The 106,494-nt window shown below is 38.9% G+C and overlaps 2 protein-coding genes and 2 pseudogenes across 2 annotated transcripts; all 4 read left to right on the top strand.

Annotated features, from left to right (window-relative positions):
• The first annotated feature begins 27,423 nt into the window (after positions 1-27,423).
• On the top strand, positions 27,424-65,896 carry LOC144368119 (guanylate-binding protein 6-like). Its single transcript, XM_078026670.1, is given in 11 exon segments — positions 27,424-27,562; positions 43,112-43,307; positions 44,675-44,802; positions 46,576-46,685; positions 46,872-47,068; positions 48,713-48,958; positions 50,539-50,819; positions 52,165-52,257; positions 52,259-52,378; positions 54,718-54,820; positions 55,147-65,896. Coding segments are annotated over 10 exon segments (1,659 nt in total). The 5' UTR covers positions 27,424-27,562; positions 43,112-43,117; the 3' UTR covers positions 55,338-65,896.
• Positions 63,733-79,385, top strand: LOC144368116 (rho GTPase-activating protein 29-like). Its single transcript, XM_078026669.1, has 8 exons — positions 63,733-63,869; positions 68,464-68,603; positions 69,322-69,510; positions 69,772-69,909; positions 72,993-73,285; positions 75,992-76,307; positions 76,434-76,542; positions 78,847-79,385. The coding sequence occupies exons 2-8, from the start codon at positions 68,499-68,501 to the stop codon at positions 79,158-79,160; spliced, it is 1,464 nt and encodes a 487-aa protein (XP_077882795.1). The 5' UTR covers positions 63,733-63,869; positions 68,464-68,498; the 3' UTR covers positions 79,161-79,385.
• LOC144368574 (rho GTPase-activating protein 29 pseudogene) lies at positions 79,375-80,142 on the top strand (annotated as a pseudogene).
• An 800-nt stretch (positions 80,143-80,942) lies between these two features.
• LOC144368117 (endoplasmic reticulum chaperone BiP pseudogene) lies at positions 80,943-83,086 on the top strand (annotated as a pseudogene).
• The last annotated feature ends 23,408 nt before the right edge of the window (positions 83,087-106,494 follow it).

Raw genomic sequence — 106,494 nt, 5'->3', positions numbered from 1 at the left:
TTGTGCGAGAACATTCTGTGATGTTCAGACAATGAGATCTCTTAACTGTGCATCTCAGAATGTAACCCCATTGTTAAGCAATGTAGATTGTATTTGAAGGGGTGTGTGAGTTTTTGTGTGTGAGAGACAGAGACAGACAGAACTTGAATATCCACACAATACCTCTAATGGGTGTACAAAAACACTGGCAAAACTTTACAGTTTCTCTGATTTTGTATTCTCTTGAATTTTGTATAATGTGCCTGTACTCCTATTCATAAATCAATTATTGCTTTAAAAATGTTAGTGAGGTTGGGGTGAATTCTTGATTTAGGCACTCTTACATAAGAGTTCCCTAATGCTTTGAAGGTTAATACAGGCTCCAAAACTTTCTAGTACATGGACAAGAAACTGTGATTTTTTTTTTCTTGTAGTATTGGAGATTGAATCCAGGAATCCTCTACCATCCCAGCACTTTCATTTTTTTCCTTTTAAACAGGCCCTCATTAAATTGTCCAGGCTGGTCTTGAACTTGCCATCCTCCTCAGTCTCTCAAGAACTGGTTTGTTCCACTGTACCCAGCAGAATGGATTCTTTAAAGCAAAAGCCACTATGTGAACCAGAAGCAGAGGTCCTAACCCTGTGACCTCCTTACCATAGTGTTTGTAACCTGTTATCTCAAGGTTTACAAAGTAGCTACTTGTCACCAATAAGAGTAGCAATGTATATTGAGAGTTTATTGTATGCCACAGTGCCACCATGACCTCAAGTTAATTTTCACAGTAATCTTATTAGATGAGTCATGTTTTATCTACATTTTACATATTAAAATAACCAATTCAGAGAATTTCCTAAATGGCAAGTGACAGAGCTAAGATTCAAACTTCTTATTATAAAAGGCATAGGACTGTTATAAGGATTAAATAATGTATATAAAGTGCTTAGAACAGTGTTGGTTGTGGTCAGGGAGGAATTTCATAGGCTAGAAGACATGACTGATTTCACAAAAGTACACAAAGTCATTTTAATAAACTGAAATGAAATTAAAATTTCATTTATTTTATACTAAAAGCTCTATATTTTTCTAGTTTTCCTTTTGATTTTGTTTTCTTTGTGTGCTATTTCCTAGAAGACCTTCTGTTACCAGTTACAAGTTATTTATGTCTCATTCACCTTTCTTATGCCTTTTCATCATGGGGAGATTTTAAATATAAAAATCAGAGAAGGGTAACATTTTTAAAATGAATCTATTAGCATAACTGTCCATGCAAGAAAAGTTTGTGGGTACAACACCATGGTACCCCTTATCTGCAGTGTCATTTTCCAGAGTTTTACTTTACTGGTCAACTGTAGTCCAAAAATATTACATGGAAAATTCTAGAAACAAATAACAAATTTTAAATAACTTTTATTATAGTATATTGCTATAATTATTCTATTTTATTTTTATATTTTGTTAATCTCTCACTGTGTCTGATTTATAAATTAAACTTTATCATATATGACATATATGTACAGAAAAAAATTGTATATACAGGGTAAGGTAGTATCTGGTTTTAGGCACCACTGGGGGTCTTGGAACATATTCCCCATAGATAAGGGACTACACTTATACTGTTGGTGTTAGGGGTCTTTCCCTTGTGTTCTTTACTGGGTGGGTGTTTCTACCTGAGGAGAGGAGAGCAGGTGGAGCGCATAGTGAAAGTTTAAGATCCTCTCTCTGTTTCCTCCATGTACTAGAAGAGCCACTGTGTGACTTCTTGCTGCTTAAAGCAAAAGGACAATTAACATCTGAGCTTGACTGGCTAAAAATACACCATTTCTCAAAAGTAAACAAATAAATAAATTTTCAAATGAAATGAAAATACCCTCTATTATCCCTAGAATTGTTCTGTCCAATATGACCACCACTAGTCAAATGTGGCTAGTAAGACTTTGAAAAGTGGTTTATTGAGTAGAGATGTTCTATTGCCATAAAAACCTGATTTTTAAAAAATAATCAAAGGAAAAATATAATAATATTTTTATGTTAATTGCATGAAAGGGTAATATTCTGACATTAGGTTGAATAATACTACTAAAATTAATTTCATTTCTTTTTACTCTTCAAAATGTAGATACTAGAAAACTTAGAATATATACCACTATATATTAAAGTTCTGGTGGCAGTGCTGCTTTAGAATAATGTTTACAGTTTCCTTGACCTGATCCTTAGGTCCCTTATGCCCTAGAAACATTAATGCATAAAGTGACTAAATTCAAGTATAGAAATAAGTACAGTTACTATATATCTACTAAGAACATAAAGATTAATAATGCAGAGTTCTTCATAAGAAAAAGAAAGCAAACTGCAATTCATTAAGCCTGCTATCAGCCAGACCTGGCATCCCTACAAGAGTGTAGAATGATTTCTGCCAGCGACTCAACACCAGCATTCAAAGACTCTCCATTTGGGATTCAAAAATTTCTCCAAACTTGTAGAGTATTCACCTAGCACGTGTGAGGCCCTGGGTTCAATCCTTAGCACCATATAAAAATAAACAAATAAAACAAAGGTTGTAAAAAAAATTTTTTCCAAACTGATATGAGCACAAGCCTTCTCATCCCATGGCCTTCTCTATACCCTTGGGCATAAGTACTCTGTTTCTAATTCTAGTGTGTAACTATCCTTAAAAAAAAAGAATAGGTAAATAGGAAGTGGATATATGCTTTCTATATTGAATGTCTCAGTGCTAGGACTTTTCCTTAGCTTTAAATTTGTGAATCATTGAAATCCCACTAGCTTATAGACCCAAATGCAAAGAGATAATAGCGCCCATGCCAGGAAAGCACAGAAACAAGCTATTTACTTAATCAGCTTACCTTCTTATCAGATAGCTACTCTTGTTTTTCTTGAAGACAAAAGCAGTTGTTCTTTTAGATTTATTAAATTTGATAAGTTCAGCTGTCTGATAGGTCATGCTAGCTCTCAGAAAACAGTATACCAAAGCAAAGGAACAGAAGCAGCCTGAGAAGCAAAGTTCCTCTCTGACCTTCTCCTGCCCACCTGCCTCTCATGGCTCAGTTTCCCCCAAAAAAGCCATAAAGGCTAGCATTCTTTTTTCCCAGGTTGAGTCTTAGAAACTATTACTTCTTTTCCCCAAATCTAGCCATAAAAACCTAAAATTATTACCCTAAAATTCTCCTGCTTTTCTCTGTAAGAGTTGGCCATAAAGAAATTCTCTGACCTACTTTATTATACATCAGAACTCCCCCCTCCACCCCGTTCCATTCTAGAAAGTGTCGTGCCCCATAATGAGACCAAGAAGAACCTGAAGTACAGGCCTTGCTGGACTTTCCTTTCCCTAGTTGATTCTTATTAGGTCACACCCTTTTTTGTCCAATCACATGTCTATACTGCCATTCATGCTTCATCAAACCTAACCATAAAAATGGATGGTTTACCCTAGGTCTTTGGTCTTCCTTCTAAAGACTCCCATGCCATGTAAAACTATGGTCAGATAAATTTATTATGCTTTTCTCTTATTAACCTGTCTTTACATTTTTTTAGTTGTTGATAGAACTTTATTTTAATTTATTTATATGTGGTACTGAGAATCCAATCCAGTGCCTCACACATGCTAGGCAAGTGCTCCACCACTGAGCTACAACTCCAGCCTCTTTTTCTTTTTTTTTTCCTTACAGGATTGTTGGTCATGACCCTTTACAATGGGCAGGAAAAGAATTCCCTTTTTTTCTGATCCTAAAATAATATGTTTCATATTCCCCACTTGGATTTCTAATTGTTACCTCAGATTTAATATGTCCACAACTGAATTCCAGGTTTTCTATCCCTCCCCATCTAGAAAACTATTCCTTTCATACTATGGACCATCATAGAAAATGGACATTCTGTTTTTCCAAGTAATGCACTAAAAAATTAAAGTAATCCTGAGGGTTTTTTTTTTCACCTTCCACATCTAATATGTCAGCAGACTATTTCAATTCTACCTTCAAAATAATATGCTAACTACAATCCGACCACTCCTCACCACCCAACACCAATTTTACCCTGCCACAAACCATGGAGTCTCCCTTTGGTAACTGTGATGTTCTAACTTGTCCACTTCAGCCAACTCAGCACAGCAGCCAGAGTAACCTTGGCACAACTTAGATCATATCACCCTTCTGTTCAAAACTATCCAATACAAGAGTTACCATAGCACCATCTTTAGAGGTGCCCAAAGCTCTGCACACAGGAACTACAGGCACACCAGACTCTTGGCTGTTCCCCCCACCAAAAAAACAAAACAACAACAACAACAACAAAAACAACCCAGGTAGTCTCCACCCAAAATGTTCTTCATTCGACAGTTGCATAGATGATGACTTCCCTGAACAGCCTTTAAATTTTATCATTGCCCAAATATTCCCTCTACTTTACTGTTCTCCATAACACTTATCACCAGTTGGCATATTATTTCTTCTATTAATTTGTTATTTATCTCCCCCTAAGTAGAATACAAACTCATAGAAACAAGGATTCCATTTCGTTCATTGCTGTTTAACCAGTTCCTAAAGCAGTGCCCGGCACAAAATAGACGTTTGATGAATAAATAAAATATTCAGATGAGGAAAAGAAGGCATGAATCAGCTCAGGTTAGCCCCATGTCTCAGGATTAACAAGGTTGTGAGTCAGTATTAGAACTCAGGTGTGCTGCCACCTGAGCCTCTCATCATTCCCCTCGAGCTGGTTTAGGAAATAAGAGCAAGGTTCTGAGATCTAACCACAAGAGCTAGCAGGCTGGGATGGGCCATGGAGAAGCACCCACCAGAAGTCCAAACACCAATCCTGATGGAAGTACTGAGCTGAAACAGAAAGAACCCTTCTGTTGTTGACAGTCCCTGAGATGAAGAAAAGTAATTTGAAGGCATCTGCCGAAGATTTCCAGTTTTTAAGACTGCCTTCAACTATTTTCCCTTCAGCTGTAGCTTTCTGGGATAAGGAATGTACCATATGTCTGTATCTCTAGGTTCCCATACAAATTAGGAAACTAAAAATGCCAAATGATTAAAGCAGATTTCTGCTTGTTTCCATGGGAAATCAACTGCCATGAACTCTTAGGAAATGAGAGGGACTGTGTTGGGCTGGAGGTGTTCCCTGACCAATGGCTGCTCTCTGTCTCCAACCCAGGTCCCAGTCCACAGGGTATTCAAAATCTTGGCCCAGGTATCACACTATCCTAGGCCGCCAGCTCTGCTGGTGGCCAAGTGAGACTGTGGAGGTCTCATTGTACTTCTTTAATCCTCCCCCACCAACCCACCCTAGAATACTGGGCTCAATACTCCAGGCTCCCAATATTAGGTCTTCAGCTAACCAGGCTGGGTGGAGCCTCTTACTAATGACAAGTAGACATTTAATCATGCAGGATGCCCAGCCTTATCCTCCCTGAGTGATTTCAGCACATTTTGAGCTCTTGCTCGGGTCCTGTGGGGGAGAGAGAGGATGTGATGTCACAGGTCCTTGCCAGAAAAGTCAGCTCTGACTCCTACAACTATCGAGTTGAGTCAGGGAGTTGAGGAGGATTCTTTCAGTGCAGTGAGCAGGCGACTGTGCAGAGGAGGCCTCTAGGAGGCTGTGATGAAGGCCTGTTCCTGCCTGTCCCACAATTAGCACCAATTTGCCTAAAAAAGATAACATTGAGGTAGGAGACTGAAAAAGATCTCAGTGCTATCTTGCCAGCAGAAATCTGTGACTTATCAGGAAAAACTGGTTTAGAAGCTGACTCTAGCCTTACCCAAGGATGGGTAACCAGCAGCTGCTGGCAAGGAGGTGAGGAAGGTAATCTTTTTTTTTTTTTCATGAGACTGTGACTTAGGCACACCCTAGAGAGGCCCAAAGCTGGAGACTAAACAATAAAGGAGAGTGTGGAGTTCAAATTCAGGCTCAGATAACCCTGAGTGCTAATGCTTGTTTTTTTTTTAACTTACTATGAGACCTCAGGGAATTCTGATCCCTTTTAAGTGTCCACAAAGTGGTGATAATAATATCCATTCTTCTAGAAGATTATGGGGATTAAATAAGCTAACATAAGTGGAAGCATTTATCCCATGCCTAGTATGCAGTAGGTGCTCCGTACCTCATGACTTCTCTTTTCTTTCCCCTCTGTTGCTGTTATATTGCCAAAATGGGAAACAGCTTAAAAAGCAAGAAATAGTGGGAGGGCACTCCATGCAATGTAATTCCCAGTACCAGCCACACGACTCTTCTTAGAATTCCTATCTAGGATTCAGACAGAGCAGAGGATTTCAAATCTTTATGTATAGCATGAACACTTACTCATAACTCAACAGTCAGTCTTGGATGTTGGGCTAAGTTGAATGTTTTTCAGAGAAACTAAGCCACTTCTATTCTCTTCTGCCAAAATAAACCATTAGCAGGACCCCACGGAATTCAGAACATAGATCACAATACATCAGAAATACCTTGCCCTGGGCTAGTCAAAATATTTTGACTCCTCTTGTCTTCCAATGACTCATAGGAATGATTCCTAAGCCTGAGGTCATCCTAGCAGGTCCTTTGTGAGCTAGATTACAGGAAGAAGTATTATCGTGTTGAGGTCCCGGGGAGGCCTTTAGTGAATCATTTTCCATCACAGCTCTGTTACACAAAACCATGCTCTGATGACTTCCATAGATTACTCTAATAGCTACTTAATACTGTCTCTGTTACTTCCATTCCATTCAATTCTATCATTAGCTACCCAGAGTTGGCAAAAGCTCCACAAGTTTAGGATCATAGACCTCCATGAGATTGCCTTCACTTCAGATGACAGTCACAAGTCTTAGGAAGTCCCCAGGTGTGGTGAGCCATTCCTGTGGACTGTGGTTGCCATTACATGATGGCGCTGGCTCCGCTGTGGTCTGTGAAGGTCAACTCCTTATCAGAGAGAGTTGGCGTGTTGTTTTCTAGAACCCTGTGAGAAGGGTCCACGTGGCAGCTTCGCATTGGGGTTCGCGGTGCTTTATTAAGGCTGGGAGGGGCATCCGATTATTATTCCGGGGATTAGAAGAATTATTAGAAGAATGTCAAGGGCCTGAATAAACTGCTGAAAGAAGATTCCTGAGTCGCGTCTTCCTTGCGGGCAAGGGGGTCGCGACAAGTGGTGCCGAGACCCGGGAGAAAAAAGAAAAACCCAGGAACCAGAACTTTCAGCAGCCAGGGAGGCGCGCCGGTAAGTCCCAGGTAAGGTGGGACCCGCTGTTAAAAAGCGGAGGCTCCTCTATACATAAAGAGGGAGCATTAAAAGGTACCTGCTCCTCTGTAAATAAAGAGAGGGCATTACATCTCATAGCAATTGCACACTGTATTTTCGTTTTGTTTTCTGTGTATTTTTGTTTTGTTTTTGTGTACTTTCACTTTCGATTTCTGTGTTTTCTTGTGTTGCGTCATGGGTGCCGTGACTTCAAGTCCACTTCTTCTGGCCCTAGATGGCCTTTTATGTTCCAAGGGACTGGAGGTGAAACGCAGTACCTTAGAGAGATTTTTACAGAGGGTAGATACAGCTGCACCGTGGTTTGCATTTTCAGGCAGCCTCACTACACCCAGCTGGGATAAATTAGGCAAAGACCTTGACTTTGCTCGTGAGCAGGGCATGTTAGAGGGCGGGGTGATACCCCTCTGGAAGATGGTCCGTAGTTGCCTTACGGATGGCAGATACCAAGAAGCGCTTGTTAAAGGGCAGGAAGTTTTAGAACAATTACATGAGGAAAAATCAGAAACAGAGAGCGAAGTGTCTCAGGAAGAGGGGAGTGTGCGGGGCGTGGAGAACGGGAGGAGACTGTATCCAGATCTCAGTGTGCTGCGCACGCCCCCATGCGAAAGTGGGTCAGAGGTGGAAGATAATGAAGAGGAGGAGCTGGAGACGCTGTCTCGGCAGCTAGGGAGTTTTGGTACAGGGAACAGAGATAAGCAAGGGCTCAAGAAAGGACAGCCTCCCGATCCGCCTCCGTATGGCGGGGGTGTTTCGGGACGAAGTTTCCACACCCAAACATGGAGGGCTGTTAACGCTGAGATGGGTCTTGCTTAACCAGTTTTTCAGGATGATAATAGGGGAAGATTTCATGAGCTTTTGGATTTCAAAATTGTAAAGACCCTGGCGGAGTCTGTGCGCACTTATGGGGTTGATGCCGCTTTTACACTAACTCAGGTAGAAAAATCTGTCTAGATACTGCATGACTCCCTCTGATTGGGCTAGCCTCGTTCGGGCTTGCGTCTCCCCAGGCAAATATTTGGACTGGAGAGCATTTGTGCTAGAGGGCGAAGCAGAGCAGGCCGCCCAAAATCATGCAGCAGGACACCCCCATTGGGACAAAGACATGCTTTTGGGGCAAGGGAGATTTGCTAATCAACAGACAGGATTTCATCTTGAAGCATATGACCAGATTAATAATATTTGCATTCGGGCATGGAAATCACTTCCAAATAGAGGAGAGGTGTCTGGTAACCTGACTAAAATTATACAAGGCCCTACAGAACCCTTTTCAGATTTTGTAGCAAGGATGGTGGATGCCGCTGGAAAGATTTTTGGAGATCCTGATAGAGCCATGCCCCTTATCAAACAATTGGTTGCCTCAGTGGCCCCTTCCCTTGGCCAAACTGGCAGCAGCCCATGACCTAGTTAAAGAACAACTTGACTTGGGCCACATACAACATCCTACTTCTCCATGGAATACTCCCATATTTGTCATTAAGAAAAAATCAGGGAAGTGGCATCTACTGCATGATTTACGAGCAGTTAATGCTCAAATGCAACTTATGGGGCCCATTCAAAGAGGGCTGCCGCTGCTTCCCTCTGTTCCTCAGGGCTGGCATATCATTGCTATTGACATTAAAGACTGTTTCTTTTCTATTCCTTTGCATCCTAAAGACTCACAGCGTTTTGCCTTCACCCTTTCCTCGTGTAATCACGAGGAACCAGATCAAAGGTTTGAGTGGGTTGTTTTACCACAGGGAATGTCTAACAGTCCTACGATTTGTCAGATGTATGTAGGGAAGGCACTCGCACCTATCAGACAAAAATATCCTTCCATCAAGATTATTCATTATATGGATGATGTATTATTGGCAGCCAAATTAGAGCAGTCAGTTAATGAGGCCTATAAAGACCTGGTGAAGTTGTTAGCTCAATATGGATTACATATTGCACCTGAAAAGGTTCAAACAGGGGATTCTATTCAGTATTTGGGAGCGACGATTGGATATGAGATGTTAAAACCACAAAAAGTTACTATAAGAACTCAAGATCTCCAAACTCTAAATGATTTTCAAAAACTGTTGGGAGATATTAATTGGATAAGAGGTTATTTACATATTCCTAATATCGTGCTCCAGCCTTTGTATGCTATTCTTAAGGGTGATCCAGATCTTACTTCCTCTCGTACCCTCACTAAAGAGGCCAGAGCGGCCCTTATAAAAGTAGAAGAAGCTATACAACATGCTACTCTACGCAGGCTCCAGAGTGATAAACCTTTCCAGTTATGTGTGCTTGCCACTATGCGGCAGCCTACTGGAGTACTGTGGCAAGATGGGCCTTTACTATGGATCCACCCACATGTATCCCCAGGAAAATCTTTAGAATACTATCCTGATGCTGTTGCAGCGTTAGCACTTAGAGGGATTCAACAGAGCATTCAATTTTTCGGACAAGCACCTTCTTCTCTTATCATACCCTATTCTAAAGCTCAAATTAATGTTTTGTGTGCTACTCTAGACAACTGGGCCATTCTATGTTGCTCATTTCAAGGGGATATTGATAATCATTACCCTTCTCATCCATTACTCCATTTTGTTAAAGAGCATCCCATCATTTTTCTTAAAGTAACTTCACCCACTCCAATTCCGGGGGCTGTTAACATTTTTACTGATGGCTCTAAGTCTGGAATGGGAGCTTATGTGATTAATGACTCTCCCCCTGTCCAGCATCAATTTGCTCCTAGAAATCCACAATGGGTAGAACTACAAATTGTCATTGAAGTTTTTAAACAGTGTTCTTTTCCTTTCAATCTCATTTCGGACTCCATCTATGTGGTGCAGGCGCTCAAAATTCTGGAGGCTGTAGGAGCTATTAGTGACACCCATAATGTATCTCCTTACTTTAATCAGCTTCAGCAGCTTATCCGTAGCCGTACTGCCCCTTTCTATCCAATGCACATTCGGGCTCACACCTCTCTTCCCGGCCCATTATCACAGGGTAATGCCTTTGCTGACTCGGCAACTACAAGCCAGTTGGTATGCTTGGCCTCCTCCTTAGAAGAAGCTAAATTGTTTCATCACAACTTTCATGTCAATGCTCTGACACTGCGCAGACGTTTTTCCATCTCAAGAGCGGATGCTCGTCAGATAGTGTTACAATGTCCCCATTGTGTCACATTTCTTCATCCTCCTACTTATGGTGTAAACCCACGAGGATTAAAGCCATTGGTTGTCTGGCAAATGGACGTAACTCACGTGCCTGACTTTGGGAACCTCAAATATGTACATGTTTCTATTGACACATACTCTGGAATTATTCATGCTTCTGCTTTATCGGGAGAAAAGGCGCGTAATGTCATTACTCATTGCTTAGAGGCATGGGCAACATGGGGTGCACCTGCATCCCTTAAGACTGATAATGGACCTGCTTATACTGGCAGACAGTTTACATCTTTTTGTTCTACTATGGGAGTACAACTTGCTCATGGGTTGCCTTACAATCCTCAAGGGCAAGGCATTGTTGAACGTGCCCACCGCACCTTAAAAGAAACCTTAGAAAAACAAAAAGGGGGAATAGGAGTTGACCACACTCCTAAAGAACGCCTGTCCTTAGCTCTTTTTACCATTAATTTTTTGAATTTGGATATTCATGGCCGCTCTGCGGCCGATAGACATGTGTCCCCTCAGCCCTCTGTGACTGGCTATGTTAAGTGGAAGGATGTTCTTACGGGCCAATGGAACGGCCCTGACCCTGTGCTGACATGGGCACGAGGATCTGTATGTGTTTTTCCCCAGGATCCCACGGAGCCGCTGTGGATCCCTGAACGCCTGACAAGAAGAGTCTCGAGATCTACTAACCAGCAGCAGGAGGTGCCACAACAGTCCCATGATGAGGAGCTTCATTCTGATGAGTGCTCTGGCTCTGATGCTGGTGCCAACGGTACAGATGACACCAATGCAGTGGTGGGCAGTGGCACGGGCATGGCCAATGCAATGCCAGTTCATAGTAATTCTAGTGTCCTCCCCACTCTTTTTTCTACCTCATGTGAGATGTCTGCTCCTTGTACCTCTCCTAGAGGGGACATGGAAAATATTTTTAATCAGTCTCAAGTTAATCTCACAGGAGTTTTTTGTTTCAGCCTTGGGAACACTAATTGTATTAGCCTTCCTCCCCGTTCCTGTTCCTTTTAGCTAATCACACCTCATCGGGGATGCTGGATTGTTCTATTATTACCTGTTTCTTATCTGAGTGTTGGAATGGTTCTTGGACTGTAGCAGTAATTATGAAAATTCCAACTTTTGTCCCAATCCCAGTCACTGTGGATCCAGATAAATTTCCTATTGTAGAGCTACTTAGAGTCCGCAGAGATTTTGGAATCACAGCAGCTATAGTGACAGCCATGGCGGCATCTGCTGCTGCAGCAGTTACGGCTGGAGTAGCCATGGCCAGTCAAGTACAAACTGCTGCCACCATTAATCAAGTTGTTCAACAAACGTCCACTATACTTGAATTGCAAAATGCGATTAATCAACATATTTTGTCAGGGATTTTAGCTACCAACCAAAGAATAGATTTTCTTCAAGCTCAGGTAGAGGAATTGGCTGACCTAGTACTTTTAGGCTGCATTGACCAACGTGCACATTTATGTATAACCTCTGTCAGATTTAATGATTCCAGGAATGCTTCCCACATCATTGGTGGATATCTGGCCGGGAATTGGTCCATGGAAGCGGAAGACATGATCCAGTCTCAACTAACCCAGATAGCTGTCTTGAATAGTACCTGTGTCGATCCCGTGACTCTGGGTCAATTCACCAATTGGATATCTTCTGCCTTTTCCTTTTTTAAGGAGTGGGTGGGAGTAGGCATTTTTGGTGCACTGTGTTGTTTTGGTATGTTCCTCTGTTTGTGGTTTCTCTGTCGCCTTAAAGCTCCTAGTGCTCAAGATAAGGCTATGATCATACAAGCTCTTGCTGCTTTAGAAACTGGCAACTCACCTCAAGTCTGGCTTGCGCATCTTAAACAGTAAATCTTTGACATGGTCATTGCACCTCAAGTTATTATAACATTGCACTGGGATTGACATGTCTTTCCTCGTTATTCTCTTAGTGTCAGAAAGCCCTTGCACTCTGCCGGTCTTGCTACCATTGCACGTAGATGGGTTTCCACACTAGTGCCTTTGACATGGTCGTTGCACCCCAAGTTATTCTAACATTGCACTGGGTACGACATGTCCTTCTTTTGTCTTTCTTTTAGTGCTGGAAAGCCCTTGCACTCTGCAGGTCTTGTTGCCATTGCACGCAGAAGGGTTTCCACACTGGTCTTTATCTGTCACTTTAAAGTCCATGCCTTTCTTTCAGGGTGCTGCCAACTTGTTTGTAGTTGTACTTCTAGACAGCCACAGTTCAACCTCAGCTATTCCCTCTTACTCACCATCGTCACGATACAGGATGCGAGGCAAGGCACTGCACTTGAGTGATCCATTGAGAAGAGGGACCTCAAGGGGAGCATGTCCTATTGCATGCGGGTTTGACGTGTCTCCGCCCCGCCCCACGAAAAAAGGCGTCGGCTGATATGGTGTCAGATCTGGGGAAGGCGCCCCCTAGGGCTGGCCCATACTATGCAGCCACTTTTGCACAGTGGGATAGGACCTCTACTCTCGCCTGTATTGTCTTAGTGAAACAAAAAGGGGGAGCTGTGGTGAGCCGTTCCTGTGGACTGTGGTTGCCATTACATGATGGCTCTGGCTCCGCTGTGGTCTGTGAAGGTCAACTCCTTATCAGAGAGAGTTGGCATGTTGTTTTCTAGCATCCTGTGAGAAGGGTCCACGTGGCAGCTTTGCATTGGGGTTCGCGGTGCTTTATTAAGGCTGGGAGGGGCATCCGATTATTATTCCGGGGATTAGAAGAATTATTAGAAGAATGTCAAGGGCCTGAATAAACTGCTGAAAGAAGATTCCTGAGTCGCGTCTTCCTTGCGGGCAAGGGGGTCGCGACACCCAGGCCACTCATACTTTTGACCTACTGGCCACCATGGGGTTAGCATGATAATTCACTTGAATATTCTGAACCCAAGAAAGTACTATATTTATGATTATAACTTTATCATTAAAGGACATATTTCAAGAAAGAGGTATTCGAAACATTGGAGTACCAAAAGAAATCAAGCTCAAAAGTTACTTGGCAAGGTGCACTTTACTTTTGCAGAAGGATGTGCAAGCAAGCACACCTGGGTGAGTAGCCCGCCTTTTTATCCCAACAGGCACTGCCCCTTGTTCTGATAGGAGGAGCTCAGGGTTTCAATCTACATGATGGGTAATTATAAAATTGGGAAGAGCTGTAGTTAAAAAAAAGCTATGATTGGATACAGATTGGAAGCTCAAAATGACTACACATAGATACTACATCCCAATTTTACATTTAAGGCTAAATACCACATTGTGAAGATGGACCACTGGACTTTCCATTTCCCACAAAGCCAAAGAAAGAGACACACAGGGCAAGGTCAAGGAGAGGACACAGAGGTCCCATACCCTCATGCTGTGGACTCAGGGAACCCACCCTCCTGGTGCTGAGGAGACATGCACTCTCAAGGCACACCTAACTTGGGGAGTCTCTGCCAACTCTAGGTAGACAGTGTCAGAACTGATTGGGGTGGAAGCAGACAGAGATAGTAATAAGTAGTTTTTACTCAAATCTGTAGAAGTAAATCAAGTCACCAGAGCATGGTTTAGTACAGAGTAGCTATAATGAAAAACTGATTTTCTAAAAATCTTCCTAGGACCATAGAATCTGAGTTAACTAATCAGAGATATCCACTGAACCTCAGAGTTTTATTGAAATTTCATTATACACACACACACACACACACACACACACTACATATACATCATTGACCACATGATGAAAATCAGTCTCTAGGCCCCTTTCTCTCCTTTATTTGATTTTTAACTCAGGTCAGACTGGCCCACAATTCTAACACTCTAATCTGGTGTTTAGTTGGTTTTCCTGCTAATTGGCACCCTTCCTGAAACAATGTAGAGACCCACCCTGAGTCTCTTCCTAGGCATAATAGGCTCTCCTACTGGGAAATTCCAAGGAGTGTAGGAGCTCTGTATTGGGAATGTGGGAAAAGACCAAATATATTCTTTATTATGCTACAGTCTTCTAAGAGATTTACAAATCTTCAGGGTTTGGAGTCACTCTGCCTCTTGGGCAATAGGGAGTTACTTTAAGCAAATGAAAATTATTTATTGAGCAATGACTATGGGTCAGCCACTCATAATGCATGTGCTAAAGGTAGTAGTATGTTGGGAAGATAGACAATGGCATAGAGGGTGGTCTGGATGAAAGTAGCCACTGTGCAGACATAGAGTGAGGGGAAATGAACCAGGGGAGCAGATGTGGAAATAGAAAGGGAGGGCTTGAGAAATTCTGCAGGAAGATTTCAACTTATTTAAAACTTTCGTCTCCATTACAAAACACTACACAACAAGAAGAGGAGTTAAACTTATTTGGAGAGTTGAAGTTACTGCCTAAAAATATCCATGTTACATTGATAAAGAAGATTTCCAGAGGTTTTTGCTTCAAACATTAAAATTCAACTAATGGGAAGGATCTGTGTTTTATCTTTTCAACAAACTTCGAATTCCTGACTTAATCTTTAATGACATAACTCCAATTGGTTCTGTAAAACAAGAATATTGACTTCCCTTGTCTTCAAATGGTTGACCTGTTTCTGTTTTAAAATACTGTCCATTTTTACCTTCATACTTTTGAAATCTGTTCCCTTTTAAGGCCTTTCCTCTCCTGTAGATCAGATTTATGGAGAGGCTGCCTGAATCTTGGGATGTACCCTTATATAAGTTGTGTATAAAAGAGAACATTGGCTACTGATATGTTGAAACTTCCTGCATATGGATTTCAGGGGATAATAAAAGTTGTTATTTCAAGATTCTTGGTGTGTAGTCTTTTTTTCACAATAGTAACTAAGGTACTGAATCTCTCCTATCCACAGAAGTTCTTCAATATGATGGACATTTTAGATAAGGATTACTTGGGATGGGATGAAGCTCGGTGGTGGAAGGTTTGCCTAGTATGCAACAAGGTCCTAGGCTCATTTCCAACACCAAAAACAGATAAAAATAAAAATAATTACTCAAAATTTTTTTTACGTGTCTAAATTTTTTCTTGGAGGTGAAATAATTATTTTAATGTTTCAGAAGTAATATGTTAAATTGAAATAGAAATATTTAGAATCATACATAGTTAAGCAAAAAGTACTAATCACATAAACTTTTTTTATTATACATCAAGCTACAAGAAGGTGACTTTTTAAAAAAAAATGGTAACTGGCAACTCTTTGTGTTTATCAATACTCTTTAAAAACTTGAAAAAAAGACTCCTTTGACATTATATTTAAAATAACTAAATAAAATATCAGCAAATGGTTTTTGAACCTTTGCTATTTGGTAAGAAAAAAATCTAAAGTATTTAAAAAGAAAATGCAATCAGCTGTTTAATATTAATAAAAATTAACATTTATCACATACTTACAATGTATCAGGTTTGTTCTAGGACTTCGTATGTTTAAATCATCTTTTTCTCACAATTACAATATGAAGTACAGGCACTATAATTATTCCCACTTACACAGAGAGAAACTGAAGCTCACAGGGGCTAATCAACCTGCCCAAGTTTTCACAGCAATAGAAGACAAAAGAGATGATTAAGTACTGTGAGTGTCATAGTCTCTTAAGGTTGCTATAACAAAATACCATAGGCTGAGTAATTTATAAGCAACAAAAATTTATTGCTCTCAGGTCTGGAGGCCAGAAAGTCCAAGATCAAAGTGCCAGCAAATTTGGTATCTGATAAGAATTTATTCTCTGCTTTGCCTGCAGTACACTCACATGACAAAGAAACAGACAACTCCCTCAGTCTTTGTACATGAAGGCACTATTCCCATTCATGACAGTGCATCCTTAACCATGTTTCACAAAGTCTCTTGATATCACCACACTGATTAGGCTTCAATATATAAATTTGGCAAGATTGGGAAGATGGACAAACATTCAGACCATAGGCAAGAGACAGTGTTCAAAAACTTTATGAACCTAGGATTTGAAGTAGATTGGAGAAAGTGCAGAGATGAGGAGAAAAATGTAGAGAAATTAGAAGGTGCCATAGAGACCTGTACAAAATAAAGGAGGTGGTAAAGAATTATAAACCTACTAATGCCATTTGTAGATTTGCTTAGAGAGGTGCTCTCAGAGTAAACAACTGCCAAAAAGGGTGATTTTGCCAAAAAATAGTGGGTCGGTAGTAATTCAATTAGCATACATGTTATAAAAACATGACAATTCAAGTTCAAATTCAGATAAATCCAAATAATTCCAGTTAAGGAATTTTAATACTTCAACACAAAGATCAAGAATTTGTATCTTTCAACTTGTCTTCAATAGCCAGATCAGCTTTAGCATTGAAGAATGTTGCAAGAATCTTCTTATTAATTTTTAGAAATCATTTTGGAGTCTTAAAGGTTAGACAACAATCCATAAATGCTGTATACTAAAGGATCTCCTCATCATCCAAATAAATATTCATTCAAGATTTTTAAAATTTCCTAAAATTCCTTTCCCTTTGAAGCTCTCTGTATCCCATGCCCTCACACACCCCTGCCCATTCCACCCTCACCTCTGTCCAAGAGACTGGACAAACTGAGCTGCCAGTCTGATTTTAGGAGAAGCATTGTGATGCGACTGTCACGCACTGTCACAATGTGCCCATCTGGGGACTGTGGACATTTGGGCAATGTGGGAGCTGACTCTTGGTCATGAAAAATGGAAGCTTGCCCAGGTAGAGAGTTAACAATGTTAAAATTTTCTTACTTTTCCCCCCCTCTCTGGATAAAGACTTAAAGGAAAACACTCAACAGCTACTGTGTGTTTTAGGTTATTGAAAGATTTCTCAAAAGTGTCATGTGTTGGAGTTTGGTAAACATCAAAACCTTAAGTGGAATATTTCAAGGTGACTATACCATATCTTTCTTCTCTGTCAACATTGGCTGATGATGGACACTGATCAACCCTAAATGACACTGAGATACACTTAGAGAAATGAATAACAAAGCATTATATCAGAGAAGATAATAACCTAAGCATAAGATTCTGAAGAATCAAGATGATTTATGCTTATTTTTTTTTAGAATCCTAGAAAAAGGTGATATTTTCTAGGAGTTTTTAAATTTCTGATGTTGGAAGGCAGAAAGGGAGAGAAAATGAGTGTGAGCTTTAGGGTCAGGCCCTCTGGGTTCCGTTCCTGGTTTATTGCCACTTACTAGCAGCATGGCCTTGGGCAAGTAACCTATCTATGCCTCAGACTTCCTGTCTATTTACTGGAGATAATAATAATATCTCCATCATAATGTTTTTACAGTGGATGAAATGAAATAATACAATGTTAAATGTCAGCCATAGAGTAAGTCCTCAACAACTGTTAGGTTTTGGCTTCTCCATTTGTGCCATTCAATGCACTGCAGCCAGCTGTCAGCCTACTTCTGATAAATTTCCAGACTGGGTTATTCCCAAAACCATTATTGTTATATTCTAAAGTCCTTGAAATTTTTCCAATCAGAAAATATTTCTTTCAGAGCAATTGGTCAGAAGCATTAGTATAGAAAACACAATTCTGACTTTCAGTTTAGTCAATGAAACCAACACTTAAAATGAAATGTTATCACATCAGAAGTAAATTGACTACCATCCAGAGTGTTCCACAAGCTGAAGAATACTGGGGACAATCAAGAGATCTGGATGTTTTCAGTCTCCTACATAAGACTACAAGCTATGTTCAGACTGTGGTAAAAGGCTCCTCCCTTTGGTCACATGAAGCAGTTCATCTGATCTGAACTCTAATCTTTTCCTCTTTCTATATTTCTTTTGGTAGCAATCATAACTCAGAAGTACACACACACACACACATAAGCATATATCTCTATTCCTTAATGTAACACTATTATGGTTTGGATGTGAGGTGTCCTTCAAACGTTCCTGTAAATGCAGGATTATGCATAGGTAAATGGTTAGATTGTGAGAGCTGTAACCTAATCAGTCCATTGAGTTTGAACAGATTGAAAGGGTGGAAATGTAGGAAGGTGAGACTTGCTGAAGAGATGGAGCACTGGGGATGTGCTGTAGAAGGGTTCATCTTTCCTGTGTCCCCTCCCCCATCTTCCAGGCCCACCATGAGCTGAGCAGTTTTCCTTTGCTAGGTCCTTCCCCATGATAATGCTGCTCACTGCAGGCCCTAAACAATGCAGTCCTCTATCTTTGGACTGAGACTCCTGGAACTGTGAACCCCAAATAAACTTCTCCTCCTTTAAGTTGTTCTTTTCAGGTATTTTGGTCAAGTAACTAAAACAAACATGATACCTTCTTTTCATTAAATATTTATTTTTAAAATCATTTTAAGCTGGGTGCAATGGCACACGCCTGTAAGCCCAGCAGTTTGGGGAGCTGAGACTGGAGAATGGCGAGGAGTTCAAAGCCAGCCTCAGCAAAAGCGAGGCACTAAACAACTCAGTGGGATCCTGTCCCTAAATAAAATCCAAAATAGGGCTGGGGGTGAGGCTCAGTAGTTGTGTGACCCTGAGTTCAATCCTCAGAACCAAAAAATAAAAATATAAACTATTTTAGAATAGCATTTTAATGAAATGTTATTATGCTTTTCTTTGAAATCCCATAATCAGAATGCACCACTTCTAATGGCCCTAAACTGTATCTTCCTCAGAAACAAGGATAGAGGGCTATAAAAGCTATGAGAGGCCTAGGAAAACATTCGCAAGACAGAATATAAGACAGGAATGACTAAAAGAGGGAGTAGAGGATACTATATTATTTTACTATTAGGTGAGGAAAAAGAAAGAAATTGTCAAGAAATACAAAGGGTCTAAGATTTTTATTCTCCTTGCAAACTAAAACATTAGCCTGTCATACTCTTAGATTCTAGTAAAAGATATAAGAATCCTGGCATCAGAGAAACAAGAAAGTCCACTACTCACAGCAATAGTAGTATACAAAGTATAGCCTTTAAAAAAATCAGTTCCTGGTGCCCCCATTTCCACAGTGAGATGCAAAAAGAACCAGAAAGACCAGAAAGCACCTGTATACATGTAATGAGTTGTGTTACAGGAGAGGAATCCTAAACTTAGAGAATATGAATCTGTCCTATGCTCTGGAGAAAAACATTATTATTATTATATTGGACAGGAAATATGCCTGCCTTTTGCATCTTTAATTTTCAAGACTGTTCAAGAGACAAATACTCTTGAACATTTAGTCTGGAAAACAAGGCAGCCAGAACCTGGCTCACAAGAAATGCAGAAATACTAAAGACCCTTAATAGAATTGTTTTTCAACAATTATCAATAAATGAACTTTTCAGGGGGAGTTCTGGGGATTGAACTTAGGGCTACTCAACCACTGAGCCACTTCCCCAACCCAATTTTTGTATTTTATTCAGAGATAGGTTCTCACTGATGTTTAGTGCCTTGCTTTTGCTGAGGCTGGCTTTGAATTCACAATCCTCCTATCCCAGCCTCCAAAGCCATTGGGATTATAGGCCTGCGCCACCATGCCTGACTATAAATAAACTATTTCATGTTATCCCTTTGAGTGCTCAGAATATGTGTGTTTGTCTTATATTAGTTTCAACTACATATTTCTAAAAGGACATCATAGATTTGAGAAGCTAATAAGAATATGTAAAAGCAAGAGAACTATTCCTCAGTATAGAGAAACAAGGCTACATTATTATCAATGAGAATGGGTACTCTTTGTTCTATTAGAGATGACAGGCACTCTATTATGACTGATGTTTGTAATGAAAATAGCTGAAGAAAACATTAATCAAGAGGGCTTATCTCACTTCATTTAGTGAGTTAATAAGGCCTCTATCTCCTCTCTTTACAAAAAGAAAAATCTTTTGAAATTTCTGTAGTCTTTAAGTCTACAACAACAATTCAAACATTCTATTCTGAGGGATTCTATTCTTTTTTGGAATATTGTAGGTATGACAAATGAAGTTCTATGATCAAATGAAGTTAGAGAAATTCTAGGTTCAACAAACCTAAATAAGCATTTTAAACACAGGAGTTCTCAGAGTTCTAAGCATTTTGATATGCACTATGAATCTCTAAGACAGGTATGGTATTTCCCAAATCAATTTGTATGTATACACATGCAAAATTTGGGCATACACCCAAATTTCTCAGAGTACCTCATGGAATAGAGTTCTACAGAAACTGCTTAGAGATTCCTCAGGTGAGAAATGGCTATCACCGGCAGTAGGTGGAGGACAGAGATACTTTGGGGAGATATTGGACGACTGGTCTGCTCTACTCCAGAAAGATTTCTCCCAGGTAGCAGCAAGCTGCAATAGATGGCATTCTGCTTTCTTGATTAAAAGTGGTTGTTATATCCATTACTGACTGAAATCTAGGAAAAATAAATACATATCAAGATCTGTGTGTAAAATTTTAGTACTATATAAACTAAGAAATCATCCATCCCAAGTCCTTCATTTTCAGATGAGAGCTAAAGATACAAAGATATTAAGACGCAACCTAAATCCAAAGATAGTCAAGGAAAGAGTCATGACTAGAATCGAGGTCTCATCAATGCCAGTCTATGCTTTTCTCCCTAACCTCAGTAAAAGTGGCCATTGATAGCCACTATCATTGACACTGAGAAGGCAAACTAGTCTTCTTGTTCCTAGGGAGACAAAACCTGAGTGAACTCAGGAAATTAAGAAATAAACCTCAAAAAAGGCTGAGCAAAAGGCTTTGCCATTGATATTCCTCCTTCAGAGAGAGAGGGCAGCTTGGAAGGAAGGAAGGAAGGAAGGAAGGAAGGAAGGAAGGAAGGAAGAATGAATTTCTTGAGCTTCAATTTAGGTACATTTTAAGGGGTGATGACACTGAAATTTGAAACAATTCAATGTTTTCTCTCAACTCTGCCACTCGCAACAATACTTCTAATCAGCAAATGTGTAGGGTTTACCTACACATTTAACTCAATTCAGACTTCACCCAGGGATAGCATCAGGCCCCATAGGGTAAGGGTTAAGCCCCACAAGACTTCCCCCCCCAACTCCCAACTTGAGATGCCAGATCCCCAGATTACCCTCTAATTTCTGCCCAATGTAGTTAAAAATTGGAGATTCCCTGAGGCTCCCTCAGGTTCAATCATTTGTTAGAACACACCATAGAACTCAGAAAAATAGTTTATTTTCTGGATGACTGGCCTGTATTAAAGGACAAACAACCTGATAAAGAGATACACAGGATAAGATCCAGAACTGTCTGAGTACAGGAGCTTCTGTCCCTTGGAGCTCTGTGGTGAACTGTCCTCCTGGCACATGGATGTGCTCTGGTTCCCTGAGCTGGAAGCTCTCCAAACCCCATCTTTTTGGGATTCTATGGAGGCATCATTCATAGACATGAGTGATCAAATCCCTGCACTGGAGATTAAGTCAATCTGCAGTCCCTTTGCCCTACCTGGAGTTTGGGAAGGGGTGCTGAAAATCCCAATCCTTCAATCATAGTATCAGTTTCCCTGATAACCAGCCCCCAACAGTGGTTAACTAGGGAACGTCCGGAAGTCACCTCTTTAACACACACCCGTGTGCAGTTGAAAGGGATTTGTTATGAATAACGCAAGACCCTTTTTTCATTGTTATGCTATTACAGGAACCAAGGACAAAATCCAAATTCTCTTTAGCTCTACTTGCTACAACTTTTAGAAGCTGTGATCCAGGAAAGTGAATGAAGATCAAAAAATAAACTTCTTAATGTCACAGTATAACTGAAGGTCATGAGCTGATTAACTCACTCCTAACACTAGCAAGTGAAATGTTTCACTTGTTTCTGTTTTGCCTCACTCCCTATTCTCACTTCCCAAATAATTAACCAATAAAGAAAAACATCGAAGAACAATACCAATCATATGGCCTCCTACTCAGTAATCTATCTTTAGGTTTACAGGAACCAGGAACGTCTGGAATGCTTGGACCGAATTGATAACCCTTCCTTGACCACCTGACTACAGCTAAAATTAGACTCTTCAGAAACCCCATTTAAGCTTTTTTTTTTTTTTTTTTTTTTTTGCCTGAGACCCTGGAAAGAAGGAAGTTGGGTGACAGCTCTCTGTTTTCCACCTGCCAGCTTGGCCCACAGAGCTCTTTCTTTGCCAGTTACTCTGCCTCTTGACTTAGTTAGGTGTGGAAGAATTGGACCTTTCACAATTATATAATAATATTTGTCATGAGAAAGTTGCTTATCTATCATTGGCCCATCTGAACAATAATTCTTTAGGAGATTCTGCCCAGTATATTTCATGTTGCCTAAACTCAGAGCCACAAGACACTTCATGATCTTTCATTAAGAAGTTTGCTTTCAGTCATAAAGTGCTTTTCAATTGAAGAGCTGCTGTAAAACCACTTCATGAAGGCACATTTGGATATGAGTACACTATTGGGAAAAGCCCAAATGAATGCAATTGCAAAAACTACGGGAAAAGTACATCATTAAACTTCCTGACTATGCTTGATGGATTCAATTTAAAAACAAATATTTCTTTCTCATCGGATTGAGTAGTGGTTAAGCATAAGAACTCTGAAATTAGACTTTCCCAGGAACAAATCATAACTCTTTTACTCATAATCATGTGATCTTTGGCTAACTACTTAATTATATGGCTTCCTGTCATAAGGAGAAAAAGAGGACTGCCTATTTAATGGTTAGCTATGGTGTTTAAATGAGACAATGCATACAAAGCCAGTGCCCAGCACCCAGTATGTACCCCATAGTGCTTATTCATTATGATTACCAAAGAAAATTTCACAATGTAGTGGGACCAAACAATTCTGTCTTGCGGGGAGGAGGCTGATTTTAGAAGAATCTGATTCAAAGTTTTAAAGTATCCTATTTTTAGGTCTTTGTCACCACCATCTCCTCTGGTACAAATTTTTTAAGTGCCATTTTAGGGTCAAGACCACATTACCTTTCAGGGCACATCTTGCTCAAAGGACAATTACTGGGGAAGGTTTATATTCTCTCTGTGTTAGCATTTTTAATGGTGCAGAGTCAAGGATTTCAAAACTGTTGTTAAAGGTGAATTTTATATTGGAGCTATTAATTCAGAAAGTGCTAATGGTTGCAACAATGTTAACAGCTGAAACTTAAAACAAAGGATGTTTTCTGTTAGCTTAGTTCCTTCCCACAAAGCTCAGAAATGATCTTGGGAGCACATGTGCACATGGTGGGTGGAGAATGCAGGGTAAAATCCTGCTGGTGGTTTTGGTTTAGAATTTAAATTTTACTTTCACTATTACTAGGCAGTATCAACGGACATCAAAAATAAGAAAATCAAGAGTAGCAGGTTCACCTTAAAGAATAATCCTAGCAGGGGGGCTGGGGATATAGCTCTGTTGGTAGAGTGCTTGCCTTACATGCCCAAGGCCGTGGGTTCAATCCCCAGAACCACCAAACTAATCATCATCATCATCATCCTAGCATTAAAAAAAATTTAAGTAGATTATACATATACATAATACATACTTTTAGCATAAATTCTTGATGAGAAAGAATTACAGCCTGTAACATGAGTTATAGTGAAAGAATCTGTACAAGAAATTTAAAACATCATTCTTTCAATATTTAATATCAGGTACTGGGCTGGGTGTTGATGATGGATACAGACATGAATAATGGTACTGTCTCTGCCCTGAAGAAGCTCACAGACTTGGGAGTGAAGCAGACATGTAGAGATAAATGACAACTTACCCTGGTAAGTGCTAAAACAGAGGTTTGATTTGCTGTAGGTGCGGGGAGGAGGCTGATTTTGGAAGAATCTGATTCAAAGTTTTAAAGTATCCTATTTTTAGGTCTTTGTCACCACCGTCTCCTCTGGTACAAATTTAAGGCAGAATTCGCTACACTTGCCTGGAACCCCAGGAGGCTTCACAAAGTGATATTTGAATTGTGTTTCAAGGAATGAAACTCAGGCCTGACTAAACAACGTAATATTCTTACCGTTTTCATACAGTTTACAAGATATATCCTGTTTCACCACAGCCCTAAAAAGTTTCTATGTTCCAATAAATGAAGAAGCTGGAGCTCAAAGATTAAGAAGCTAAAGGTCACAAAGTTGGAGACAGAGAATTTGAGCCCAGATTTATATGGTTCCATACCCTTTACCATAGCATTATCCTGTCTTGCCCAGAAATATCCACTTTCATTCCTTGTTACCAAGCAATGCACAGTTAACTTTCATCTGTGTGGACTTTCACTGTGGAAACTTAATCTGGAAGCACAAATAGAACATCAAATTCTGGATTAAAGGATTGGGACCAGGACTAGGGATGTCACTCAGTGGTACAGTGCTTACCTAGCATTTGAGACCCTCAAAAAAAGAGGGGTAGAAAAATTGACTATAAAATGAAAGGCCAAGATGGAAACTGTATACGCAATGTTCATTTAGCCCACAGTGCCCTCTCCTTTCTTTGAATTTCATGCACAGTTTGAAGATGCAAACTTTAAATTTCTGGTGTATGCCAGATTCCGTCATCCATGAACTGAAAATACCTTAAAGCCAGGGAATAAGTCTTATATTTCTCTGACATTTTTAAGACCCAGATTTCACACAAGCTGGCTCATTAATTGCTGATTCATTCAGTGCTTTAAAGAGTGCTTGGTAAATTTGTGATTCAAGTTAGGTTGACTGAAGTAAGACAACAGACTTAAGGTTTATATGCTATAAAAGAAAAAGGTAGATTAAGCAGATTAGCAGATTAGTTTTTGGATTAGTAACTTTCAAGCATTAATGCACATTGGAATCACCTGCCTGCACTTGTAGACCTGTCCTGTTTCCTCTGTTAGAAGGCAGAGTAGTCATGAATATTAGTAGAAAGCAACTCCAGGGGAGCTGACTTGTAGGGAATTCATAGCCCATGCCTCCAAGGGATATGAATGTGCTGTTTTTATTGTTTTGCTTTCAGAGCAATGAAGAATAATAAGTACAATAACTGCTCTCATTTATTGTTTCTAAGATGCTTGACAGTGTTCTTGGTGCTTTAAGAATATTGTCTAGTTCTCACAGCACCCTGTGGTGCTACTATACCTATATTAATAATAGTATGGGGAAAAAAATAAAAAGGAGCAATAACTTCCCTAAGGTTAAAGAGGAAAAGCAAAATTGGGTATGGTGGCTCATGCCTGTAGTCCCAGCACTGGAGACAGGCTGAGACAGGAAGCTCCCTTGAGTCCAGTTCAAGACCAGCCTGGCAACACAGTGAGACCCCATTAAAAAAAAAAAAAAAAAAAAAGACGGGGATTTAAGTCTGTTTCACCAAAGTCAAAAGTCTAGGGTTCGGTGGTTCCTTGGTACTGGGTAGCAAGGGAGCATCCCAGGGAGGCCTAAACTTGTCGTCAGGGTGCCAATGGTACAAAGATGCAAGGGCACTCAGCACTTGAAGAATAAGGCCCTCCACGGGAGATTTCTGGCATTAGTACTTGCTTCAGTGGGGATTTAAATTGAAATAAGATATCTGAGTTGGAGCTACCTAAGAGAATATTCCTGCATTAAGCTGGTGGCTTGCAAGGTCCTTAAATTTTTACTTTTAGCAAATTGCTAATGCCAGCTTCTGCCTTTTCTCCAGAGATCCTCTAGGAATTTTTCCATCTGCTCTCTAGTAGGAAAGTCCCACCCTAGACTTTTGTCTTCCTCTAGGTTAATTAAGACTGATGCTAGAGTCATCTCCTAAGGCCAGAGGGTGTTTAAGGTTGTTCTCCTTGAAGGACATCCAGTCACCCCACGGGATTGGAAAAAAGCATAGTATTTTGATGGCAGAGCAGGAAAACAGCAGTTAAAAGCCCAAGAGAACAACTTTTTTTGGGGAAAAATCATTTTGACTTAGAAATAGAAGTGGGGTGAAAAAATAGACAACTAATTATCTATTAATTTCTCCACTCACATACATCTGTCTCTCTCAAACTGCCAGGATAGGGCAACAATTTAATTTTTGGTGCTCTTAAAATAGCTGGTATTGATGAAGTATTCCCAGAAGACTTTTACTATTGTCTTACATTTTTAAAAACTGAGCATTAGATTTTCCATGCAGAGAACTGCTAGCTTTCAAGAAGTCAGAGTTTGCTTTTTCATCCTAAAATACTGGACGGGATGGTTGGGGGCGGGGAATGTGGAGGAGAAAAAGGTTTCAGATCAATGAATGAAGAACTCCCTCCCCATTCGCTCTAAACAACAGGTGGTTTGGTGTGCCTGGGTCAACTCCTTTATGCACAACACAAATCGTAGGCGGAGTTTTCAAACGGAGTCTCCCTAGAACCTGCTGCTTAGAGATCTGGGAGCCCATCTGGTCGTGTGGGGCAGATATGGATTCCTGCAGGAAAAGAGTATTGGTAGTCAAGGGGCTCAACGATTTCGTGGTCCAGCAATACTTAGTTTTGCCTTTCTCCTTCTGTAATTCCATCCTCTCCACCTTTGGTTCTTCAGGGACCCCCTTCCGTTCTTTGCCGAAGAGTTCTCTCCATCCTGACCTCGGTCTTTCGAAGATTTCCCAGAAGAGCTATTTTTAGTGGTGGCTGCTCCGCACCAACTTACCCAAGGGAGGAGCTGCGGTAACGGAGCAAACGCTGCGCGCACAGGAGCCACGGGTTTTCCGCGCATTGTTAGGGATGGGGAGTGGAGGTGATATCAGACACAGCCAATTCCCTCCGCAGAGCCCGCCAGGTGGGCAGTTCAGAGACCGGAGTGGCTGGATCTCGAAGCGGCTGGAGAAATTTCTTTTCCTGTCCTGAATCAAGTCCTCGGCGGCCGGCGGCAATCTTCACTGGCCGGCTGCGGGCCCGGGGTGGTCTCTGCAGGGAAAGAAGTTCCCGGGCACTGCTGCCCGCGTCACAGCGGGGCTGGCACCGCGGAATCGGCTCGGCGGGCGGCGGCGGCGACCCCGGGGCCGGGCGCTGGGCGGCGCTGGCTGCCGCTGGCCCCGCTGCACGCGGGGCGGCGCTGGAGGCGGCTCCGTCCGCGGCAGGGGAGGCGCAGAGGAGGAGGGCTGCAGGGCTGGGGCGTTAGCTGCGTCCCGGCTCGGAGCCCGCGAAGAGGACGAGGAGGAAGGCGCCGCGGTGGCCACGGCTGCAGTGCTCCGGGTGCGACAAGCCATGAGCAGCGGTCCCGCGGGCGACCCCGCCGTCGCTGGCTGCCGCTAAGCCCGGCCCGGAGACAGCTCGCCGCTCCCCAGCACCCTCTCGTGCCGACACCGTAGCACCCAGAGGTAAGGGCGGGGGAACCGTGGAGGGATGGAGGGGGGCGGCCCGTAGAGGGCCACCGGGCTCGTTCCGCTAGCAGAGCCGGAGCTAGGACTCGCCCTCCCTGCCTTGCTTGCTTTTCTGCCTTCTCCTGGCCCTGGGACAAGCAGAATGTGGTCGCCTGCCCAGCGTGTGGTGCTTGGAACCATCGGTTCTGCTGCTTAGGAACCCAGCAACCCCTACCCCACCCATCTCACGCTAGCACCGGCGTCCGCACGAGGAACCCCAGCCTGGCGCCAAGCACAGCGCGGCCACAGCAGGTTCTGCGGGTGGTGGTGGGGGGGAGGGGGACACACGAGGGAAAAAAACGCGATCCATCCTCTTTCTTTCCTACCTGGAAGATCCCTGAGACCCCAGGGCCTGCCCTTTCTGGTCTTTTCTCTCCTTGCCACCCTAGAGCCTCTAAAGTTAGTACTTTGGGGTGTGGAGGAGAATTTGAAGGGCTTTGTAGGGAACTAGAGAGCTCTGTCCGCTCACCTGCAGTACCAGAGACGGGAGAGGGGCTTTGCGGATCCGGCGGGCCCCAAAAGCCAGGTGTTTAGGCCAGCGATTGAGACCAGGACCCTTGCTTCTCCCTCACCCGCGAACTGAGCCTTCTTTATCTGCCTCTTTTCAGCTAGCTCCCAGCAAGGAGGTGGTTAGGGATGGAGTTAGCAACTCCAGGTTGTGCTCTCTAGATGCTAATGCCTTTCTTTTCTTGCTCAACCAATTCTTCCCACCCCCCACCCACGCCTGCCCGTGTACATCAGATTTCAAACAGTTTCTTTAAAACCTAGCACAGTACCTGAGTTTGCAGTATCTAGCCAGGCACTTAATCCACATCCTTATGCGGATATTTTGGAGGGCCAAACTTCACTAGGTTTCAAATTCCTTAAGTATTTCAAACTCCCAGCAAACCAATTAGGAACATTTTCAGGTTACCATCCTCCTTAAAGTAAAAAATAAGAACCAATCAATCTTCATAGGAGTGCCGGCATTTGGCAGAGGGAGGTTTGAATTACCCTATTTAACACAACCTCAGAGGAGAGAGGTATGGGTAGAGGAAATCGCAGTTCCATTTTAGTCACATACTTCAGTAGTACAAGAAATGTAGCCTTAACAAACGGTCACATTTCTGGACAGGGATGTGGTGGTTTCCTAAAGCAGATAAAGCTTCAGCCTGGACAGGTAATTTTCTCGGTTGTCCCAACACTGCCAAACTGACAGCGTGGTCAGTCTTATACATGTATATATTCTCTTTATTTTCTAATGATTTGTAGAAAACTCAAAATGTAGCCTGAACTTGACAGAATTTGCTCAGATTCATAAACCATATTGGATGTGTGGATTAAGGTAACAGATTAGATTTTTACAGTTCTAATCTTTGATATTTGCATTTCTTGTGACTGCTTAAACAGGAAAGGCCAAAGGTGTAAAACAGATTTGCTTTCCTGTGGAATGACTAACTTAAATTCTGTCTTGTCCTGGGGTCTATTTGTTTTCTTTAGGAAAGAGGGGGGAACAGATGTCAAGGTGGATATTTTCTATGGTTCACAATAGATTTGCTGTAGAAAGGATCCAACAACCCAGTGATTGTATAGAAGACAGTAAGCACAGTTAACAATTTTCTTACTAGTGAAGTTTTGATAATTTTGTTAGTGATGCTAGTCTGTTTTCAAATTTAATTAATATCTTTATTAATATTTAATGAAGTGATTATTAGTTTTATTTAATGAATTTGTTGAATTAATGAGGTGCTTATGTAATGTTTTTAAGGGAATGCTTCCAGTGAAAGACTACATTAAGTGCTGTAAGAGAAATGAATATTTTTTCACTTATATGAAGTTTATCTTTAAAAATGAGACAGTTATAAACAACAAAAAAGACAAAATGAGAACTGTTTTAATTCCTAAGTTTCAATTTTTGCCAAATTATTGTTATCACTTTTTTTAAAAAAATTTAGTTGTAGATGGACAGAATATTTTTTAATTTATTTTTATGTGATGCTGAGGATCAAACCTAGTGCTTCACACATACCAGGCAAGTGCTCTCCTGCTGAGCTACAGCCCCAGCCCTTTTCAATAGTGTATAGTATTATTAAGTTATAGTAACCAGTACATTTAGAATAAAGCCTAAGTTTAAAAAGAAATGAAATGGAAACTATACCTTATTTTGGCAAGCAAGTGGTAATGATTTTTTATATGATGTATTGCTATACAATATAGTCTGGCTGCTCCAAGTCCCTAACACATTATCTCCGATTCTTATAACAGACCCCTAGAATGGATGGCCATCCACATTTTACAGAAGAAAGGAGCTCAGTTTGTGACTTTCCAAATACCTTAGAGCTAAGTTAATGCCTAATGAGAACAAACATCCTTAGTTTTTTGTTTTGTTTTGTTTTTGTTGTTATTGTTGTTTTCCTCCCACCCCTGGTCCTGCACCACTGAGCTACAACCCAAACCCTTTTTATTTTTTATTGTGAGACAAGATCTTACTAAGTTGCCCAGGCTGGCCTGGAACTTGAGATCATGCTGTTTCAACCTCTGGAGTCACCGGGATTACAGTTGTGCACCACCAGGCCCTGCCTCTTTAGTCTTAATGATACACTTTCTCTCATTATCCAAAGGCTCTTATTATTCCTACCTTAATTTATTGTTGACTTGACATAATGTCTATATGAGGAAACAGAGGTTGAGAAAGTAATCTGTCCAAGGTTTTGCATGTATCTAGTATCCAGCAGGACTCTAATTTTCAGTCAGAGTCATTTATTTCAAAAATCTATGTTCTTACCACAGATTTTTATTAAATGAATGAATTAAAACTTGGCCTAATGGACTATTCACTCCTGCCCATCAGCTATTGTCTTCTACATGGAGAAGAGGGTCTTACTCCCAAGAGTTCACACATCATACCTGGAGTGTTGGCTATATCTCCATTCCTGCACCACTCATGAAAGCTTATTACAACCAATGAGGGTGACATTACTATGGAGATGTTCTTGAATTCATTTACTTTTTTAAAAAGGTTTAAATCATTGGCATGGAGTAAAAAGGGTATCCTCAAGATAGGATTATTAAAGGAATAGCTATCATATTTTGCCTCAGTTGCCTAGCAGGAATACAAAGGAGCTTACATTATTGAACTTCTGTAAGCCCTGGTTTTCCTTTCCTCGTGTGTAATGGAATTAATAAAACGTACGTAGCTGGTTGTTGTGTGGATTAAATGTAATTACACATGGAAAGCACAGATTCCTTCTTTATACAGCTGTACTGAAGTCTATGTCAGATTTTAGTATCTTTAACTTTTGAATCACATCCTTTTTTGTAGTCTTGAATTAGAAATATATACTGCCCTTTTGTAGTTTTTCCTTTGCCCTACATTGCATATTTTTTAAAACTTTACTAGCAATATTTCAGTGACAGGAATCTGTATGTTTTTGGCAAACACACTTCCTGTTTTCTGCCTTTCCTGGTTCTCAGCCTTGTTTATCACTCAAGGCACCAGACAATGGCAGTATCTGCCCCCCTCACACCTCACCCTTGACCACATCCCTGCTAGCTGAAATTCTGCATCTTCAAAGCACAGCCTAAACTCCACTTCCTTCCTGAGTCCATATGCCTCCCTCTGAATCCTTAGTGTATTTCTAATTCAAATAACACATACCCTCATGCTTTTAAAAAATATTTTTTTCAAGTTATTTTTTCAAGAAGTACAGTATATAAAACTAAGGTTAGGGGCACTTCAAAGATTTTTGTTTCCTGAATGAAAAACAAATCATATGTTTTGAAAGAGATCCTTAAAATAATTAGGAAACATACTCAAATTATTTGTTTCTATTACATGATTGTTAGTGACATCCTCCTCATCACTTTGAAGTTTGTTCCTTTCAGCCTTTTCCGCTAGTTTAACTGACATTACATTTCCCCGGAGGTCATGGTTCTTAAGGCCACTAGACCACTAGGCGCCACATGAGATAACTAAATTTCATTAATAAATTGCTCCAAGTGTGATATAAAAACCATATTAAGAGCTGGGGTTGTGGCTCAGTGGTAGAGCACTTGCCTAGCATGTGTGAGACATTGGGTTTGATCCTCAGCACCACATTAAAAAATAAATAAAGTTATTTTTTTAAAAACACCTTAGGTTGCAAATATATTAAGTACTTCAATATTTGAGTACTTTGGCAGTGTAGAAGGGTAATGGTCCAGGTGGATTTCTTTAATTAGGAACTGAATTTACCTGAGAGGAAGATTTCAAACCAGTTTAGTTGGAAGTAGGACTAATTGTGGCCCAGTGTGGAGGCTACAGCCAGAAATGACCTTGAGGAGAGAATTAGCATAAGTGGAAGGAAGATCCAGACAATCTCTCCACAGTTAGGGCCAGAATAAATAAAAAGGAAGAGGCAAAAGAAATGAAGTATGACCAAAATACTGTATGATTGAGACCTGCTAGATATTGTCCATTCCTTTACTATTAAAATAGGAAAGAGAGATGCATCAGGCAGGGCAAGAAAGGAGACAAACTAATGTAGCCTTACACATCTAGCACATGAGTATACTCCCCGTTGCTCCCAGGATTAGCATAGAAGGATAAGAGGGTACCTCTCAGAGCTTCATCTAAAATAGGTAATTTTCAGGAATATATTGAAAATATCTTAATTATTAAAAAGTAGAAAATGAGTATGGTCTTTTTAAATATCAGACACGAAAACAACAACAAAAACAACTATCTACTTAGAAGTGTTTTAGGAGCAAATTTAGGAACATTTTCTGGTGTTGGATGGGTTTGTTGTTATTATTTGGTTTGGCTTGGTTTTGGGTGCTGGGGATGGAACCCAGGCTGAGCATATGCAGTACCACTGAGCTATACCCCACACCCTGGATGGATATCCTTTTGAAAGTGTGATTCTGTAGACTGTTGTGTAGAACTGAATGACAGTTGATAGAGGAACTGAAACATGGGTTCAGAAAGTTCAGCAAAACTCAAAAATCAGTCATAAGAGAGCTGTTTTAAAGCTTAGGGAGGTTACTGAAAATGTTTCAGAAAACCAAAATATTTTGCATCAAGGAAGTTCAGGAGAGTTAGACATTGTTTAAAGAAACTTTCTAAAGACTCAGAAGAACCAAAGCTATTCCCATTGCCAGAGAAGGCTATAGAGGTAGAACAAGAGGAAAGTTAGTTTGGTTAAACCAAACGTTTTTGTTCCAAAGTCTGCAGTACAAGAGAGAACATGCTGGAGTGCATAGGGAAATGTTTCTCAACCTACTTTTCACGGTCATCCTCAGTGCACAAGCCTTTTTATAGAGAAATTGTAATACTGCAGATATATTTTACTATGTATCTGTTCATGGACCCTGATGGACCACAATCATTAGTTAAGATTTTTTTTTTACCCCATGTCTTCCCACCCCAACAAACGGATGTCACATGGTTCAGTGTTATGTCAGAAATAACCAAAGAGCCATAGACAGCTAAAAACATGAAGAATGGTCAGTGTATCAATATGTTTTGAATGAGTGCACCTCATACATTAATTTACAAATCCTCTGCAATTATATTGCTACTTGGTTTTCCTTCTATAAAATAAACACACTTTATCTTAAACTGAAATTTAAATGTGAAAAATGCAAATTCCTACTTGCTCCAATTTCACATTGGCAAAATAATTAAATTCCTAAAGTTATCTCCCAGAGCCACCTCTACTGCATCCTTTTGTTTTCTGCCCTCCCCAAACTTCACATACTTAATTTCCTTTATTTTTCTTTCTGACGATCCTGACAACACTCTGTTAGCTATTCATTCCTGTGACTGTTTAATTACATATGAGATAAACTAGTTTGTCTGTATCAGAGAACTTACACCTTAAACCACATGTTTATAATTATGAAACACTGTGTCACCTGTCAAAAACACTTCAGGGCTAGAGGTGTGCTTCCGTGGTAGAGTGCCTGCCTAGCATATGCAAGGTGCTGTTTTCGATCTCTAGCAATGAAAAAAAAAAAAAAGATTTCAGTTCACAGCAAGTAGATATCTGGGGAGGGTGTGGCCCCTGAAGTTGTTCTTGGCTTCTTATATCTGGTTCGTTGCACAGGTTCCCCAGGGAGTATAAGCCTGGCCTCCTGATGTCTAATCTTGGAAGTTACTAGAAGAACTAGCTTATCTTTTTAAATGTTGGCTATTTTCAGCATCTGGATCCTATTGTGCCCTGGCATGTTTCTTACCCCCACAACTTCTCATCTCTCAACTTTTCAGTTTTTATTTTAACCATATTGTCTTTTTCTTTTTCTTTATTCTCAAACAATTTAAAAATATATATATATTTACAACTTTTCTCTGTGTTTGATATTTGGAGCTCAGTGAGACTTCCATGAAGCCAGAAACCTTATCTGTATTGGGCACCCCCCTGTCAGCAGCACTGCAAAATGCCTGGGATGGAACTGCTCAAGAAATAGTTGTGTCATAAGTATTTAGTGGTTTGTTGGCTTGTTTTGATATTGGGGATTGAACCCCCAGGACATTTAATACCTACTATATTGGAGTACATTCATTTCCTTCTCTGCTATTTTAAGTTCTGGTAATGAAATTTAGTATGAAATCACCTTTCTTTCTTTCTTTCTTTTTTAATATTTATTTATTTTTTAGTTGTATACACTACCTTTATTTTGTTTGTTTATTTTTATGTGGTGCTGAGGATTGAACTCAGGGCCTTGCATGTGCTAGGCAAGCGCTCTAACACTGAGCCCCAGCCCTGAAATCACCTTTCTTAATGGAGACACTAAAATGTATATGTAAATATTTCTACTTGTGATTGAAAATTAGGAGAAAGCATACAAAAGTTAATTATAAACTGGCATATAAAAAAAGCATAAAGTCAGGACATCTGAGTAAATCCTGAGTAAGTGGCTAAATAAGCTAAATATGTGAAAACTCCTGGGTCCCATGAGTTCCATCTGTAGATTTTTAAGAACTTGTCAAAATTTATAAAAATTACTTAGTAGTCTTTCTTAGAGGTTTATGAAAATTAAAAACATGTTTAAATATCTCCCTTTGTTTGGTAAATAGGAAAATGAAATCTAACTTGTAGAAAAATGATTATTTAGTCAGTTATACCTGGATGTTTTTGAAGACTTGAAGAATGATTTCATTAAGAAAACACCGTCAGGCTAATTTATATTTTCTCCCTTGACATTAGCAAGGTCTAGAACCATGTGCCTATCAGTAAAGTTAGGAAGCACTGTCCAGCACATTTGCCTTTCCAGCTAAAGCACAGCTGTGTGGATCATTATAACTGATCATTGAAAGTGGCTATCAGTTGAGGAGTGAGTAGCTACAGATGTGTGTCTGGGGGGTGGGGATCTGAGTTAGATGTTTCAATATTTTATCTAAGGATTTGGATGGCATAAAATAAAAATATATAGTCAAAAAAAGCAGTTCAATTAAATTGAAGGTAAAGACAGGTTGGTATCTTGAAGAAAAATAAACAAGCAAACAAACCATACAAATGTACTTGATGCTGATTTTATTATGTTCATTGTTGTATTTAAAAGAGGGTTAAGAAGAGCACACAACATATTGCAAAAGATCAGAATATATTTTCTGAATGAATAAATGAATGAAATGTATGATAGAGAATGACTATTGTGCTGTTAGGGTAAAAGCGCATGGGTCTGAAAAACTAATAAACTGAATAACTAATAAACAACCTTTTGGACAAATAATTTATGAGCAAAGTTTTATTTATATCTTTAAAGAGTTCTGATAGGTCCATTCAAAAATTATTCTTAGGAACATTTGATTTTTAAAAAGTAGATGGCTAGGCTACATTTTAAAACGTGGGTTCAAGGTCACTTCTTGACTCTTGACTGACAGCTAACAACTGAATGACGAAGTAACTGATTTCCAGGAATAAATATTATCCTAATTAGAGTTAATTTTTAAAATTTCTTAAGCATCTTATCAGGAATGTTAATTTTCTTCACCAGAGAGTGTGAATTCTCCCGACAAGTAGATTCTTTCCCAGATCAAGTGTGAAAGTTTTTGTTTTTAAGTCACTCAATTTAGAAAGTCTTTACAAATCTGTCTTGGTCAAGGAAAGATCCATCCACCTCATTCCATTTTTTATTTTTTTATGTTGAGGTCATTAAATTTGTGACCTACTAATTTCAGATTTCTTTATTTATGCTGTACATTCACAATCATGATTATTTTTCTCTGGTATTCTACATCAGGGAAGTTTTTTTTTTTTTAAACCAAGGATTGAACCCAGAGGCGCTTGCCCACTGAGCCACATCCCCAGCCTTTTAATATTTTATTTAGAGACAGGATCTTACTGAGTTGCTTAGGGCTTTGCAAAGTTGCTGAGGTTGGCTTTGAACTCACCATCCTCCTGCTTCAGCCTCCCCAGCTACTGGGATTACAGGCATGTGCCACCACCCTCAACTAGGGAAGACTTTTTTCAAAGCGTAGTCTAACACGTTCAGTTTTATCTGTTTCAATAATGTATGGACATGGACTTCTATGTTTTCTGTATTCTGTCCTATTTAGAGTGTTTTATTTAAAAAGGTACAGCAAGTGGTGCTTACCACACCATTTAAACTATCTTATGTAATCAAGTTCATTGCTGTGTGGTACTGAACAACTACAAAGGCAAAGGAGTTAACTCTTTTCTGAGACTCTAGAATATAAGTTTTATTGCTTCTTTCAAGCTAAAAATACATTTTACTCTCTTCTCAGCTTATCTATCCCAAGACCAGAATCCAAGAAGTATGTGATTTATCTCCATCAGATTTTGTCTATGGTATTTTTCACTGTGATAATCCTATTTTCTTGAGGACCCACTTTTCCCCCTAAGATTCTTGTCCTGCTGGGAAGTTCCAGTCTTTACTTCCTAAAAAGCTGAGATTCTGAAGGTTATAGAGTAGGTCATTGGAAGGATGTTGTAGGCATTACCATTTGTAATTTGTATCACTAATACCTCTCTGAATGTGACACTTTTGGCACCACACACTACACATTTGTTTTATTAAATTATATACAGTAGGAAGGAGAACAGAATTAGTGAACCTATGCAAATAACCACATTACTAGAAGCCATAAAGGGTCTCAATTTGCATACTAATGACTGCCATTCTGCATGGTTTTGTAGGTGAGACAAACTTTTGAGTCACATTTTTTTTTTAAAGAGAGAGTGAGAGAGGAGAGAGAGAGAGAAAATTTTTTAATATTTAGTTTTTAGTTCTTGGCGGACACAACATCTTTGTTGGTATGTGGTGCTGAGGATCGAACCCTGTCCGCACGCATGCCAGGCGAGCGCGCTACCGCTTGAGCCACATCCCCAGCCCCTTGAGTCACATTTTCTAGGGGAACATAGATTCCATAATAGTAAAGTTATCTACAGATAAGATTGTATTGCCTTTAGTAGTTAGAATAAAGTTTATCTAAATGATCTTTAACAAAAACTAGTTGTGTTTCTCTAAATTGGCCTTTATTAAAAAGATTATGTTTACTAATTCTTGGTCAGAACTTTTTCTATTAATCCATATATGATGTATTCTTTTCTTTCTTTTTTTTTTGAATCAGCTATTTTTATTTTGAGGCAGGGTCTTGCTAAGTCGATTAGCACCTCACTGAGGTTGCTTAGCACCTCACTGAGTTGCTCAGGCCCTGAACTTGCAATCCTCCTGCCTCAGCTTCCCAAGTCTCTGGGATTATAGGTATGCACCACGGTGTTGGCAGGATGTTGTCTTTCATGATATTGGAAATTTTGGAAGTTCCAGAATTCTAAAGAATATGCTCATGTGGGAAGTATTGTGAAAAATTTAATCCCTCAACTCCTAAAATAGTGTTATTTGGTAATGTAGTAGCTGCAAACATAACCAAAGTATCAAATATGTGTAAGTTAGAACTCTTTGGGTTTTACAACTTTTAAAAAAGATACCTTACAAATTCACTGAAATAACCTGCTAAATTAAGGGTTAGAGATCATCTAAGAAGGGGACTGAGGCTGTGGCTCAGTGGTAGAGTGCTTGCCTGGCATTGTGAGGCAATGGGTTTGATTCTCAGCACCGTACATAAATGAATAAAATCAAGGTCCATTGACAACTAGAAAATATTTAAGAAAGAAAAAGAGATCATCTAAGAAGAAAAAGGGAGAGGGTATCAAATACCTTTCGAAAATAAATTTCAGTGGAGGGGTAGCTTCTATCAGTTAACTCTCAAGCAGAAAAAGTTATAACTCTGAACAAAATATGAAACCCAACTCTTTGAAGGCATAGGAAAGCAATGAAAAGCAAGTTGGAACTGGAAGGGAACTGATCCTTGAGAAATAGGAACTGCAGTGAATGAGATTTGAATCATGGGTTTTCTTCTGAAACACCAAGTTCCTGCAGCCCAGAGCTATGAAATCTCAAACCAAATCTGTAGTCATGCTGACTTGAAAAGGCAGAGGGAGCAGTTTGAGCCTTCCATAGTGGCTGGAAAGTGAAGGGGAAATTCTAGAAAAAAGGGAATCACCTAAAAGGGAAAGCCCTCAAATCTACATTATAAACTCCTTGCTGGTCTTTGCCTGACCTCAAAAGTGCTCTCGAGACAAGGAAAAAAGGCACACTCATACATTGCTGGTGGGACTGCAAAATAGTGCAGCCAATATCGAAAGCAGTATGGAGATTCCTAAGAAAATTGGGAATGGAACCACCATTTGACCCAGCTATCCCACTCCTCAGTCTATACCCAAAGGACTTAAAAACAGTATTCTACAGGGACATAGCCACATCAATGTTTATAGCAACACAATTCACAATAGCTAAATTGTGGATCCAACCCAGATGCCCTTCGGTAGATGAATGGATAAAGAAAATGCGGTATATATACACAATGGAATATTACTCAGCATTAAAAGAGAATAAAATCATGGAATTTGCAGATAAATTGATGGAGTTTGAGAATATAATGCTAAGTGAAGTTAGCCAATCCTCAAAAACCAAATGCCAAATGTTTTCTCTGATTTAAGGATGCTGATTCACAATGTGGTTGGGAGGGGGCATGGAAGGATTAGTTGAACTCTAGATAGGGCAAAGGGATGTGAGGGGAAGGGAGGGGGCATGAGAGTAGGAAAGGTGGTGGAATAAGATGGACATCAATACCCTAAGTACATGTATAAAGACATGAATGGTATGACTCTACTTTGTGTACAACTAGAGAAATAGAAAATTGTGCTCTATATGTGTCATGTGAATTGTAATGCATTCTGATGTTGTGTATATCAAATTAAAATTTAAAAATAAGAAATAATTTTTTTAAAAAAGTGCTCTTGAGAGGTGAGAATCCCTGGAACCTAACTGATGACCAGAGTTGGAGAACTGAAAGAGCAGACTGTAGGCTTCAGCTGCCACCCACCTAAGTAATGAGATGTAGAAAACTCTGGTAATTTCATAAAAATTTCTGCAAAGTGGCAGGCTATAAAATCAACACTCAAATATTAGATGCACTCCTATATATTAACAATGAATATTCTGCACAAGGAAATTTTAGAAATACAATTTCATTTACAATGGCTTAAAAATTTGAAATAAAAAACACAACAAATATTACTGAAAGAAATAAAAGAAGACATAAGATAAATAGGCAACCTAGAGAATGGGAAACAATATTTGTAAATCGTATATCTAATTAAGGATTAATATTCAAACTATATAGTGAACTTCTAAATCCAGCAGTGCAAAACTAAACTGAAGCAAAAATGGCAGTGTATTTGAATTAACATTTCTCCAAAGACAATATACAAATATACAATGAGAACATGAAAAGATACCCAGGATTACAAATTATTATGAAAACATAAATCAATACTACCATGAGAAACCACCTTATACTCAGTAGGAAGGTTATCCACATAGAATATAAGGATTAGGGATGTAGCTCAATGATAGAGCACTTGCCTATCATGAGTGAGGTCCTGGGTATAATCCCCATCCCCCGCCCCTCACCCAGCAAATGAAATAAGTAAATTAATAATAAAAGTTAATAAAGGGAGACAAACACACATATACACAATAACCAGTGTTGAGAGGAATATGGAGAAACTGAAATGCTTCTGAGCTCTTGGTGGGAATGTGAAAGGGTATAACTGCTGTGAATAATGATAATGATGGTTCCTTAGAAAATTAAAAAATGTAATTTTCATATAATTCATTAATTCCACTTGTGACTATATTCCCACAAGTATTGAAAGCAGGGTCTCAAAGAGACATTTGTTCACCAATGTTCAGAGCAGAATTATTTGTAATGTGTAAAAAACACAGAAGCCACTAGTTATTCATAATTATGCATGAATTAATAAGCAAATCGTGGTATATGTATTTGATAGAATATTATTTAGTCTTTTAAATGAAGAATATTCTGACATATATTACAAATATGAATAAAGCCTGAGGTCATTGTGCCAAGTGGCTTATTTGCCAGTCACAAAAAGATAGTTGGTGATTCCTTATTTGAACTATTTTGAAACTTCAAGTATTATAAAATCATAGAGACATAAAACAGAATGTAGTGGCCTAGGGATGGGTGACAGACATGTGGGATTATATTGTTTAATGGATACAGAGTATTAGTTGTGCAAAATGAAAACCATCTTGTAGATGGATAGTGGTTTTGGTGCAAAAACGACATAAAGATATTTGAAACCACTGAGCTGTACGTTTAACAAGGTTTTATGTTGTTAATTCTACCACAATTGAGAAAATGGAAAAAAGGAAAATTTTAGTTTTCCTCAAGGACCTTCCTGATCAAATAGCATCCCTCACAAAGACGGTGGTTTGCAAATACAGAGAAAAAAGAGTTTGTCCCTAGTATTCTATCACTATTATCATTGGAAAAGATTGTTTCTTATTTATACTGGTGGAAAAATTAAGTACCTACTACATCTATTCCCTTTAGGTCAAATAATAGCTCTGTATTCAAAACTGAGGTTTTTCTTTTTCTTTTCCATAGATTTATTTTCTTTAGGGATATCAGGATTAATCTAAGGTAATCCAATGTGTATCAATGTGTATGTACCCCATGTGTGGTGACTTTTTTACACACATTGATTCTTTTTTGTGGGTGGGAACGCAGAATCAAATTCAGGGGCACTCACTCAACCACTGAGCCACATCCTCTACCTTTCTTATATTTTATTTAGAGGCAGGGTCTCACGGAATTGCTTAGTGCCTTGGTGTTGCTGAAGTTGGCTTTGAACTCATGATCCTCCTGCCTCAGCCTACCAAGCTACTGGGATTACAGGTGTGTGCCACCATGCCTGGCCACACATTGATTCTTAAGTTTGGGAATCCGGGTTTTACAACCACTCTGAGTGATATTCTTCTGTCTTACATTTTGAAAAAGACTTTCTGAGCAAGAGTGAAAAACATTATTATGATAATGTGAAGCTACAATTTGTGGTTCTTTAATAATAAAGGCATGACAGGCCTGGTTTTTATAAATAAATTCTGCTATCAAATTCATATAATTTTGCAGTCCCCTTAATCTGCTCCTTGAAAAAAAGGAAACAAATCCAGAATTCTAATGTGGCCAAAAGGAGTTCTTATTTTCCATATTCATAGAGCCTAAAGGTTCTAACAAAATAAACATAAACAAAAACAATGTTTTCAGCCTACTAATGTCTCATTCCAATGAAAAATTTATTTTACACTGTATGTCTCTTTAACCTGCATTTACAGAATATTTTGAAATACATTATCTGGTAGACCAAACTTCATGGTAGTTTTTGCAGATTCATCTTTTTAAAAATTAATTAATTAATTAAATTTACAATAGAATGCATTTTGACATATTGTGCACAAATGGAGATTAATTTTATCAAAACCAACAATCTGTTGATTAAATAATGTTACAATAAAGGTTACATCATTCCATTTAAATCTCAAAACAAACTTGAGGTAGGAAGAATTTTTTTTTAACCTGTAACCCTCACAAAATGACAAATGTGTTTTGTTTTCATTCCTTGACACCCAGCTAGCTTAAGCTCTTTGCACAAGTTACATGGGTAGATGTGTTAGTCAGCTTTCCAGTACTATAACACAGATCTGAGATGATCAGTACACAAGAGAAAAGGTTTCTTTTGGCTCACAGTTTTGGAGCTTCCAGTCAATGTCAATTGGTTTCATTTATTTGGGTCTATGATGACACTAGCATAACACATCATAGCAAGAGGGTGTGGCAGAGCAATACTATCCTCCTTATGGCTAAGAAGAGGTAGAGAAAAAAGAGGAAGTGGCTGAAATCTGCAGTTATTTTCAAAAGCACACCCCCAGTGACTTGAAGACCTACCACGAGGCATCACATGTTCAAGGTTCTACCATCTCCCCACAGTGCTACCTTGGGGACCAAGCTTTAACACATGGGCCTTTGAGGCACATTCAACATACAAACTGTAGCAGTAGTAAACTGTAGAGCTGAAAAATTTTGAAAGTCATAGATACATGCTAAATATGTAGCATTTAAAATATAAATATATTTGAGTGACTTCAACAGAATGTTCTTACATATTATTACAATAAAAATTTGTATATATCATAGAAAGCCACTGATATACAAAGCTAAATAAATGCTTGCCAAGAGATTCATATAATTATAGTACTTTTAATGCTTAATAAGCTCTAATTAAATCTTTGTTTTAAAAAAAGTAATTCTGAATTATAGAGAAAGTTTAAGACTACATGAAAGTTCAGATATTTCTTCTCTTAGATTTATTCCTGGTGATATTTTGGACATCATTTGTGTGCTTTTGTTTTACAAATGGAAGCATAGTTTTTCTATTTTCGTTCCTATTCCAATTTTTAGTTGACAAAATAGCAGAGAACAGGACATCTCATGTGTGGAGACCTGACTCTTTGTGGTATGCAGGCCTGACTCTACAGGAATAAGTGGAGTCCATTCCATCACCCTAATGGATCAGAGCATCATGCTGTTGGTAATGGAAAGCCCTTGTATGTTACTGATTAAGGAGTACAGGAAGCAATGTTGTTGACAAAGATCATTCTGCCAGAATGAGTGGTCACAAAGCATGGTGTAGGGAAGTGACATTCCTGGCTTCAAATGTTGGGACTCCCACTATTCACTAGATATGATGAAGCAAACTCCTCAGTCTTTCTGAACTTCATCTTGTACATATGCAAAGTGAGTATAAATAGCGTTAACTTTCAAAATTCCTGTAAACATTAATGAGCTTAGGTATGTAACACATACGTGACAGCTTTGTATAGACTGTCAATGCATGATAAATATTGCTTGAATTTTATTTTTACTATGGAAGTAAAACCACTACTTCATTACTTCAGATTTTTTCATTTTACTTTTAACTTCAGATTTCTAGTAGAGGAAGCCCTATGCAAATGATATCCTACATTTTGTGCCATAGAAAAATATGGAAATCCTCTGAGCTCCCTCCTGTCATAACCATGTTTGATTAAACTTCAGGGGTTGGGGGAACTAATTTGCCATCTTATTTCTACAGTGAGGCCCTTTTATTTTTGTAGATCACCATGACGTCTGAACCAATTATGTTGGTCCCAGTGTGTCTGGTAGAAAACAACAATGAGCAGCTAAGGGTGAACCAGAAAGCCTTGAAGATTCTTCGCAAGATTTCTCATCCTGTAGTGGTTGTGGCTATTGTAGGGCCTTATCGTACAGGAAAGTCCTACTTGATGAACCGTCTTGCTGGAGAAAACCTTGGTGAGTGAGGTCCCTCGGCAGGGCTATTTACTTCAATTCAGCTCTATCTCAGTTTGTCACTGCATCTTCAGGGTAACAAGGAGGGAGATTCTGAATCTCCTCTCCAACAAATCTAATTCTTTCCAGCAAAATTGCAGCCTTGTCAATGTGTCCAATGCTTTGATTTACATCTGTCATTTCAGCTTCCTGTAAAAGGGATATCCTTCATTTCTAGCAGCTTAGGACCTGAGCTCTTACAATGACCTTCACCCACCCATGGTTTTCCTTTTTCCACTATCTTATTCTTATTAACTTGGTGCTCTCTCTGAATTCTGTATCTCATTATGGCTGCCATATCACTGTTTTTTTAAAACTCTATCACAAGCAAAATTATATTGTCTCAATTTCCTTTTTCTACTTTCTTCCCTCTTTTCAATCAACTCCTCTCTTTTCTTAAAACCCAACATTCCACTGAATTGCTCTTTCTCTTTCAATATATACCAATGACTCTGTCTTTTCTGATTCAAAATGTTTCTTTTTATCCATCCCAGACCCTTGCTTAGCATCACTTCTCCTGTTTTACCAGCTTGCTCCTAAAAACACTTTCCTTTCTTATTATCTCTATACCACACACTCTTGGTTTCTTTCTATCTCTGAGTCTCCATCTCCATCTTTTCAAGGTACTCACAGGCTTTAGCCTCAGAAGGGCAGGTATTTCAGCCTCATTCAGTCCTATGTATCTCCTGGAGCTTTAACTTATCTATAGTATCTGGAAAATAATAGTTATTTAACAAGTAATTATTGACTAAATTTCTTTGTTTATTCCTCAGATGATTAAAAAGACTTGATCTAATTACAATACCATCACTAGCTTAACTTCCTTTTGAAGTCAGGGTGGTTGGACACCTAAGAATCAAAGCATCTTTGTGTGTAGTGTAACTTCTTTCATCCAGTGCACTGGTGGGCCACACCAACAGGAAGGCACATTTTCTTACAATGGGAAAAGGAATTAGAAATTATGAACAAACCAAACTTTAAAATGTGGGAGAAGCTGACAGAGAAAAATATGAGGTGTTTATGTGACACTAAGTTGGATATCTTCAAAGAACAGAGAAGCATCATCTTTTTTTTTCATTGCAATAAGTATTATTATTGTAAAATAAAACATAAATATACTATATGCAACAACATATCCACACCCACTAAAAACAAATATTCACATACACATATACGTATGGATATACATTCTTATACTTTATAAATATATGAAATGTACATGTAAATATATAAAATCAGAGAAGTAGTATCACGTATCACTGTCTCTTATGATCCTACAAGTGCGATTCTGTAGTTCAGGAGGTTCCTGAATATCTGCTCTTCACTTGCAGGCTTTCCTCTGGGATCCACAGTGCAATCTGAAACCAAGGGCATCTGGATGTGGTGTATGCCCCACCCCAACAAGCCAAACCACAGTCTGGTTCTTTTGGACACTGAGGGCCTGGGAGATGTGCAAAAGGTGAGGAAGAAGCTCAGACAGATCTTTTTTATTCTGGTATTTTTTCTTAGCTTTCCATGATACTTTTTACTTCAACTTCTGTATTTCATTCCTGAAATCCCCAAATGCTACTCTATGGAATGAGACTTACTTTGATCTCTTTGAATTTATACCATATAATGTGATACGTTAGTAAAATTGTATTCCTGAGAAGTGAATTGAACAGTTTCATCCATTTTAGTAAGCCTTTATGGAGAAGCTGAGATATAGGGTCTTGGGCAAGTACTGTTGATGAGGTAAAGGTCCTGCTCTCTCAGAGCCTCAACTCTGTTGAGGAGATGGTTTGTATAAGTCAGCTAGAATACCATGTGATCACTGCTTGGGTGTGAGGGAACCAGGTGAATTTCCTAGAAAGCAGACTAAGAGACACCAACAGGCAGGAGGTCTTTTAATTCAGGTTTTAGTTTGCCTATTCTTACGTTAGAGTGAAATTAAGACACCATGTCTATTTCTGTATCTGTCTCTCCCTCTTTTCCTCCTTCCCTATTTAGAGATTAAATTGGAAACAAGATCTATATTTCTGTAGGGTTCATTTCCTCCCATGTTTAAGCAGATATTCTGTCCTTACTTATAAAACAACATACCAAAGATACGGTCTTGGTGCCAAAACCTATTGTTGTTTCTCTAAGTCCAACTTGTTCTGATTTCAGTCAATTTACTTCTTAAATAATTAGAATTTGGGAAATGCAGTATATTCATAATATTTTTTTTCTCTTCCAAATTCCCATATTCTGGATTTGAATTTCAGGATTTTCCTTTCCTCAAGCAGGTAATAAAACATATCAGAGTTTTACTACAACTGACTGCTGGCTTCAGTGATTCAGTCAACACAAAAGCAGCTTTGCCTCTTCAAGGCTCTCACCATCTTGCCACAGAGTTAGCTTTGAAGTCACATCTTCTGTATCTACCCTTGGCTCTGAGACAGTCAGACCTAAGAACTCTATGCTTATTTAATTCTAATGTTGATTTGGCTTCTGCAAGTATTTCTATTTTGCATACCCTTTTGTTATGTCCACATTTTACAAAAACTTGAGCACTCAGATGTAATTTCCAGTTATATTCTATGTCACATACAGTCATTTCCTACTTTCAGTAACTTTTGTTCTCATTGACACTTTCATTATTTTTATTCAATTTAATAACTGTTCTTTTTACTTTAGATCCATTACTAATATGTAAATGCTTTAATTATGTTATTATCCTTGTTTGTCGTTTTTAAATTAATGTATTATTAGATAATCACATAGATTGTAAAAATTGCTGTGCTTAAGTATGTTTTTCACCAAATAAACAAGGTGAGCAACATTTTTTAGTAGCCCACACATATATATGCTCTGTGGATTTGACTTAAGTGCTCAGTGGTGATTAGCACAGCACGTATTATGTGGCCCTCTTATTGTTAAGTGAAACTTGGTCTCTTACTACTAAGCAACTAGTTGCATATTGGACTCTGTTTTTTCAACCTGTATTTTCTTATTTCATCTCATTCAGAAAAAGAAGGATCATTTGAAGAAAGTATTGTTAGAATACTTCCATAGATGAGGAAACAGGGGTCACAAGAAATTTCATTGCTAAAGTTGAGATTTAATTTTTTTTCATGTTTTTTTCTTTGTGTCAACACTGTACTGTCTGTAATAACAAATGAAAAATAACTGAACAACAACAACAACAACAAAACCTGAATGAACATTGAAGAAAAAGATCATTCAGTGCTTGTTTTCACATGTTTTCCAGGGTGACCCTAAGAATGACACGTGGATCTTTGCCCTGGCTGTGCTTCTGAGCAGCATGTTGGTGTACAACAGCATGGGCACCATCAACAGTGATGCCTTGGAGAAGATGCAGTATCCTTTCTAGTTTATTGAGAAATTGTGGAGGGAATGGAGACCCATCTGAATCCTTCCCCCAGTGGCTGAGTTGCCTTTGGTAGGGCATAGAGGACCCAGGGGAAGGGACAGCATTCGTAATAATTTTTTAAGGGGAAGAAGGAAATTCTGCTTGGCCGCTCCTTTTCCTTAGCCAAGTCTTAGTTATGTGACAGAACTCACAGAACTAATCAGGGTGAAGTATTCCCTGAGACTTGATGGAGTAGAAGATTCCACAGAATTTGTGAGTTTCTTTCCAGACTTTGTTTGGACTGTACGGGATTTCACTCTGGAGCTGAACCTACATGGTCACCCCATCACGGAAGACGAGTACCTGGAGAATGCCTGGAGGATGATTCCAGGTATGTGAGCATGATCTGGGTGGGGAGCTGACTAGTAAGAGTTGATATTTGATGAACATTGTCCATCATCTCTGGGGTTGCATTGTACTTCAGACTAGCTCAGGTCTACAGAAATGACTGGGCTTCTGGGTTATTACTCTTTGATAAGTTTTAATGACTAGAGTTAACTTACCCAGTGACAGTAGGGCATGAATGTTTTCAAAGTTATTCCAAACCAATTTTCACTTAAAATAATTTGTACTTTAGCATTTAGCTTATGTCAGGCACTAAACCTTTCCAGATACCTGACATTGCTCTTTCTTATGCTTCTCCTTTTTTTGTGGAAAAACAATGAGAAAAACAATGTACTAGTTAATTGTCAGTCATAGAATTTCAAGGCAGAATCTACTTTGTTCAGTTTTATTTATCGCCTTTCAGACATTGTTTTAGTCAGCTTTTTCACTGCGGTGAATAAAGGTCCTGACCAGAACAACTGTAAATGAGGAAAAGTTTATTTGAGGACTTACGGTTTCAGAGGTCCAAGTCTATAGAAGGTCAGCTTCATTCCTCGGGGCTCGAGGTGAAGCAGAACACCATGGCAGAAGAGTGTGGAAGAGGGAAACAGCTTACATGATGATCAGGAAGCTGAGAGAAAGACTGCACTTGCCAAATACAAATATATACCCCAAAGCCAATCCCCCAATGCCTACTTCCTGCAGCCACACACCACCTGCCTTCAGCCACATAACGCCTGCCTCAACTCCATTAGGTGATTAAATCACTGATAGATTAAGGCTCTTGTAAACCAATCATTTCTCCTCTGAACCTTCTTGCATTGTCTCACTCATGAATTTTTGGGGTACACCTCACATCCAAACCATAACAGACTTGTATTAACTTTTCAGAGAATGGCTAGTTATGTCTTCCATAAAAGCAACTTTACACTCCAAATAGGCCTCAACAGTCCCTTCCAAACTTTTTCAATACTTCTACTTTCTACCAGAGCCTTCATTTGTTTCCCTACCATGTCATTCTCTTCATATTAGCACCTATGATGATACTGTTCTCAGTTAATAAATTATTCTAATGTATTGCATTTAGGTGGGTGAGTCTCTGATACAACCCATGAGTTTATTAAGTAGAGACAAATTATATAGCTTACATTTTGAGAGTTTATATTCTTTAGAGTTTATACCCAAACTACATAATCCTATTTGTTGTGTGAATAACCGTGATTACAGTTTTCCTTAACAATGTGTCATCTGTCTTATTTTAGTTATTGCTCTACTATCTTTATTTGTGGCTCCTCTTCATTCAGTCTTACATTTGGACTTCCACTATCAGTACTATCAGACCAGAAATTGATATGTAACCATCTACCAATCAAATCACTCCTGAAAATCTTATAAGCCAGGTGCTGATCTTGGTTCAGTGGATACCAACCCAAGTTTTTTTTTTTTTTTATTCCTGGGCACATGCCTCCCACAATTCATTTACAGAGATGCATCACTGATATGAGTTTGATTTGCACTAAGCCATTGAATGAGTATATAAAATTGGATCTTTAAGAAGATTCTAATGAACAATAATTCCAAGTCATGATATGCTTGAGATGCCTTGTCCCTAGTTTGTGCTCAGGGTGACCCTGTTTTTCCTCTTCCTCAGGTGATAATGATAAAGCGAAAAATACTAACACATCAAGGGATTGTATTAGGCGTTTCTTTCCCAACCGGAAGTGTTTTGTCTTTGATCGGCCAAAATATGAAAAGGAGCTCCTAGCTCATATTGAGGACGTGTTGGAAAATCAACTAAATCCTGAATTCCAGGAACAATCAAAAAATTTCCGTTCTCACATCTTAACCCACGCAAAGATCAAGACCCTCATGGAAGAAGTCAAAGTCACTGGGAATCGTGAGTTTACTTTTCTTAAATGATACTTCTGTGTGGTCTAATATTTGTTGAATCATAGTAAATGCTATTCAGTTCTTATTTTATTTTTATCTTTCAAAAGAGAAAGAAGAATCACAATATTATGGTATTTGTAAATAATCACAATTCCTTACTAATGGGATGTGGGCTTGAGGAACCTGAATAGATCCTACCTCCTTTAGTCCCTTGTCCACATTGATTTTCAGGGTTCAGTTGCTTTCATCACCGTAACCATTTAAAACTCAGCTTTGTAAAGATCTCAGACCATATCTTTAAAACTTTTTAGAACATTATTGTTGGTATAGTAGTTGGGTTCCTCCCAACAGAATCACACATGCATGGAGTTCAATTTCAGTTCATGTCTGCCCTTCTTCTCTTCCCTCCTCCCTTCCCCCATTCTCCTTCCTCTTCTCCACTGATCTTCCTATCACTCACCTATTTATTCATATTTGATTAATTCTTTCTATTTATATATAAAAGTGAGTTTCCCTGTGGTATATTTATGAATGTACTTAGCATGATTTTAAAAAATTCATTCTACATTTCTCTATTTCCCATCTCTTTTCTCTCCCTCTCAATTGCCTTCTCCTATTCCATGATCTTCTCTATATTTTTATACATTTAATCCTCCCTCTTTCATTTCTTTATTTTTCCCTAGCTTCCCCATATAAAAGAAAACATTTGACTCTTGATTTTATGAGACTGACTTATGTCAGTTAGCATGATATTCTCCATTTCCATGAATTTACCAACAAATGATATAATTTTATTTATTTTTTGTGGCTAAATACAACTCCATTGTATATATGAAGTTGTATTTAGCCACAATAGGTATATATACACCATAATTTCTTAACCCATTTATTAATTGAAGGATACCTGGCTTGATTCCGTAATTTGGGTGTTGTGAATTTTGCTACTATAAATATTGAGGTGGCTGTATTGCTATAGTATGCTGATTTTAGTACTCTTGGATTAACACCAAGAAGTGGGATAACTGGATCATAATCATCTAAATCAGATTTTAGATGAAGGTTGGTATTCAATATTTTAAACTGTTAAGTCCCAATGAGTAATAGAATGAAGAAAAGGTGTGAAATTGTATGTGCTGATAGAAAAAGTATGCAAAGCATGTGTTTGTTCATCTTTTTCCTTTGGACTATTATTTAAAAATACCATAAACTGGGAGTATGAAACAACATACCTTTTTTTTTCTCCAGGTTTAGTAGGCTGGGAACTCCAAGATCAGGGTGCCAACATGGTAGAGTTTTTGAGAACTCTTCCAGGTTGCAGACTGCTGAGTTCTTGCTGTGACCTCACATGGTAGAAGGGGAAATTTAGCTCTCTGGGGTCTCCTGTAACATACTAATTCTGTTCATGAGAACTGTTCCCCATTGTCTCTAATCACTTCACAGAAGGCACCACCTCCTAGTTCCATCACCTTCATGGTGGGAATTAATAATCAGTCCATGGTGTTATGTGTGATTTTAAAAACAGTCTCAGACTCTTGTATCCTATTGAGTGAGAACTTGACATGCATACCTATTCTCAGCCTTATTCAGGACTGGGGAGTTTGGTGGAGACCTATGTGAATGCCATCAACAGCGGAAGGGTGCCTTGTTTGGAGAATGCAGTGACCACTCTGGCCCAGTGTGAGAACTCAGCAGCTGTGCAGAAGGCAGCCGACCACTACAGTGAGCAGATGGACCAGCGGGTGCAGTTCCCCACAGACACACTCCAGGAGCTGCTGGAGGTGCATGCAGCCTGTGAGAGGGAAGCCATGGAAGTCTTCATGGAGCACTCCTTCAAGGATGACAAGCTGGAGTTCCAGAAGCAGCTGATGGTAATTAACCTTAGCTTATACCTTTCCTTTCCTGATCTTGTCCTGGAATAAGGTTGATAGTCTTTTTTTTTTTTTTTTTTTTTTTGTGGTGCCAAGGATGAAATCCAGGGCCTTAAACATGCTAGGCAATCACTCCACCACTGAGCCACATCACAAACCCCTAGGCCTCGCATTTTTATTCCAGGGTTTGTATCCTTTTTGTCTCAGGAATAACCTAGATTTTTGTGGGTAACAAGACTCTGCAGGCTACAAGTGCTCGCGTTATCTAAAAGATGATACTTTGTTTTCTATTGCTGCAAAACAAATGATCATCTACTCAACAGCCTAAAATAGCATGCATTCATTAGCTCACAGTAAGGTTATATCCCAGCATAGGGTATGTGGGGGTTCTGCTCAGTGCCTCACAAGCTGAAAACAAGATATAAAATGGGCTTAGTTCTCATCTGGACACCTGGGTACCCTTTTCATCTTCAACATACCAGTGATGCATCCCATCTTTCCTTCCTTTCTAGTCTCTCTGTTTTCCCTTCTGTCACAGCTTGAAAAAACTGTTCTAATGTGCAGATGTGATTAGGTTCAATAGAGTACTGTTCATTTATTATATTTATCCTGTGTAATGCCACATGTTGTAACCATAGGATTACTAACCATCATATTCACAGACCTGGGGACAAGGCAGGTAGTGGACACGGAGGAGAGAACTCCCAGGTGACAACTTAGTTCGTCTGATCAGATGCACCTTCACTGAAAGTTTTTCTTTCAGACTATTTAGGACAGATCTTAATTTGACAAAATTCTCGTATTTCATATTGAGGAAAATCCAGCTGGATTGTAATTTCCAAATAGAAACAAACAAACAAATGCACCTATTCTTATATCCTCACACACTGAAACTGTCACGGAAAGAACTTGCAAAGCAGTCAAAACTCTGCTCAGAATATACTTAACTTGTTTCTGGTGGGTAGGTGTGCCATGCATATATTTTCATCTGTAGCAACCCGCATTCCCTGAGGGGAATTTTACTTCAACCAGAATTAAACATTAAACATTTTATTAGTGATTGTTAGGGTTTCGGTTGCTGTTAATCATACTATTACTAAATAAACTATAAAGTTTATGTCTTCCAACTCCATCATTTCACATGTATTGAGACTGACATTGAGGTAAGAGACTTTTCAGAGTCACACAATGAATTGGCCAGACCTGGGACTGAAGCATGTCTCCTGACTCCTTCTATGTTCCAGTCCTCTCTGAGGCGGCCAGACTGCTTTTTCTGAGGGGATACCAGTTGGGCCTTCCTTCTAACAACTTCTTTATATTTTACTTCCCTACATTTCCCTTCCAGGACACCATAGAGAGAGAGAAAAAAGCTCTCCTGCTTCAGAATGAAGAGGTATCTGTCAACTGCTGCGAGGCTCGGCTGATGCAGCAGTTGAGGGCCCCTGATGCGAAGCATCTCAAGAGGAGCGTTCGCTGTTCCTGGAGACCATAGGCTCTACTTAGAAGCAAAGAAGAAGGTAGAACTTCAGTACAATCGAGGGTCCAGGAAAGGAGTGAAGGTGAGGAGTAAGGGGAGGGGAGAGGGCCAGTATGTGGTCAGAGGGTCTGTGCTGCTCCTTCTAAAACTAAGCTGCCACCATTATTTGTGAAACAAAAGCAGAGAATGGCTATATGTTGACATTTATATAATTTTATATCCCCTGTTAGTTAGATCCTCTTAGGTAAACCAAAAACAGTTCTTCCCAGAGAGGGTTTAGAACCAGGAATTCAGGTGAAACCAACCATTTCTTTTACTTATCAAAAAAGCGGTTTTAATTTTTTTCTGCTAAAACACAGATGGTACAATATGAAAGAAATGACTTTGTTCTTGTGAGGCTTAACATATTTCAGTTGGACAAATAAGAGTCAATGGTATATGAAGTGATAAGGTTATCATAAGTTAACGGTAACTGGTGTGTACTCATAGTAGCAGAGAATGATGATGGACGTAGTTGTTAGGAAACATTGAACATTCTCTTCCTACACCAGGTACAGGTTCTGGTGATTTCCTTACATTACCTATTTAATTCTCAGAATACACAAAGTACATATTACTATCTTCCATATTAACACCCTTAAGAAAGGTAGTACACAGAAGGCCTAATACGTGACCTAAGATCATAACAGTCTGTCAGTGACAGAGCTCATGGGCAGCCATTTTAAACTCAGAATTTATTTTTAAGGCAGGGAGATGGGGGGAATCCTCCTACTGAACCACTTCAGATTCTTCCAGCTATTCTACAAGGTTCCCTTTTTCCCACATCCTCAGCAACATCTCTTGTCCTTTGACTAATTGACAGTAGGCATCCTCACAGATGTACTAAGATCTCATTGTAGTTTTCATTTGTGTTTCACTGGTATTAGTGATGTTGAGCACTTTTACAAATATCTGATTAACATTTGAATTTCTTCTTTGAAAAATGTTTATTCAGGTCCTTTGCCCATTTTGTGATCAGGTTATTTATTTTTTTTTACTGTTGAGTTATGATTTTCTAATATGCTTTGTATATTACCCCTTATCAGATATATGGCTTACAAATATTTTCTCCCATTCTATACATTGTCTTTTTCATTTGGTTAGTGGTTTCCAGGCTGTGCTGAAACTTTAGTTTGTTGCAGTCACATTTATTTTACTTTTTGCTTTTGTTGCCTGTTTTCTGGTTTTAAATACAAGAAGTCTTTGTAAAGGCAAATGTCAAGGTTTCCCCCCTAAGATTTCTTCTAGGAGTTTTATAGTTTTGGGTCTTATGTTTAAATATTTAATAAACTTTTAGTTCATTTCATAGAAGGCATAAGATAATGGTTCAATTTCATTCTTTCCTGGCTCTCTATTCTGATCCACTGGTGTATGTGTCTGTTTTTATGGTAGTACCATGCAGTTATGAATACTAAGTAATGCAACTATACATATCATATATGTGATAGAATATCATTCAGTCTTAAAAAAAAAGTACTGTCAATGATAACAACATGGATTAACCTGGGGACATTGCACTCAATGAAATAAGTCAACCACAGAAAGATAAATGCTGCATGGTTCATGTTCAGTGGTGCCAATCAACAAAAGGAGCAAAAAGCCATTAAGCTCATATTAACATAGTGTTCAGTTAGACTAGAAGAGTGATTAACAGGGCCTGAGAGAGGGGAAGGAAGATACTGGTAAAATATATAAATATACAGGTATAGATGAGTAAGTGCTGCCCACCTGATGTACAAATGTGACTATACTTAAAATACTCTATTGTGTACTTTAATGTTACTATGATAGTAGGCCTTGTGCATTCTCATGACAATGGAAAATGTAACTGTGTGATGTGATCAGCATGAAAACTGGCTTGATTGTAGGAACCATTCCACAATGCAGTCATATATCAAACATCATGTTATATAATTTCAAAGTATACAATTTTTATTTGTTAATCTCAACAAAGCTGAAAAGAAACTCAGAAGGCAGCCTAGAAAAGCTTTCTAGTATAGGAGGTGGAAGACACAAGTCAAACAAACTGTAGATATGATGCTAGTTAAGGAAGGCTAGAACAGATCCAGAAAAAGGATGTGCACATACCACAAACAATGGAGAGGGTACGAGTTTGTAGAACTGCTCTTACATATGACTGGGGTGGCTGGTGGGCAGCACTTAGGGGAGAGGAGTCTGCTGTAGAGGGTTTTCATGTCTCACCAGAGCACGGACTTTTATTGTGTCCTTAGAAGGACAGGAATCCCTATGGGATCCTAACTAAGAATGATGCAAAATAAAGTCCAAATAAAGTCCGTTTTGTGGTCTATTGAATAATAACTTCTTTTCAGAAGACTAGATCTTTGATGCCTAAAATGTTTTTGTTCCTTCTTGGTTCCCCAGGCAAACGAGGTCCTTCAGAGCTTCCTGCAGTCACAGTTTACCATAGAAAAATCCATCCTGCAGTGAGATAAAGCCCTCACTGCTCAAAGGAAGGCCATAGCAGGTACAGGGGAGGTCACAGCTCTCAGAGGGTGGGGAGGTTCCTGCATAGACTGACTGATTGGACAGGAAAAACTTCCTGAAACCAGAAGATTCTTCCTGCTGTGGACAGCACATGCTCTGCTAAATCTGAGAGCAACAGGGGAGGCCAGCAAATCAGTTTTTCATCACATTTGGAAACATACTGTGGCTATCATGGCTAAAGGGAGGATTCAGATATCCCTCTTGCTTTTTCTGAAATAAGTTTGGTTTGTGAAGCTAGGATAGTTGAGCTCAGACCTGACTGCTTTTGTGTTTTTTTTTTCCCTCCCTAAAACTTTTGTGGAATAGTTGAGCGGCTCAAGAGGGAGGCAGCTGAGAAGGAACAGGAGCTACTAAGACAGCAACAGCAAGGGCAGCAGGAAATGATGGAAGCACAAAAGGGAAGCTTAAAAGAACACATTGCTCAGCTGGAGAATAAGCTGGACAGGAAAATGGAGAACCTTCTGAGAAGTTTGGAAGGAATCTGGATCATAAGCTAAAGGTGAGCCTGGGCAGGGCCTGGCAGTGCCTGATAGACAATGCCCTGGTTCCTCAGGAAGGGAAGTACCAACATGTTAAGCATGGACATGATTTCAAAGGGAAACTCAAAAGGTGCATGTTTCACTAACTCCTCATGTATAACTGCATCCTCCTGAAGTCTGTAAATGTCTGAGACTCCAGCACCTTGTATATTGATAGAATTCAGAGTATACAATGTTCCCCAGGGTGATGGATTAAGGTTTGTTGAGATTACAGGGTGTTCTTACTGTGTCCCAGTTGAATAGTGTTTTAGCCCATTGGTCTTTTTAGGACTCTTGCCACAACCATCAAAGAGATCAAAATTAGATCCATCTGAACTGCACATATCACCTTTGATCTGACATAAAGTGGAGGAATTTGAAAGCTCTGAATTTGCTCCATTTATTTCTATAGCGTGATTCTTTCTACAATAAAAATAAATTAAAGTCTTTGTCCCAACCAGGAGCTTGATAACTAGTGTTCTCTACTAGGTATTTCCTATTATTTGTTAGAAGATCATAGCCATGCTAGTTCAGTGGAACTGATAATTCATTAGATCTCAATCTGTGTGCCAAGAGGAATTCTCTTTTTTGGGGATTTTAAAATCATTAACAATGGCATATATTAATTGTACAGGTTAATGGAATTTACCATATTGCCATACACGCATATACTGTGCATTGATCAGGTCCATAGATCCTTCTTCTATCCTTTTCCTCTCTCCCTTCCTCCCTTATTGTTTCAGACAGGGTCTCACTAATTTATTGAGACTGGCTTTGAGCTTATGATCCTCCTGCCTCACACTCCCAAGCCTCTGGGATTAAAGGCATGGACTCCCATTTCTAAAAGTGTAATTATCATATTTGTCCACCCAGGTTTCTTTCGGGAGACTTTAATTGAAAACTGTTCTGAAGGCTGGGATGTGTTTCAGGGGTAGAGCACTTTCCTTGCATGCTGAGGCCCTGGGATTGAGCTCCAGTGCTAGAGAGAAGGAAGGAAGGAAGGAATGAAGGAAGGAAGGAAGGAAGGAAGGAAGGAAGGAAGGAAGGAAGGAAGGAAGGAAGGAAGGAAAGAAGGAAGGAAGGAAGGAAGGAGGAAGGATAGAAAGGAAGAAAGAGAATGGGAAAAGTGAGGGAGAGAGGGAGGAAAAAGGAATGGAAGGAAGGAAGGATCAAAGAAAGGAAGGCAGGTAAGGAAAAAGATCAGGAAAAGAAAATTATAATGAATACCAATTAAAATGTCTTCTGCTAACCTACATATTAGTCATTCAATACAGGAACCAAAACCCTCGCATGACTATTTAAATTAATTAAAATTCTACAAAATCAAATTTCAGTATCTCAGTACCATCACTTATTTCAAGAGCTTAGTAACCACATGGGTTGGTGGCTATCATACCTGACAGTGCAGTGCAGATACTGTATATTTCTGTCATGGCAGAAAGGTCTATTGGACAACACTGATAAAGAGGAAGCATCACATCAAGATACTGGTATTGTGGATGTGTTAAAGAATATTCAATAAAATTAAACACCATACATGTTAAAAAAAACACTTAGCAAATTGTGACCTACAAGAGGACATCCTGAAACCAAAAAAAAAAAAAAAAAAAAAAAAAAAAAAGGACCTTCTTAACAAGCCAGTCAAATCAGCAGCATCTCATTCATGATGCTGGCAAAATAACATCATTTGGAAAATAGCCTCTTTGCTGTGTATATACAAAAAAGCATCATAATAAGTTTAAAAGTCCCAACTCTTGTATACAAATCTGGGTTGATTATCAATTGAATGTTACAAATAGAAAACCAACCAGGAAAACTAGTTCATCTAATGCATAATAGCACAGCACTAAAATAACAGACTGGAAATTCTTCCATGAAACAAAGCCAAGTGAGGGGTGTGTTAATACAGTGAAAGTTCTTTCTTGACTAACTGCTCAACAGGGGTCAAACTAGACTTTTGAAATTCATAAGGAATGTTCTAACTTTTTTTTGACTGTGGTCTGTCTTTAGTGAATATATGTGAATATACTTTTTTTAACTATATTTCACTCAATTTTTTTCTGATATATTTTTGTTGTAAAAGTTTATAAACACTGATTTAAAAAACTACTTCTTGCTACTGCAGTTCTAGATACTAGTAGAGCTAAATTCCAATTGATATATGAAAATACGGTCCTATATGATATCTTTGATCTTAAATGTGGTATCAGTAATCATAAGGTCTAAAAACCACTGCACTGAAGTTTAGTAATTCCTATTTATTACATGCTGGGCATTATACAAAGTGCTTAATTCCATTTATTTTATTTACTTCTGTAACAACTCTGTGTTATGAATTAGGTAGCATTAATCCTATAGCCTAACAGGCTGATTTTAGTTCAATAATGTGCTCCCAATGAGTCTTTCAGTCAGAATTTGAACCCAGCTAGCTTCCATTAATTTTACTATCCCAAGATCTAGAGCTCCTAATGAGGAATATTAAGAAACGATAAGTTAAAATTTTAAATTTTGACTGCTTACTACATACCAAGTAATTCTAAGCCTGTTCCTTAGTAGATCATTAAGACCACATGCCAACATATCTCCACATAGGAGTCAGTCTTCACAGAGGAAGGCAGGTAGAGCTAGTGCAGTGGACTTGCCCAGGGCAGAGCTAGAGCAAGAGCTGAGCCAGCACCCAGGCAGCTGGCTGCAGAATCTGCACTCTTCATGGTGCTAGAAGTTCTGCAGGACTGTAACTATGGTCTGGTGTTTACCATCCAACCACAATGGCTCAGCTCCCTTCTATCAATGTGGAGAAGGGCCCAGGAGAGCAAATCACATGAGCAGTGCCTGGGAATCAGGGAAGAGAGGCCAGCAGCCTCAGGTGAAGAAGGAGGTCAAATGAGATGATGACCTGCAAATGATGCTGGTGGGCACCTGTCTGCAAACCACTGCCCAAGGATGTGGGAGAAGGAGCAGGTGGCAGGGATGAGGACCATGGGCTATGAACAGGGCCATTGGAAAGCCATCAGACCACTGGATAGGCACACAGTTCCACTATCTCAGGATATATAGTACACAATAAGAAATGTTGATCTTAACCAGGTGATGGTGAAGTGTACTGAGAATTTATTAGGTGAGTTACTGTTCTAAGCACTTTTCATCTCAACAAACTCAAAGGAACTCCTAGTTGATCTACATAAGAGTTGGCCCTTTCTCATTCTGTGATTGCAAGAAGAGTTTGTGGTGTTATTTAGTCCAGGGCTAGTGCAGATGGTGTGAACAGTTTGGTCACATGGGAAAATCCTCAGGGAGTTTAAAGACACAGACACCATTTTACCTTTAAACCAGCTCTGGGATGGCTCCTTGAACCCTCAGCCTCAAGCTCCCCAGGGGGGCAGTGAGGTTTTACTGAAAAGGGAGAGAGAGAGAGAGAGAGAGAGAGAGAGAGAGAGAGAGAGAGAGAGAGAAAGAAAATGCTAGGGATAGGGCTTTTATTGGGGAACAAAAAATTCTGGGGAAAATTTCATCCAATGAAGGTCAAGGGGGGCAATGTGGCAAGGTCAGGTGCGATGATTGGATCTTTGGAGCAGTGATGAGCCCCCCTCTGGCCCTCTTGGCATGCCCTGTGCGAGTAAGGAGGTGAGAGAGGGCTTCCTGTTGTGGTCTAAATGCCTCTGAAAAAGGTCAGTGTCTCTGCACGCTTCCTACCCCAGTAGAGGAAACAGTAACTATGGATCCTGATGGCGTCCTCAGACCCCGGGCTGTACTGGGGTCACTTAAGAGTCTGTTTTTTCTTTGGCACTGCGGGCCACTTGGGCTGCCACAGTGGTTATGGATGCAGAGGGTGTCCACGCTGACAGACATGGTCTTGGCTGGATCAGCTATATTTGTACAGCTTGCCGACCATCTTCTTGGTGATTCTCCTGGGCCCTGGGCCCGTGAGCTTGCAGATCTCCTTGGTGTTCGGGTAGTAGCAGTACAGCGCCCTGAACTGGCAGCTTGTGTCACGAAATAGGATGAAGTAGTGATTGGCGTCACACTTCTCCAGCTCCTCCAATATGGAGTTCTTGTGAGGCTCCTTCACCTTCCCGGCAGTGGGAGAAGATCTTGAGGATGATGGGCTTGTTGGACTTTCTACTGGGCTCCTTGAAGAGCTTGGGACCTGTGTACTCTGCCACCTAGGCCAGGGAGGAAGCTGCCAAAACCTTTCCCCAGTCCTGGTCTGTTCTCCTGCTTGGGTTGACGGCAGGGTCCTCGCCAATGAAATCCTGTTCCACTTCTTCTATGTCTCCCACATCAGAGTCAGAATCTGGCCTCGGGCAGCCCAGGGCTCCTTATAGGGGGTTCCAGAGCTTCTTGGGCCAACACATAACTTCCCCTCTGTGTCACCATCAGCCCTGACTAGGTGAAGGAAAAAGCCATTGGCAGACTGTCACTGAGACAAGGGATCCAATCTGCCAATGGCCAGAGGGCCCCCCCCCACCATGCACTTCTGTAGCTTCTGCAGACTGCAGCCCCACTCTGCAGGGTCAGTGCTGGCAGCAAGCTCTGAGGACGAATTGGATGAAAGTGCTATTCAAGTCACGATGGCCGGTCGTTTTCTTCAGAGCAGCAGGTTGAGTGCCCTCCCTGGGCCTCCTGGGCACAATGCTCCAAGGTCTCCTTTCCCCTCGCTCATCCTCCTTGGTAATGGTCTGCTTCTTTTTGCTGGCCTCAGCACTGCTGGCAGCAGGGGCTCCAAGAAATATCTGTCAGGCTTATTTTCTAGGGCATCCACCTGCCTCTGGGGGACTGGATCAGTGCACTTCATACCTGATAGCCTGTGATCCACAACCACCCTCATCTGCCGCTGGCCCTGGTTCCACCCCCAGGAGCGCTGGCCAGTGGCTGGTCTCTGGGGGACTTAGCAGTGTATGGCCGGGAGGGGCTTATATGGCCAGGGTGGTCTTGGAGGTGGCTTGATAGGGCATCCAAGGGCCATGCATGGGGATGGAGGCAGGGAGCTCTGGCCCTCTCTTGCCATGCATTTGGCAGGAGATTGAGTCCTGGAGACTGGAGGAAGCTCAGGGATGAGTGTGGGATGGCAGTGGTCGCTCTGGCGCTGGATTGGGCTGGGGACTGCAGAGATGGCTGCTGAACAATTGCCATCCAGGGTCAGGGCGGCCACAGGGTCATACATTGGTCCCAGAGGGGAGGCGGCTGCGGGCGGGGCGGGGTCTTCCAGGAGGATGGAACCTTGGGATGGGCGCCCACGAGCGGTAGACATCAGGAGCGGGCACTATGGGAACCGGAACACTGTGGTCCTGGTGATCAGTGAGCAGTTGGAGCAGGATGACGACGCTGCAGCAGTTGCGGACCAGAGAGATACTCGTGATACTCAGGATACTCAAGGGTTAACTTGACTTTTCCTTCTTGGTTTTCGGGTCTTCACAATCATCTTTCCCACTGGGATCTTTTTGTAAGTGTTGTGATATTTCCTGAAATTTCATTCTGATGAGTACCTAGGTAAAGAAACTAACAAGTGCTGTTCCCTTTTTACTTTTTCTTTACCCACTTCACCTCATCTAGGCCTTGGTTGATGACTACTTTGGGGAGGGGAGGGGGCTTAAAGGTGCAGGGACACTCTCCTTGCCTTTATTTCTGAGTGCCCCCTCTGTTGCATCTCTACCCTACCTCTTCTCTGTCCTTCCCTTATTACTGTTCCTTCTGTTTCCATTCACCATTTTTCAACCATGACCTTAGACACAAAGTTAGGGTGTAAATTGGAATTGAAAAGCTGGGAGATCCCAACTGCTACAAGGAGAGTATGTCCCTGTGAGTATGTGGCCAGGATAGGCCAAGACCCTGTCGGTGATAAAAATCTGGTGTTTCAAAGGTCGCCCCCCTTCTGTGGAAACCAAGTGGACCAGGACTGTCCTTTTCTTTGAGACAGACAGGTGTTGGTTTATTTCACTTCTTCACTACTGTCCCTGCCTTAGAGACCAAGGATAGGGTTCCACACTGAGTCATTTGGATCTTTGACATCCACTGAGTTCTTTGGATCTTTTGGGGGAAGGGAGGAGTGTTAGGTGTTTTGTGAATATTCCAAGACCATTTCTAAACAGCAGGCAGCTTTTTGTTCTATCAGTTTTGTTTTTTTCTTCTTTGGGTTCACTTCACCTCCTTATTGAGTTTGGGTGTAGGGGTCTCCCTCTTCATGAAAAAGAATTCAAAATTAGATGTTAAAGTGAGTATTTAGTATGAGTAAATAAATCACAGCACATTATACATGTGTGTCTTTGAGATTTAGATCCTTTTCCCTGCAGTGACTTCTTTAAGCAGTTTGCCAGAAATGCCAACTTAGAAATGCTACTTTATTGTTAGAACTGTGCAAGTGAGGAACAATGACACTTAAGCCTCATTAGGTTGACAATACCTATAGCTCTGGTCTCATGATTTTGATAAAACCTTTCAGACTGAATTTGAAGAAAGCCCGATGGGCCCAGGTAGAAAAGTTTCAGCCCCCAAGTTGGCTGGATATTGTAGTTTAGCTGAGTTGAAGAATCACTATTCAGTGAACTTAGGGGAACGCCAGCCCACTCCACCTCCCGAAAATAGAACAACTTCTCAATTATTATCCCCTTCACCTCCCACCTGCAAAAGTCCTTGACCTAGGAATGTGGGCCTTTACAACTGCTCTTGGTCCCAGGGGGTTAGTACTACCATTGAACAAAGATGATTCCCAGAAGGGATTCTGGAAGAATTCTGATGCTTGTCCATCATAATTTATTCACCATTCACTCTGAAAATTTAGCAGGGTCTCACTTTATGCTAGACAGACTCCCTGTAAAACCTTTCCATTTAATGAGTGGCAGAATACAATAACAAATACTAGAGCCAAAGGAATGATTATTTTCAATGGAGGGAATGAAGTGATATTTTTGTGGGAGCTTGAAAGTGAAAGGTAACTTTAATAAGCACAGAAGTGGGGAGGCTTTGTGCACAGAATTGCTGGTTATCTCTAATGTCTACCAGGATCTCACTGCTTTGACAGTGCAGCCATGTGCTCTGAGCCATTGAGGAATCTGAAAGAAAGCTCTGTAGGTGGCCAGAATGTGCAGGTGTCTCAAATCAAGCCAGAACCACTTGATTTGAGACAACAAGTCACAGACAATAGCTCTGAAGAGTAGTTGGTTTGCTGTTTCTTTTTAATTTCCCACTCACTTTCATCATGGTGATGAGCCACACACATAAAGATAATTCATGTGTGTAAAGAATCCAGGGGATTTATAAAGGTTGGGAGCACATTCTGGTGTTTTCTGTTGAAAGTGGTATGTGTTTTATTAATTGTCTTTATTATTATGTGATAAGGAAATGAGCCACCTTGCTCATAGTGCAGATATTCAGCAATAATGCCTCCCTTGATAAGAGTTTTATTTTTCTTGAAGAAAGTTTCAGGATGTATTGCTGAGAAAGTTTTCAAATGTCACAGTCTTCCTTTTTATTTTATTTGTTGTGGTGTTACATATTGAACCAGGGCTTCAGGCATGCTAGACAAGCACTCTACCACTGAACTACAGTCTAGTCCCATAGTCTTCCTTTGAAAGGAAGAGGTAAGAACTAATTAACATGTTTATAGAAGAGTTAGGGAAGGCTAAGTTCAGTTTCAGCTTCAGGGTGTGTGCAGACAGAACCTTCCATAATTTTACTTATAATATATTTCTCTAATATTCATTCGTAACATCATGATGTCACATCTGTGCTTAGCATGTTAGAATGAATGGCTGGCTTCCATAGGACATTCAGGGGACTCTAGGATTGGTTGAGCCTTGCTGGAGAGAAATGGGAAGGAGAGTGATGGATCTTATGGGGGTGATCTTGACATAGCCCAGAATAGGTCTGAAGGTAGACTACAAAAAGAAAAACAAGTTTTTATTATGGGAAATGTCAAACAGTCATGAAAGTAGGTCCAAGAGTATTTGAACTCTGTGCATACAACCTCAGTTTCAAAAATTATCAACACCTGTACAGTCTTTTATCTCTACTACCATTATACTTAATAATCCTTAAAAGCAAGTATACACAATACATCAACATGGCTGTGTTCCTAAAACATTCTTTATTTATAAAAATAGGCAGCTGCACATTATAACCTTGAATTCAAGGATGGATAGTGTTAGGTTGTATGTTTAGGTGTGTGGTTCCTGTTCATTTTAGAGTTGACTGAAATAAGGTTTGAGGTTCACCCCTCACATTATAGATATCTGTTGTTTCAGCACCATTTATTGAAAGACCACGGAAGTACTTTGGCATCTCTGTCAGAAATCGGTTGACTGGGATCCAAGGTGGCAGAGTAGAGGAGATCCTGTTTCTAGCTTCTCTGTGCCTGAATCAGAGAAAGCTATCAGGTGGCTTCTCCTTCTCCGGGTCTTGCCTTGAGGAAACACAACACATCTCAGCGCATGTGACAGGACTCCATCCAGCGGATTTTCGCAGAATCCACCAGAGCTGTGAACACCAAGCAGAACTCAGAAACTCTGTGTTCAGGTGAGACTCCAGGCTCTGGTCCCAAAGCGCACAGTTTAAGAACAGGTGTGACTCTCAAGTGGGGGAGCAGAGACACCAACTCAGCACCTCGGCGGAGTGGCAGAACTCCAGAGGACGCTCTGCTATCACGCAGGTCCCCAGACCACATTCTAGGCACAGCACAAGGACATCCCAGCTCCTCCCACCTTACCAGACACCCCGACTGGGAAAAGGACTGACTTGATCTTTCTCACCATCTTTGGTGGTTATGGTTACCAGCCGGATCTATGACTGAACAGGTTCCTGGGTTCCAAATCCCCTCCCAATCTGTAATAACTCAGTATAGAAACAATCAGCACAAAATCAGCTCTCAGTTGAACAGGAGAGTAGTGCCACCAGGAACCTGCCCACCTGGTGCATTTCTAAGGTGGAGGGCATGAGGTCCCCCAGCTGAGACCTGATAAGCAATAGAGGGAAGGGGGCTAAAACCTTAGGAGCAACTCAGAGAGACCAAGATTAGGGAAGCCCAGATAAGACAGGAAGAGCTTTAGTCTTCTCACACTGGTTACCTACACCACCCTGAGGGCAGAGAACCAAGCTTGGAATAGACAAATCCACCTACTGAAAGAAAAGAGAAGAAAAGGGAACTCTGAGAGTATTTTGTTGTTTGTTTGTTTTGTTTTTTGTTTTCTTCTCTTCCATTTTATCCTCTTTCTTTCTCTCCTACTCCTCTTTCTCTGGTCCCCACAACCCCACAACCAAGAACTTTGCAAGAAATAGAACTGAGTGACCAGAATAATATAATATAGGGGAATTGCATAAGCCACCACTCTTTTTTTATTTCTATCTCTCTTTTTTCTCTTTTTTGCTTCCTTTTTATTTTTCTTCCTTCCTCTCTTTCTATTTCAACCTCCTAATTTTTACTATTTTTACTTCTTGTAATTTTCTAAACACATATATGTGTTTGTTTTATGCATTCTACTGTCCTCCCACATACTTGTCTCCCCTAAATTACCTCCTGTCTATTCCCCTGCTACTAACCTTCTTGATTAGAGTTCTCGTTCAAATTTCTTAAGTTTTATTAATCCATTGCCCTCACATTTTTCACCCTTAACATAATGTCAGATACCTGACCTCCAGTTCTCTGTCCACCACCAGAAGAAAGTGTACATCTTCTATGAAATTACTGATTATATTTTAAATTATAATTGAATCTAACATTACTAGACATTGAGACTATAAATGTCTTAATAGCAATAATTTACACATAAGTGATGTATTGTTGATATTGGGAACTGTCAACATTGTCCTTCCTCACAAAGAAGGGATCTTGGAATATACAAGAGCACTACAAATCTATAGGGTAAAAAGAATAACACTTCAGTCCCACAGAGCAGGAAAGAAACACCAGCAAAATGAAATGACAAGGAAAGAAAATACCACAAACAATTGAAGACAATGCATCATTAGAAGAATTTTCAGAAACAGCAGAAAAAAATGACAGAGAAAGATTTCAGGATTTACCTTATTCAGATATTTTGGAATCTCAAAAAAGACATTAGACAACAAATACAGACAGTGAAAGATCACTTTGACAATGAGTACATAAACAAATCCAAGAAGCAGAAGATAACCTCTACAGGGAGATTGAGGAAATATATATATATATATATATATATATAAACAGAAATCCTTGAAATGAAAGAAATAATGAACCAAACCAAAAACACAAAGGAGAGCATCACCAGCAGAGTATACAAAGACCACAAAGACAAATTATATCATCTTGAAAAGAATGTAGACAAGCACAGCAAAAATGATAAGAAACCACAAGCAGAAAACCCAAGAAATATGGCAAAGCACAAAAACACCAAATTTAAGAGTCATTGAGATAGAGGAAGGCACAGAGTTTCAAACCAAAGGAATGAGCAATCTATTCAATGAAATAGTATCAGAAATACTTCCAGACATGAAGGATGAAATGGAAATCCAAATCCAAGAAGCCTACAAGACACCGAATGTGCAAAATCTCAACAGACCCACACCAAGACACATTATTATGAAAATGCTCAATACACAGAAATAGGAGAGAATTTTAAAAGCCGCAAGCAAACAGAATCAGATTACTTATGGGGGCAAACCAATTAGGATAATGGCAGATTTTTCAACACATTCCCTGAGAGCTAGAAGATCCTGGAACAACATATTTCAAATTGGAAAGATAATGGGTTCCAACCAAGAATCTGTATCCAGCCAAACTAAGCTTCAGATTTTAAGATGAAATAAAACTTTCCATGATAAACAAAAGTTAAAAGAATTTACAGCTAGAAAACTGACACTAAAACACATCCTTGGCAAAATATTTCATGAAGAGGGAATGAAAAACATTGATAACTGGCAGAAGGAGGTAGTACACTCAAAGAAAAACTAATCAAAGTGGAAACCAAGTCACGTTAAGTAATAAAAATAAACAAATATGACTGGAAATACAAACCATATCTCAATAGTCACCCTAAATGTTAATGGCTGAAACTCACCAATCAAAAGACATAGGCTAGCAGATTAGATTTTTAAAAAGATCCAGGAATATAATGCTTACAGGATACTCATTTGATAGAAACAGACATACACAGATTGAAGGTGAAAGGTTGGGAAAATCATACCACTCACATATAGTGAGGAAGCAAGCAGGGGTCTCCAAACTCATATCAAATAAAGTAGACTTCAACCAAAGCTAATCAAAAACGATAAATTTGGACGTTCCATACTGTTCAAGGGAACCATACATCAACAATACATAACAATCATAAATATATATGCCACAAACAATGGTGCAGCTATGTTCATCAAACTCTTCTTGAGTTCAAGAGTCAAATTAACCTCCCAGCACAATAATCTTGGGTGATTTTAAGCACCTCTCTCACCACTAGAGAGATCTTCCAAACAAAAGTTAAATAAACTTCAAGAAATAGTAAATTAATTCAACAAAGTAGCAGGATATAAAGTCAACACCCATAAATCAAAAGCATTTATGTATATCAGTCACAAATCCTCTTAGCAGGAAATGAGGAAAACTCCCCATTCATAATATCCTGAAAAAAATAAGATAACTGAGAATCAACAAAAGTGGTGAAATAACTATACAATGAAATCAACAGAACCCTACAGGGACACGGCCACATCAATGTTTATAGCAGCACAATTCACAATAGCTAAACTGTGGAGCCAACCTAGATGTCCTTCAGTGGATGAATGGATAAAAAAAAAAAAGTGGCATTTATACACAATGGAATACTACTCTGCCTGATAAAAGAACAAAATTATGGCATTTGCAGGTAAATGGATGGTGTTGGAGAAGATAATCCTAATGAAGTTAGCCAATTCCAAAAAAAAAAAAAAAACCACAATGTCAAATGTTTTCTCTGCTATAAGTGGGGTGACTTATAGTTGAGTTGGGAGGAACAGCATGGGAGGATGAGATTAATTCTAGGGAGGGGTGGGAGAGAAAGAGAGGGTGAAGGGGATTAGCAAGGATGGTGGAATGTGATGGACATCATTATACAAAGTACATATATGAAGACTTGAAATTAGTGTCAACATACCTTATATACAAACAGAGATATGAAAACTTGTGGTATATATGTGTATTACGAATTATGATGCAAAAAATAGAACATATATAATGGCATAAACTGATGTGAACATACTTTATATCCAGAGATACAAAAAACTGTGCTCTGTATGTGTAATAAGAATTGAAATGCATTCCAGTGTTGTCATGTATTTAAAAAATTAAATGAATTTATAAAAAAAGAAATAGCTTCACTAAATACAAGAGAGTCTACTTTGAATTCTATTTTATTCTGTTGATTTGCATGTCTCTTCCCAGGCCAAAAGCACACTGGCTTGAATCCTGTAGCTCTACAGTGAATTGTGAAGTCAAGTAGTCTAGATTCTCTAAAATTTCTTTGGCTCTCATATATCTTTAACATTTTCATATAAACTTTAGAATCAACTTGTTAATTTCTGCATAAAAACGTGCAGGGTTCTTCCAAAATCCGATATACTCAGCAATAAAAGAGAATAAAATCATGGCATTTTCAGATAAATGGATGGTGCTGGAGAAGATAATGCAGAGTGAAGCTAGGCAAGCCCAAAGAAACAAATGCCAAATGTTCTCTCTAATATAAGGAGGGTGATTCATAGTGGGGTAGGGAGGGGGAACAAGGGAGGACTCTGGAGCAGAGGGGTGGGAGGGGAAGGGAGAGAACATGGGGTTAGAAATGATGGTGGAATGAGAAGGTCATCATTATGCCAAATACATGTATGAAGACACGAATTGGTATGAATATACTTTGTATATGACTAGAGATGTGAACTATTGTGCTCTATATGTGTAATATGAATTGGAATGCATTCCACTTTCATAAGTACATAAAAATGTGTTTTGTAAGAGATCAATAAATGAGATGCTTTTAATGTTAGAAATGCAAAATAATAGCTTTTTGTAATATATAAGTAATCTCAAAGTCTAAAAATTCTTCCAAGTACAATATCATGTGGTATATGTGTTTGTCATTTTACCCTTCTTACATACTAACATTTCTGTTGTAAGGACCCAGCTCCTTTGGAACATTTCAGCAATCATTAATGGCAAAAGTAGCTGCCACCCATAAGTTCAGAAAATGGAGATGTCCAGCAAGATGTGGATACTGTGAACGCATTGTCATATTTCGAGGTCTTAAATGCGAAGAGGTAAGATCTTTTGGGAATCACAATTTTTTCTTTTGCTATATACTTTTTTGTTATGATTTTACTTATTTAGAGATGTGTGTGTCCGCACACAAACACACATTTAAATATATATAAATTTGTTTTTGTACTCCTGGGAACTAAATTCAGGGTTTTGCACATGCCATATTTTTAGAGAGAGAGAAGAGAAAGAGAGAAGGAGAGGGGGAGAGAGAGAGGGAGAGAGAGGGAGAGAGAGAGAGAGAGGGAGAGAGATTTTTTAAAATATTTATTTTTCAGTTTCTGGTAGACACAATATCTTCTTTTAAATTTTATTTTTATGTAGTGCTGAGGATCGAACCCAGCGCCCTGCGCACACCAGGCGAGAGTATTACAGCTTGAGCCACATCCCCAGCCCATCTACCCTTTCTCAAAATTCTGTTTTGAAATGGGTTCTTGCTAGATTGGTCTGGCCTTCAATTTGTGAAATTCCTGTTTCAACCCCTCAAGTAGTTGGAATCATGGGCATATGCCATCACACCTGGCTTGCCAGTACATGTTGAATAAAGTCCCACAGTTTATTTCTGTAGTTTTCTTCTTTGTTTTCCTGTGAAATGTAATTCACAAACCACAAATAGTACTTTTTAACATATTTTTGTCGTTATTAGTCGGCCTGTATTTTGCTTAGTTGTGAATAATTTTAAGGTGAGTCAATCAGTTTTCAAATATCATTTTCTTATAGTGTCTTCTTGTCTGCCATAAAAAATGCATGGCAAACTTAACCATCGTTTGCGGACATCGGAGACTTCGGGGGAAAATGCACTTATTTGGAGCAGAATTGTCCTGTGTTGCCAAAAAGGAGCCAGATGGCATTCCTTTCATAATCAAAATGTGTACTTTAGAAATTGAAAAGACTGCCTTGTGTTTACAAGTATGTTGTTTACTCTTAAAACTCTAAAAACATAAATGCCTTTTTAATGAAAAAGAGACTTTAAGAAAATCAGCACTCTCCATTTGTAATAACTAAATTTATTCACATTTATTTGGAAAATGTTAATTTATTGAACTTCAACTTGTATTTTTTAAATATTAATAAAAATTGAAGTAGATACATCAACTCTGTCTAGATGTCTGCATTTAGCCCTTTGAACTAAAGTAAAATATTGCATTCTCTTTTTCTTTTCTCTTCAAGGGAATTTATCGAGTGAGTGGCAACAAGGCAAAAATCGCAATACTTTGTCAAGCTCTGGAAAACGGAAGGCATTTAGTAGACCTGACCGAATTTTCTTCACACGATATCTGTGAAGTGTTGAAGTTTTACCTTCAGCAGGTGAAAGTTTTATTCTAAACCTACCATCAAATGCAAAGAGCAAAAATATTTTATATTTCATATTTTTCATTGGTATAGACTATGTCATCACCCCTCTCATTATTCTAAGATTTTATAATGATGTACTTTGATGTGGATATATTTCCATCCAGTATTCTGGCCACTCCATGAGCTCTGTCAGTTTTGAGCACTTTAGTTCTTGGAACTTTTCTTGATTTTTATTGCCATTCTCCCACCCTTGTACTTGAAGCTCTTGTTTGGAGATGTGTGTGTACACATACATAAACACACATATAAATGTTTATAAATTTGTTATTTGTACCCATGGGGATTAAAAATTCAGGGTCTTGCGCTTGCTTGGCAAGCATACTTGTTCTGCAGTTCCCTTACTTTTTCTTTATTGTTTTTTTTTTCTTCAAAAACTTTCTAAGACAGTTCCTTGTCTTTTTCTTCTTGAATAAGTAAATTACTCCATTTGTGAGATCATGTTTTAATATTCAAGAAGTCTGATTTTTCTGTTCTTTTGATAACATTTTTTAAATGATTATATGATGCTCTTTTATTGTGCATATTCATAGATTTTTCTCATTAAGGGTTCTTTTCTCTATTTGGTCTCTAACCTCTGTAGAAATACAATGTGACCCTCATATATAACATTAAAATTTCTATAGCAACATAAAAATTAAAAATAAAGTGAAGCGAATTTTAATATATCATTTAACATTTCGAATATCTCGTTTTTCAAATTATGAGGTATTTTGCTTATTTATTGATTTGTATTGCAGCTCTTCTTCTTTGAAATCTGGTATCTATTTTTCATTTAGAGCACATCTCAATTTAGATCACTTGCATTTCCAGTGCTCTTTCACCATATCTGACTAGTTGCCAGCATACTGACAGCATCATTTTACACCTTCAATTTGTTCTTTTTCTACCCATTTTGATTTTTTCTTTCATGGTGTCTAGTTACATGAGTTTGGGCTTGAAATCACTTTGGAAGCACTTGAACACACATCAAGGCTTTTTAAAAACTTTGAACTTTACTATAAAGTGGTCTAGGTGGACTGTTTGGTATATGCCTAACTACATGTCTCTAGTTCCCTGTTCTGGCACTGGTGTGGTCCTCCTGGGAAGGCATTTTTGTTAATTTTGATGGACACAATACTTTTAATTTATTTATTTTTATGTGGTGCTGAGGATCAAACCTAGTGCCTCACACATGCCAGATGAGTGCACTACCACTGAGCCACAACCCCAGTCCCCCAGGAAAGGTTTTTTTCCTTGCCTAGAGATACAGTATCGATACTGTGGGAGCCAGGGTTACTAAGACTGTAGGATCTGTACTTTCAGTGTGCATATAGCCAACATATCCCCATTTGAAGACAGTTACTTCCCTGTTCCTTATGTTTGGCATTGCCTCGATTCAGAGAGCCTCTGTATCCCATTGCCCAGAGAAAAAATTTCCAGAGTTTTAGAAAGGAGATTGCCCTAGTACATGGAGTGGAGACAGGATTCTATAGAGAGCTAGGCTTTCTCAGCTGGCCCACCTGCAACCTAAGCCAAGATCACAGGACCTGGTAGTGATTGTCCACATCCCTTTAGGATTCTGAAAATCATGTTGAGTGACAAAGGGTCAGTTCTCTTGGAAATGCTGCATCAGGACTTATTCATCTGCTCTTCTACTTGTGAATCGTTGCTTTTTGTTTTCTCTATTTTCCTAGTCCTTATGAGCCTAGTGTTTTTTAGTGGAATTGCAGGAGAGAAAGAAATTAAGTATAAATTGCTGGATTTACAATGTTAGCCCAGGAAAGCATTGATAACCCTTTAATCACATTCTACAGACCCCTCAACTGAGAAATGGAAGTTGATACCTTTGAATGACTGGAAGTCTCATAATGTGTCATCCTTAACCTTGTTTAGTCAGTCAGGGAGAGGAGATGAATTGGGTCCAATACAATAAACTTGCATTCTGTTGAGGAATTTTGTATGTCTAAGACTTTCATTTGGGAAAGTGTGCTCAATTCTTGCAATAGTGTTAGAGAGTAGCCTTTATCTGACTCATTGACCTAAAGCTCCAAGAGGTGATGTGACTTGCTTCAGATCCCAGAGTGGTGAAGATAGAAACTGATCACAAGGCAACACCTTAACTTCCCACAGATATTATAGGACATCAGGTAGCTAACTGTTCACTGAATTTTCTATTGTAGATCAGTAGAAAAGTTGAAATTCATTATGGCAGTGGATATGTGTTGTAAGAACTACTTCTTTTGATCTATTCATGGCAAATCAGCCTGTTTTAAAGTTTCATGAGATGTTGACAGTATGTTTTTGTAGGTCATATTATCTTGTGCTGATCTTCATTCTTGCCCAAGTAAAATCTGTGCCCTTTAGCACTTTGATATTTTTACCCCTTACTCATAAAATCCATGGGTTTCTGATTCATTTTATACATTTTGTTCACTATTCTATGTTTGTTCCAGTAAAACAGCTGAAGATTATGCTATTTGGGGGGCAGATGTGAATATAATGTGTTTAGGATAGAGATGAAGAGTTTTAAAATCCCATAATGAAGCTTAAAGCTTAAACTTCATTTAAAGTTTAGAATTTCACTCATTATCTATTAAGTTGTTATTAACATAAGTATAATTGATAGTCAAGATTTTGATTTGCTTTCTAAGTCACTTCTCTACCAAACATATATATTTTATTTTATGGGCAGGGATGAAGCTGAGTACTAGAGTGCTTGCAGAGCATGCTTGAGGTCCTAGGTTCAATCTCCAGTACTGAAAAAGATATCAATAAATACAGATTGACTTTAGAAAATTTTGTTAATCTAAAGGGACATGCTCAATTATTTGAGCAATTCTCACTTATAGTTGACTTTAACAAAGAAAACAGGCAGAAGATTTTTTCAAAATATTGATTTTTTGGTTGTAGCGAGATGCAATACCTTTATTTTCTTTATTAATTTTTATGTGGTGCTGAGGATCAAACCCAGGTCCCCGCATGTGCTAGGCAAACACTCTACCTCTGAGCCACAACCTGAACCCAACGGTATTTTTAATATAATTTTGTTTCTTTAGCTACCAGAACCACTGGTTTTATTCCAATGGTACCAGGAATTTATGGAGCTTGCAAATATCATCCAACATATTAACCAAGAACAGGACACCAAAAGGGACAACTCTGAAGACAACACATCTCCAAATATGTGTACGGAAGAACAGGACACCAAAAGGGACAACTCTGAAGACAACACATCTCCAAATATGTGTACGGAAATCAACCAAATTGTTCTCAAAACCAAGGACCTTCTAAGAAAATTGCCACCGTCCAATTTTAACACTCTACATTACCTTATCATCCATCTTAGGAGGTAAGAAATTTTATAACATCTTAGCCATTTCTAATTGAACAGGGCAATAGTATTCAGTACATTTATATTGTTGTGTTATGATTTTCAAAATGATTTTTAGGATGTTTTTATTATGTGTTGGGAGAGGGAGACATTGAATACATGTTCATGCAGCAAACATGGTTCCCTCAGATGCTTTCTGTGTGCGAGGCTCTGGCTGGGGAAAGTAGGATGGAAATATAGGGTTTCTGCTATTTGTGGGCTTATCCTCTTGGGGTACAGATCTGTATATAACCACAGTTCACCATCATCCTTTTTCTAGTAGCTGTGCACAGCTTGTAGGCATGCAGAGGAAGTTTTGGGGGTAGGAATACAGCAGAAGAGGCAAAAGGCCTTGTGTTTGATTTTAAGAACTGAGTGGTGATTTGGTAGTGAACGTGCAGAAGAGCATACGAGGCAGAGAGAAACAGACATGGAGACACAAGAAAGCATTTTGCATTTAGAAAATTTGATTTCATTAGGCTACAATATAGCAAGCAGTAGCAGGAACTGTGCTACCCTTCCTAGAGACTTGATAAAAAATTTTACCTACCTGGCAGATTAGTTGACCATGTTGTTTCTATACCCACTAAAGAACTTGGAATCAGGAATTTCACATATTCAGATTTGACTGCTAGAGCTTTCTGACAACAATTAAGATCTCCTTTTAAAATTTTTTTTAATTTATTTTTTGTGGCTGGAATTGTGGCTCAGCAGTAGAGCATGTGCAAGGCCCTGGGTTTGAACCTCAGCCCCACATACAAATAAATAAATAAAATAAAACTTAAAAAAATTTTAGTAGTTTAAATCAGTTATACATGACAGCAGAATGCTTTTCAATCCATTGTACACAAATGGAGCACAAATTTTCTTTTCTCTGTACATGATGTAGAGTCATACCACGTGTGCAATCATACATGTACTTAGGGTAATGATGTTTGTCTCATTCCACCATCTTTCCTACCCCATACCCCTCCTCTTCCTTTTCTCTCCTGAGCCCAATCAATGTTCCTCCATCCCCAGAGACCCAATTATGTATCAACATTTATTTATCAGAGAGAATTTTGGCCTTTGATTTTGGGGGATTGGCTTACTTCATGATATTCACCAACTCCATCCATTTACCTATAAATGCCATTATTTTATTCTCTTGTAATGCTGAGTAATAGCCCATTGTGTATATATACCACAGTTTTTTTTAACCATTCATATTTTGAAGGGCTTCAAATTATTCCATGAAATAGAAGAGGAGGAAACCCTTCCAAACTCATTCTGTGAAGCTAGTGTCACCCTGATACCCAAACCAGCCAGAGACACATCAAGGAAAGAAAATTTCAGATCCATATCTACCTGATGAATATAGATGCAAAAATTCTCAATAAAATTCTGGCAAATCACATACAAAAACATATAAAAAAATGTATCATGATCAAGTTGTGTATTCCAGGGTTGCAAGGTTGGTTCAACATACAGAAATCAATATATGTAATTCATCACATCAATAAACTTAAAGAGAAGAAACCTATGATTATACCAATTGATGCAGAGAAAGCATTTGACAAAATACAGTACATTTTCATGTTCAAAATATTAGAAAAACTAGGGGTAGTAGGAATATACCTCAACATAGTGAAAGCTCTCTATGCTAAACCTAAGGGTAACATCATTCTAAATGAAGAAAAATTGGAAGCATTCCATCTAAAAATTGTTCAACATAATCCTTGCCACTCTAGCCAGAACAATTAGATGAAAGAAATTCAAGGGAATACAAATAGGAAAAGAAGAACTTAAATTACCATTCTTTGCCAACGACATAATTTTATACTTGGAGGATCAAAAAAACTTCACTGGAAAACTTTTAGAATAATAAATGAATTTGGCAAAGTAGCAGGATATAAAATTAATACCCATAAATCAAATGCATTTCTGTACATCAGTGATGAATCCTTTGAAAGACAAATAGCAAAACTACCTCATTCACTATATATATATATATCACAGCTTTTTTACCCATAGATGAATCTAGTATCATCCTGATAGCTAAACTAGACAGAGAGAGATTTCTCTGGATAGTCTCTGGATAGAAATAACAAGCTGAGAGTGTTTGAAGTAAAACCAGAACATTGATAGTGGCAATAGAATAGAGAGATGTTCAGGAGAGAGAATCATCTAGGCTAGAAAAGTAGCTGTGGGTAGCTGGGAGTGTGTTTAGCACATGGGAGACACTGGGTTTGATACTCAGCACTGCATAAAAATAAATAAATAAAATAAAGGTATTGTGTCCATCTCTAGGTAAAAATTATTTTTTTAAAAAAGAAAGCTAACTGGGCAATGAGAGAGAAATTGACAGTGCCAGTTTCCAGTTTAAGAAACAGGGAATATATCTGACATACAATGATGGAGCAATTTTTAGAGGTGTTTTTCTTCCTTCTGCTACTGAGTTCAGTAGTTCCTTCTACTTACATGCATTTTATCCTCCTATAGTACTCTGAAACTCAGTTTGGTGTGTGGTAAGTATCACAATGAAACAAAGGATTCTTTCCCTAGACCTACCTAACTTGACCCTTGACAAACGTTTTGTAGTCTTCCATAGCCCGAGTTTTCTCCAACCTTCTCAAGTCATAGTAAACTACCATTAAGGACCTCTATGAGGCACATCTCATACACTTTATGTGTTCTTCTTTTCAGGGTTGTAGACCATTCTGAAGAGAACCTGATGAACTCAAAAAACTTGGGGGTGGTATTTGGACCCTGTATCATGAGGCCCAGGCCTACAACCACTCCTGGTACCATCTCCTCCGCTCTTGTTGCTTATGCCAATCAGGCCCTGCTGGTGGAGTTCTTTATTACCAATGCACAGATGATCTTCGATGAGTCTCTAGAGCCACAAAATGTTTCATCTAATACTGACGTTGTTGCACCTCATGTGGATATAAGCCCTCCTTCCAAACCCATAATATCAACAGAACATTCCACAAAGTCACAATATTTTTCTACAAAGCAAGTGAGTTTTGACCATTACAGAATTGGATTAAATTTGTGATGTTTATGTTAACAAGTTAATAGTCTTTGAACTGTTTGTTTTGAGATGTGTTTTGCTTTTAGTTTAAAACTTTTCTTGTATCAATAGGATATTCACACTGCAGATATTGAAATTAAAAATTATGAATTGGCTACATCATTTGAGGAATCAGAATGCAAGCAAAATGCATTGGAAAAATGGGATGCATGTCTCATTGGTGAGTGATCATGTAACATATATCCTTGCATATTTCAAGCCTTGCCAAGAAGTCATGATTAAAAACCAAGGTGAGGGCTGGTCTTGTGGCTCAGTGGTAAAACACTTGCCTCTGCATGTGTGAGGCCATGAGTTGGATCCTCAGTACCATATAAAACAAATAAATGAAGATAAAAATATTGTGTCCATCTACAATATTCATCCTTTAAAAAAAAAAGGTTAGTTTAGTTGAGGTAAGTTCAAACTTCAAGGTTTTATTAGTTAACTTTTCTAGCCATTGAGAAAGTTTAGTGAATATCATTTAAATGAATATCATGGTTTGTTTCTTTCTTATAAAAGGATATCTTGAAATTCATAAATTATTTTTGTTCTCTTTCTGAGATTTGTTTTCACCTTTACTTCTTTGTCATCAATTAAAGTCAAAATAGAAAAAAGCTGGTCCCCTGAAACTCAAAAAAAAAATAGACTCCTAAAGTTTTTTTGTGTCCCTTTACCTGTGGCCTAACTTTAGCACATTAAGCACACATGTCTTCCATTTTCTTGGCTCCAGTCTTTTTGTTCACTGTTTTTTGATCCTTTTATTTCAGTGAATGTTTTCTGGTAAGGGGGTTGAAAACCTTTCATTCATTACTGCTTTAGTAGAGCTGAATCCGAATTTTTCAATACATAGTCATAAATGTTAAATTTGATATATTAAATTAATGAAATATCAATGAGTGTAGCCTGAGGAAGTCTGAAAACAAAGACAGTCCATTACCTCTCTGCAAAGAAAAGCACTGGACTCACTTATTCCATTTATCTGATTTGATCTTATTAGCACTTCTGTGCTAATGAATCTTGGCCTCATTTAAGCCATAACTAACAGACTGAAGAAGGTAAATAATGCCAAGGGTCATGTCCCTAAATTATTGTTGATTCAGGATTTGAAACTCATCCTGTCTCATTCCTAAATGGAACCTTGTTTCACTGTCCCGTGAAGTTTGATTTTGAGGTACGTATAGTAATAACAATAAATAATTTTAAAATATTTGAAATATTCCTTACATACCAGATAATTCTGAGCCTTTTCTTTAGAAGATCATTAACACCACATGCCAACATATCTCCACATAGGAGTTTGTCTTGACAGAAGAAGGCAGGTAGGGCTAGTGCACTAGGCTTGCCCAGGGCAGTACTGGAGCAGGAGCTGCGACATCACCCAGGCAGCTAGAAGTGGTGCTAGAAGTTCTGCAGGACTGTAAATATGTTCTGGTGGTTGCCATCCAACCACAATGGCTCAGCTCCCTTCTATCAATGTGGAGAAGGGTCCAGGACAGCAAATCACATGAGCACTGCCTGGGAAGCAGGAAAGAGAGACCAGAAGCCTCAGGTGAAGAAGGAGGTCAGATGAGATGATGACCTGCGATCATCATCAAGTGATGCTGCTGTGCACCTCTCTGCAAACCACTGCCCAAGGATATGGGAGAAGGACCAGGTGGCAGGGATGAGGACTGTGGGCTATGAACAAGGCTGTTGGAAAGCCATCAGACCAGTGGCAAGGCACACAGTTGTCTGATGTTTCTCAGCAGGGAGATGAGGATCATGGCCAGATGGCTGCACCTTTCTAGCAACAGGAGCTTCTGGGGTACATGCAGCAAAGAGAGAGTTGGAGATGCTAGGGTTATAGGTGAGAAAACGGACTAGCGACCAGAGTAGAGGAGAAAGAGAAGGAGGTAAATCTGGAGTCTCCAGGACCAGTAGCACAATGGCAATTTTGACAGCTCTTCAACCTTCCTTTGTCCAGAGGATATTGCCATGTATTAGTGGATCAGCTGGGACAGCATCCATGTCCTCTCTGGTGTGTTGCCCTCAGTATGGACAGAATGAAGCTGGAAAGCAAATTAAGTGACAGGCAAAGTCCTTGGGATTCAGGACAAGGCGTTTGTTGGTGTACAGAATAGTGTTACTGTTCTAGAGTTACCATTGTCTGCCTGTTGAAATCAGGAGAGTCTTAACACAGAAAATATTCATTCATGGGTAGTATATTAAAAAAAGTTATTACAGGAAGTGTTTTTCTTTTAATTTTATGTGCTTTGTGACTATTTGTTCTATTAAGTTGAATTTTAAAAAGCAATGCTTCAATTAAAAATGTGCCTTTACTATTGTATGGATTTTTAATTCCTCTGCATAGATGAATGAGAAAATAATGTTGGAAAAAATATGTAAGACTCTGTGGTTTGAGAGAATGCCCATTCATAAATAACCACACTTCCTTATTAACCAAGCTTCATGAAGTTAAAAAAAAAAAAAATCTCTTCTTTTTCAGATCACAAAGAACTTGAATCATCATCACAAAAGATGGAAAATATGTGTAAAACCACAAAACCACTTAGTTTGAAATCTGATGTGACAACAAATGATATACAGAGGCCTATGCCAAGCCCCAAGATCAGATGTTTCTTGTTGAGAGCCACAGCCAAAGGGGCCCCAGCAAACTTCCAGCTGCCAGCAAGCTTCAGACTGCCCCAGCAACATCTAGCTGATTGGCTCCTCTGCGGTGATGTTCATTGGGCTGTTTCCCTGCCCTTCAGACTGCCAGCTGATGATTGGCTCACAGCGGCGCCAGCAACATCTAGCTGATTGGCTCCTCCACGGAGCTGCTCATTGGGTGACTTCTTTGGCTCTGCCCACGCAACCCAGCCAATCGGCCTCAAGAGAGGAGGATTGGGGGAGGTTGAGAGGCTGGTGTGGGGGAGAGAGGCTTGTGGAAGCCGGTGGTGGCAGTTGGTCTCTGAGGGTTTTTCCCTGGAGCTGTTTTGTTTGGCGTTTGTAGTTCTAAAAATAAAGTTAGTTTCTTTTTGACAAGTGGCTCCTGATTTGTGCCAAGCCAGACTTCGGCAGTTTCTGTTTGCCTGTATATAGGTTCCATCTTGCAAGCTCTCCTAATGAGAAAAACAGCAGAAATGTGGGAAATGTCAATTCAGACAAGTTTTGCCAGAATCTTTCCTTTGAAGGACTTAATAGAAAAGATACCTCTACTACTGTTGGCTCCCAAATTAATGGTTTTGATCAACAGATTCCACAAAAAACTCAGGAACAACAATGTGAACCAAAGAACTTAACTGGCACGAGTGCAGTGATTGTGCCAAGTGTACTCCAGGAAAAAGTGACAATGAGCATCAAGGTTAGTGGTGACCATTCCAACGGTGCCACACAGTCCAACACACCAGCCAGTTCAGCAAGAGAGGCACCAGTGAGACTGTCCTCTCATTCTCACCATCTTGCTCTTGCAAGAGCACCCAGAATACTGCAGCCCCATCTCGGGACAACATTTTACCAACCACCTACCCCGACCAGCAAAGTCAGGGGGACTGAGGAGAGATCAGCTTCACCTTCAGCAGCAGTGCCTCCTAGCACAGCTCTTACTCCCCTGAGTCATGTGGAGAAATCTGTTCCAGAGGCAGACAGTACATCAGCTTATGCTTTGAAACCAGTTGCTGAGCCTAAAGAGAACTGTGAGGAGGTTGGCCTGCCTGACATGAATCCAATGTGCCAGGGACTCAGGCTAAAACAAATGGAAGAGTTACAAGACCTTGAATTTGAAATGCCACAGTTTGTGTAGGTTGTCAAAATTCAGTTTTTCTTTTTCTTGTTTCATTTTTATGTATTGTGTTTATTTTATGAAAGAATGTTGTAACAGAACCCCTTTTGTATAGGATTGCCAAAGTGTATATTTTGCCTTTTGGCCTGTATTGTGTTTGCTAGTCATATAGAATGATAGTGTTTTAGTCATATAGCATGTTAGTGCTCATTGGTATTGTCTTTAAATTCTGTGTTTTTGAAGTTATGCATAAAATAAGTATTATAATTTTAAATTTAATATAATTTTCTCTATAAAATGATTCATGTAAATGCATCCTTAATGTATAATATTATTCTCAACAAATAGGGGCAGTAGGGGAAAATGAGCTTTGTTTTGGAGCAAACCTGGTGCTGATTCATAAAATGCTTCTGAATGCAAGTACCTGAAAAATCTTGATTGGGTATGAATATATTTTTTCCCACATAATGTTCTAGTGCATCTTTGACCACTTGTGTTGTTATAGCATGTACGGAAGCATTGACAATTCACTTAAATTTTTAAATATTTACATAGTGGCCTAAAAGCTTGCGCATCTGTGTTTACTAGCATTCTACTCGTCAATTTTTACATATGGTAATTAATACAATTGTAGAAAGAAAAGGCACTTCAATACTAAAAAGCTTGAGACATTGGCAAAGTCAACACAGATGGACAGAGTTGAGGTATCTCGAGTGTAAGAGACCTGTAACCTCACTCCTCTCAGCTGCGGCCTGTTGCTGGATTGTCTGCGACTTTTGGCTGTCTGCTGAGGAGAGCAACTGGCCAACAGCTAGGGCAAGATGAAGCTCTCTCTGGTGGCCGCAGTTCTGCTGCTCCTCTGTGCAGCATGGCTGAGGAGGATGACAAGAAGAGGACATGGGTACCTTGGTCGGCATCGACCTGGGAAGCACTTACTCCTGTGTCGGGGTGTTCAAGAATGGCCACTGGAGATCATCTCCAATGATCAGGGCAAGTGCATCAGGCCGTATTATGTGGCCTTCACCCCTGAAGAAGAACATCTGATCCAAGATACAGTCAAGAATCAGCTCATCTCCAATCCTGAGAAAAGGTCTTCCATGCCCAGCGGCTCATTGGCAGCACTGGGAATGACCCTTCTGTGCAGCAAGACATCAAGTTCTTGCCTTTCAAAGTGTTTGAAGAGAAACATAAACATAAACCATACATTCAGGTTGATATTGGAGGTGTTCAAACTAAGACATTTGCTCCAGAAGAAATCTCTGCTATGAATCTCACTAAAATGAAAGAGACTGCTGAGGCTTATTTGGCAAAGAAGATTACCCATGCAGTTGTTACTGTACCAGCCTATTTTAATGATGCCACTGGCAAGAAACCAAAGATGCTGGAACTATTGCTGGCCTGAATGTTATGAGGATCATCAATGAGCCTACAGCAGCTGTATTGCTTATGGTCTGGATAAGAGGGAGGGAGAGAATAACATCCTGGTGTTTGATCTGGGTGGTGGAACCTTCTACGTGTCTCTTCTCCCCATTGACAATTTGATGTCTTCAAAGTCATGGCCACCAATAGAGATACTCATCGGGGTGGAGAAGACTTTGACCAGTGTGTTATGGAACATTTCATCAGGCTGTACAAAAAGAAGACTGGCAAAGATGTTAGGAAAGAAAACAGAGTTGTGCAGAAACTCCAGCGTAAAGTAGAAAAGGCCAAGTGGGCCCTGTCTGCTCAACATTAAGCAAGAATTAAAATTGAATTCTTCTATGAAGGAGAAGACTTTTCTGAAACCCTGACTCAGGCAAAATTTGAAGAGAAAACATGAAGCCTGTTCAGAAAGTACTGGAGGATTCTGACTTGAAGAAGTCTGATATTGATGAGATTGTTCTTGTTGGTGGCTCTACTCAAATTCCAAAGATTCAACAACTTGTTAAAGAGTTCTTCAATGGCAAGGATCCATCCTGTGGCATAAACTCAGATGAGGTTGTTGCATATGATGACACTGTCCAAGCTGGTGTACTCTCTGATGATCAAGATACAGGTGACCTAGTACTGCTTGATGTGTGTCCCCTGACACTTGGTATTGAAACTGTGGGAGGTGTCATGACCAAAATGATACCAAGGAACACTGTGGTACCCACCAAGAAGTCTCAGATCTTTTCTACAGGTTCTGATAATCAACCTACTATTCCAATCACGGTCTAGCCTACTCTCTAAAGTATCAGATTGGAGATAAAGAAAAGTTGGGAGGCAAACCTTCCTCTGAAGATAAGGAGACCATTTAAAAAGATGTAGAAGATTGAATGGCTGGAAAGCCACCAAGAAGCTGACATTGAAGACTTCAAAACTAAAAAGAAGGAACTAGAAGAAATTGTTCAGCCAATTATCAGCAAATTCTATGGAAATGTAGGCCCTCCCCCAACTGGTGAAGAGGATACAGCAGAAAGAGATGAGTTGAAGACACTGATCTGCTGGTGCTCTAATATTGTAAATACTAGACTCAGAACTTTCCTTAGGAGGAAACTGAGAGAACTGAAGTCTCGAATGTAATTGGAATCCTCACCTCAGAGTGGAGTTGAAAATGCTATAGCCCAAATGGCTGTTTACTGCTTTCCATTAGCAATTGCTCACATGTTTTGGGGAAGAGAGAGAGGAGGAATTGGCTATCTTAAAAAACTGGATATTAAAATGTGGGTCAGGATGTGTGTTCACCTCAGAAATGTTCTATTTAACAATTGGGTCATGCACATCTGGGGTAGGGACTTTTTTCTACCATAAGTGACACCAATAACTGTTTGTTATTTTGAAAAAAATACTAAAAGTTTGGAACTGTCATAAAATAAAAATTTGTACAGGTAAAGCTAAGGGAAAAAACACTATCAGAAGCATTAAAACCTTCTAAAGCCAAATAACTAAACTATATAATTCAAATTATATTTATATATTATATATTATATACTACATATTATAGAGTTACATATATATATGATATATTATAAGTTGTTTATATATAATTATAATATAATCCATGTTTTATATATTATATTAATATTAATTTTACTAATATAATGATTGTAATATTCTCATATTAATAATACAAATTATATTATTATATAATGACATTACAATGATATGCAATATCATATAAATTAATATAAATCTATTATATGATATATAATAAATATGTTATATATAATAATATTTATATAGTATATGTATATATAATATATATGTATTTCATATATTATATATAATTTAAATTAAATACATATGAATCAAATATTTTGAAATGTAATATATATAATTTATATAATGTATATACTTATATATTTATATATTAATATATATAATTTTTATATAAATATATAAGTATGTTATGTAAATATATTATATAAATTATATATAATATATTACTTTGAATATATAATATGAATATATAATATATTCATATATTACTATACATAAAATTTATATATATAATTTATATAATTTTATTGTATGTATATATGATAAAATAAATGTATTATGTATAATATAATATAAATTAGAATGTTATATAAATATATTGCATATTATATATGTATTATATAATATGCAATACATTTATATAATATTATAATTTAATTTATATTGATAAATTATGTCTTAATTGGCTTTAGATGATTTTAATACATTTGATAGTTTTTAACCCCTTACTTTATCTGTATAAATTTTTATTTTATGACATTTTTAACCTTTTTTGTATTTTTTATAATGGTCTTAAAAATGCGTGCTTCAGATATTTTTACTTTCAATGCATTTTCTCTTGACATTATGAGGGTTTGGTTAAAACCACTCCTTTGGATGTATGCCTGTAATCCCAGTAGCTTGGGAGGCTGAGACAGGTGGATCTCAAGTAGAAAACCAGCCTTAGCAATGACCAAACTCTTAGCAACCCTGTCTTTAAATAAAATTCAGAATAAGACTGGGGATGCGGCTCAATGGTTGAGTGTCCCTTAGTTCAATTTCCAGTACCCCCCCCAAAAAATCCTTTTGTATGAAATGTTTTGACTTATAAATCACTTTACATACTTTTTCTACCTGACTATCAACCAGTGAAAACGTATATGTCATTAGAATTGTACAATAATTTATTTAAGTTCATTTTGGGAGTATTGTAAATCACATTGTTTGCAATTTGAGAGATGTAGATGACTGAATGTGTTTCACTTATAAAATACCCAGTTTTTATAAACTAGTCCATTCCTGTTATTTTCTGGGTTTCATTATCTTGCCTAAAATATGATGTAAAAGGGACAAAAATAAAATAGCCTTCTTTGGTATGTGTGAACTATATTGTGAGTCAATGTTTTTGTATGATCATATTATACTTGATAAAAATTATATGTACAGGTTTATACACACATTATTATATGTAAATTATTTCAAGTACAATAAGTTATTGTGGCTTCTCTGAAATTGTTGCTCTTGGAGTATGATACTTTAAGATTATTAACTATTGACTCAGTGATCAACACATGGGCTCATCACTTGACTATGATATGAAATGGGTTTTAGGGCATGTTGTCTTATAGTTCTCCATAACATTAAGGACTAAGGAGAAATGAACAAATGGCCTTTTTAATGCTAAAGCCGTTTTTTAGCCTTCCATATACAAAGTACAAGAATCAAATTGGTTTGAAAACTTAAAAATAAAATCAGAGCTAACATTTATTGAGCTTTGTGTATTTAGACTTTACCAAGTTGAAATTTCACAGCAACCTCTTATGGGTAAGGAAGCATTTTATAATTCCTGTGTTACAGATGAGGAAACTGAGGCTTAGCTAAGTGACATGGTTTTAGTTTTCAGAGATGCAGCAAGCAGAATTGAATCTCAAATACAGGGTTGTGAAACTTTGATTAGTGCTTCTTTTTTGGAGTACCAGAGACCCACATCTGCCACAGTATGGCTGAGCACAAAATCACGAGCGACTCACAGCCTTGTAGATTCAAACAGCAATTCTTTATTCCCGAACTCACACCGGCACTCTACAATCACGTTCTGGGGAAATTCACGTTCTGGGCCAAATCCACTGGGCTCTGAAAACCAAATACTCTCTGAATCCCAGGAGAACTCAATGGGTACTCAAGGAGTGGGCAAAACTGAGGCAGCAGGTCATTCCTAAAAACCCAGAATCTGAAAGGGCAAGTCTCAAACACTTAAACAGTTTGTAACTCATCTTTCCCAACTTCAGTAGAGTAAAAGAGTCATTTCTGGTTATTCTTCCTCTTGTTTCAGAGTTTTGGAAAGATTGTGTTCAATGCCCAACACAATCCTTGTTGTGTTGGGCATTGAACCTGAAGCTTCACACATACTAGGCAAGCTCCATACCACTGAATTACATTTCTAACCCCTATTATTTAACATAATATAACTTGTTTATCTGCTTAACTTAAGTATGTATGTAATCCATGGCAACATACTGAAAAAAAAAGAAAGGGTTTGATTGGAAGTGCCCCCAGACCGATGACCTCAATTCTTTCTTCATAATGTTTTTTTTTTGTTTGTTTTTTCACTTATCTGACAGAAACTAGGAGTGTTAATATTAGTTCATATATTAACAAAATTAAACACTTTTTTTTTGGTACTGGGGATTGGACCCAGGAGTACTTTACCACTAGGTCACATCCCCAGCGCTTTTAATTTTTATTTTTATTTTGAGACAGGTTCTCTCTAAGTTGCTGAAGGTCTTGTTAAGTTGCCGATGCTGACCACAAACCTGAAATTCTCCTGCCTCAGCCTCTCAAATAACTGGGATTACAGGTGTGTGCCACTGCACCCAGCTTGGGTTACTTTTAAAGAATTAAAACAGAAAGAAAAGCAAGCACGCAAGCAAGCAAGAAAGAAGAAAAAGTAATAGTCTATGCTGTCTTTCTATGTCCCAATACATAGATCAGTGTATAAAAGACACTCTAGACCTCTAATCCAAGTCATAGAAACTAAAATTTTTATGTACAGGAAATGAAACACTAGAATACCTGGCCTATGCCAGATTCCATAATTAATCACCATCATGCTAAAATTGACTTAGATCACAGCAATACATAGCATGGCTATCTTATTCCTCATGCTAAAACTGGGAATACTTTATTCAGATTTGCAATACATATTTCAGATTTGCAGACATAGGCAATACATATCCCTCCTGGAGACAGCTAGCAAGATGAGTGATAAAGTATTATTGGAAATGGAAATTTTTCCCTCCACATGATTTATAGAAACTGAAGCTCCTAAACAAAGAATGTTTATATATAAAATATAAAATGTTTATATTTTCTTAAAGAGGAAAAATGATAAATTTAACCAACCTATATAAAAGATGGAAGAATTCCAAATATGGAGAATACTTATTATGTTCATTATTCTGCTACTAACTGAGATAAATAAAATGGGAAGACTCATGCTTTGGCTAGAAAATAATTATCCGGTCTTCTACTTGTTGAATTAAAAGAATCTACAGAGATGTCAGTCTTAAAAATGAAGATAAATTCTTTTAGGGAAAAAAGAAAAGGAAAATGAAGAAGGGTTTGGTTGTTTGTCAATTAACTATGAAAAAAATAAAAATTCCCAGTTTTTTCACTCTAATTGGTTACTAAGTCCTGTGCATTTTAAAATGTCTCATTCTGTCCCCCTTTGCAACTCTGATAGTTAAATCCTTATCTTTAACCAGATACCATTTTTAAGCTTTTTATTAATTGTAGATGGACACAATACTTTTATTTTTCATTTACTTTTATGTGGTACTGAGTATCAAACCCAGTGCCTCACATGGGCTAGGCAAGCACTCTACCATTGACCTGCAACCCCAACCCCCAGACAGGTTTTTTAAAAGAGCCTCCTGGATGATTTCTTGTCCCAGTGTTCCCTCTCTTTAATTCATCCTTCACATTACAAATTATCTTCTAAAATAATATGATCATTACAAAAAAAGTGACATATTTCCATTCACAGCATTTGGACGAAATTATTGTTTTTTAAGTAGAGTTACAAAGTCAACCACATCATTCTTATTTCATAAGACCTTCTCAGTTCCCTCTTCAAACAGGTTAGCTGAATTTGCCAAGTTTTGGTACATTTAATCAGAGTTGTAGTGATCCATCAGCAAGTATTTATTAACTGCCCTTCTACAGAATATCTTTATTTCACAAATAGAGAAATTAATGCTAAAAATGTAACTTGACGAAAGCCACATAATTTGTTAGCAGCAGAGCCAGGAAAATGCTGATTCCTTACACTTGTCATTACACTGTACTCAAAAGCTTCCATGAAGAAAGCAAAGCTCAAGGACCTCTTTTAAGGAGTTCTTGGCACAGAGGAAACAGCTGAGGCAGTAAGAATGCATAATTCTTTGAGGCTAGGGGAACAGAAAAAAAGGATTCCTAGCAGATACTTGCAATTAATTAACATGTAGAAGGGAGTCCAGTGAGACACATTAAGTTGACAGGAATATTAAGAGGGTAAAGAGGAAAAAATAGTCAAAACCAGAAAAGTACAGAGTCAGGAAAGCCAAAAATGGAATAAGTACTTGGTGATCTTAAGTGCCACACCAAGTTGGAAGAAGAGGAGGGTTGGCATTGGGGGTAACACATGAGATGGCTGAAATTCAAAGAAAATAAATTTAATTCTTCAAATATTATAGAAATAACAAACTTTCTTCAGAATGATTATCATTGTCCATTTGGTACACCAGTAAGGGGGAGCTGTATTTATTTTTCATATATTCAATTTCTATTTCACAAATTATATTACATAGAATCACTGTGGAAAGTTTTTCAATGTTGAAAAATTACAAAACCTAAGAAAATACAGCATCTATGAATCTGTTTTATAGAAACACAATTTGATCTTTTAAATCACAGCTTAACTATATCAGCATAATTTCATTGGCTATTTTTTATTTGGCAAGAAAATATTTTCAGCTTTTATCTTCCCCACATTTGAGAGCATTTTGATTAATATAAAAAATTAGTTTATTATATTTTTGCTGTATTCTACTAATTCAGAGGTTCAGTAAAGGAAAAGAGTGAGCTATAAAAAACCAAAGTTACAGATATACTCAGAAAATTATATATAAAGTATTTTCACTAAGTTTTAAAAGAAATGCTATCAGAAATAATGTGGTCATTAATGTGGGAGTTTGCACAGAAGGAAAATTGACCTATTTTACCCTTGTTCTTACATGACAGATATAAAACACTTTTAACTAAAATCAACTATAATTAGTTTAATCTGTAGAATATGAAGATCCTAGAAAACTGTATCTAACTCAAAGTTTTATTGTTTGGTGCTGGGGATTGAACCTAAGGCCTTACTCTTGTCAAGCTCAAGTTCTGCTACTTAAGACATCATCCCAGTCCCTAACATAAAGTTTTAAAAATTTTAAATTGTATAACTAAGAAGAAACAATAAAATTTTTAATTGCCCATTAATGAGTTAAAATTTAAAAGACACAAAGGAGCTATTCAAACAACTTGCTACTGACCTTGTTCAAGTCTGAAGAGGGTCTTTTCCATTTCGTTAAGTAGTAAAGTTCTAATCTGTTTACCGTGTCCCATTTTGGATTCTGGAGGCTTTGAAATCTTTCAGAAGAATTAAAGGAACTCCAAAATCAACTGAGTTACCCCTGTGACAAACAAAAAAGGAATTACAAAAAAGAAAATAACTATGACCTTAAACTCTCCAGGGCTGACAGCTGCACTTACATGTTCTAAATGTGATTTAACTCTAGCAGAGCAATGAGAAAGAAGGAATCTTATAAAGAAGATTCCAGAAGGCAAATTGTTTTCTCTTCCCTTAAAGCACAATGAGGAAGACTGAAGCAAATATACTGTATTGTCAATTCTTAAAAATAAAACATAACAAAACCAAACAAGCTAAAGCACTCTCAGAGAAAAGCGATACTATTGAAGAAAGCCTGGAGTTCAAGGGGAAAAATTCCGCGGTCTCAGGACAAATGGCTGTCAAGTCTCCAATGGCACTTCTTTTACAGGAGATTAGTCTGCTCAAAGATAACAGGTGGGAGATGGCCCCATTCCCAAATTCGGGCCTGAAGCCACCAATGGGGAGATGAGAACAGAGGAAAGCAGTTGTCGCCCCTGGATTAGCTGTTATAGACATAGGATGGACAGAGAGAGCTATAGATAGAAAGAATGCATTTCTCCGGGAGGCCAGCAGCCTTCCTAGCACTTACGGTGAGCAAGTGATACAGGCGGCATCTGGGAAACCCCGGGTCTGGCGCTATCTGGGGAGGGCACGGGAAGGCAAGCAAAAGGGGACAGGCCGGCTGCCCAGCCTTGGACCAAGGCCGCAGCCCAGGAAGGGGAGGGGGCGGTGAAGGGCAAAGGGAGGGGAGGTGGCGCCAGCACCCGGAGACCAGCGGGGAGCGTCCAGAGACTCCGCCTCGCGCGGGTCCCCGGGAGGCCCAGATTCCACCCGGCGAGGCGTGTACCGGCTTAGGTGGGAGTGGACCTGCCTCTCGTCCACTTCCGGGAACCTCCAGGCCCGCTAGCCCAGACCGCTAGTCTCGCGAGAATGTGTTCACTGCGGAGTTTCAGGCTGCGGGAAGCCGGCTTTCAAAGGCTACAGCGGGCCCAAGGCGGGAACCGCTATTCCCGCTGGCTTTAGAGGAGGTGTGGCGGCGTGGGTGCCCAGCCTGTGAACTTAAATTCTGTGGTTCCAGGCTACGAATTAGATTGAGCCGCCCAGTAGGATCTTTTCGTAGGAAGGGATGAATGCTGGGGGCCAAGCAATGTGGCTTCCCGTGCCTTTTCTACCACTGTGTGTTTCCTGTTTTTATTTTTTGTTTTTTGTTTTTCTTTTTTTCCCAAAAACTTGCCTAAGTTCTCCTAGCCTTGATTTCCCTGGGTTTTGAAATAAGGAACCTGGCTACAGTCTCTGACGTACCATCCAACAGGTGCCCATCCTTACTGGGCTCCGTGGTGCATCTGTGTAACCCATCTATTCAGGAAGCTCAGGCAGGAGAATTGCAAGTTTGAGGCCAGCCTCAGCAACTCAGTGAGACCAGCTCAAAACAAAACAAGACCCCACAACAACAAAAACAACAAACAAAAATCATATCCTAGCAGGGAACATCTTCCTGAATGCAGACACTGGACTAGGTGGGTGAAGTGTGGCCAGTCTACAATAGAGAGGATGAATACTGCTTGTATTTACAACATCCGGTTGTACCAGATGATCATCTTGAGATTAAGCTGCACATATTTTACACCAGAATTTCTGGACTCTGTGTAGATGCCTAAGAAGATTTTATGCCTGAGGAAAAAGGAAAATGCATCTTTCAGAGTTTTTCAAGAACACCTAATGGTCATGAGAAAATGGACAAAAGGTTGGGGTTAAGTTAACCAGGTATGGATAAGAATCTTATTTTACTGTGAAATTAGAGTTTCGTAGGTCCAAAAAGGATGCTGAGGTGTTTTTGTTAACTTTTTTTTTTTGTGTGTGTGTGGTGCTGGGAATTGAACCCAGGACCTTGTGCATCCCCTTCAAACATATGCCCCCATATAACTGGGAGATTTCCAATTAGACTTGCCTCTTAGAGGTCCCACCTAATAGTGTTGCAGGCGGGGGCCCAGTAATCAACACATGAGCATTTGGAGGACATTCAACCAAATCATAGAAGATGGGTGGGGTAGGTCATCAAATCTTGTAAGGCTTTGCAGGCCATTCTAAGGACTTAGGCTTTTACTCTGGGAAAAAGAGCCACTGAAGGATTTTGAATAGAGGAGTGACCCTTTAAAAGTATCACTCTGAGGCCTGGGGATATAACTCAGATGGTAGAGTGGTTGCATTACACGCACAAGACCTGGGTTCAATTCCCAGCAGCACACACACAATTTGTAAAAATATCACTCTGCAACTTTGTGGGGAACAGCTGAATAAACTGAAGAGGGTAGCAAAGAAGGACATAAGGAGAACAGTTAAAACATATTTCAATTATCCAAGAAAGAGAAAGTGATGTACACATGTGCAAGTTTGGGGATAAAGGTGTAGCCATGAGAAGTTGTTGAATTCTACTTTCTATTTTGGAGGGCAGTATTTACTGGAGAGAAAGGTGTCAACTATGATTCCAAGGTTTTTAATCTATGAAAACAACCATAACAAGCACTGTTCAATAGAAATCTTGAGTGTAATTGAAAAATTTCAGGTTGTCACTTTAAAAAATGGGTGAAATTTTCGTATTAGTAACATATATTAACACTATGTCTAAGTCATTATTTCAACAAATAATCAATATAAAAAGTTACTGATGAGATGTTTTATGTTCTTTTTTCATATTAAGTCTTCACAGTCGTGTTTGCACTTTATACATCTAGCATGTCTCAGTTCTAACAGCCACATATCATGGGCTCATAGCTTCATGTGGCTAGTTGCTGCCATGTGGACAGTACAGAAGTTGCCATTTTGTTTAGAGAGGAAGAATAAAGGGAAGGGGTAGGAGTAGTTGATGAAATCAGGAGTTTGTAGACAGTAAACTTGAGAGCATGGTTAAACATCCTACTAGAGATATCAATTTAACATTTGTATCCCTGGCTTCCAAATTATTGTTTTTCAAATTCGTTGGAGACCTGTAAAAACAGTTTATTAGCTGTAATCAGCAATTTTTAAAATGAAATAAATAATATATTAATGAATTACATCTGGTAAAAGTATTATTTCATAAAACATCACTTTCTATTTCTTAATTTTGATGTATTGAGTCATGATTCCTACTGGATATCATGGTTAAAAAAATGTTTGAAAGTGATTGCCCTGGAATGCCTGCTGTGCAAAACTGTAATTTATTATTGTGAAATAGTGCCTGGGTTTTATTTCCAGCTTTGTCACTAACAGAGAAGCTTTGAACGGTACTCAATCTCTTTGTGATTGATTTTTTCAACTGTAAAATGGGAATAAAAATACAGATCCAATGCAATACAGATTCTGCTCTGAACTTTCTCACAGAAAACCCTTTGATGATAAAACCTTTGATAATAAAATCTCCATCAAAATACCAGTGATATTGGAGCTGGGGTTGTGGCTCATAGTAGGGTGCTTGCCTAACATGTGTGGGGCATTGGATTTGATTCTCAGCACTGCATATAAATAAACAAAATAAAGTTCATTGACAACTAAAACAATATTTAAGAAATACCAATGACATTATTCATAGAACTAAAAAAGATAATACTAAAATGAATATGGAAGACCAAGCCAGGCATGGTGGTACATGCCTATAATCCCAGCGACTCAGGAGGCTGAAGCAGGAAGAACACAAGTTCAAGGTCAGCTCAGCAACTTTGTGAGGCTCTAAGCAACTTAGACAGAATCTGTCTCCAAATTAAAAAAAAAATAAAAAGGACTGGGGATGTTGCTCAGTGGTTAAGCACCCCTAGGTTCAATCCCTGGTACCAAAAAAAGAAAAAAAAATGTATGCAAGAACAAAAGACCCAGAATAGCCAAAGCAATTCTGAGCAAAAAATAGTAAAGCTGGAGGCATCATACTACCCAAATTCAAGTTATATTACAAAGCAATATTTTTAAAAAACTTGATATAGACATATAGTATAATGGAACAAAAGAGAAGCACTGAAACAAACCCACACAACTAGTAATCTGATTCTTGACAAAGATGCCAAAAATTTACAGTGGAAAAAAAAACAGCTTTTTAGTTTTATACCATCCCATTTCTTGACTCTTGGTAGTACTTCCTGAACTATAAGAGTCCTACTGAGGAAGTTGCTGCCTAAGCCTACATATTGGAGCATTTCCCCTATGTTCTTTTATAGTAGTTGCAAAGTTTCAAGTCTAATTTCTTGGTCTCTGGTTCATTATGAGTTGACTTCTGTGCAGGTGAGGTACAAGAAGAAATGTTATATGGTATTTCCAGGATTCTCCTTAAAGGAAGGAAGTTCAACCATTTCTCAGATGGATATCAGTTTTTTAGGTTTTTACATATGGATATCCAGTTTTCTTAGCACCATTTGTTAATGACTTAAATAAAAGATATGTTTATTTTTATCCCACCTGTAAGCCCAGAGATAAGTGTTTCAAAATTGGTAAAGCAGCTTTTGAAGCTATCAGGAATGTAGGGTCTACCTTGCTGTGACCTGCACCGCTGTTGACTCAGAAATCAGCAACCAAAGGGTGATGGGGGATTAGAAAAGACAAACAGACACATACACAAAGAAAACTGGGACCAGATGGGACATCATCCTCTGATAGAGGAACAATGGCCCAGAGCTAGTTTATCTCTGCATTACATTTATTATATAGGTTTTATCATCAAAGGGTTTTCTGTGAGAAAGATTCTTCAGAGCAGGCAGAGTAAAGGACAAAGCCAATTATAATTATCTACTTGTGCTAATAATTCTCTATCCCTGGCAGCTGGTATCTGAACTCAGGGTGAAGACTGATAGTCCTGTGCCTTTCACAGAACCTCTTTGAAGCAGGGAGTCACTATAGCAACTGGGCATTCTCAACATGCATCTTTACACAGGAAGTTCCCAGTGCATGTCCATATGCTGCTGTGGGACAGTCAGAATCCGTGATTCAAATCATTGCTCCCTGCAATACCTCATACTTTTCTCTCTTTCATTGTGGGGACCTCATCTTAATTGTATAATATGGCTGCCTGAGCTCCTGCTATCATAGCTATGTTCAGGCAACAAGATGGAGGATGAGAAATGGGTGAACTTCCTTCCTTTAAGGAGAATCCTGGAAATACTATATAACATTTCTTCTTGTATCTCATTAACCAAATTTACATACAATGTACACTCAAGTGTAGCCTTTATCTAGGCAGTAATGAGACTAGGTAAGCCTGGGTTTCATTGTTAAGGAAAGAGAAAATGGATTTTGGCAGACAACTAATAGTTTCTGCCACAGTTTGCATGCATGTTTCTTCATTTTATAATTTGAATTGTCATCAAAGTGATACAATTTACAGGAGGAGGATGGAAGTCTCTCTGAGGAATGTCTCCAAGAAAAATAGAAAAAAAAAGAAAAGAAAAGAAAAGAAAACTGATTCTTTGATGTGTGTGGCCACATGCAGAGGTGTTTTAGAAACAACTCACATTGTTTTCTGTTGGAAAATTTCATGGTTAATCAATGTTGGACTCAGAAAAAACAAAATACATACACACACATACACACACACACACACACACAGAGTCCTGTTGTAGAATGCTGCTTGCATCTGTCAGCCACATATGTTTGCTAAAATTGAACCCTTGAACTGGGCCAACTTTGTCTCACAGTCACAGAAGGACTGGGGGAATCATGCTTGCTGCATGCTCACTCCCAAGAACAAGGAGGGAGGGAAGCCAATCTCACATAATTTTCTTCCTAAATTTACCAACCAGATAAATCGCACTGCTTCCCCAGTAATGGAGGAAGTTAAAAAGTAGAGAATCCAGGATATGGTTAAGGGAATCTCTCCATTCAAAGAAAATAAGAAATAGGGAAAGGCATCTTCCTCTGTTATCATGTAAGTCTTTTAAACTTCTTTTGTGCATTAGTTCTTTTTTTAAAAGAGAGAGAGAGAGAGAGAGAGAGAGAGAGAGAGAGAGAGAGAGAGAGAATTTTAATATTTATTTTTTAGTTTTTGGCGGACACAACATCTTTGTTAATATGTGGTGCTGAAAATCGAACCCGGGCCGCACGCATGCCAGGCAAGCGTGCTACTGCTTGAGCCACATTCCCAGCTCCATTAGTTCTTAAACTATATTATTAATCTCAGGATTTTTAAAAAAAAAAGTATGAAATGTTTTGGAAATCAATATGTGCCCTACAGGTACTGAATAACAGCTAATTTTGAATGAGCATCAAAGAGGTGACAAGTACTGTTCTAAGCACATTAGATGAATGAACTTAGTATCCCAAACAAACACTATTATTACCCATAATTTAAAGAGAAGGAAACTGAGTTCCAAGGTACAAGTAAGTTGTTGACAGGCACATAGTGAGCAAGTGGATGGGTGAATGTGACTTTGCATTCTCAGTGATTCTGTTCCATAAACTTTACATCTAGGGGCACAGTTGTTATTCCTATGGCCAGGTAGCAATAATGGCCTTGTAAACTGGATTGGAATGTCACTGACTTTCTCTGTGGCTGAGTGAGTCAAGAGTGAATATCCCTTTCTTCTGGGGACATTTTGGCTCTGCTTAAACTCAATGCCTCAGAACATCACTGCCAGGAGGTCTTCGCCTACCTTGCCTGCTAACTGATGAGTTTAGTGTTCTTTTAAGCTCCTTTGGTGTAGGATATGTGATATAATATTGTATTAGAATTATCTTTTAATTTTCTCCTTTTTCCAGCAGAGTCTCTGAGACAGGGACTATGTTTTCTATCTCTGGATGGCAGAGTTACAAAATTATTTACACTGCTTAGATATACTAAGATAAGTATATTTTTTCTTAAAAACTTCCCTGATCACCATTATCATTTCCCCACTTGCTAGGCAGGCATAGAAAACAAATTTCCGTCTAATCTTTTTTAAAATTAATTTTGATCATGTTGTTAAAATAATCTTATTAACCCCATTTGAAATAACTGTTCTATTCTTTTGATACCCCTTCTCCTCCTTACTTCTTCTAAGGTGGTGCCTGAAACTCAGAGCCATCTCACTTGAACACCAATGAACTGGTCATTGTTCAGGGGTGAGCATCACCAGAAGTATATCCTGCTCCTGTTTAAGGTACTCATGTCCGATAATGATAATTTCCCAATCATTTCTTCTTGGCTTCATCAAGGTCTAAATCCACCCCTGCCAATGCTTCTTGGCCTTCCTTGAATTCCTACTTTCACTTCAGACCCTTCTGAGTATCTGACCAGTTCTTTACCTGGTTCAAGGCCCAAGACATCCACTTCATAAGCTTTGGCTGGAATCACTTCACCTCTGCTATGGTGGATCCATGAAATGTGCACTCGAGATGAAAATCAGATCCTGTCTGAACTAATCTCCTTAATTTACCCTTTTAATTATGCTGAGGCCCCTCTTTTTGGACCTACCTACACACCCTAGCATGACACTTTACACCCAGAATGTAGAACAAAGAGTACACACACACAAACAAACACACACACACACACACACACACACACACATGACCTCCATGTATCCAATAAACTGTCCCGACTGTGTGTTGATCACTATTTTATAAATTAAGGATACAGTAATGAATAAAAAAGACAAAAAATTCTTGCCCTCATGGGGCAAGTTGAAAAGGCAACTAAGAAAGGTTCATCAACGCCTTTGAAATATTAACCTTAGGTCTGAGGGTGTAGCTCAGTGGCAAAGTACATGCCTGCATGCTCAATTCCTAGCACTGCAAAAGAAAAAGGAAAAAGAAAAACAACTTCATATCATTATCTCAGGGTCTCTATAGCATACAATTATAAATTGTTTTATTAATGACTTTACTAGAATATCTATACTTTTGTTTACAGCTTAATGAATAATTTAAACTATTTTGACATTTTGAATATTTTTCCCTGTTTTTTTTTTTCTCTCTAGTGAGAGCTTTTTATTATCTTTTGGAAAAAGACTTCCAGAACAAACACACTGCATGGTATTTTTTTTCCCAATTTAAATAAAATCATGGTAAAAATATACATAACATAGAATTTACCAACTTAACCATTATTAGTTGCACATTTTTAATTTATATTTTTGTGCACCTATTCGTACCATCACTCCAGAACCTTTCTTTTAGTGCTGCAGATCGAATCCAGTGCCTCATACATGCTAGAAAAATGCCCTATCACTGACTACATCTCCAGTCCCAGAGTCTCTTTTATCTTAATTGAAACTTTATACTCATTAAAAAGTAACTCCTCATTTCCTCTCTTTCAAACTCCTGGTAAGTTTATGTCTAGGATGGTGCTCACTTTCCTGCATTTGCCATTTTTTTTTCAAAAGGAACACCCTTATTCTCATTTGTGTTGGTTAGTTTTGGTTTTTTGTTTGTTTTGTTTTGCTTTGCTTTTTGTAATTGTAGATGGACATAATGCTTTATTTTGTTAATTTTTATGTGGTGCTGAGGATCGAACCCAGTACCTCATGCATCCTAGGCAGGCACTCTGCCACAGAGCACAGGCTCCAGCCCTGTGTTGGTTAGTTTTTTTTTTATTGGTTGTTCAAAACATTACAAAGCTCATGATATATCATATTTCATACATTTGATTCAAGTGAGTTATGAACTCCCATTTTTACCCCAAATACAAATTGCAGAATCACATCAGTTACACATTCACAATTTTTAAATATTGCCATATTAGTGACTGTTGTATTCTTCTGCCTTTCCTATCCCCTACTATCCCCCCTCCCCTCCCCTCTCATCTTTCCTCTCTACCTCAACTGCTGTTGATCAATTCTCTCCCTTGTTCCCCCCCTTCCCCTCACAACCTCTTATATGCAATTTTGTGTAACATTGAGGGTCTCCTACAATTTCCATATGGTTTCCCTTCTCTCTCCCTTTCTCTCCCCCCACTCATCTCTGTTTAATGTTAATCTTTTCCTCATGCTCTTCCTCCATTTTCTGTTCTTCGTTGCTCTCTTTATATCAAAGAAGACATTTGACATTTGTTTTTAAAGGATTGGCTAGCTTCGCTTAGCATAATCTGTTCTAATGCCATCCATTTCCCTGCAAATTCTATGATTTTGTCATTTTTTTAGTGCTGCGTAATAGTCCATTGTGTATAGATTCCACATTTTTTTTATCCATTCATCTATTGAAGGACATCTAGGTTGGTTCCACAGTCTAGCTATTGTGAATTGTGCCGCTATGATCATTGATGTGGCATTATCCCTATAGTACACTCTTTTAAAATCCTCAGGGAATAGTCCGAGAAGGGCGATAGCTGGGTCAAATGGTTGATCCATTCCCAGCTTTCCCAGGAATCTCCATACTGCTTTCCAAATTGGCTGCACCAATTTGAAGTCACACCAGCAATGTAGAAGAGTACCCTTTTCCCCACATCCTCACCAGCACTTATTGTTGTTTGACTTCATAATGGGTGCCAATCTTACTGGAGTGAGATGGTATCTTAGGGTGGTTTTGATTTGCATTTCTCTGACTGCTAGAGACGGTGAGCATTTCTTCATGTACTTGTTGTTTGATTGTATGTTCTCCTCTGTGAAGTGTCTTTTCAGTTCCTTGGCCCATTTGTTGATTGGGTTATTTGTTATCTTATTGTTTAATTTTTTGAGTTCTTTGTATATTCTGAATATTAGGACTCTATCTGATGTGTGAGGGGTAAAAATTTGTTCCCAGTATGTAGGCTCTCTATTTACCTCTCTTATTGTTTCTCTTGCTGAGAAAAACCTTTTTAGTTTAAGTAAGTCCCATTTGTTTATTCTTGTTATTAACTCTTGGGCTATGGGCCTCATGTTAAGGAATTTGGAGCCCGACCCCACAGTATGTAGATCGTAGCCAACTTTTTCTTCTATCAGACGCAGTGTCTCTGATTTCATATTTTAGGTCCTTGATCCATTTTGAGTTAACTTTTGTGCATGGCGAGAGAAAGGGATTCAGTTTAATTTTGTTACATATGGATTTCCAATTTTCCCAGCACCATTTGTTGAAGATGCTATCCTTCCTCCATTGCATGCTTTTAGCCCCTTTATCAAATATAAGAAAGTTGTACTTTTGTGGATTGGTTTCTGTGTCCTCTATTCTGTACCATTGGTCCACCCGCCTGTTTTGGTACCAGTACCATGCTGTTTTTGTTACTATTGCTTTGCAGTACAGTTTGAACTCTGGTATCGCTATACCTCCAGATTCACACTTCCTGCTTAGAATTGCTTTTGCTATTCTGGGTCCTTTGTTTTTACATATGAATTTCATGATTGCTTTATCTATTTCTGCAAGAAATGCCATTGGGATTTTGATTGGCATCACATTAAACCTGTAGAGAATTTTGGGTAATATCTCCATTTTGATGATGTTAGTTCTGCCTATCCATGAAAAGGGTACATATTTCCATCTTCTAAGATCTTCTTCTATCTCTCTCTTTAGGGTTCTGTAGTTTTCATTGTATAAATCTTTCACCTCTTTTGTTAGATTAATTCCTAAGTATCTTATTTCCTTTGAGGATATTGTCAATGGAGTGGTTTTCCTCATTTCCATTTCAGAAGTTTTGTTGCTGATATACAGGAATGCCTTTGATTTATGCGTGTTGATTTTATATCCTGCCACTTTGCTGAACTCATTTATTAACTCTAGCAGTTTTTTGTAGACCCTTTTGGGGCTATTAAATATATTATCATGTCATCTGCAAATAGCGACAATTTAAGTTCTTCTTTTCCTATTTTTATGCCTTTAATTTCTTTTGTCTGTCTAATTGCTCTGGCTAGTATTTCAAGGACTAAATTGAATAGAAGTGGTGATAGAGGGCATCCCTGTCTTGTTCCAGATTTTAGAGGGAATGCCTTCAGTTTTTCTCCATTTAGGATGATGCTAGCCTGAGGTTTAGCATATATAGCTTTTACCATGTTGAGGTAAGTTCCTGTTATCCCTAGTTTTTCTAGTGTTTTGAACATAAAGGTATGCTGTACTTTGTCGAATGCTTTCTCTGCATCTATCGAGATGATCATGTGGTTCTTATCTTTAAGTCTATTGATGTGGTGGATTACATTTATTGATTTTCAAATATTGAACCAGACTTGGATCCCAGGGATGAATCCTACTTGATCATGATGCACAATATTTTTGATATGCTTTTGTATTTGATTCACCAGGATTTTATTGAGAATTTCTGCATTCAAGTTCATTAGAGATATTGGTCTGTAGTTTTCTTTCTTTGCAGTGTCTTTGGTTTCGGGATCAGGGTGATGTTGGCCTCATAGAATGAATTTGGAAGAACTCCTTCTTTTTCCATTCCTTGGAATAGCTTAAAAAGTATTGGTATTGAATCTTCTTTGAAGGTTTTGTAGAACTCCGCTGTATACCCATCCGGTCCAGGGCTTTTTCTGGTTGGTAGTCTTTTGATGGCTTCTTCTATTTCTTCTTTTGTTATTGGTCTGTTTAAATTGTGTGTGTCTTCCTGACTCAATCTGGGCAGATCGTATGACTTAAGAAATTTATCGAAGTGTTCATTATCTTCTATTTTATTGGAATATAGGGTTTCAAAATACTTTCTAATTATCTTCTGTATTTCTCTTGTGTCTGTTGTGACATTGCCTTTTTCATCCTGTATGTTAGTAATTTGAGTTCTCTCTCTTCTTCTCTTTGTCAGCATGGCTAAGGGCCTGTCAATCTTATTTATTTTTTCAAAGAACCAACTTTTAGTTTTTTCAATGGTATTTTTGTTTCAATTTCATTGATTTATGCTCTAATTTTAATTATTTCTTCTCTTCTGCTACATTTGCTGTTGTTTTGTTCTTCCTTTTCTAGGTTTTTGAGGTGTAGTGTGAGTTCATTTATTTGTTGTTTTTTTCTTTTTTTGACGAAAGAACTCCAAGAAATGAAACTCCCTCTTAAAACTGCTTTCATTGTGTCCCATAGATTTCGGTATGTTGTGTCTGTATTGTCATTTGTCTCTAAGAATTTTTTTTATCACCTCCTTTATGTCTTCTGTAACCCATTGATCATTCAGTAACATATTATTCATTTTCCAGGTGATGTAGGATTTTTCCTTCCTTCTTTTATCATTGATTTCCAGTTTCATTCCATTATGATCAGATATGGTGCATGGTATTAATTTCACACCTTTATATTTACTGAGAGTCGCCTTATGGCATAATATATGGCTTATCTTTTAATAGGATCCATGTGCTGCTGAGAACAACGTGTATCCACTTGATGATGGTTGATATAATATATGTCGGTTGAGTCTAGGTTATTGATTGTGTTATTGAGTTTTATAGATTTTTGTTCAGCTTTTGTCTAGAGGATCTGTCCAATGGCGAGAACAGTGTGTTGAAGTCCCCCATAATTATTTTGTTGTGGTCTATTTGACTGTTGAACTTGAGGAGATTTTGTTTTATGAACGTTGCAGCACCATTGTTTGGTGCATACAAATTGATAATTGTTATGTCTTGATGGTGGATGGTTTCTTTTAACAGTATATAGTGTCCTTCTTTATCCCTTTTGATTAACTTAGGTTTGAAGTAGATTTTATTCGATATGAGTATGGACCCTCCTGCTTGCTTCCGAGGACCATGTGAGTGGTATCATTTTCCCAACCTTTAACCTTCAGTCTATGTATGTCTTTTCTTTTCATGTGAGTCTCCTGAAGGCAGCATATTGTTGGATTTGTTTTTTTAATCCAGTATACTAGCCTATGTCTCTTGATTGGTGAAATTAAGCCATTAACATTTAAGGTTGCACTTGAAATATGGTTTGTACTTCCAGTCATGTTTGTTTATTTATTTATTTATTTATTTATTTATTTATTTATTTATTTATTTTAGTTTGGCTAGTTTTTCCTCTTTCGTTATTTTTCTCCCCTTTACTGAGACAACTCCCACTGTTAGTTTTGGGTGCTATTTTTCAATTCCTCTTCTTGTAGTATTTTGCTCAAAATGCTTTGCAGTGCTGGTTTTCTGGCTGTGAATTCTTTTAGCTTTTGTTTATGGTGAAAGATTTTGATTTCATTGTCAAATCTGAAGCTTAATTTTGCTGGATACAGTATTCTTGGTGGGAATCCATTATTTTTCAGCATTTGAAATACCTTGTTCCAGGATCTTCTTGCTTTCAAAGACTGTGATGAAAAATCAGTCCTTAGCCTAGTTGGTTTACCCCTGAATGTAATCTGTCTCTTTCTCTCATGCCTTTAATATTCTCTTCTTGTTCTGTATGTTAGCTATCTTCATCATTATGTCTTGGAGTTGATCTATTATGGTTTTGGATGTTTGGGGTCCTGTAGGCTTCCAGGATTTGGCAATCCATTCCATCTTTCATCTCTGGGAAGTTTTCTAGGATTATTTCATTTAATAGGTTGTCCATTCCTTAGGTTTGAACCTCTGTGCCTTCTTCTATCCCAATGACTCTCAAATTTGGTTTTTTCAGTGGGATCTCATATCTCTTGGATAGAGTGCTCGTGAGATTTAAGCATCTTTTTTGTGTTGACTATATTCTTTTCAAGTTGATAAACTTTGTCTTCATTATCTGATGTTCTGACTTCTTCTTGATCTAGTCTTCATTATCTGATGTTCTGACTTCTTCTTGATCTAGTAATATTCTTGTTAGAGTTTTTAATCTGGTTTATGGTTTCCTGCATTTCTAGGATTACTGTTTGATGTTTTTTTTAAATCTCTATCTCCTCGTAAAGCGTTCCTTGCAGTTTGAATTTGTTTAATTCGTTTTCAAAATATAATTTCATTGCTTGGACTTGCTGCCTCATGTCTTCTCTAATATTCCATTCCATCTGAGTTAGGCATGCCTTGATTTCTTTCCCTGTCCATGTTTCTAATGATTCTAGGTCCTCCTGTAGATTTAAGTTGTCCTGCATTGTTTGTAATCCTTTTTTCCCTTGGTTTTTTATGTTGTTTACGTTACTTTCCAGCTCTGTTTGACTGCTTTGTAACTGCTTTCTGCTATACATTTGTTTTGGCTTTGTATATCTCTGTTGTCTCTCCTTTTTGGTGGGAGATTATGCCTAGAAATGTTGGGCTTTATTGTACTTTAAATATGATTCATTCAATTCATAAAAGGCTTCCAGGTTCTGTATGCATATAGCGATTTGTTGTTTGTTCTTAGGACTTTATGTTTAGGTTAGGTGCTATGTTGGTACGAGGGTTAGTATGTCTTGGCTACTTTAGAAGTTTGCTCTACTGAAGGTGGATACTAACAGGCAATTGGATCAGGGTGTTGGTAGTAGCTAGGTATTTAGGAGTCCTATAGACAGCCTGGAGACCTTCACCTATTTGCATTTAGACAATTACACGTAATGGAAGACATAATGCTTGGGATGAAAGTTGGGGGATAGGGGAATGAAGGTGCTCTTAAAAACAAAAGAAGGAGAGAGAGAGATAGATTAGAGGAGAATGAAAAGAACAAGAAAACTTGAAACAGGAAAGAAAGAGAGAAGGAGAAAGGAATAGAGAGAGAAGAAGAAAAAAATATATTGAAGTCTTAGAGATCCATTTTCTTCTCTTCCAGTAGGTGGAGCTGTGCCCTCCGAGTGGACATTCTGCTCTCTACCTGCCCATAGCAATCCCTGTAAGGTGTCTCCTGGGAGTCTCTCAGACTTGTCAGTCCAGAGCCATTTCACTTCTCTGGCCCTTACTCCCCTTCCTCCTGTCCGACAGCCAGCCAGGTCCTGTTCACCAGAAGTGGTTTCCCAGAGATCTAGTTACACTTGCAGCCCCATCGTGTGTCCCATTTAAGCCCCAGTGCTGTGGTAAACTGGTAGCTAAGTCCTTGGGAGTCACCGCTGGTGATATGGGGGTTGGAGGTCGGGAATCCCCTCTACTTCCCTACAGACACAACCCCTGAGAGGTCCATGAAGTTTTCTGGCTGCTTGTATCTAGATGGGGAGGGAGTCACACACCTGCTAAAATGGATTCTGCTGGGAAGGAATTCTGTCCATGGAACTCTGATGATGTCACCTCTCTGCTATGGCGGGCCCCAGCCTCCTTGCTGGAGTGTCTGAAGGGAGGGGTGGGACTGGTCCATCCCAGGTTGGCTTCAGCTCCCAGCTAGATAATTCATGAAGGCTTGGCTAAAGACTTCTTCCTGCCAAGCTCTGTCTCAGAGGCTAGCGGGACCTAGTCATGTTTGCTGCAGGTGGATGGCTGGGCCGGCAGCAGCGTGCCATGGTGTGCGGACTGTGGCTGGCAGATCTGGACCTCTGCATCTTGTGGGGAAATCCAGAATAGCAAGTAAGTGTCTAAGTTGACTTAATAAGCCACCAGTCTTTTCTCTAAGGTGGTAAGAGGATGGGTTGTTATTGACACTTTGGCTTATTCACAAAGTTCTTAAGTCTATTAGATGCAATGCCAAGTTCCAAACTCTACATGCTGCTGCCGGACAATGCAGACAGAGCAAGCAAGAGAGCAAGCAGAAAGCAAATGGTGGCTCCTGCAGAGTAAATTTTCGGCACAGAAACCAAGGCCCAGCAAACAATCCCAATCCACGAACTTTCCTAGAACAAAAAATATTCAAAAAGCGGGGCGCAGTGAGCTTTTTTAGCCTCGGGTACTTACACATTACACATTCAGCTTCTCTGCCCTGGGCGAAGCGAAAGAGGAAGCAGATGGGAGCAAAGAGCCCGCGGCTCTGAGCAGGAATGTATCCAGGAGCCAAGTGTCTCCTGTTGGATCTCTTTGTTCTTCCTGCTGCTTGGCAAAGTGATCCACTACATATTAATGGTTGAAGGAGCTCTAACAAGCTTCTCGAAATCTCGCTTAAAGCTGCTGGTCCCATTCGAGCTCATGGGCAGATCTCTTCCTGAGAAGCTGCCTCCATCAACCTCTCTCACTCTGATATGTGTCCTCTCTGCCTCAAAGAAACAAAATCTAACAGCAAATGATGCACACATCACCCCTGACAGGCAGAGTTGGGGCTAGAAGCTGGGTCGATTGAGAGTCCTTGGGTGCCTTTCCAGGAAGGTCTCCTGGAGCATGGTCCCTGATCTGTGCTAATGGCAGATGTTGCTTTACCATGCAAGACATGGCTTGCAACCTTCTTGCTTAGGTAGCTGGATTATTATTCCATTTTTATTTGTAGAGCCAGAGTAGACATGATCAATGTAATTTCAATGCTCTGATCATAAAACTCCATGTTAATATTTCCCCTTTAAATTGAGTATTTATGAGTCCTTTAAGAACCACCTGGATATTCTATCTTGAGGTCCCAAATTCATTTAGCTATAAATTATCGAACATTCTCTTAGACTTTTTTCCTTGGTCTGGACTTGATTATTTCTAATGATCATAAATGTCCCCCTAACATTCCAGACATGCACTGTTATAGTCACGCCATCAGCCAGAATTGAAGCAGGGTACCGAGTCACCCATGTGTCCCCAGCCCAGTGCTGAGAGGTGTAATGACCTTGACACCTTTTATTGTACAGGAGAGAGGGTGAGGAGGATGCTGTGTGAGGGGTTGTATCTCATTGGGTATCTCTGTCTTACCTTCTGGAAACATGTGCTGGCCTCTCACCAAACTTGGTGAGCAGTGCCTGGTGATAACTCTGAAGCCAGTTCCTTACAAACATATTTAAAAGTGGTATGTAGCATGGTTCCAAAAGCAATGTGGGCTCCACCTTACCTTCAGAGGTCAGGACAGTTGAGTTTTGCCAGGCTGCCATGCAGCCATCTCTACAACCTGGTGTGGCTCAGACTCGCTCCTGTGCTGGAGCCAGGCCCAGGCTCTCATCCCTACTACTCCTGACACCTCCTGACATGCCTGTCTTCACACAGCTCTTCAGGCAGACTGAGCAGCTGCAGATACTGGCACTGAGTCCATCAGAAGGTGCAGGCTGCCAAAGCACAGTTACAGGGAGGCGAGAGGCAGGGCAACCTGTGACTGGGCTCTGACCTTTTCTGTTCTGAGCTCTATTCCAGAGCCAGTGACCTGACAGAGCAGCGGCCCAGGCAACCATCTTCTCCTCATGTGATCTCACAAACCAGAGATGCTTTTCCTCTACTCCCCAACTCCCTTAAAAAATCCTGACGTATTTCTGAGCTTAATTTGGCAAACATTTGTGCCTGGGGCTGCGGGGGGCCCAGGACCCAGCACTTGCAGCTCTTCACCCAGGTACCTGTTCGTGTGCTGTCTAGTCAAGCTGCAGCTCTTGAAGGTTTCTCATCCCCTGGATTATTCCTCCTCCATCCTAAGAAACTCACATAAATCATCAGCCAGGAGGAGATGGGAAGTCGATAATAAGAGAGCAGAAAAGAGTGAAAGAAAGTCTTTAAACCTCACCCTGCCTCCAGAAAAGGAGGAGGAATTGGAAGATTTGAAGTGCAAGTTAGAGTTAGAAACTTTTGCCCTTCAGTTTCTTTCCCAATAAAATGTGATAATCTCCAAAAGACCTTTTATTGAAGTCATAATAACTAGGCTTTCTATAACTATGTCATGAATTAACAAAATATTAAATTTTAATTTGCTTTTAAATCATCATTAGATTTATTAATATTAAAATTACTCTTCTCATGAATACGTTTTAGATGGTCTGCTGTGACACTGTGAACTAAGGGGATTCAACTCAGGGTCACTCAACCACTGAGCCACATCCCAGCCCTTTTTTGTATTTTATTTAGAGACAGGGTCTCACTGAGTTGCTTAGCATCTCACTTTTGCTGAGGCTGGCTTTGAACTCAGGATCCTTCTGCCTCAACCTCCTGAGCCAATGGGATTACAGGAATATGTCACCTCGCCCATTATCACTC

Source organism: Ictidomys tridecemlineatus, chromosome 11 (genome assembly GCF_052094955.1).
Source record: "Ictidomys tridecemlineatus isolate mIctTri1 chromosome 11, mIctTri1.hap1, whole genome shotgun sequence".
NCBI lineage: Eukaryota > Metazoa > Chordata > Mammalia > Rodentia > Sciuridae > Ictidomys > Ictidomys tridecemlineatus.
This window is presented reverse-complemented; position numbering and strand designations above follow the sequence as displayed.

What these genes read in the sequence shown, in the direction of transcription:
- LOC144368116 (XM_078026669.1), top strand. Translation starts at nt 68,499, where the DNA reads ATGGCAAAAGTAGCTGCCACCCATAAGTTCAGAAAATGGAGATGTCCA. An exon ending in CTTATCATCCATCTTAGGAG is followed by an intron (nt 73,286 to 75,991) that starts GTAAGAAATTTT and finishes TCTTCTTTTCAG; the next exon opens with GGTTGTAGACCATTCTGAAG. An exon ending in AATATTTTTCTACAAAGCAA is followed by an intron (nt 76,308 to 76,433) that starts GTGAGTTTTGAC and finishes TTGTATCAATAG; the next exon opens with GATATTCACACTGCAGATAT.